The 144,179-nt window shown below is 36.5% G+C and overlaps 1 long non-coding RNA gene across 7 annotated transcripts; it reads left to right on the top strand.

Moving 5' to 3' along the window:
- Nucleotides 1-26,460: 26,460 nt before the first annotated feature.
- Nucleotides 26,461-125,964, top strand: LOC135291068 (uncharacterized). 7 transcript variants are annotated; one of them, XR_010353933.1, is made up of 7 exons: nucleotides 55,773-56,374; nucleotides 68,683-68,798; nucleotides 74,468-74,625; nucleotides 102,477-102,610; nucleotides 103,173-103,309; nucleotides 120,755-120,860; nucleotides 125,718-125,964. It is a non-coding gene; the product is annotated as an uncharacterized LOC135291068 (long non-coding RNA). The 7 variants fall into 7 exon arrangements; XR_010353934.1 differs by lacking the exons at nucleotides 120,755-120,860; nucleotides 125,718-125,964 and adding an exon at nucleotides 69,326-69,484 and having other exon boundaries at nucleotides 103,173-105,819; XR_010353932.1 differs by lacking the exons at nucleotides 120,755-120,860; nucleotides 125,718-125,964 and having other exon boundaries at nucleotides 103,173-105,819.
- The last annotated feature ends 18,215 nt before the right edge of the window (nucleotides 125,965-144,179 follow it).

The raw sequence follows: 144,179 nt of genomic DNA, 5'->3' as shown, positions 1-144,179 counted from the left end.
GGGCAGGGAATGCTCCTACTCTGGCCTTTGGTCTGCATGCACAGACAGATTAATAGATGGTGTAGATACCTTGTTGTCCTACAGGCAAGTGAGAATAAAACATTAATGTAGCAGTCCCAAGCAGGGGGTTTTTTCTGGGACAGCTAAACCTTGCTCCCACATCCACAACAGATTATCTTTTTAGATTCTGTTGCATTTGAGAAGCTTCATAACTGTGACATAGGTTGATGGAAGAGAAAAATATTTTTCTCCAGACTAAGAAGCCTTTTTGTATTATCAGCACTTTCATATGGTGCAGGTCTTTTCCACTGACATATCTGTCTGAAAAAAATTGAAAGGAAGCAGAATTTTCTTGATACAGAAAATGTGTGGTTTTTTATAACACTACAAAATCATCAGCTGGTCCATATCATAATTATAATTTGTACTTATTGAAGAAAAAGGAAAATTAGATTAAGACAATACTTCAGTTGGCACTTCCATGGGCAAAAGGGACATTTCCTTTTATTGATTTTCAGGTGCAGTTCCCTATTCAACACAATTTGCTTCCTGTAGTAATTGTTATGAAATCAATATTTTTTTATGTACCTCTCAGCCCACATCCCAAATGAACTTGTTTAAATAGACATTTTTTTAGGTATTAAAAAGGATATCTAAACTCTTTGAAGGATTCTATATGAAAATCAGAAATTACTCATTCCCTGAAATTCAAACAGAGATAAACCATCTCAAAGTAAGAAAAGGAAAGCACAAGTTTACTATAAAATCATTCCAGTTTGTATTCCTAATAGGTTTTGATGGAAAACCAAATGAATCATATTATTTTTTATTTGTGAGGAGAAGCTTGGAGCAGCTGCTAAGATTTCCCCAGACACAATGTACATTTAGAGTGGTTGGACACTTCTGATTGGTTTGCAGGCTGGCCTGCAGTTGTTATGCTCCCTACAAGATGTATTTGCTCAAGGGGTCCAGTCATCATGCTAAATAAAATCATTCACTTTGGTTGGCAAATATTGACTCAAGCTGTTATGCTTTTATGTATTTCAGAGACTCACAATGTTTGAGAGCTCAGCAAGCAAACAAGAACAGGTACAGGAAGTTATTGTGATGTTTTGGACTTGTGTTTGTTTTTCTACTGCTGATGTATGTACTCTATTTTATGTGGCTTGTTGCTAATGACCTTGTTATATAGTGCACGGTGTCTGATAAGGCCAAAGGCTTTAATAGAATACAAATACATTTCACATTTCCACTTGAAGAGTTTAGTTTAATTGTGTTTTGAAATGTACTGCACGCTAAAGGCGCTGTCTCCTCTGTAATGTATTTTCTAGAAATAAAAGCTTGTGAAGAATAGAATGTACAATGGGGTAAGGTGTAATGGACAGTTTTCTATTCATTTAGAGCTGTGTCTGATACCATCACTTAGTACAAATCTAAACAATTCTGAGCTATGGAGGAAAATTAAAAAGGGGTCAGAAATAATGACTTTTCTAAATGTCTGGTATATTCATTTTTCTGAGGGAAGAAGCAAGGCAAATGCTGCAAAAACCCCTGAGGTTTCTTAATTTTTACTGAAATATATCACTCCAGAGGTAACATGGTGATAGTCTGAATTAAAATTAATCTTCAGAAGTCATTGCTGAAGTCGGCATTTTGCAGTACTTTTCTTGAAGAACTGCTGCTAAAACAGCATTACTTGAAAAAAAAAAGGAGTTTAAAAAATACTATATGCTTTAGTATGCTTGGTATTTTTTTTTCAAAATCAAGCCATTATTTTGCTTTTTCATTAGTTGTTTGAAAGTAAATGGAAGTTGCACTGCCAACCATGGGAGAGATGGCCAGAGATGGCAGGAGATGGAAGAGCTAGGATGTTTTGAAAAAATTCTGGGTAATCCTGGCTTTAAGTTCCTGGTCTTGAAATGAGATAATTTATTTCACTGTGGGGTTTTTTTTCTTTATTTACCAACATAGTGTGTGAAAATATGTTAAGGACATTTATCAGGTTTCTATTAGTGTTGCTGACTTTCTCCTATTACCATACTGGTGTTGAAATGCCATCTTTTTTGGAGCATCTAAGGTAATACTTAGGCCCAATTGAAGGAATTTGCATACATTCAAAGGAAGAGTGGGCAAGCACTTAAATGCTTGGGAATTACAAAAGGCATAGCTCATGTCAAGTTCAGGGAATCCCCCAGCCTGAAAATGGTTGGAGACCAGGGAAGAAATACTGTGTATGCTTGCCTTGTTCTTACTCTTCTCTGAGTGTTTCTTTTAGATGCTACTCAAGACAGAATATAGGCCTAAGTGTGTAAAAATACATGAGTATATACAAATTACTGAATCCCACAAGAACTACCTGTGGAGTACCAAGCAGAAGCACGTAAGTGTATTTTTGTTAAACATCCTAATTATTGTGACAGGAAAATTATGATTGAGAGAGAGTCCTGTGGGAGTGGGGCTGTGCTGTTCTGAGTCAGCTTCCAGTTCCATCTAGAGACTCCTGCTCAGTGTGTCTGGATCAACTCCCCCCAGTCTGCTACTGAGGGCTCAGAAGTGCTGGCTGTGCATGTGCAAACAGAATGGTGCAAAAAACTCTCTTTGTCCTCTCTTTCTTGTTGTCTTTCTTTCTTTGATCCAAACTATCCATGTGATGGAGCCAGTGCGGGATCTAGATCTCATTCTTCTCCATCCTTATTTCTCTTCTCTCTGGCTTTGGTTTGGCAAAGTGTGGCTACCGTGTTCTACCCCTTACTCCTTACTGAGATTTGTTTTGAGGACTGAAGGCTTGTTGAAGTGTGTTGTAAAATTTAAGGGCTAGTTAGCCAGCAGTTTTGAGACTAAATAGTGGATTAGTTGTCAGAATTAAGATGACTATGCAGCAAAGCATAGGAGATCCCAGACAAGTGGGCTGGTGTCTTTGTTTAGCCTGATGAGAATTTAAAACTAACATCATGCCCCATACTGAGTGGGCTGTGAATAAACAATCCCTCCTAGAAGACAGTCCTCAGATTATTAAATTAACAGGCAGCAGGATTTTCTTGCATTTTCTAATATATGAAGAACAAAAGAAGGATGTCTTCTGCCTTGACCTTTTAACTATAGCATGAGAATGGGAATGGAGAAGTTTAGAGCAAAATAAACTGAATCTTGTTTCTAAGATAATTCCAATTTATAGTTCTAGTAGATTTTGTAAAAAATACAGAATTGTGTAAAGGCTTAAGGAATAACATGTTGAAATAATCAGTGTACATAGGTTGTCAGCAAAAAACATCGCAGTAACTCAGAGTTGTTCATATGATGAAGTTTGACCCACGGGTGGAGGACAAGCTTTGTTGTGCGGAGTTTCTTTGAAGTACTGCTAATTTTTTTTTGGTGTTGTCAACATGTTAAATAGCATGTTTTTAAACTAAGCGCTTTATCTATTAAAATCTTGTATTTTGTACTGTTTATTTCATAGTTTTTAAAATTAGGAAAAGAAAGGCTCATAATTCTTTTAAAAACTAAGGAGTTGAACAGTGACATTTTAAAATTCATATTTCAAATTATGGAATCAAAATGAGAAGTTATTTTCTGATCTCTAGTAAAAAAATTCTTTGGAATCATTTCTCTGAGAGCTTACTTTGTAGTTACAACACTTTATCTGGCTAAATCTCTGTTTACTAGACAGGAAAGTACATAATTGCCTGAAGTTCAGTGACTGAGGCTAGATTACTCAGATCTTTCTTTTTATGAACAGGCTGGCCTGTTCAAATATATGATTATAGCAGCCTTGGGATTTCCACTCAGTAAGCTGGAAACTTCTGATTCACACTGAAATAGAACAGAAGGCTGAGGATATGACTTTGCCCCACAGTTTCCTAAATAGGACAATTAAAATGACATAATTTTCCAAAATTAAGTGTGTTGAAGGAGAAGGGTTTTTTTAAGTTTAAACAAACAACTATCAGTACATAATGGAACTACAGACAAACAGTGGCATGCTCCATATTAAATGGCCTCAGCAAGAACGTTAAAAAAATTATTTGCTTTTTATGTATCTACATGTTTTTGGGTTTTTTTTTTGTTTTGTTTTGAATTGTTTTTTTTTTTTTTTTTGTATCTTAAACTTAAGTTCAAGCTCTCAAATTTAAGCAGCAATTGAGCAATTGTTAGGAAAATGTTTATGCAGTTCTGAGACTCCTAGGGGAAGAGGTTAGAGGTGCATGGGTCTTCAGAGTCTTGTAAAAACACATCTTCTCATAGAGAGCTACAGGCTTCAGTGTTTTGGTGAGATGTCAGTTGTGAACAGTAACTCACACTACTGCAGCGGAACCACAGGATATCAGTGGGGATCACAAACTTTTACCAGGTATAATCTAGCAAAATGCTGAAAACTTAAACCAAACTGATATTTGAGAGGTTATTCAGTATAGGTGTTGGAGTTTTGTTTCACTTTTTTTTTTTCCCCAGCAAATTCTGTTGATTGTTTACTGATATTCTGCATATATTTCAATGCATATTTATAAATTTATGCATACCGTGTTGTAAACTCCCTGTCTCTTGAAAAATTGCTCTTTCCCCATATGCCTAAAGATGAGTACAATTGCTTTGCTTCAACCTGAAATGAATAAATATATATGTATATTTAAAAATGAAAGATTCCTAAAGTAGAAGTTATTCTGAAGGCATTAAAATGCATGACAGCTCTGTAGTTGTGCCTTTTTTGAACTCCTTTTCTAGAGTAAAAGTATTGTCTCTGTTGCAGGTAGGAGTGGTGGTAATGAAACTTTTCAAGTTATGAGTACAGTGATATAATTTGTACATAAACAAGCAAACCACTCAGGTTTTTTTTTAAATACAGGTTGCTTGAGAAGAGATGGATTTAAAAAAGGGAAATAAATCTTACAGAAGATGCTTATCTACACCTCTCTACTCCTCTCCCTATTCTTGCCAGCCATATCCTTTTCTAATTTGTCATGATCAGAATGCTGAATCACAGGATGCATAGGGTTGGAAGGGACCACAGAGTGTCATCTGGTCCAACCTCCCTGCTCAAGCAGGGTCATCCTAGAGCACCTGGCACAGGATTGTGTCCAAACAGTTCTTTTACATTTCCACAGTGAGGGAGACATCACACCTCCTGGTCAGGTGGAACTTCCTGTGCATTCTGTTCCTTAATCATCTTTGTAGCCCTTTGCTGGACTCTCTTCAAGAGCTCCTTGTCTCTTTTGTACTGAAGAGCCCAGAGCTGAGCTCCAGATGTGCCTCACCAGAGGGGCAGAATCAGCTTCCTTGTCCTGCTGGCACTACTCTTTGTGATGCACCCCAGGACACCGTTGGCCTTCTTGGCCACCAGAGCACTGCTGGCTCATGGACAGCTTGTTTTCCACTAGGATTCCAAAGTCCTTCTCCACAGAGATGCTTTTGAGGAAATCAGACCCCAGCCTGTGCTGGTGCCTGGGGTTATTCCACTCCAGTGCAGAATCCTGCATTTGCCTTCGTTGAATTTCAAATTCTTCTTAAGTAGACCTGTAGAATTTAAATATAATTTATTATATGAAAGCTAATTGAGACCTTACCAAATGTAACTGTTGTAACAAGAACTTTACACAGTAGCAATACTTAATAGCCAGTAAGCATTTCAGGTGCATATTTTCCTTTCTTGATGAAGGCTGAAGGTTATTACAACGAGAAACCTTGTAATTGGAAGGATGTCTAAATCCTCAGTGGTACTCTAATCTTTCCCAGTTAGTGGGAAAGATTAGATTGTTAGTGATACTTTTGTTGTGTGTCTGGGAGCAACTGTATTAGAAAATGTGAGTGAAGGGCTGGCATCATTCTCCACCAGAAAGTACCTGATTCATTCCCACAGTGTTCTTTATGAAAGCACAGAGCAGAAAGGAGATCATTTGAAGGGGGAGACCCATCCTCTGCTACATGCCTTTCCATCCATGGATTTTCAGCCTATTGTCTCCCTCTAAATGTCTTCGGTTGTTGCCATCTTTGTTCTAATGATATAATCTTGTCTTGGGGCAATGACAGTCCTTGAACATAATTTTTGTTATTGCCGTAACTCTATCAGCCTCAGCCTTACTCCAGCTTAAAGGCAAAGTCCAAGAAACAACAGCATTTGGATAAACAGAAACATTGTTTAATTTAATTAATTAAATTAATTTAATTAATTAATTAATTAATTAAATTTAATTAATTAATGCTTATTTCCCTTTTACAGTTGATGAAGTACTCTTCCTCCTTTCCCCCATTCACAAATCTAGACTTATTTCAAAAGCGATAGTTGAGCTTCTGCTTAGCAGAATGCAAAGCCAAAATGGCTAATAAATAGTAGTTGAGAATTGGTTAAGGTTGACAGGACCGAAGAAGAAAAGATAGGGTCATGGAATCATTTGCATGGGAAATGACCTCTGAGATCATTGGTTCCAATCGTTATGCAGGTACTGCAGAAGCTAAGTGAAGCTTTACCTAATAATCTTTAAAGAGTAATGAGAAAGATGGGTAAGAGAATGTTAACAGTGTAAGATCTTAGAGTTTGTAATCACACTATTTTTGCTTTTGTGAAGATACTGTTGATAACATAAAAAAGTACTCTTATTCCGGTAGGAATTTGGTCCAGCATTCCTCATGTGATGATGCTGAATTAGAGCCAAAGTCTATAAATTGCTAATGAAGATAAGTCTTCTTTATTTAAAAGGGAGTAGGTTTTCATGGATGCCATGAAGGCAGACAAGTCTGTTTCCTTTGTGTTCCAGGAAGCACTAGTGTTCGTGAGTACCAAGGGAAATTTCTGAGTCCATGGCCAATGTTAGTTGACACTGTACTAGTGGTGAGTGAGGTCTGGACTGTGCTTGTGACTATTCATTTTGAAAGAATGTGATACTTTGTAGAACCGTTTTTTTACTTATTCACCATGTACTTTAAAAAAGACTACTTGGAAATTTGCAATGTCTGTCATTTGACAGAAGAAATAATGTCAGTAATTTAAGATGTACCTGGTCTAGTTCTCTGGACTTGCATATTAAGAAAGAGAAGATGGAAAAAGGCCTAAGTCTGGAACTTTGAGAGAGGGTATGTATGGGTTCTGGATTATACACCTTTATAAGAACTGGATAGAAGAAGGGAGTGCTGGAGTGAGGGAGGGAGGGAGGGAGGGAGGGAGGGAGGGAGGGAGGAAGGGAGGGAGGGAGGAAGGAAGGGAGGGAGGAAGGCAGGAAGGCAGGAAGGCAGGCAGGAAGGCAGGCAGGCAGGCAGGCAGGCAGGAAGGAAGGAAGGAAGGAAGGAAGAAAGGAAGGAAGGAAGGAAGGAAGGAAGGAAGGAAGGAAGGAAGGAAGGAAGGAAGGAAGGAAGGAAGGAAGGAAGGAAGGAAGGAAGGAAGGAAGGAAGGAAGGAAGGAAGGAAGGAAGGAAGGAAGGAAGGAAGGAAGGAAGGAAGGAAGGAAGGAAGGAAGGAAGGAAGGAAGGAGACCTCTTAATAATGCAGAACACAACGCACTGGAATGAGTTGACTTTCACTGTAGTACAGAACATACCAGCTGGACGGCTGTATCTGGATTTTGTGTCTGACCACTGGGTTTGTCACGGCAGTATTTGCTGTTTTTTAAATCTATTAATTCTTTACGATGGGTGAACTCCCTCATTAAAAAGAAGCATGATATGGATTTTCCTTGAAGCATTGCCGTACAGTATTGTTTCCTGTGTTTTATATCTGAGTCATGATAGATATGATCAGGTTATACAAATAATGCAAAACTCGGTTGCAATATGTAAAGTAACTGCTAGATTCTGTTTTATAAAACAGGTGTGTATTCTCTGTCCTCTTTCTTCCTTTCTTTTATTTCTTTTCTTGAGAAATTACTGGGAATTGCATGACTTTAAAGGAAGAATATGAAGAATTCATATTCTTTAGGGGTAATGAATTTCATTTTTTTTCCCCCCCAGTGGCTGCACTGTCTGCTATGGAAGAATGCATCAGTTCTGTTTCCAGTCATGATGTCAACCAGGACAGGTTTTTCACTTGAGCTGAAAATTGGTCTCATTGAATCATTTGACTGACTGTGAGTAATAGATCCACGCACTACCCCTGGGAAAAGCAATTACTGCATGCAACGTGCCCCACTCATAGAAATAACAAAGTGCTTCACAGTAAGGAGCATGGAATCAGTCAAGTCAGAAATAGACATGAGCTTTGAAGATAATATAAACTATGTTTTCTTGTTGACAAAATACTCAAAGGCTTTTGTTTATGCTTTTATTCTAAACAAGGCTTCTCAGACATAAATCAATATGGCAGCATTTGATTCTCAAGAACTAACAAGAACTCAAACACTAAGTATAGTTTTCAGCACTTCGTAACTACTCATTATGTTTATTTCCCAGTTTTCTTTGTTATTTGTTTCCTGTCTCCATTCAGAGCCAACACATTTTTGGCTTTCAATTTGAAGTGTGAAGCACTGCCAATCAGCAGGAAATATAATACAGATAAGATTCATATGAAGTCTTTTGAACTGCTAAAATCTTTGGATGGGAAATGGATGTTAAATTGTTTACATTTGGCACAAGAAGAAAAAGTTCCATTTTTAAATTCAAAGCCTCTCCACCTTTGTAAATGAAAACAAATCACATGGGTCATATAGAGTTCCGCTTCTGTAAAATCCATCATAAGTCTGCTAAAAGCTTTTGTAAATCAGAAATTTTATCTGTTGCTTTCTTGAAAGTTATTTTACAGCTTAAAAGGAAATGGCCCTTTGCCCTGTGTCCTTTAGAAAATGTAACTGTAACACAATAACATGTTCATGACACAGTAAAAACCACAAAAATATTAAGAACGGTTTTATTGGTGTTTTAATCTTTTTAAGGAAATATGCTATGTTTTTGTATGACTAAATTTTTCATATTAGTCCTGCATTTTTAATTTATTGAGGATATATATCCAAAGCTTATTACTCCAGGATCTGTTTCTACTTTGCTTTGTTTCATTTGCAAAGAATCTTTGTGGAAGGCACCTCCCACTTCCAAATTCTGTGGTCCTATAGATTTGCAGGGTGCAGGTAAGGGAAATAACTTGTCTTAGTCTTCTAAACATTTAGTAGTATTGGAACCAAAGTTAATGTTCAAATTAGTGGGGTGCTTTTATATCAGCTCTTACATGTGTGCAGGATGTCGCACAGAGATTCTGGATGGCAGTAGGTCTCAAAAATGAAGCTGGGAACAGCATCTCCTTTGGAACAGTTAAGCATTGCTAATGAGTACTAATCATATGGCAAATCAGAGAGTGAGAAGCAGTCACAAAACTGCAGGCTGTTATGTGGAACCTCTTATATTTCAAAGCCAGCAGAAATGATAAAAACTGACAAAGATGTTCAGGACTGGCTTGCCAACAAAAAAGCACTTCAGCAATTGAATATCCTCTCCTGGATTTGCAGGGAAGGAAATCTATTTGAAGGAGCAGCTTAACCTTGAAGCCTTGTGACATTTTTGGGGTTGGATGGAACATGCTGTCAATGGTGGTTATGGTTGAGTAGTCACAAATCTAATTCAGGGAGAAAAATCTCTTGAAATTATAATTAAGAGTTATGCAGTGGGCAGAAGCATTATTTCAGAGATAGGACTTAAGCTACTGCTTATGTTCTAGTCTTCTTTGGATCACTAATGCAGGAATTTTCATATGAAACAAGCTTCTTTCTGATGTCTTTCCAAATCAGAAGTCATAGTGCTGCAAACTTTGTTGAATACTAATGAATCCTAAACCATCCTGTCTGCAGGCTGTCCTCAAGGATATTGTAGCCAAATGGCTGGGTATATATAAAATCCATATTTTTTCTTTCAAGGAAATTTTAGGTCAAATGTCTGAGTATTGATAAATTTAATGCATCTGGATATTGTGAAAATTTTACTAATCTTAACTAGCAGCTGCAACCTCACTTAATTTCATACCAGTTTGGTGATAACTAGGACAGAATTTAACTCTCTATTAAACAATATTGGAGAATGAAACTGAAATACTGGCACCATATGGATTAATAGATATTTTTTCAGATTATGACTTGAAGACACTTGATAAAAATACAGTATTTATTTTCAAAGTTTCTGAACAGTTATTATTTGGATTTTTGACACAACTTTCAATTAACATTGTAGTTTGTTGGGAGGAAAGAGTTGAAAGCAGAAGACTGTGGAGGAGAGGATAGATATGGTTGAGTGACCATGCGGCTGGGAATACCAAGGTCTGGAGAATATCAGTGTGGGAAACCATATATTAAATCTACTGCTTTTATCCTCTATCTATTTGGAGAAGTAGAATTTCTGTGTAGAGATAACGTAGATGTTTACAGTGACTTGTAGGCCCTATCCCAGACATGCTTCAGCTCCCTGTTGGGAGAAAGATCAAAGCAGAGTCCATAAAAAGCACAGGGAGATCACAGCATGGTGCTAAACTACGGGTGCTCAGGCCCTGGATAAATGGGCACAGCAGCAGCCCCACTGCCCACAAGGACTGGACTGAGCCTGACGGTGCCTGTGCCCTCACTCTGTCTCTGCTGCCCAGCCTTGTTTCAGGATCCTCCAGATAGTCAGGTAATCCAGTAAATTCATACTTTGCATTTTTTGTGCTTGTTCTGGTCATCTGCCGATGTGTCAATTCACACATAGGTGTTTGTGGAATCTTGTCCTTGTGTAATCTTGTCTTTAACTATTGGAGGGCTTTAACTTTTTAAATTGTGGATGCAGCACTAGGATCTTAATCACAGTTCTAATTCTTTGCAGTTGCTCTTGATGTGCCTGTAGCTTTCAAGGAAAGCTTCCTGAAGGAAGGCTAGGGAAAACATGGGAAAACTGGTGAATGGGGTAAGGTACTTGATGAAGACACACAGAAAAAGCTAAGATACTCAATGCTTTTTTTAAATTATTTCATTCATCACTGCTAACACATGCCTTAGGGAAGACAGGGCTCTGAGACCAAAGGGAAAATCTGGAACCAAGAAGGCAGTGTCAGCCTAGAGACAGCATAGGAGAATGTGGACGTTTGTGGGGGCTGTTGGGTTGGGCCCACAAATTCTGGCAGGCCAATGCCATTACAAGGACAATTTTTATTATCTTTGAAAGGCTGTAGCAAGTAGGAGAGGTTTTTGCAGCCTATAAAATAAAAAATGTCATTCTAATCTTGAGCTACATGCTACTTGCCGTCATCTTACAATCTCATATGGTGACAGAGAATATATTCCTGCAAAACATTTCCAGAAACACAAAGGACAAAAAAAGTGATTATCAGTATCAGCATATATTTATGAAGAGGAACACACTCTTAACAAATCTGGTAGACTTTGTGAGAAGAAGAAATGTGATTGTGTTTCCCTTGTCTTTGACACCCTCATAGATAAGCTAACAAGGTACAGATTAGATAATTAGTCAGACAGGTAGATTGAAAACTGGCTTAGTGGCTGAGAGTGTTGTGAACAGATGCACAAAGTCCACTTGGGAGGTGTCATCAGTAGTTTACCCCAGGGGACTGTACCAAAGCCAATGTCTCAATACCCTCATTAATGAACTCTGCACCGAGTGCCCTCAGCAAATTTGCAGACAATATATTATTGTGAGGAGTGCCTGACATGCCAGAAGGTTGTGCTGCCATCCAGAGGACCTTGACATGACAGAGAACTGAGCAAAAAAATAATCTTGTGCAGGTCTATAAGGAAAATATTAAATCCTGCCTCTGAGGAGGAACAGTCTCAGGTGCCTGTACACACCTTCCAGGAGACCTGTTGGAGAGCAGCTATGTTGAGAAAGACCTGGGGTTTTTAGGGAAAGAAAAGTTGATAATTAGCTAGTAATACAGCTGCTCATCAAAAATGAACAGAATCCTGAGTTGCATCAAGCAGGACATTGCCAGCAGGTAGAAGAAAGTGATTGCTCCCCTGTACTTGGTACTGGTTAGGCCTCATCTGGAATTCTGGGTTCAGCACTGGGTGTCTCAGAGCTGAAAAAGAAAGGAAATATAGCAGTGAATTTGGAAGAAAAGCTTGATGTCCTGTAATACTTTTCTGCTTTCCATTACAGTTCCCTATTTCAAACCGGAATCTTGTAATTTAAGAGTATTTTTGTGTGCCTCTTTAAGAGGTTAGTGTGGAGTTTTGGATGATATATGAACATGGCAGGTGTGCCTCCTCTAAAAAAATAAATCGTGTTTATTTTTGTATAAACAAGTAATTCACTTCTTCACTCTTGTTAACTTTTTCTTTTTTTCTTCATTCTCTCTTTTTTTTTTTTTGTTTTGGTTTGGGGTTTGTTTGTTTGTTTGTTTTTGTTGTTGTTTTTGGTTTTGGTTTTTTTTTTTGTTTGGTTTTTTGTTGTTGTTGTTGTTTTTTGTTTTGGTTTTTTTTTTACTTAAATGCTTGCTTATGATGCAGAGAGGTATATGCTCAGTAAAGACTGGTAGCTGGCATCAAAATGCCAAGAAAAAAAACTCTGGATGATTACTCAGTAGGAAATCCTTTACATTGAATAGCATTGATTGGAGGTGCTTTTGAAATAAACTTCACGTTTATAACTTGTCACAGTGAGACCTAAGCCTCCTGATTATTTGCTTGCTTGTTTGGCTAACTGCAATGGTTTTATTAAAAAAAAAATTAAAAAATTATGTCTTTAGACACCTCTTTGCTGTGAAATCAGGAGCAGCTGTGAAAGGAAGTGTTGTGCAGCTCTGAGAATTCAGAGTGTAACAATGAACACACTTGTCTGCAAGCTATGAACAGGAGAATGTCTATGTGGTTGTCCAGTACCGTGCACTGTGATATTTGACCTAGCTCAAGCTCTGGAAACCTTCTTAATGTGGTTATTCACGTCAATGAATTTGCTCATTGTGAAGCAGGTTGAATAGCTCTGTTTCAGGTCTTTGCTTTGATCACAAGGATGTTTTTATGTACTTTTTTGTTGTTGTTATTGGTAATACTAATACTCCTGGTCCTATTCTGCATCCTGTCGTCATTGTTATCAAGGGAAAGTTGTTATGGATTTGTGTACAGGCTTGTATGCTGCTGAGCTTGAAAAATGAGGGGAGAAGGGAAACTATGCCCTTTATCCAGTTTATTTTTTTTTCCCAGCAATAACCACTGCAAGAACAGGCAAAACTATAATCTGTCTGCAGCTACTCAAACATCTGGCAGAATGGGAAAAAAGTTAAAGGATGGGGAATCTCAAATGAAGTTTAATTAATTTAGCAGTACTTTCATGAGAACATGGGCATTAGCATTTGCTTTCGGGAAAGCTGCTTGGAGTATTTAATATAGACTTCATGAGGTAATTTCTTTTTCAAAGGACAAAAAGCACAATAGAAAGCTGGTGAAAATAGGCTCTTTTTGCTAAAAAGCAATCAACTTGCTTTGGAATTTCAGCTTTTGTTTCCATTGAGTCCAGATTTCAGTTAGGTTACTTGTTAATCTGACCAATAATATATGCAATTAAATAAAAGCTATATAACCTGGTAGGTCTCACATTTTTTGTCTAACTACAATGAAAATGAAATTATATTGGTGATAGCTGTAGCATTTCCCAAAACAAGTACAGTTATGATACTGATCTTATCAGATGTAGGAGTTCTCATTGGTTTTGTATTCCTTACAGGTTAGGCTTTGCTTTCTCTTCAGCCAACACTGTAGCTGAGCACCTTCATAAGACATGAAGGTAGAACCTGCATCTCTATGGCAGGTTCTGCTTTATGATACATCTTGCTGACTTAGTCTGTGACTTTCTGAAGTAACTTGTAGGGTCAAAGAGACTAAGAAAAAGCATAGTTTTGATTTTGTCATGAGGAGTGTGTAATTCAATGCTTATACACAAAAATCTTCTCCAAGAAGGAGGACCCCCAGCACTCTGCCAGGTCCCATCATGGTGGGATGGCTACCTTGCATGTTATATTTTACTTTTCCTATATGACACTGATGATGATCAGGAAACAACCTCCTGTCATCAGTGTCTGATATTCCTACACAAGGAAGTGAAGTAGGTGGGGGCAGCACCAGGAGACTGACCATCTTCCTGTTGTAAAGGAAGACAGAAACATCCAAATTTCTTGTAATATAGGGAAACATTTCCCTTTGACTCCAAAGCTGGCTCTGTGGTATAAGCAGCATTGATCTTTAAGTAATTCAGAAAAGGATCTTTTCTACCCTTTTACTGATGTTGCTCACTCCCTTTACCAAAACATGACTGAGGCAAATGAAAAGGGGAAAAAAAAAAAAAAGCTAGACCAAAAGAATGTAAACCTGTGGTGCTACAGGTGACCACCTGAAATTTGATAATAATTATTTTTAGTATTCATCAGTGGGTGTTTTGGCAGTGGCTCTCACTTTAGGTGATTTCTAAAAACTATGAATAGGTTGGTGATGAAAATTTTTCTAGGTCACATATGCTGTTTAACAATCTACCAGTGCAATTTGCTCTCTCACTAGGAAACTGTTGGAGATCCAGGGCCTTAAACAATTGAAAATGACCATGATATCATGAGGACAGTTTAGGAAAATTTTTATTTCACAGGAATGTGAATCATATATAATTAAAATCACAGATTCCTAGTTCGGAAAGCAAGTGGACAATTGTAAAATTCAACAATTATATGTTATCTGATTTATACTTTCTAAATGTAAAATTTGTTCCAGATCTAAATTACGGAAATTTTTACAAGCTATTTAATTTTATCTTGAAACATTCCATGTCATGTTCACTTTTCATAGTCATCTGTTTCTCTGTTCAATTCATTTCAGACCTAGAAAATCATACCTTATTTCAAAGCTGGATTTATCTAACTTCCCTACCCAGCTGTTGAATCTTACTACATCCTGGACAGAAAGGCTGAAAATCTCCCCAGCATCAATTGTCTTTTCCTTTTGTGATTTCTTAGCTACAGTCATCAAAACACTCCTCAGTCTTTATTCTGCGAGATGAATAAATTGAGATCTTAGAAACCTCATATCAAAAAACATTTTTCTTCAGTCATTCCTCAAATTTACTAACATTTTTCCTCTATTTTTGCTGGTATGAATTGTAGAGCAGTTCAACAAAGTGAACCAACTCTAGAGCTTGGCCACAAAAAGCACACCTGAAGCTATAGTTGTCTCTATGTATTGAAAAACTACTCATCTGAACAGTGACATCATAGTATCTGCTAAGGAAAGGCAAGGCAGTGGTACAACTAAGTTTGTTGGTAGACATTCAGCAGGATGATCTTTATCTGGTTTATTCATAATGTGTTGCCAACTCTATTTGTGCACCAAGAATCAAACACCCAAACTTTGGATGGGGACTTTACTTTTTTTAAAATTGCAACCATGTGAATCATTCCTTGGAGAAACAAATTGTTTTTCTCCCTTTCATATATAGAGAACCTATAAAAAATACAAACATTATAAGTGTTACCTAAGCTGTATCCAATAGCATTTACTTTATGAATCTTCAGCCTTCTAGAAGCATAGTATCCTTACAAATTAGATATTAGAGAAGATAAAACTCTTAGGGATCTTTTGCAGTGAGTGGAGAGAATCTGTGGCATGTGAAATATCTTTCTACATCCTCACAGATGTAGCAGGAACAACTCTTTAGTCTGTGCTGAGAGTAAATCTGTGGTGGTATCTTTTTTCAGCAGTGGCCTTGGCCCAGGGCAGAACTGCTGCTGTTAGGAGCAGGGAGAGTGGCTACTTAAACTGTGGCATGACCTTTGCTGGCTCATGTAATGACAGGAGCTGATTTGATTGAAGAAGGATGGCCGGTTATAGGGTGTGTCGCTGGATCGTTCATTGAGGGATGTTGGAAACTAACACTATGTTAGTGTTCAGTGCTGGGTCGAGGAGGTTGCTGCTGTAATGATGGAGAGTACAAGAAAATCTGTTTACAGCTCTTAAAGCACTGTTGTTAGTGGACCTATTTCCAGATATTTACAAGTAGGACTAGTATTTCACATGCGTGAAGCTTAAAAGATTTCCTTTGCCATCTAGTTCAAAATGCTATTATAAAGCAGTGAAATGCAGAACACTGTGGCTATTAAAGGTTAATCTAGTTAATATATAAATAGTACCCTGGCATATCTTTGTATACATAACATTTTACAAAATATGTTAAGTACACAAAATAAGTAATATATATAGAAATAACACCTGCTGATGTGCTTGACTAGTTGTTTAATATTGATAAGTGTGTTGCAACATGGTCACCATGTCATTGTAAGATCATTTAAAGTCATGCTTTTATGATGGTGTAGGAGAACAATAAAGCAGCAAGTGCTCATACCCTGAATACCCTGATACATTTGAGCAGATTTTATAGCTCTAAATTCATAAGCATTTCAAAATTAGAATTTTAGATGTAAATTATTTTCAACTCAATTTTCTGTGTGCTGGAAACAGACAGTAAAAAACCCAAGCCTGTCACCAGTGGCTTATTGTATAGCAGTTTTTTTCCCCCTTGTCTCAAAAGTATGAATACAAATGGACATACATACAAGCCTATTTTATGTTACTTTATATATAAACTCCTTAATGTGTTGGAGTTTAATCAAAAAGATTAAGGAGTATTAGCGGTCAGTACTATTTAACACACTCAAAATTACTTAGGTCCTGTGGAAAAAATATTGATGACAAGCATCAAATCAACTTAGGGATTCTTTTGATGTTGAAGCCTCTTTATGGGGTTTTAGGATAAAGCAAATTCACTGTTTTCTTACTTCAGTGTAATCCTGAGCTAGTCATACTTGAATGTGTGTGTTACAAGAAAATTTAATCATGAATTTAAAGCAAGAGCCTTACTCTGATATTAGCAGGTATTGAAGTAAAGTATGCTGAATGAATATTTCATTATTGTGATGCAAGTCACATTTCATTTAGACTAGAAATTAGTTGCTAAGAATTGGGTACATGGGGTGAACAGGGAATTAAGATTCACTGAAAAACATAAAGCAGTTAGACTGTACAGTCTCTATTGGAAATAAGGTTCCAGATTTTTGTAGGCCACAGGAACTGTTCTACCCTTAAGGAATTGTAGCTGATAGAATAGGGAGAAGTAAGACAATGTTTCTTTTCTCAATGTTTTGCTATCAATTAGAAGTTCAGGCATGGAAATACTTTTTGGGACATGAAAGTACTGTTGCAAGTTGACTCTTTCCTAGTCCCCAAAACAGACATAGTCTTCTAATGCTCGTCCACATTATGGTGAATTTAGTAACAAAGTGCATCTGGGTGTATCTCTTGTGTAAAGTAAACCTTAATAAAATCTTATCTTTGTGCATTTAGCATTGCTTCTTGGTAGCCTCCTCCTCCTCCTCCTCCTCCTCCTGTCTCTAAAAGGTTTCAGTAAGATGATGAGAATGAGGTGTATCACAAGGAAGGATGACAATAAAAAATATAATTTGAATTTATATTTAAACTCAGTCTAGATGTTGTGCTGCATATCCATGTTTTAACAGAAAAGGCCAAGATTAATGAGACATATATTGCAATCACAGCTGTTTCAGCCAGCTCTAGAATAGAAGCTACATGTAGCCAGATACAGCAGACTTTTGGGAGATGGAATGTAAATAAGAAAAGCAGTTGGCTTACAGAATATATTTGTAGTGCAGATCTTTTATCCATGTGCTCCTACCCTTTAGAAATAAAGCTTTTGTGTTGATTCAGTGTCTAATCCTGTCTCTGTCTTTTCATTCTTAACTTTTGGGCACTGTATTTGGGAGGTCTCTGTGTGACATGACTGTGTAGTAATTAAGATCACTTGTCAATACATTTGATGTCAAGAGATGATATGAGTGTCTTTATCAATATGAGGTCAGTTATTTTGATAAATAGATGTAGTAATTTTACTTAAGTGTTCTGTTTCACAATGAATGTTCTTAGTCTTTTGAATTTAAATTAACTGCTTGCAGTTCTTTTCATATTTTTTTTTTAATTTCCCTACAAGCATGTTTAAAAATCAGAACTCTAGTCTGACAAGTTTCTTACCCTCCAATCTCCCTACATCTGGAAACTGGACATGCATGCCCATACATCTAGGTATGAATCTATATACTGTGTACAGTGCTGTGTCTTTTTAGAGGAAAGTATACAAACTTGTATGTTTTCAGAATTCAGTCTGTGTGGTAATGTGTAAGAATGATGGCAAGAGTGTATTTTTTTTTAAAAAAACAACATGAAATGTCTTTATTACTCCAAGTTATAGATCTAGTACAAAGTGTCTTCTTGTGTGACCATTAGAATTTCTGTCTCTGTATTGCTAAGCAGTTTTTCATGAATTTTCAATTTTATAATTTACTCTAACTGTGAAGAGAGGAAATGAAAATTAGGAAGTACACATGAGGCAAAATGAATAATTCTCCCACTCTACCTTCCTTCAAATTTAAGGACACTGTAATTTATTCTTACCCAACACTTAGCAAAAAGCGGCTCCTATTTAATCTTTGTAATCCTGGCTTTGAAGCTTCTGCTGCTTTGTAATTTTCTTTAAGAGTGGCAATCACAGCAGTGGTTTTGATTAAATGATTACCCATAGGCCTGCTCTTGAATGAAATGACAGATGTACTCTGCTAAGATATAAGCAAATGCTGTGAACTTAGTAACTTTCTACAGAGTGAGCAAATTCAAAATATCATTATGTATTATTATTGAGAATTACTTGCAACACAAAGCATAATATGCTACTTTATTTGACTAGCTTTCTTTGTATGGGGGAGCAGGGGAAAATCCTAGCCTGGTTGAGGTCAACCTTCCACAGCAAATCTTGCAAGTGTGTATGCATAGATGTAAAGTGGTTGTGTCAGCAAGTGCTACCTCAGTAAGAGATTGAACAGTCTGAACATCTTTCTGCCTTTCTCTGTTGTGCTTTAAAGTCTTCATTTCCTCCTTGACAGGTTTTCCAGAACTATGTGAATCACATTAAATCTTCTTCTACTATGAGGCTGACAGTTTTCTGAAAAGAAATTCTACAAAATATCAGCATGAGAATACTTAACATCATGTTTCCTCTTAGGTTTTCTTAATTTATTTGTAAGCACTTCTGTGTGCTGAAGTATAATGTTTAGTGGCACCCACAATAATAGTAGCATAAAATGAAACATTTGCAGCTTCAGGAAAATTAGTGAAAAGTTATGAGTCTCACTGAGTTTGTCCTATGTAACTGTTTTGCAACTTTGAAATTATTCTCTTTTTTTTGGCTTCCCAAAGCAACTTTTTTTTCTTCTTTCATGTTAAATAACAAGCCTGTATTTGATTGTTGTTGGCTACAGGTTACACTCAGCAGCAAGGAGCAAAGGTAGATGGTTTCCCACAGCAGTATCTAATACTCAGTGGTACTGACATAACTAACTTTTCCTGGTATTATCCTGGATAGGAACTTTTCAGTTTCATTAGAATGCAATTAGCCAAGAGCCCAGAGCTTGCATCTGGAATTATGCAGGTATTATTTAGCTACTGAGAATAACAAAAACCAATGCCTCAAATAGTAATTTTTTATCAGTTGCATGGAAAATATATTTCCTTTTCTGGTAATGCCACATAAGACTAGAAATGTGCAAAATGCAGCCTCCCTTCTGGTCTTTGCTACCGTGCCTTTACTTCTTTGCTCCTTACTGTTGTGTAGAAATCTGTCAACCTTTAGTAAGTGTGACTTCTGGAAGTGGGACAAAGCAAAAGAATTGGAAGAAACTGAAAGAAATGGATTGGTAAAAGGAAAGGCCAAAGGAGGGAAAGTTAGCAAGCAGATGTGAGACAATTTCCTTTGCTGGAAAAGCCCCAGACAAAACAAAATCAGAAACAAACTAGAAAGGAAAAAATATTAGAGGAAATCAGAGGACACTAAAACACACCTGATATTTCATCATGGTCAATATTAATATCAATAGGGTCATCTTTACATTATGGTAATACTTATAGGTTTGTTATGCTGTGCTCTTTCTGCAGAGATGCTACCCAGTTGTTTCTGCAGAGTGATCTCCCACTTGCTCATGTTGACCAGACCTCCCAGTTGTCCTTTACTCTTTCCATCCTTTTCTCATGAATCAGAGAGAATTTGTAATTTCACCCATGATTTGCTTCAGCAAAACTGTACTGTCTTTGAAAATGTGTTGGTTTTGGGAACAGAAATACCAGTGATGAAAGGAAGAAAATAAAATGAGGTATGAGGTCAAAGAAAAAGAATGAGGAGACAAAGAAAAAATGAGATGTAGACTGAAAGGTCAGGAGGTCTATTCCCATAAGGATCACTACTGGACTTTCCGGCATAAGTGTGAAGTCACTCCTCCTTACCGTATCAGTACGGTCTAGATTACTTTAAATGCTTAAAGTAATTGCATTTTTAAAATCTGGATCATTCTGACAGAGATGGCCTAAAGAGAAACTTTTATATGTGATTATTCAACAGGTCTCAGGAAAGAGCAGCCTTCACATGTGGTTATTAGCAGTGATCTTTAACCAGGTTTAGCTGCAATGTAAACAACATTTTTAATGTAGCTTAGGTTTTAATACATTTGTACTTTGCTGGAAATTTGCATGCCTAATGTAAAGTCCCACATATTTTTGAAAATACTGACTTTTGAAAGCAAATGCTTTAGGTCAATGTGGTACATATAGCATAGTATAAAGTCATAGTGGTGTCTTTAAGTAACACTGGGACATACTTCAGCTTGCTTGATGGTTAAGTCTTGTTGATAGCTAAGTTGTTTCACAAAATTGCTTCCTTTTTTTTTTTTTTATTCTAACAGGAATGCTAATCAGTTAAAGGCCTCTTGCAATCTCTCCTTGCTACAGAAACAAATTAGCGGGATCTACTCCTCAAAAAGTTTCTTTTACAGGTGTTAAGACGATTAAGTAAGCATACTATTTTACATAAGAGAGAAAGAAACAAGAAACAGAATAATCTTTCTCATTATTTCATGTACATAGCAGATGAATCTGTGTGATTCAGGCCTCACATATATCTTTATGTACAGGTGTGTATGTCTTAACTTGCAGAACTCCCTGTTTGCCTTAGTAGGTTGTTCTCAGTGTGGAAAAAAAAAAAGAGTGCAATATTTTTTAACTAAGTCAGGCATATTGTACACTCTATTGCAAAATGCAATAGAGTGTACAATATGCCTGACTTAGTTAAAAAATAGGCTGTCAAGGGAGTGTGTCCATAGCAAAACTTCTAAAACCTCATTTTAATTAGAGGGAGTTTGCTAATCAGTTACTGTTCATCTGCACTGCTGACTGAGGATTTTGGCAATCTCTAGAACCTGTTTAAAACATTAGAATTTCGAATACTGACTAACAGCTTCATAACATTATTGTTTTGCACGTGTGTGATGGACACAAATGTGCTTATACATGATCAATAACATGTCTTCAATATTATATCCCATATTGTTGTACTGTAAATATTTGCACAATGTATAGATTCCATATTCTGCTGTTTCTCAAGTTCTTGAAATTTATTTGAAAAGCCAATGCGTTTGCTTTATGAAAATAGAAGTATGCATGTTGAGCTGTGGCAAGCCAATTGAGAGAAGACAAGTAACACAATGAAGTTAATTTTCCTTTTAAAGATACAAACAGTGATTTAAACCACTAGAAAGGTGCCTAACTATCTCTTTCTGGACTAATCTCTCTATCCCACTGTTGTCTCTTATCCAATAAGCCAAGTCATAAGACTGGCAAATGTTTCTTCTGGTGCAAGTATTTAAGAGTTCACACATAAGCACAGCCTCTTGTAAATGACAAACATCATTATTTGAGCATGGAAATAGCTCAAATAATTCAAGAACTACACTGAAATTCCAAAAATACCAAAGCAGATTTTTCCTGGTCTCCCATGCAGTTTGCAGCATTCTTCTTATATTGTGTTCAGATTCAGCAGCCACAACTTCAGCTCCAGCCTGTTTAACCTTGGCACCAGTGCTACTACATTCTAGTGATTTGTAGGAAATCAACGTTGCTGGTCCTACTGTTTGGGGATTTTGTGTGTTTTATCGGTTGGGTTTTTGAGGTTTTTTTTGGTTTTTGGTTGGTTTGTGTGTGTGTGAGTGTGTGTGTTTTGGTTTTGTTTGGTTTGGATTGGTTTTTTGTTTGTCTAGGTTGTTTTCTTTTTGTTTGATTTGGTTTTGTTGTTTGGGGGTTTTTTTATTTTTTTGTTTGCTTTGGTTTTTTGTGGTTGTGACTGAGAATACTCAGAAAATAAATGTAAATTACTGCTTCATCTTTGTTATTTTTCCCAATAAGTACTAGACTAAGGAAAAGTTAGATATAAAAAAAAATTAAATTTATCATTTGATTATATCATGAAATAAAATATTCTTGTAGGGGTTATGAAAGTTGTTATTGTAAATACTTTGTAAAATATAGAAGTAAAAGCATTTGAAATAGGTCGGTGTTTTGGAATGGCAGGTTTGGCAAATTGCATATTATTCCTTCTGGAAACTCTGCACATCTGTAAATGCAGATGTAAAAATACGTCTGTGTTTTTACTTCTATTACTTGATCAAAATATAGAACTACAGAAAGATCTGTTGAATGGTCAGTTCCTGTTTGAACAACCTATGCCACATTTTGATTTTTGAGGCACATTTGTGAAAAGAAAGGAAAGACTCCCCAGAAACAGTAAGCAGGAAATCTAGGAAGACTTGTTAGGGAAAAAAAGCCACTTCAGTTTTTATGTTTGTTTGGACTTGGGGTACTGAGGGTACTGAGTGATCCTGCCTGTATATCTAATAGTTCACCTGTAGTGAACTCTAGTAATAAAATCATAAAAATAAGCAATAACTCATGACATGACTATCCATATATCGCTGCCCAGAATCTTCATCTTACATCTCACTGCAGTGAAAAGATGTTTTGTATTAGATGAGCCTACCCAATATCAAATTGTGATCTGCAAATGACGGAAATTGCCTTGTAAGAAATAGATGCAGTTTTTGACAAAAAAACCCCACTCCCATTTACTCATGGTTTTCTTTGGAGGCTAATTCCAAACATGAGGCAAGAAATAGCCTACCTTTGGGCTGTTCAGTTTTGTCTGACTGATTTAAAGGCAGTAACAGAATTACTTCGTTATAACTTCCCCTGTAGACAAGCAGGTTCTTTATGCCACTGTTTCAGTCCAAGGAGCCAAATAATACCTTTTTTATTGCAGTATTTTTAGACATTGGATACATCTGGAAAAATATTCAAGCAGATAATTAGATTGCATTAGCAATGTGTCTGTTGTGGTTTCCCTGATCCCAAAGAAGGCAGCCCTTTATGAAGCACTTGGCCACAGACTCTGCAAAATCTGCTGTGTAAATTGGCCCACACTAAAGCATGTGGAAAACATTTTTTGGCTGAAACTTGAAACCATTCATGTGGCTTTGAGACAGGGAAGCTCAGCCTGCCAACATCAATAGAACTTTGTACTACAAACCAAAATGGTCATTTAGACATGTGTACTTTCATGCTCGCAAATGCACTGAGGTCAAATATTTTTTAATCTTGGGAATTTTTCCTCTTTATACAGCCTCGTATTTCATGCAGGAAATGAGGCTGAGTACAACAAACACAAATCATTGAGAGTGACAGGGCATATTGGGTTCAAAACCCAGCTTTGACTGTAATTGCTCTCCAAAGGCCTTTGGCTCAAGGTAACTGTTGATTTAGTTCAGCTGTTTCAAATCAGCACTGTAAGGTCTTGCTAAGACAAACTGGTTAGGCCACATTACATTTGTACCATTGGATCCCTCGGGTGCAAGTATAACACAGTTAGCATTTTAAAAGATTGCATTTGTCTGTACACTGCAGGCGGCAATTATGAGCAGGAAAATCTTTTGTGAAAGATGGTATGACCTTGCTTTGGTGAAAGAGTGATAATGGCTTCTTGTGGAGGTAAAAATAATGTTTCTATTCAAGGTTCAGAGGGAGACCCCACCTTGTTTCTCATGCAAGTCAGTCTTGACAGAAATTTGTTGCCATTATTTTGTTTTGCTTTGATAGTGCTTGTTTGGCCAAATAACACATATCTCTAAAATGTCTAATTTCTGTTACCGTCCTGCTGCAGAAATATTGCACCACCTTCTGAGGGAGGTGAGGTTACTAAAGAAAAACTACTTTCTCCCTTTATGAATTAAGAAATTGACGCTCACTCAATTCCATGTTTTAGTTTTCTGTATTATTGACTGCTTCTGACATAATCTGGGTTTGACTTTTCAGCAAGGGAAATCCTGGAGGATTACCCAACAGAATATAAATCTGCTTGGTGTATTATATTCTCTTACTGTTCTTAGCAATGTAAGTGCTGAAGTTTGATTTATTCCAGTATATCCATTTGCCTGTCTACAGTCAGAATTTGCATAGTAAAGATGTAATCCCTGAGAAGGAAAGCATGCTGAGCTTTTGCCAGGTTTAATTCACAGAGCCCTGTTTTACAAGTTAACTGTTCCTGGTCCGGAGGTTGTTACTGAGTGTTACACAGTGGCCTAATTATCACAGCTGAAATCAGCTGGCCAGATCAAAGTGTCTTAAACAGAGTAGTAGGCTGTAGAAGCAGGAGGTCTCGGAATAACCTGACACCCTACTTAATAGTCAGCCCCCACTGACTGAAACGTGCTGAAACCCATTGATCAGGGATTGTGGTGCACAAGGTATGTTGTCTACAGCACATTCCCTGTGTATTCCACATGAATTGGGAATGGCTGGCACAGGGTTGGCTGTACTGGCTTTCTGCCAGCTGAGCAAGAGAGGTGAGCAGGTGATCTGGGGACAAGTCTGATTAATTTTGAGGATACTAAGTGTTGCATGCATGTGTGTAGGAGGCTGTTTACTAATATTAGAGTGCATTTTTGATGTTTCTTACGAATTTTGCCTTTAATTAAAACATTTCTGAAGCTGCTTTTGTCCTTATTTTTCAATCACAACACATATGTATTCTCAAATCTAGTGTTTCTTGGCAAGAACTCTGATTAATACCATCTTCATTGTCTTTAGTTACCATTGAGGGGGTGCTTTCAGTTCCTTTACTGCCTTTTCTAAGTAAGTTCAGTTAACTGCTGTTTCACAATCTTAATTGCCTGTGTTCTGCCAAAGAGACATAAGAAGTCCTCCAGGATGAGGTACCTTTTCTGAGTCATGGGTTACATTGAGCCTGGTCATTCTCAGGTGAGCATGCATTTTTCTGTGCTCCAAACCACCTAGAAACATTGTTAGTACAGGCTCAGCCTGAACATAGCAAGTCCTCTCTCAGAGCTTGTATTCTAGTTTGGATTTGGTAATGTGTCTTGCAGCTTTGAGCTGACTGGAATATAGGCAGGGCAAGTTCATGTTGGCCTATAAATTGCTGCATATATGTCTCCCTAATGGAGATGTATAGGCTGGATAAGAAACTTGCACTGTGAGTTATTTGTTGCCTTGGTCTAAGTAAGAAGAAAGTTTCTTCTTTGCTCCATGAAACATGGTTCTGTTCTCTTTTTACATCAAATTTAATTCTATGAAATTATTTATACCCACCTTGCTTTCCAGAAGCTGACAATTCCATGTACCAGATAAAAACCCAAAGCTGCTGGTTTATCTATTGCTATTTTAATTACTTTTTCTTAAGGGAGAAAGGGACTAGATTGTGGAGAGCTGTAGCCTGTAGCATGATCTGATGTTGGAGAAGTTTGTGGAGAACTATGTCCTGTGAGGGGGACCCCACACTTGAGCAGAGGAAGGACTTCTCTCCCTGAGTGGCAGGAGCAATGTGTGATGAATTTACCATAACCCTCATTCCCTATCTCCCTGAGCTGCTGCAGGGAAAGAAGTAGAGCTTGAGATGGAAGGATGTATAAGAGGAAGGTGCTATACAAGATTTATTGTATTTCTCATTATCCTGCTCTGATTTTTTTAGTAATAAATTCAGTTAATATCCCCAATGCGAGTGTGTCTTGCCCTTGACAGTATTTGGTAAGTGATATCTCCTGGTCCTTATTTTAAACCATGAAGTCTTTGTTATATTTTCTGTCCCCTGTCCACTTTTAAAAGGGACGGATGGAGTGGCATTTCCTGGGGTCAACCCACCACAACTGCTGAATAGAGATCCATGTGACAGAGAAACTAGAAAAGACTTCATAGCTCCTCACACATGTGCATATCTAATACTCATTATTAAGACCTCCAAAGCATTCTCTAAACATTAAAGAAAATTTATTCCTTTTACCCTGTGAGGTATTTGGGAATGAATGTCAATACAAACTCATTCGTTTATAGCCAGATAATAGTTACTTGAAATTTTATTGTCTTTTCCTGTTCTTGAAAGGATGGATGTTATGTCTTCTGGCAAAAGTCAATTTTTAATAGTAGTAACTGGGATTACTTTTAGCACAGATTAGAAAACAAACTAACCCCATGTTGGAGACTGAAATATTCCAGTTTATGACTTAATCCTCATGAAGAACCTTTGCCTAGTATAGAAAAAACTGTGTTACAAAAGCTGCAGAGAAGACCCCCACACCCTAAATGGAGCCCTGACTGAGGCCCTACACCGCTCACTGATGAAGATAAGTAAAGTAACATCTCCGGGCTGGGGGAGAAGAGTGAATTCACAGCGCACAAGCTCAGCACCTTCGGAGGGGAGGCCGCAGCCCCAGGGCTTTCAGCTGCCGGCCCGCACCGGTCTCACACGAAGGGGGAGAGGCTCCGGGCTGTGGGGAAAGGGCTCTGGCGAGAGGCAGTGACCCCATCCTGGCCGTGCAGAGGGCTCAGCCCAGGGGCCCCTCGGCCCCGGGGGAGCTGCAGCCGCACGAAGGACACAGGGGTGCCATGGCCTGCCGCAGGATCCCCCGAGGGCTCCCGGCCCTGCCCCGGTGCCGCAGAGCCGCGGGGCTGCAGGGGACGGGGCCAGACCGGGGCCCTGCGAGGGCGGCACCTGGGCGTCCCCACCGGCCCGCAGGTACAGTCATCCACGGGATTCTAAAATGTTTGGTCTGGTGGTGGTCTTGCACAGTGGAGGCACAGCAGTGGGGGACCCTCACCACCAAGACCAGATGGAGGGGAGCAATGAGACATTGTTGGGACCCTCGGAAGGGTGATATGTGTCTACCTAACCCCTGTCACTCTCTCCCTGCCCTCCCACCCCCTATGCACACTTCTGTTTCTATTTTCTCTCTTTGCCTCTTTACTATTAAATAAAATATATCAATTTTTTGGCACCAAGATCTAACCTCATCTGGCTTTAATCATGTCATTTGGGTATATTTCAAGTCATTCTGGATTTGATCCACTTTATTCACAGAGAATTAGTTTCCTCTCCTCTTCTGTGTTTAAAGCAGATCATAACACCCCAAACCAGAGAGCATAGAGGGTCACTGCAGGTCTTTTTAGACATTAGAGAGTGAAGATAACACCAACATCATGCACAGTTGGAGGATTATGTTAATGAAGACCAGATTCTGGACTGAGGGAAGAACTTACAGTAAATATATGCAGCGTTGTATGCAAAACCATTTTGACACCCTGCTGAAAATTATTTTTATGCTTCTCTACTTTCTGGGAGAATATATTTGCATTCAATTTATGGAATGATATTACACCGATTCTGATTTATAAAAAAATTAAGTGAATATGTTGCAATACCATTAAGTATTAAGCATTTTCCAGTCTCACTGGGAAATAGATTCCTGAGTAATATTCTGCAAATGTTGACATATCTTTTTTTGCTTGGTACTTGCCCTTGAAACTAATTTGTTTGTCCCTACTTAATTGTGTAAGATTCCCATTATTAATAATGTTCCTCGTATGCTCCAAATTCGCTAATATTACAGTAATGAATCTGAGGCATTCTTTCTTTCCTTTCCATAAGAAAATCATCACATGTAAGAGTATAGCAGACTAGTACAAATAAGAACTTTCATAAGTAAAATTTTATTTTTCCCCAACAAAATTAAATAGCAGTAGTTTTCTTTCAGATCAGCATACTGAACATTGTGCTGAAATATGTGTAGAATAACTTGAAAAATAAATTTGTCACCAGCAGTTTCCCTCATTAACAAAATTAATGTGTCTCATATTTAGCGGTCAAGTCTGGTGTGACAAGCAAGGAAGCAAAAGCATAAAGAAATAACTTAAACAGATGATCTTCCAAACACAGTCACAGAGCTGGTGCCCAGCCAAAATGGCCTTTTCAAACACCTCAGAGGTGACCGTTCAGGCTTCTCAGCCAAGGCCACTTTGTATCATATGTTGGGTTTGCAGTTTGTTTTCATCACTGCCTTTGAGAGAGGCTGAGACCTTGCAACTACTGCTAAAAGTGATTCACTTTCGTGCCCCTCTAACAGCAATTCATAAAGCTAGAGGGTTTGCTCTTGAACACTATAACTTCTGATTAAAGTGGTTTTCTTTTTTGTTTTTATGCTGGTTAGATAATTTTCTATCTTTGCTAGTATGTGTCTGCACTGTCTCCCCAGGTGTAAAACACTATAGACAAAATGTTAAAACTCCTGCACTTTGCACTTTTGGAAGGTCATTTAACCTTTCCCTTTTTATCTGTGGGGAAAGCTTCCTCTTTATCTATCAGCATTTACTTGCCTGTGTTTGTTAAGCTTCTTTTCACATGCTTTTAGGCCCTCCTTGTGTCCCTTTGCATAGAAAAGCCTATGTGAAGCACAGGGTTTAGATAAACATACTGATAGTGAAATGATGAGAGACATGAGGGGAGGGAAAACTCAGGGATCTGGAAGAGCGGAAAGAAATATTTCTCACAAGGAAAATGCAAACCATGCATCTAACAAGCCCAGACTGTGCTAGATGACAAGCCCAGAGAAATCCTGTCTTTTTCCTAGTCAAAGCTTTTTTTGCACAACAGTGAAACTGATTATCACCTTATAACAAGTTTTGCTTTTCTGAAAACTACTTTAATTCTAAGATTCCTGCTCAAACTGGGCCAACTTAATTTTCATTCATTCCAATGGGGAATGATGTTTTTTTCTTTTGTCAGAAAAAAAAAAGAATGAATGAAATAATGGAAGAATAACTGAGGTTCTGTGCTGCTTCCCAGGGACCTCACACATCCACATCCTACACTCTGAGTCTCTTCTCTATGAAAATACACATCTATTGAATTAATAGAAAAGCCTGACCTACAGGTAACAATAAATCACACTAAACTTTGTCCTTCAAACTGATAGTCTGCAGAATTTAATGTTAAAAGCAGTGAAATACAGGCTTTATGAATTCATGACTGTTCTTTGTTAGGTATATTCTCAGTAATGTGGGTTGTGGTTAGTGCTCTCTAGAAGATGAGTTCTGAATTGTAAAGGCTGGTTTTTTTATCACAGGGGAACTTTTTTACTTGAATCTGGCTTATGATGGCAGTAAAAATCAGATCTCCAAAGGACATCTCTAAAAGAGAAAATAATTGATGTTTAAAAGAATTTAAATCTCTACTGACAATCAAAAGAAATCTTGCCCCCTCCTCCCTTGTTTTTCCACTGTGTGTTTTTGGGTCATCTGAGAACTACAGTTGTGATTGTTATGATCTTTTCAGTCATCATGTTGCTCTGTGTAGGTTTTATATTACCATTGATAAGACGCTGAACATTTTCTGAGATCAAAGTGCTTACTATAATGAGAAAAACGTACATAACAACAGTTGTATGGCAAGGGTAAGGATTGCCTGAAGCAGAATGAATTTCTACAGATTACTTGACAATGTAAGACTAATATAGCACTACAATCATGAGAATAATATTGTTTAATAAATCACTGGTATTATATGTCATACAGTGAAACTTAGGATTTTATGAATTACAAAACACATTTTCTTGATTAGCTATTTTATGTTAAGAAAATCTCTTCCTTGAAACTCATTTGAAAGATCTCAATTTTATTTTAACACTGAAAATTATTAGAGTGGCTGTGGCAGACCAATACCAGACTTTTAGTTTGTTTAGCAATAAATTGTAGTCTCAAGCTCATACTTCTGCCCAAGCACAGGAAAGCTTGGCTGTGCTTTGGGAAGTACACACTGATTGTCTTTTGCCTTACTGTGGCATTGAACAAGGACCTATGAGACTCCAGTTTCATGGCTGTAGTGGGTAAGGAATGAATTTAATAAGAAACTTCCCGACCACTTGAGTATCCTGAAGTCTCCCAGGAACGTCACCCTCGCCCTCACCACTGATTCCCTGGATGTGTGGATTTTGTGTAGTGTGGGCCTAGGAAGGAAGAAAAAGAATAATTATTTCCTTAAAATCAATTTCTTATTTTCCCATTTCTTTCCTTGCTCCTTCCTTTTTTTTTTTTTTTTGCATGCATAAAATCAAATGAAACCTGTTTGCCATGGTTTTTTAAGAGGAAAAGGAAGTTGGGCTAGAGTTTTCAAATCTTGTAGCCTTTACTTAGGTGTTGCTCACTTCACTTTTGTGTTTTGTCTGGGTGAGAACTACAAAATTACCTAGTATGGATTTATTGATATAACATGTGTTAACATTTGCAGAACCTGAAATCCAAGTTCATGCTCCATACAATATTGCACAATAGCTGGCAGGTTAAGCTTATGTCATGGTCAGAAATAATTTCTCTTTGAAAGAACTAATGTGGAGGTTTCATGGCCAGAAAAATAGAACAGCCCTTCTTCATAGCTTTATCACTTCAAAACTTTAACAAGCCTTAGAAGCAAAGTGGAGATTTCTTGTGCCTGAAGAGTATTCACTCATTGCAATCTGTCTCTCTTCTTCACTGATGGTTATTAGAGAGTGTTTTTCTGCAATGTGTTTATTAGGCTCTGAATTAGAAGAGTAAAGGTTCTATCAATTCAGTAACTTTAAAAGAGACCCTGGATACCTGTTTTTACATAGCTGTTATTCACAGATATTTCTTGTCCCTTGCAGTCAAAATGATTAAGCAGTACTTCAGTTACATACCATCAGCTTGCAAGGATTGCTACAAAATTTATGGTGTTTTAGTGTTCTCTGGCACATGATTTTTAACTTCTTTCCTCCCCAAAAAAACAAACAAAACAAAACCAAAAAACGTGAATAAACAACAAAACCACTCACCTTTGGATTTTTTTTTTTTTTTTAATTTTTGAAGTAACTTGTTGAAGTCTAAATATAAGGCCTCACAACCCTTGAATTCCAGCATGGGATTTTTAAAAATTAGTTTTTTTGTTGACTTCAGCAGCAGTCATAGAGTTAAGATCATGCCAAGTGGTTACATTCTTATACAAGGCCTAGCAGCAGATTTTTCTGCTCCTGTTTTCACCAGGAGTGAAAGAAGTTTCTGTTTATATACCGCTATTTATAACTTAGAAATTAATTATATTTATGTAGTTCTTTAGGATAGTATGGTTTTGTGGTACACTTTATGGACTAAAATGGATAGAGATTATAATTACAGTTTAGGTTACTATTGCAGATTGAAATTTAACAACAGCATGTCGCAGATGACATATTTTTAGAAATGCAGCAAACCCTGTTATAATGAATTGGTTGCATATAATCATTGTCCCCATTTGTTGTAATATGTCCATTTGCTTACACCATTTGCTTACATTTGCTCTTTACCAAATTGCCTTAGCTGTTTTCTGTAACTTTATTGCTTCTCTACCTTATCACATCAGGTTATAAGTGAGGTTCTTGGCTGGAATTTTGCAATTTGAAAGATTGTTCAGCATCTGATAAGGGCCATGTCTTTCCAAAGGTGTAGTCTGAATATATTTGACACAAAGAACATGCTTGTATTTAAGTCCATGGAGTAGAAAAGCAATTTCCTGAAGTTTTGCAGTTCAGAGGCAGAGCACCTGGCACTCAAAAATAATGGATCTGAGAACATTAAGGTACCGTTTTCTTGCTTCTGGCATACTGTGCTGTTAAAAATATTAATTGCATGTTCAATTATTTTTTAGTCATAACCTATCTTCAAGCCTGGTTAGCGAAAATTTTTGCTTAAATTGTATGGATTTGTATTGTATATTGTCCTTCCTTTTTTGGACTTCACTAAGCAGAGCTGTGCTAAAATGGGCCCTGCTATGCAGACTTTCAGTAAGAGAGTTTTTGAAATGCCTTCATGGCCATTTATGTAATAACAAGGGAGACATGTCCTGACCTATCAATCTCACTTTAAAGGAGCTGTTCAAAACATTATGTATTGTGCACACAGAAACCAACAGACAACCAACAACTTTGAGACTGATAAAAATTTCCTAAGAGTTCAACTGGGAGCTTAAATCAAACTCTTTGTTTAAAATACCTCACAACACCCGTATACCTGACAGTTCACATAATGTCTAGGCTTAAATTGTTGATTTTTTTTTCTCTGAAGGTTGAGATTTTTTTCACTTGTTTCTTCCTTGGTAATCTATTTGGTTAATAGCCAGATGGACTCTGGCCAGGTATTCATAAATCAGCATACTACATTCTGTTTCTTAAACACATATTAAAACAACCTAGGTTTTAAATAATTTTTTTAAATTTTTTTTTTACTGTACAACAGTCTGTTTATCAACCCTGAGTCAAGATAAACATGAAGTAAAGAAAACTAAAAATATTGCAGTACTTGCAAACACATTGTAAAAGTAGAATAAAAATATTGCAGTACTTGCAAACACATTGTAAAAGTAGAATTTAGGTCTCTAATAACACTGGGATTATACCAGCAATATTCTGATTGCAGATTGGATTAATCATCTGATGGTTTTCTCTTGGTTTATTTTTGATGTCTTGATGGAAACTGGCTAATGAGCTTCATCTAATTTTGGAGTCAGGTTCACAGTTGCAACAGAGCAAAGAAACTCCAATTTGGACCAGAAACTAAAGACTATGTCTATACCATAAACACTCTCGATATAGCTGTGCTGATTGGGGATGCAGTAAGGTGCAATTTATAACTAGAACTGCTGTCAACAAAAATCCAGAATAAACAGTTATATCAGCAGTATCAGTTAAAATTTTTGGCCATTGAAGAAGAGGTCTACAACTGGAAAATTTTACAGCTGTGAAGTATGTCGTGTTGTTCATGTCAATGTCATCTGTCTGAGAACTTGATGGTTTCACTGTAGTTAAGCAGCTGGACATAGATTGTTTCTATTAATGCTTAAACTTTCAGAGTCTTCTTTAGTTTGTGGTTGTGAGTAAGTAATACAGGGTGACTGATGGAGACTCTGTCAGTTGTACCTTTGTATATCTGCATTGCTACTGAACACTCAAGTTTACAGAAAAGCAGACCAGAAGACCTACTGGGTCCAGGGGAAAGCTAAGACATGAAGAAAAAGCAACAACAGGCAATGTTGACATTAAAAATGCCTGTATTGTTCACCTAGTGGAACTGATCGAGTTCATGCATTACATTGCAGTTGATCATGTCTTCATCATTTGAAAGCATACGTTCAAAGAATATTGTGCCCTGCATTATAGGGAAGTATTGTTATTGCGTTGTTGTAGCACTGTACCTGAGTTTGTGCTATTGGCATAGCCAAATAGCACAAACTATTAAATAGTTTGTGCTAGTTAAAATAGCTGAAAGTACTGTGTCAGGCCTTAATTAAAATCATAATTATTGTTCAAGATTTATAGCAAAAATGTGCCAACTTTATTCTAGTCAGCAGGGTCTCAGTTCTGAAAACAATATAGATTTCAGGATAACCTCCAAAAAAAATGTCTGAACAGAATAGATTGAGACTGTAATATGTGTTTGTGTTGTAAAATAAGAATACAGCACAACTAGAGTACAACGTGACACAACAGCCATAGAACAATGTTCTTTCTCTGCATTCTTCGCCATGTTCCTTACCGGTTAATATTTTACCTTAGTCAAAGTACAATTTTGGCATGGGATTATTCAGTGAAACTGCCTTGTAGAAACAGTCAATTTTGGAATACACTTGACTGAATCTAAACAGCAGGTGCTGCCATGCTCCTGCAGGCTCCAGCAAAAAGCCATTTTCCACTGTTTGTCTGAGATTTTAGGGGCTGTTCAGAGCTTTTTTTCCCCTGGGTACTGTAAGGTCCTTAAAGAGCATGAATGGCATTCTAAGCTGTCATCAGTGAGATCTGCACATTGATAAATGGTTGACTTTTTATACTCACTGTGAAGGTAACATGGAATTTGAGGTGACTCTGACCCAATGTGCAATGAGCTACTCAGAGCTTCTGGTGTTGGAGAAGATCAGAGCCACAGGAAAATGAGGAAGTCACGTAATCACTCAGATGTAAAGCCGGCATCTAATCAGTACTCTGTCCTCATTTTCTTAATGGCCTTCCACAAGCCTATGCTCTCTTATTTATAAAATATGTGAACTGAAATCAATTTATATTGCTACATTATCAGTTATTGTTGAGGTTTAAAAAATATTTGTTATATTTGTTAAATCCCTACATTTTTAGCTTATCATTGTCCAGCAGAAGCCTCAAATAGCAACATGCAAAATCATTTTGTATTTGTCAGCAGGAAGCCAGAGACTTGGTTAGGCTTTTCTGTTTGAGATGTGGAAAATAAAAGTGAATTCAGGAGGACAGTGTCTGCAGTGGCAGATACTTTTTGGCTCTCACACCTGAAAACTTTAATGTCATTTATGACCATGTGGCAGGCTGCCTACAAACTGGAGAAAACAGTCCCTGCAGTTTGTTTGATATAGAATTTCTAGAGTTTTTCTTCACCACGCTCTGTTAGACAGCACTGATACCACTGAAGTCAACGTGACTTAGCAGTAAAGGACTGCACAGACACTTATGCCTGTTTTAGAGCTGAAAGCAAATGAGGCTTGTGCAGATAGTCTGCCATATAATAAGCTGTTGAGTGGATTCATTAAGTTTCATGGGGACTTTCCTATTAGTTTTCTGATTATTCTAATTTTGTAAAGATTTGCCCTTATCAAAGGGAAAGATTGGCAGTATTGAAAACATTTTCACTTTATGGTTACGATTTTTTTTCATAAATTCAGCAAAAGCCTTTTCACTGACATCAATGGAAATGATAGTTAAACTTGTCCAAATATAGGTTTTATTTTTAACTTTACACAATTTTATTCAAGGAAGTGTTTAATATGTTCCAGAGGAGCACAGTGTAATAATCTTGGCAGGATAGAAGATTTTAAGAAAAGAGTAACTGAAACAAAGGGAAAAAAGGCATTAATTTTGCCAGGTGAGCATAAATTATTTACTTAAATTAATGCTTTTGTATGCAGTCTTACAAAATGAAGTAAATTTATAGGAATTTAAGTAATTTTACTGTTAAGAAGTGGCATCTAACTTCAGTAGCAAACAGATATATAAAGTTTTATTTTAAAATAGTGTGAGTGTTGACGTAGGCATGCTACGTATAATTCCAGAACACCCTGAATATTTGCAGCAGCAAAAAGATACTAAGGTATAACCTGTAGTGGACACTGAAATTACTGCAGTTCGTATCCAATTAGAAGAGAAAAATATTTCATCTAACATAACTTACTAGAAATTTGTTCTGGAATATTTGCAAGTTAATTTCATTCTTCTTCTGAATCTATGTCTTAACCCTTATTGTACTGTCCTATTTCTCCAAATTCATCATTTTTGTATTTGCAGTGTTCAGAAAAAGCTGTCTACAGCTAGATCGTATCTGTTTTGTCTTTCGCTACCTTGCATGCAAGTACTAATGTAATTTTGATAGTCATGTTAAAGCAATAATAATGATAATATCTTAGAATGAAAGGTGATTTTTTTCAAAGAAGCTAACCCTCAGTACTTGATTATTTAATGGAATAACTTTTATAGACTTTCTGTTTTATAGAATAATGATGTATAGTAGTAGTAGTAGTAGTAGTAATAGTATTAGCACTTTGAAAAGAAAGCTGGGCACATTTTGGTCTTTTTATCTTTAATTTGGTATGGATGCAAAATAAATTAATTGACAGCAAAACAACTGTGATCTAAATGAGATACTAATTTGAAGTATACTTTGTCTTTTAATTAGGTCTGTTTTCCTAACTTATATATCTATACTTTAGAACCGGGAAAAATTGTAGGTAAAGTCTGCATCTTGCTGTTCAATCACAGAGTAGTTTTTTATTGAGGAATGCAGCTAGTAAATTGTCATAAGGAAGTGCAGTAATGAAAAAAAAATGGAGCATAGATGTCATAGATGTAAATTTATGAACTGTCTTAGCACTAGGCAATAATAGGCTCACAACAAATCCCTGTATATTGCAATTTCCTCCAGGGAACCTCTCCTACAACCATCAAAAAGCCCTTTCAGGTTGGGTGGACAGGAATACCATGCTAATACTTTAATTCTACTGTGCACTAAATCACTTTTAGACCAGACACAGAGTCTAGCAGGTTGTCACCATGTGGCAGCTGAACCAGCAAAGATGGGAATGATATAGGTCAGAGGTTTAGGCACCTCGAACGTCATAAAGTCTACTGGGTGGGCACTGTGTACCCTATTTCATGTGGACTTGGAGTAAAAACTAAGTCCCTGGTCTTGATGTAGATATCAAGTGAAACCACGTTTGTACTGAAAAGTATTCCAGCACACCCCCTACAATTGAACCTACTAGAAATGTCATGGTTTATGGCCCCACCTGTTGGATTCAACTATTGCCTTCGTGATGATGGCATTTGCAGTTGAAGGCTGGCAGGCTGCAAAGGGATTACGAAGCAGACACACACACAAATATACACCACCATGCCCTATCCCCCGCTTCTGCATTTAGTACTTTTCCACTAAGAACAGGAAACCAGTACAAGTGGTCTGGTAAACTAGGACTTGACTTATATATCCAGTGGCATTCCAGAGGCCAGAGACTGAGTTTTGTACTGCTGATTAGAGTAGATCACAATATAACAGGGTCATAAAATATGCTGTTGTGACATTCTTCACATATATACAAAATAAGTAAATAGGGAAAATAAGACTCTAGTATTTTCTGTGGCGGAAATTTTCTGGTCTTTTAAAGTGCACCATCTCTAACTAAAAATTGGTTGTTAGAACCATGTATTCCTAAATGTATACAATTCTTCCCATATACTCTCTATAGACTTGCTTTCACATGCCAAAAATGAGAATCTGTTCTTGAAAAAAGAAAACAAATAAACCAAAACACAACAGAAATGTGCCTGATTTCATGCTATGTCCCTTTAAAACAGACCTAAAAAAAGTGTGACTACAGCAGCCTGAGAAACCCAGTTTTAAATAGCCATGCATGTTGAAATTTGGAAAGGAGATGGTTCTTGAACTACCTTTTTTACTTTGGCCTTGCTGGTGCACGTGGTTGGGCTAAATTCTTAACATAGGTAAGAACAGATGTAAGGCAAAGAACATGTGTCAAGAAGACATGAAATAGCTTCTGTCAAAGAGTTAGCTGGGTGTCACTGAGACACAATAAAACCCTATTATTTTTAATTTCTTCCCACAGGGCACTCCTAGGATATAATATTTCATAGGTTTTTGTGATCTGTTTCCTTTCTCTTCTTCCTGGTAAAGTGGCATTTCCAGAGCAAATAGCTTGCTCATGAACCTAGTCTCAAGAATCCCTTAAATCTAACAGTAATGAGGCCTTGAAGTGGCACAAGGTGTTGGCTTTTCCTTACCTACAGTCTGAGTGAGGACAGTATAATACAATGAAAATGAAAATAGACCTGTTCATGTTTTTAAGGTATGTTTTTAGCACCAGTTCTGTTCAAAAGTAACCCCTTCTTTCTCCAAGGATACACCTACAGAGATATTGCTTCAAAAATACTTGTGAAGAAGAGAAATACTGGAAAAATTATGCAACCTTTCCACTTCTGTATTGTATTTCACAAACTTCTCTAGTGCGTGGATAATATTCTGATAGCTCTACTGGGAAAAATGGTAACTGTACCCGGTCTCCTGCATTCTCTGCACATGTCTGCGGTTATGTTGTACCACCAATATGAAGTGTAGGAAGGGAAATTTCCCAAAGGAATTTGTGAGAGACTGTATGTTGAAGCTGGGGACAAAGGCAAAGAAAATGAAAAACCTGATCCTATTTCAACACAGTCATAAGCCTGATCAACATTACAGATAAATTGTAACCTTTTCTGTCATGAAAGAATGTATTGTATGGAGCATAATATGCCTAGGGTTTGTTTTCACCTTGTTTTGTTTTCTTGGTTTTTTCCAGCCCAATTTGCTGATGAAGGGCATGTTGAGGGTGATGGCTGGAGTAATAAAATGGAAGATCAGGGTCACAATTCTCTTACATTGCTCTCTCTCTTGCAGAAATTCTCAGTTTGTCCCTTGTTGACAGATCTCTAATGTGTTGCAGAACAACAAATGCATATGTATTAGAGAGTATTAGCTAATGGGAGCGACCTGTACAGTTCCAATTATGAATGACAGCTCTCCACTTCCTTTATGTGTATTTTTAAGTCCCCTGGACACAGACTGATTAAAAGTAAGGATCCATATCAATTTATGAAAAATTTATGAAATTTTGAAAGATTCTTAACTTGTACCATTTAAAAACTAAAAATTTCTTGGCTGTCAGTATTTTCTTTTCCTTTCATTGCATCACAGAATCTTTCTTACATCGGGAATATATGCTTAATAATCAAAAATTGACACTGTGAATTAAGGAATAAATATGTCACTGGATAAAATAAAACAACAACAACAGAAAATAAATTAGATTTGTATGATGTTAACTGTTCTTTAATCTGCTTCTGGGCAACAAAAGTGATTTGTGTCAGCCTTTATTGCATTAAACTTTAATTTTCTTCCACAAGAACAGGATTATATAAAGGAGTATTGGATTGCACTCATCATGGATTAGCTGAGTGGTATCTTTGCTGCCAAAGACCAAATGGATTTCCTTCCTTTTGTGATTTATATTTTTATTGCTGTTTTTTTCTCCTCCTTCTAATTCCCATTATCCGTCTGTTTGCCAGAACTGAGATACCCTCAAGAGCAGCAGAAAGGCAGGCAGAGTTATTGGCTTATTGCATATATTTATGTTCCAAGGATTTTTACTAGCCAACGTCAAAGGAATAAGCTAGCCCTCAGCCACAGAAGCTGATTGCTAATTTGTAACTAAAAAACTAAAAGCTCATTCATTGTAAAAGGGACATAGATTTTCTTTATACACACGCACACACACACATACATATAAATATATATATACACAGTTATGTGTTTACATATATACATGTATGCATAAGGAGTTTAACTAGTCTTGATACAAATTTTCATAGTTTTGTCTAATGGAGACAGATCAGCAAGGGGTTTTTGGACACATAAAATTATTAACAGTCAAAAACAGATGCTGGCAGTGCAATGGAAGAGGAAAAAGATGCACTCAGTATAGAGTCGGGGAACATCCAAAATTTGAAGGGATAAAAAGGCAGAAAATAAAATACAGATTCTTACTTACAGACAATGTAATAAATTGCAGTTTGTACTTTGCAGCTCATTTTAGAAATGATAAATTAAGTTTTCAGTCTTGACATTTTAACCAGTAAGAAGATGCCTGGAGGTAGATGGGACAGGTATTTAAGAAAAGCATATTTAAACTATTAAGTTACAGAGGATGGGTTGGGTTTGTAGGCAGTAAATGACGGCAGCCCAAATAGCTGGCAATACTCTCTCGGGCAGATTGAGCTGCACCAAAGAAATTTCAAGTGCAATAAAAAATTATACACTATACCAAAGCATAAAAAAGCTGTTGTGAAAACGTGTAAGTGAAAAGTCTGATACCCTTCAACTACAGGGTTGAAGAAGGAGCTGAAATAGACCCTGCTGTCATTATATCACCAGAATAATTAATAATGAATTCCAGAGCACATTTTCTATGGATCTGTCATAAAAATACTTAATAAGTGACAGACACTCCAGAAGGTTGAAACTGAGATGTGTAACTGCTGAAGCCTAAGATACCCGCACATGCTTTGCACAGTCCAGAACTAAATACACAGTCAAACCTAGCCCAAAAGTTTAGAGTTTTTTTGTGAGGTAACCCTGGCCTTTTCTTAAATTTACATGTAAAAGAAGCATATTAAAAATTTCAGTTGATTCCTCACTTGGCAATACTGCCTGCTGAATCTAAGCAAAGGATACTTCCACATTATTTCATGTCAGAACTGGAACCTGTCCTTATTCTTCAGATCATGTCATTTAGTCAGGGACTTAGTACTATTTTCATGGTACACAAAACAGAAAAGAAGGGAGGTATTACTATATTATCAAAACAAATCTTCATGGTTGTTGCTGTGTTGTTTTCTGAAACTGTTGAATTAAATTGCTGACCATTGTCCCATTCTTGCTTTATCTTGATAACTGTTAGATTTCTCAGAAGTAGCTTTCAACTAGTTAGTAAATAGAACCTTTAAGTCATCATGCATTTTTTCAAACAGGCATTTATTGCTTTCAGAATACTGACAGAAACACTAGTCTGTCAAACGCTAAATCCAAAATGATAGTTCCTGCTGCTTCTATCACATCAGAAAGATCTACAGGGAGACTCCCTATGGTGGTTTTAAGACTTACTGTTTGTTTGCCTGTCTGTTGTGTTTTAACCCCAGCTGGCAACGAAGTACCATGCAGCTACTCACTCATATACCCCTCTGCCCCACCTCCAGTAGGACTGGAAAGAAAATCAGGTAAAAAATGCTCTTGGTTTGAGATAAGAACAACTTTATAACTGAAATAAAGGAAAATATTATGGTATTATACCAAAAGCAGCAATAATAATAATAATAACAAAACCTACAACAACAGAAGAGAGAGGAAGTTACCAAGGGATGACCAATACAACAGCTTAGCAGTCACCGAATGATTACCAACCTGTCCCACAACAGAAATTGGTACCTCCTAGCCAGTTCCCCCCAGTTTATATACTGGGCATGATGTTCTATGGTATGGAATATCCCTTTGGTGAGTTTGGATCAGCTGTCCTCGCTGACATCCTTCCCAGCTTCTTGTGCAGCTGGAAAGTCCTTGCCTTAAGGTAAGCCCTACTGAGTAACTACTAAAATATTATTGTTATTAACATTATTTTCATGCTAAATCCAAAACACAACATTGTACCAGATAATAAAAAGAAAATTAACTCTGTCCCAGCTGAAATCAGAACACTGTTATTTCTCTCTTATTTGAAGAAACTATTTGTGATAGAAAAAATATTGCAATATAAAATACTGTCATTGAAGTCTATTCCTTCCTAAAGGAAAAAACCCTACAAAACTGTAAAAGATGCTCCCAGCTGACATGCCCACTTTTTATAGTATACCCCACTATGTTCCAAAGACAGAGAAAAGTAACCTTATTTTAGTACATTTTTAAAAGTCTAAAGCAGTCGCTCCGCTTCCAGAAATCTCTCTGCAAACTGGAGAGATTTGGAACACAAAAATATTATCTAGCAGCTGGCCTGCATGCATCTCATGCAGAAAAACTTGTGCACTTAAAACTCAGAAAGGGCCACCCAGTAAATGAAATACTTCCATTTCTCCCTCTCACCTGGCTAAATTTAAAAAAAAAAATCATTCATATAGGAATGAAAGGGAGTTCCTGGAATGTAATTCTTCTGCTTTTGTGACCAGTCACTTCATATGTTGTCTGTTATTTTATCATCATATAACATCTGGAATTTAGTTGGATTTTACTTATGACTTCTTTGTCCCTGCTACGCTCCCCAGGATATATATTTTTTTCATAACACTGTGAGACTTTTGATTTTCTCTGAAGTCTTTCCAGCTTTCCTAGATGCAGATTTCATATTAGTCATAGATGGAAGAGCCATTTGCATGTGTGTACAGGAAACCTATCATTTTGACTTAGATTTCATATGGAAAACTACTGGTGTCAGACACACTGTCCACTAGCAGATTTCAGATCTTCATATGGTGAATCTCAAACCATTTTGAAAGATACAGCTGAACTATTAGTTTTTTTCAATTTTGCCTTCTTTTCTTTTCTGCTTGACTGTACAGGCATGAAAATCTACCAGAAAAGTTTTTCACAAGATTTCCTACATAATCATGCAGATAAAAAAATCTGGGTAAAAATGTGATGCTAATGAGAATTAGCCTGCTGTTGCCTGCCCTCATAATACTTAAGCAATAATTTATTGGGGAACATATATGCAAAACAAACAAGAGAGTTGATGAACTATTTTTTCATTTGAGGAAAATTTAACTTTGTTTCAATCTGACTGAAATATAGGGGAAAACTCCAGTTGTTTCATCCCTGTTCTTTAGCCTAACTCAAGGCACACCTACATACATATAAATCTATTACAAACAAGCCTTTGTTTTTCGTTCTCTCTCTGTGCTCTCCAAATACGACTCCTGAAGATTTAGACTATGATTATTCTGCTGGTTTAGGCAGTGGCTGTCAATCACAGCAGGCCAGTGTTTTAAATGTTTATATATGGGTTAGCTTTGCATTGCTTTAGGTCTTCAAACTCACTAAATAATTTCTGGAGTGATTTTTTGCACCTGAAGATAAATTCTGACTAATGTATTTTTGGTTATGGAAAAGTCTTTACAGTGACAGGTTAAGAAGACTTTAGGTCTTCACTATAACACAGGTCTTTTAAAAATAGTAGAAGAAATATCTCTCTTTTTTAGTCCAATGTAACATGAAGTAACATATGATCAAGGGATTCTTGGTGCACCTTGATAGCGAATACTTACTAATGGCTTCTTTTCATCAGCCCTATATTGGTGACACTCCAATGTGTTCTATGTTGTATACATATAGTAAAGCTAACTTTATGATGGGGCAAATGACTATATTGTCATTATCCTATTTTCTATAAGCATATATAACTACTGTGCTACACTGTGGTGGTGGTGCTCTGTTTTTCAGACACTAAGAACAATGCAATTTAGATTTTTTTCTTCCTAATCCAAGACAAGTTCTTGGAAACTTTGGAGGTGACTCAGCACAGGATCAAAAGAGAGATCCAAATAACAGAAAAAATACTTTACAGAAATAAATTTAGGGGAAAAAAAAAAGAATTCTGTGTTTTAATTAATCAGAATGAAAACTGAAAGCTAATTTAATGCTGCTTTGTAATTATTTATATGGGGGAAAGTATACAGTAATGCTTCTCTTTTTTTACACAGTGGCCATAATAAGTCTAATAAACCAAAGCAAAAAGCTAAACAAAACCATACTGGATATAAGGAGCAAATTTTCAAGAGTTTAATGACCTTTGAAATAAAAATATCAGCATTCTTCCAGGATTCGTTCTGGTCTGAAATTAAGAGAACCTTCTGAAAGAAATACTGTAACTCAATCATAAATCACATGCCTTGAAGGACATATTTCTGATTAAAAATTCACTGTAAAAAGGTCTCAAATTGCTTGAAAATTATTTTATATATACAGATATAGACAATTATGTTTCAGTTAATTCAAATATTTGATATTTTGAAATTTGAATCTTTGTTATCCTGAGTTCTATCCTATCATGTCTAGAAATCTGACTTGGTCAACTGGATTTGTGCCGCTGTACACTGGTATAGAACTGAAGCAAAAAAAATTAAAACCGCTAAAAGAAGTGCTATTTCTGTGATGCCATTTCCAATTTGTGTTTCAATTTTATCTCCCTGGAGGACCTGCAGCCTGGTGCAAATGCAGTAACTGTTCTTTCACAGCGCTAACTTTAGCACCTAGAGGAGACCAGGCAGGTCAGCAAATGAGAAAGAGAGTAGAAATTAACTCATTTTCTGAGCTCATTTTCCATGGATCTTGATTTGTCTCTGTACAGATTTTGTTCATATCAGAGGTTTTGTCTTCAAATTCTTTTTTAAAATCTATTATTGCCTGCAAAACATACACAGCTGATTGTGGAAAAGATACCTGTTCAGTAGCAGTCTACTGAATTTGTCAGTTCTATAGGTTTGTATTTCTGGATACTCAAAACATATGTGTATCTAGAGTGCATAAATCAAGGCTGTTGATATTTAAATCAGTTCTTGTGTCATTCTTATTTCACATAAAAACCTGGTCAAGATTTCACTACTCATTCCTTGTAAGTATGAAAATATTAGATGTCCTTGTGGCAAATAATTTCCTAAAGTCAAGATTTTACTTTTATTTTCTCTCAGAGTTAATCCAGTCTCCAGTGTTTCTCTTTGTAAAGTAGTAAAAGAGGTTCTGGTGTATTTTTGTGATATTATGATATACAGGTCACAAGCTCCTGTGAATTAAGCATTTAAACTTCACCTTAAAAATGGGATGAAATGGAACTGAACATTTGATAGTATAGAGGTTTGCTTCGTAAATCTAAAGTAATTTTGAAACTGAGCATTCTAATATGTGCCATAAAGTTCAGTTTCTGAAAGGTTTTTTGGGGGAAAAAAAAAAGCCAGAATTAGGAAAAAAACTTACCATCTACTGGTCTGTTACCATTACTGGTTAATAGAAGGGGTATGGAAAAAAAAGCCCCTCTAAAATATGCCAAAAAGCTCAAAATGCGTATGTCCTAATGTAAAACCAGCCCACCTGCATACCATAACTGTACTGTGAATTGTGTTTTTTCCTATTTAAGATGAAAAAGCATCTGTTGTCTGTTTTGATTTATCGATTTTCCTTTTTCAATCTACCCTAGGAAAAAACAAAATCATTCAGTCTGTGACCCAATTTGATTCAGTATCCCCCTGTGAAAGAGCCATTTGTTTACACTGAGAATGAAGAATCAGGTACATGAAGAGATACTGGAATTCTGCCATATGTTGTACCATATGGGTAGTTTTCACTATGTTAAATCAATGTGAAGGAGAGGACCCTCATGGATAAATGTATTGCATTTTCCTATCTTGAACCCTTAGTAAGCGTACTTAGCATTTTCATAACACTGCAAAAGAATTAACTATCCTTCACCAAACCAGAGATTTGTTAGTACTACTGCAGAAAATACAGCTTAAAATCAGCAACAGTGAGGCACCAAGTGAGCGTAGAGCTGTTCTGGTCTTGGTAGTTAAGACATTGGAGCCCCTGCCCTTCTCTGCACTTTGCAGGAAATGCTACTACCTATCAATTTGCTGTATATATAGCAGGCTTTGAAATGTGTACATATATTTTTGTAGATTTTGCACAAAATTATCTTTGCTCACATTGATAGTGACAAAGAAATAAAACTGCCACCAGTTTCTAAAATGCAGAGAAATATAGAGAAATACATATTTTATATTATGAGATATGACACACAGAGATACAATTCAGGGTGAGCTACTCTAAGTCAGATGAAGGGCAGTTTTTACTCTTATTTGTGCATCTTGCTACCTGATGTTGCATTGGTGAAATCACATTTACATTGATATAACTGCACTGGTTCTGTATCTGGGAGTGAAATTAAGAGACATGGCAGGAAAAATAATCAAAAATGGGAGCATAAAAAAGCAATCAGCTTCTGGCTCTTCTTATCACTCCCTATCCCACACATTCCTCTCCAAATTTGTTGTTGTACACATTCTTTTACCCTGTTCCTTGATCTTGAAAGTTACTTTATTTTAAATCATCTCCAAGAAACACTTTATTATGGAGACATAATATTTTTCTAAATGCTAGCCTACTATGGTTTCAGTATGACTTTATATAGTACTTCTAACTGACTTCCCATCATACTTATAGTCATGGCTATAGATGTAAAACCCAGCCTTCTGGAGCCATTTTCCTTTGAATTCTTAGCTGTTTTGTTTACCTTTTCTTTATCCTGGTAATTGAACATACAAAATTGACAATGCATTTTTTTTTTTTTTTTAAGTAGCATACTGGGCTTTCTTTTTAAATTGTATTTTATTTCACTGCAAAGCAAGAAAATTGATTTCTAAGAGTTCTCAAATCCTAACAAAAACTCAGCTACAAGGAGCTGTTTCAGAAATGTTCTTTTACCATCTTTCCATAAAGTGTAAATAAGACGCTATTTCTTTTCACTTCCAGAGAGGTTTAAATCAATTCCCACTTCACGCTGTTTGTAACACAATGTTGTAGAGTGATCTAAAGTAACAAACCCAGATCTGTTCAGACTGATTTTAGACCCTCGTCCCAAAAGGATCTTTCTATAACTTGATATTGAAAAGGTCTGTAATTTTTGTGAAGTCAGTTGAACCTCTTGCGTTGTGGTTTGTTTTTGGGTTTAAACTGTTTAATTCATAATATGTTAGATTTTCCTATGTTTGGAAATGGTTTATTCCATACCCCCGTGTTCAGTTTTCCTAATGGTTCTTCCCAGAAGGTGTTTATATTTTCCCACCTTTCCTTATGTCAATCCCCACGTCAATCCCCTCCACACCTCCCATGTTTCCCGACTCTTCCCTGTCACTCCTCTAAACCCTGCCCCTGCAGCTTGCCAGTTATTGTTTGCTACACCCCTTTAGCCAGAAGGTTCCATATCAGTTATGTTGTTTCCCTTCATCCATTTGCAGATTATGTATTCACTCCTCCCTCCTTCTTCCCCATTGGCTTTATGTTAATGTGAGCCCAGCCCATGCTCCTCCTTGCTAGCCCTTGGTTGATTTGTAGGCAGTCCCTTCCCCTGAGACTGCCCCTGTTTTTAAACTGTTGTAATGTGTTTGTCTGCACTTTTATGTGTGTCCTCTCTTTGAGTATGTTTCACTGTAACATCTTGGCACTTGTCTCTCTGGCAAAGAATAAATATCTTGGAACTTTGCCACCAGGGAGTCCCTCTCTCTCTTTTTGCCACTCAGCTACCACGAGGAACCCCTTCGGGTGCCCACCTTGGGCCAGGCCAAGTGGAAGGAGAGGTTCCAGCCGAAAGGCCGAACCGCTACCCTCGGCCCCAGCTCAGGAGCTTGGGGCCGGGAGCGGCCACTCGGTGACATCGCTTGGAGGAAAAGGGCCGAGCAGCTATGGGGTTAACACGGCTAGCCATTTCCCCCCGGGATCCAGGTGCGACATCACTCTTGAACTGGTTTTTAAACATAAAAACAGTCTTCATTTGAAAACTTCATTTGAAAACAAAAAACATTTGGCCCTGCTGTCCAAAAGTCCAAACAGATATGGGGCATTTTACCTAGTGTAGTTTATACCATTAGATGCTGTAACATTAATGTTTATTTGTTATGGAAAACAGTCAGAATTTAAAAGTAAAATATAATACTTAAGTGTTGTTACATTTTAAGAAAAGTGATGGTACTGAACAACTCTCCTGGTTTTCTTTCATCTTATTTAAATGTGGTTGTTTTCTTGGTAAAACTCAGTTTACAATTTATCATGGTATGCTTAAATTGGAGAGCCTGATGTTGACATTAATTCATTGCAGTGCAAGCAATCAATGTTATTGTACATATGTTATAGCATATGGCAGGATTTCATTGCTCATCTCCTTTTTATGCTCTGTCTTCAGAGTCACTAAAAGTCTGTCCCATGAGATGACTTTTTGTTAAATTAGGTCAGCAACTGAAGAAGGACATGTGTCAACTCCTCTGCTGAGAAATACAGCACTGTTAACACTTGAAAATTATCTTTTGTTCAACTATTTTAAGTTGGACATCTAACAAGAGATCTTACTCTCATCATCGACATCTCTGACTTCTCTTCAGATATTCATGAGATGTTTTAATTTTTTTGCTTTTACTTTATTGATTGTTCGGTTGTTTTCAGGCATTTAAAGAATGCTGCTTAGATGTTCGTGGGCAGCATTAAATTCATGTCTATGAAGCTCCGTAGTGGTATGTATGCTGCTTATGCTCATACTCAATTAATGCCTTGGCTGAATATTACATTGGTTGTAGAAGGGTGTTTTTGCATAACTTTGTTTTAACAGATTCAGGATAGCTTTATTGTATCCTGTTTTACTTTACACCCAGCAACACATTTCTCTGAGGGGAGAAAAGCTAGAATAGCACAGATTGGTGTATGCAGGGTATATCTGCAGGACATGATCTTGCTCCAGCACTCCAAACAGAAAGACATTTTACTGCCATTTCTTTACAGCATTTCCATTTCCACTGCCTTTCTGACACCCACAACTTTACAAAACTTTACCACAGCCACTTTCATTTGCATTCTTTTCAGGCTGATGAGTATAAGCCTATTTAATTGTTCTTTTATACTGCAGGCTTTGATTAGCTTTCTTGCTGCCTTTGAATGTTTTCCAGGTATTCTATTCTTTTTTTGAGATGTAAAGTTTCATACCCCATGTGTTCAAGAGGCAGACATGCCATAGATTGATACAGTGGCTTATTTTCTCTGGTTTTTGTTTCCTTTCATAATTTCTTTATTACTTCATCGTAACTCCTAATATTGTATTTGTATTTTTTTTTTTCTTTTAGTGTGCGCTACCAAGGACTCAAATAAAATTTTCATGGAAGTATTGATTTTTTTCTTACATTCCATTTCTGAGTAGTAGCAGTCAGCTCAAATCAGACTTTATGGCTTGTTAGTTTTGAGTTATGAAATATAATTTATTCTTCGATGCACAGTTAAGACTTGATTCTGTGAATCAGTAATGAATAGACATTTCTGTAGTGTTCTCACCTTTGTTTTTTTTCATTCTTTAATATTTCAATATTTTCAATCTTTTTGGGTTTTCTGATCCTATTGTCTGAAATACAGAAGGGACAATTTTGCCTGCTTCTTCTCCAGAAAAATAACTTGTACAGAAATGGGTGTGTAGAAGGAGTTCTGAAATAAAGAAAGAGCCTCTTAGAAGAGTGGAATGGTCTTGCCTGTTTAGCCTAAAATTGGCAAGATTGCTGTTTTAAGGTCAAATGCTTAGGAGGGAACTCCTGCCAAGCTAAAGGTCAGATAAAGGTCAATATTAGCATAAACCCAAATTTGTATCAGCAGTACATGAATATATTTTGCGCTAGGATTTAGATGACTGCTAACTTTTTTGCTACTGGGTTACCAGTGGTATTAGTGAGAAGAAAAGGAAAAATCCCATTTTCATTGTGTGCTTTAGAACTGAAGAAAGGCGGTACTCTGATAAGCTTGTTGAAGAAGTAGGAAACCAGGCCTTACATAGCTATTGCTAGCCTTGTTTTCTACTCACATAAGTAGAAAGATGACATTTGTCATCATTTTAATAGCAAACGAAGAAGAAAAAAATGCCCCACAATTCAGCAGCTTTGTCCAAACATTTCAACAGGTTTTAGGCCTGGTATTGGAACATACACAACCAAATATAACACTTCCAGTACCTCTAAATGCATCAAGAAAATACAATTTTTAACTTTATTTATATAACGTTTATATATTTATATATTTTTATAGCCTTTATAATGAAGAATGAATCTTTATTAATTCTTCCTGCGCTGTTGTTTATCTTAGGAAACAAACACTATACACTTTACTGATGCCAAATTTGGCAAATGGGTTTTGCTATGAGTAATGTCCCTTGGATGCATGGAATGGTTAATAAAAATATGATTTTTGTTTGCTATTTCTGATATCTTAACTGCCCCTTGAGTCTGAGCACTCCTTACATGAAGTAAGAATACAACCTAATAGAGGGGAAGAGAAGAGCCAAATTTGTGCATTTTGAGTATTGTTACTATGGATAATAATGTACCTAGGTGAATTGCAGAATGTGGTGTATTTCCTGAAACAAGCCCTGGATGCAGAATGCTGTTTATCTTCACTCTTGTAATTTATTTTTCCCATCCCAGCTTCTTCTCTTACCAAATTCTTTAAAGACAGTTTCATCCCTTCCAAGCACGTTTTCTTACCCACATTATATGTTATGCCAACTCTTTTATTTAGGATTTTTCACACATCCTTCACATCTCCTTTACAGTCTCTAGTCAATAAGTGTTAAGACCTAAATTCTCCTTTACACTTCATGGCTATTCCCTTATCACATGCATTTTCTGCTGCCTGAAGGCAGATCTGTACAATTTTTGTTACTGAAATCTAGGCTTTTTTCTTCCGAACCAGATGGAGGACGTGTAAATGTGTCTAAAGACTCAGAATACCATTAACTTGGTTTTTACAGAGCTCTGGGAGACACAATGTCTTTCTGCCTCCTTTTAAACTAGGCTAAAAAAACCCCTAATAACTCCGCAATACAAGTAAAGCAACTTTAGTACTTTGTCTTTCATAGCTCAGACTGCAGGGGAAAAAAAGATGCACTTCTGCTGCTGTGCATTAATGTTTTGCTCTTTGAAAAAGAACACAAACCCCAAGTCATACGCAAGCTGGATTTACATTATTCCATTAAGTATTAATTGTAATTCTTGAAGCCTTTATTGTTGTAATTTATCAGAGCTTTTTGCACTATGATGGATAGAAAATAATACTGTTCAGCAACTGCTTGTTGTATACTCCACAGCTGATACGGCAAAAGTGGCCAAGAAGTGTCATTGCTATCCATTTTTTTAAGTCAGTCAATTCAGAAGAAAAGCTGTATTAACCAAATTTGCTCAATATCTGGTGTTGACCAAATAAAATTAGCAATCCAGTGTCTAACTGGATAAAGCTATCTGAAGAAGGGTTATTTTACAAATGGATGGCATTCTTAGAGCAGCTCTGTGAGACAAAGTTCATTAAGTGCAAGAAGCTAGAATCTCCTTTCATTTTTGGCGGAGAGTGGTTTTCAATATTACTCTTATCAGAGCTCATTTAGTTTCCCAGTTTAACTGTAGACAGAGTTATTGCTCCAATAAAATGACAGATTAAATTTTGGAAAAGAAACTGAGAATGATCAGCAATATTTTAAACAAAAGTCATATGACTGAATGAAAAAGTATATATGCATAAAGGACCAAGGTTGTTTACTTAAACATTTTACAGAAGTCTTCTGTTCTCTAAATATGCATTTCATAATGGATGACTTGGAGGATTACAATATTGGAACACATCTCTGTCAACTCTGTCAAAATATTGCTTCTATATACATGTATTTATACATCTAAAATAAATCTGAAGGGTGTGACAGAAAAATTCAAACCACCAGTGTAATTTTTCCTGGGCAAAATTAATGTGACTACAAAAAATTGCATCAAACTCATTAAAATTTTAGTTTAACTTCATGTAATAGTTTTAAAAACATTGAGACTGCTGTCTATCCCAACTTTTTATAGTTTCATACAGTGTAAAATTCACCTTTTAACTGAAGGAGGATAACCTGAGCATTGAGTTCATCACTAGGAGGGACAGGTATAGTCAGCTGTCTCATCTTCAGATACTTGGCTAATGAAGAAGCTGAAAACTGTCAAAGCTATCCAAAACCTCATTCAGTTTAATTTTTGATGATCTTTGTGTTTGTCAGCATTTGAAGGGGATTCTTGGGTACAGATTGCTGAGGTCTGGTTTGGGGGGTTATTACGGAGTCCTGTGTATAACCCTGCAGGGGTTACTACTGTTGCACTATGCAAAAGATACAAAATGTAATCTGGAATGCCTTCACTGTTGGTTCATATCCCGAAACTAGCAAGTGACATACTTGAAGCTAGGTTTTGTTTTTTTAATTATTCAGTAAAGTGCTTTAGTGGACATGGAGTCATTGCTATTATCTCCACCTTATTTTTTCTTAGAGTTGGGAATTACAGAGTGAGTTCACCACCTGTGTGTGGCAAGGAAGGCAGCTACTTCCCTACTGTGAAGAGCTGATAGTGTTGATATCCAGATATGCTGTAGAAATTGAAGAGTCTGGCATTGGCACAGAGCTGGTTAGAGTAGGTGGCTCCATGCTGGATTAGTGGCTGTTGTGAGTGTTGTTGGTAGATATCAATAAATTGCTGTGTCCTTCAGAAGGAGCCTGAAAATGTAATTCAGAATTGTGTTAGGTGACAGGAAAAGCTTTAGGGTAGTAATGCTCACTGTTGCAATGCTGAAGTTCTGTTGCAGAGTTGAAGCATAAACAATAGCAGAATCACCCAAGGATTTTCATAAACACTGTTTTATTCACAATGGAATAAAACACATAAACTCACAATGGAAATATTTGCAGAGTTTAATCCTGGGAGGCACATACAGGACAATTCTATATATCCAATCCTTGCAGGCATGATGAGCCTCAAAAGTGTTGTGTCACAGCCAATGCCCACAGAAAAGAATGTTGCTTAGTTGCGCATTTATTTCAATGGAATAATGATAATTTAAAATACTTTGACTGTTAAAGCTGGATGGACAGTTCAGGTAAAACTCATCATTTTCATATATCCAACTGGATTTGTATCAAGCCTGAGCACTGAGAGCAAAATTTCTCATTTCATGGAGCTGCATGGAAATAGAAGACAAATCCTGCCTTACTTTCCTCCTTGGGTATCTGGCATCAGTCCACCTGAGAGTGTGGAGATCACTTTTGGCTAGCACAGCTGACAGTATCAGGCTGTGAAAAGCTTCTGCAGAGGGACTGGTGAAATGAAAACCAAGGCCTTCCATTCACAGCTCTTTATTGGCCAAAATATGTGTGTTCTTGGAAAAATATATTCTCTGCCATGACAAAGAGTGACAAGGTTGGTACTCAGAAATATTTCAGGAAAGTGTGTTGGAACCCTTTCCAGAATTTCTGCTAACGGTGTGGCCCAGCGTTTATAATGTAGAGCATAGCTAAAATTTGGAAGAGAGTTTTTTCCATTACAAAGAACTATATAATCACATATTAACTAATTACTTAGCTTACATACCTTACTTTTCTGTGGTTCATACACTAAGAAAATTGAACTGTTAGAATAGTGTATGATGTTTTAAGACAATGTGAAGAAGAGTGAAAACATCTTTACACTTTCTGAGAAGCATTGCATTATAAGTTTATCCAGCAAGTTGTTCTGAGAAAACCTTAGCAATGTTGTTAAGTCTGTCATGCCAAAGCTGATCCCTTCAGGAACCTATGCCTTTGCATAATTTTGTGATTAGAAAGATGGAATTGAATTTGGGCTGACAAGAGACCTTGGGCAATTAAACTCCTCAGCTTTTATTTTCTTTTTTTTTTTTTTGAGGATTACATGTTAAGAAGTAGTGTTGAGGGGTGGGACCTCAAGTCAAACAAGTGTTTTGGGCAAAATTCTACTGAACAACTGCTTCTGGGAAAGAGGAGAAAGGGAGCTGGCTATACTTCCTCTTCTTCCCTGTTAATAGATTGTATCTTATTAGCCAGGTGTATTTCAGGGAGAGAATAGTTGCTTACAGCTGTGAGAATTCTTTTTTTGCACATCTATAGTAACATAACCTCCAGTTGTACAGCCACCAATTATTAAAACAAAAAGTCAGAAAATCACTCCATAGTCATGCTGCATATTCTACATTTTATTTAACTGCTTGTGTTCTAGGACATCTCTGGTGTGGAAATGGGACAACGTCTGACTCAAACTCCATCTTGATGTGTCTAATCCTTAGCTTGTGAGACAGAATTTGAAATATATTCAGTTGCAGACTTCTGTTTGTGGGATGCCTTTGAAACAATTTTGTATGGAAGGATAGATAATGACATAATCTGTAAGAACAAGAAATGGAGCTTGACTAGAAGTGAAAGGCCTTCCACAGCAGAAAAAATTGTCATTCTTCATGCATATACTGAATTGTCCAATTGTCATGCGTATACTGAAATTATCTGAAATAATTTATGATATTCTGTGAAGAAAACAGAGTTATCATGTAAAGAGATAGGAAAAAAAAGTATAAGACAATCATTACAAGAATAAAATGGAAAAGAAGCTATAAGTCTTGGTTTGATAAAGCTTTTTTCCTAAAATTTGTTTTTCAGGTGTTAATTAATGATGATGGTTTGGATTATTGCATGGATTGTTTTCTGCAGCATAAATTCTGATCTTGTGTCTTTACCAAGCAGTATGGTCTCTACCAAGACAGAGCCAGATTATCACACTTTTATTTTTTTAAATTTAATCCATTGTTTCTGCTACTTCTTATGAAGTGGTTTCTTCATAGGAAAAAGAAAAAAAACAAAACCAAAAACAACCTCCCCAAACAAACAGCTATCTTCCTCTCAGTAATTCTGTTTAATATTTGACGTGTTTTCCTGACTGGTGGATCAACATGGTTCTTCACATTTCAAAATTCTTATCTTAAATAAGAATCTCTGAGATCTCCCTATTAATGTTCTTTCAAAACACTGTTGCACAGTAAATACCAGGGGTTCTGCTAGGTTTTCCAGTCACCCTCAGAAGAAGTCACCCTCACCTTCGCCTTCCTGCTGCCCACCGCTGCCTCCTGCTGAGGCGCTCCCCGGACGCCCCGGCGCATCTGGGCAGTGTCCCCCGGCTGTCAGCTGCTGTGCCACAGCTCGGCCGGTGCAGCCTCCTCCCCAGCCCGGGGGAGTAGAGAAAAACTCAGACAGCAACGCGGCAATATTTGCCATTCTACCATTTATTAATCTATAAATTCAGTTTATGTTTCCTATTACACAACTTCGGGAATTCTTTGCGCCTGAGGAAAGGAGGATGGGACTTCCTGAAGTCTGAAAGATAATTTAAATGGGGTGCCCTTCTCTTAGGTGTTTGGTTTACATCAAAGTTTTCAAAGAAGGTTGGCACGTCTCCAATCTTCCTGCTTACTCCCCACACCTCTATTCTGCTTCCAAAAAGAACACAACCATTAACAATTAGCAATTGTAGTTAGTATACTGTGACTTTGAAAGACCAGAAATACTTGTGGTATACAAGAAACCAAAGTATTGAAATATGTTCCTATTCATTGCTCTTTAAAATTAGCATTTTTAAACTAATTTTTAGAAGAAAAAATATTTTTAGACTCAGTCTCTGGCAAAACTTGGTAATACCAACATAAAAGGAAGATGAAATAGGAGGGGGATATCATGAGATGAATAGGGAAATAAATGTGAATATCTAGCATGTGAAAGGATCACATATGGAACCAGGGTTATTTTGGCTATCTGTTGGCTAAGATCAGTAATGTGAGAGTTGCATGATACAGGAAGATCAGTGGAGTCCTGCCCTCTGAGGTGTTTGCAAGAATGCGTAACTATTCATGTCTATGTTGTTTCGAAACACATCAACTGAAAAGGGTTTTTTGCTTGCAGTTTTATTTGGTTGATTTGTTGTAGATTTTTGTGTGTTTTGGTTTTGTTTTCTATTTTCTTTTCATCTCCCATTGACCATAAAACCATAGGTACACTTAACTGGAAGGAACCCATCAATGGAGTCCACTCCTGCTCCCTGACATTGCAGCACACTATGGCAAAAAAAATTCAAGACAGGGAAATATTCAGAACAAAATTGATTGCTCAGAAGCAGAAAGGAGCAAGCTAAAAAGAGATTCAGAAGGTAGATTTAAAATAAAATAAATCAGGGGAGTAAAGAAAGGAAAGACAATTTGGATGTTAGGTCTGCACCAGATTTGTTCTATTATTAATCAACATTCTGGTTCTCTAAGAATTAACCAAATCTTGGCATCTGTTCATCATCAGTCATGGAAACCATTAAAAGCAGAACAATGTAGGTATTTGAACTTAACCTTGAAATGCAAAGGGACCTTAAATTTTTTTCATTTTCATGTAGAGAAATGGAATAGGAAATTAGTAATTCTGCAGCAGCTTAGGTTGCATAATTGAACAGACAAGAAAAGAATTAATTAAGGAGAAGTTGTGGCTACCTCTTTTACTTACACAGATACTCCACAGCTCTTTTCAGGGGTGGTTAAGCAAACACACAACCCTCACCTTCCCACTCTCTCCTTACTTATTTGGCTTTTTGCTTAATTCTCTTTTTTTTTCCCAAAAGGAAAAAAAAAAAAAAAACCAACCCCAAAAAACCCAAACATTTTTACTTATAGTTAATTTCAGAGAATAAAGGTCTGGTAGGAAGAAGTAAATCTTTAAAACATTTAAGGAACTAATATAGTGTCAGCATAGGCAGGATCAAGGCAAGGTTGAATTCAAGGACAAATTTTTTCACTCCAGAGAGAGAAAAAACAGTTGTATCCTGAGAGAGACATAACCATTGGGATATGAGGGAAAATAGTTCTGGTTCAGGAAAAAATTAAGTTGAAATATTCTGTGAGATCACAAAGCTGGTCCTTTAAGCTGATTGATCTGTACTAAGATAAAAACTGACACTTTCCTTCTTTCTAGATAGTTTTGAGTTAAAGTCAAAAGGTCTATGCTTTATTGTTTCTTTCTTATCTTAAATCTACCTTCCCGTCTTATCTTATTGTTTCTTTCTTATCTTAAATCTACCTTCCATGACTTTAGTTCTATTGTGAGGTTTTGGTATTGAGAGAGAGAGATGGAATATAATGCTAATATTACTTTTTTTGGGTTATTTTGTTACTTACTTCTTAATTCTGGACCTTAAGATTATTTTTTAAATTATTTCCATAAAGTAAAAAGCTAAAAGAAATAGTATAATATGTTTTAATGTTTTAATAATAGGAAAACAATTTGAATCAGAACTGTTGTAGCTGCATTCTGGTCCCATGTGAACATATCGAAGAAATCATGCATAAAATGAAATTTTGACGCAGTGATCTGGATTCAAATGCTGTGTTACCTAATTGTGATGATGAAGAGATTTCGTATGTTTGTTTCTGTCCTGCTGGTAGATGGATCTGCAGAGGCTGGTATGTTTCTCAGCAGCATTATGTCTTAATTTTGTTCAGCAGAACAGCAGAGGAATGGCAGTGAATTTTCCAAGCTTTCTGAACATGGTCTTTACTCTTTTTATAGAGTAAATTGCCAGAATAAAGGCATTAAGTGGCTAAAATTCTGAAAAATGTACTAATAAATGGGTAAAACAAACTACTTACTGTTGAAAAATTTTTAAGTCCTTTAATTTTCACAGCTCAATTCTACACTAGTTCCTCTTACTGCAATAAAAATTATGCATGTTTTGCTTAATAACAAAAATTATTTACTGTATTGTGGGGGAATACATTCAAGTAAATGAAACCACAAGGAACCATGTACCTTTTATTTGAAGAAGTGAGAAAATTCGGGTTTTTCCATTATTATTCAGCTAGGAGATAACTATATTTGGCAAAGTCTTTGAAAATGCTCTCAAAACTCTATGAAATTGTGAAATTACTTGTAAATCACTTGTTTCAATTTTTAGATTTCTTCTACCATTAGGGGAGACTAGCTTCATGAGTCATGTGTCATACAACATTAGCTGTTGTAAAATGACAATGTTCCATATCACATGGTTAGAAAAGTTCCTGCAAAATCTTTGGCACACATTTTAAACAGACAATTGGAAATTTCCCTCATTTCTCTTAGCCCATTGCAAAATTTTGGTCTTCGTGTAGCTGTTTGCGCTCAGTTTTGGTGTGAATACATTAAAAATAACTTTTTTCAAAAAAGTGAGGAAGACTAATTATTTAATATTTTTGAAACCCTGTGAGATTCTTATTTTGTTGAAAAATCAGCATATTACTCCCTCCTTCTTCAGGATTAAGATACACATTTGTGCTCATAAGTAATACCAAAGATTTCTGGACCTCATGAGCACAGAATCTATTTTTTTCTATAACTTTTATCATTGTAGAAGTGCTCAAAACAAGTTGAAACAACCTTTCTGCATCAAGTCAGAAGACTGCTTCAGAGCAGAAAACCTGAAATAGACCGCCCTACTGATTGTCAATATGTTTAATTTTATCCTACAGTGCTTCAGAAATCTTTTTACCTGGCTTTTCTCAAACAGTGTGATGTTCTTGTTCTTCACATTATTGCCAAACACACCATAACTCTTGAACTAATTTTAAGCATACTTGTTGTGACTTAAACTCTTTAGTTTCTGTGCACCGTGGAGCTGGAATTTGAAATCTTATCTGATGCAAACAATATGGAAAATTATAAGAGAATACAATGTTTTGTTGTTTAAATGTAAGCCTATGTTTATGTTTAGGCTTTGCAAAAAATGTGTTAATCATCTCTACTGTTTTAATTTGCAGTGGTTCTGTTATGGGACATATGAATGTAGTTTTGTTATGGGTTTTAAATGTTCTAATTTATTCATAAAGCCAGAGTAGCATGTGAAAATATTGTGTCATGTTAGGTATTTCCTATATGATAGCAGAGAGTGGGGATGTGGGTTCAGTCTACGAATAAAATGTCTGCAAATAATTCCAGGAAAAAGGAGGGAGAATTGCTGAGAAGGTGACCTTGCATTTAGAGACCTGGAGCTGTACAGGTCAACCTCAAGCCCCTGTTGAAGGTCTGTTCATAACCTCAGTTTCTTAAGAACACAACATGAAGCTATATTAAAGAAAAAATAGTGTTTCTCTAAATACATATTTTTTTACCTATGATGAAGTTATTTTATATACATGTTTATTTTCACAGAGGGCTGTGATATAATTGTCATTATCTTTTTTCTAAGAAAGATTTTATTAGTTTGCTTGATTATTTTTAAGCACAAAATTTCAGTTTTGTGAAAGTAGACAATCTTTTGTGCTAGGGGGTGAGTCTGTGTAATTGTTTACTACAGGCACGAGATATTTTGGAAGTAAATCAAGAATAAAATATTAAGTATTTAGTGACTTTTTAGTCAACTACATTAAAATTGACAGTTTCCAGGCAGTATGTTGTTTCAGGCTTCAGAGTATAGAATAAATATGAGTGGTCCATAAGTAGAAGATAAGAGATAAACAGAAATTTGCATGTTTAAATACACATAAAATATCAAATGTAAATATATCTAATTTGTATATATAAATAGAACTGTGAGTACAGCTGGAAGAAAATTAAAACATATTTTTCTAATGTATAGGTATTGTGTTACAGAAAGATAGAGATATGTCACAGTGGGACTACAAAAGTAGCCTCGGGGCTAGTCATAGAAGAAAACCTTTCTGATCAGGAGGGTGTTTCACATGCAACTTCAAGAAGAGTTTGAAAGATCTTGTCTTTCTTGTGTGAAGATATTTGATCAGAAATGGCTGTAAGATTAATATAAGAATTTTCTTGGTAGAAAATGGTAGAAGTTTAGTGTACTACAGTTTTTCTGCTACTTTAAGGAACTGATTTTTTCCTATTCTCAAAGCAAGTATCAACCTGAGTAACACCTAACCCTTTACCATGCTGATTATTTTTTGCATGCTGTATTCTCAGCTTGAGTAAATCAGGGTACATTTACATTGATGTTATTGCTATTATTTTTATTGACTCTTGCTGAGGCCACTGATCTATGTAAATTGATGTATAGTAACCTCTAAAGGCTGGCACAAGTGTTTTGCAGAAGTGGACAGTAAACTGGAAAGGTGCAGTTTCCCATAAGGCTTAGATTACTGGTAGTACAATACTGACCACATCCCTTTTTCTGTCTGTGGTTTTGCCTTTCTAGAAAGTGTCAATCTGAGACTGAAGCAGAACATTTTGTGTCTGAGAAAAATATGAGTTAAGAGAACAGGATTTAACTAGCCAGCAGGTTTCAAATTTTGGAGTCCTCTCTACTGGCAGAGAACAGTCTTTCAATCTGCTACATTATTTCTGTGCCTCATTTTTTCTTGTTTTGTCTTATAAAATTCCTACTATAAACTTCACCCTACCAGAAGCACCCTTAAAACTGTAGCACTCTGTATAAAAAAGATCTTATGTTTGGGAAATGTATTCTTGGTAACGGTTTCAAAATGAGCAGCATTTTTCAGGTTTGACAATCTGCAAACTACATTTTCTCTAATTTTTTTCTGCATGTTTTGGAGAAGGCATCAAAAGCATTCTCCTTTTGTCTGACCGTCAAAACCAAATAGAAATGTAATTAGTAGCTCTGCAGTGATAAGAAATTATAGAAGAAGAGTTACTTCCAGTGTTATCCAGGGGAAAGTTTCATGGATTTATAGAATAGTTTGGGTTGGAAGCAACCTTTTGAGGTAATCTGATCTGATCCATCTGACATGGGAGGGGTCTCCTTCAACTAGAAGAGTTTGCTCAGAGCTCTGAATGTTCCCAGTGATGGGATATCTACTATGTCTCTGGACAACTTGAGCCAGTGTTTCACTACCCTCTTTATAAAAAGTTTCTTCCTTATAAGTGAATCTGCCTTCTTTCAGTTTAAATTCATCCTTTATGCTATTGCAACAGGCCATGCTAAACCATTTATAGGCCCTAATTCAGTACTGGAAATGCTCAAAGAGTCTTCCCAGACCTTTCTCTTCTCCCAGCTGAGCAACACCAATGCTTTTCCTCTTGCAAGAGGTGTTCCATCCCTTTAAGCTACTATGCTGCACACCATTGAAGAATAGTAAGTCTTCTCATTTTTTTAACCATCTTTAGGCTCATCTTGTACACTTGCAGCCTCTTTGAGGTTTCTTCTGCTGTATTCCAGCCCCACATGTAGTCTGGAACCAGATGTACCTTATCCAGAATTTAAAAAAAGCCCTGATCATTGTCTTCTCCATATTTTTTTTCCATCTTCTACAAGTACTTTTGTCAATTTCTCCCTGTCAGAAACCCCTGAATTTACCACTGGAAATGACACTCCTAGGTGGCAGTTGGTATTTGGTTGACTGAAACAACTGCATAATAGAAGTAATTGGGCAGTAGTAATTTTTTTTCTTGTTTCTTCTCAATAAATTAAATGACAGCTTTGAAAGTTGAGGCTCATGATCAGTGACAGAATTTTTGTCTAGTATACATCACAGTAAAAATGATAATGAAATAATTTTTTTTCTCAATGGATAAGATCCTGGTTGGTTGCTGAACAGCTGTAGATTACTAGGGATACAGTATTTTGAATATGTCTGCAATAATTACCTTTTCAAAAATGGTTACAATTTGCAATTACAACATAAAAAAAAAAAAATAAGATGTAGTGAGATTTATATTTGTGCCACAGAGCTTCAATACAATTTTCAGAAGCACTTACGACTTAAAAGCTTCTGGTATTTCTGTGTGAATTTAGTAATTTAGGTTGTTGTTCCATTTATGTTTCAGAAGTGGCCATAAAGGACAATGTGGTACATACAGGGAAAAGGTGGAGCTGTGAGGATGAAGCATGAGTAATTAAAAGTTCATTAAATGGGTGGGTAGGTATCCCAGACAGATTAAATAAGCCTTTCTCATTGTAAAGGAAAAATGTAAATAAGTATCACATAAATATGTGATAGTTGCAGACAGTAATAAAATTGCAATTTGTGAATATTTCTTCTGATATCCCCCTAACCTTTGATCAATTTTTCTAACCTTTATTCACATTTTAACTGCCACAGGGTTCATCAGATAAAATACCAGTATCTCAGGTCATAAATTAATTAATCAGTCCTGTATCAGTACACAAGAAACTTTCCTCGTGGAAGCATCGGATCATCAGTACATACCCAAGTATTTGCCAATGTTTAACTAATGATGGACCCTCAGAAGGAGAAAACTACAAAATTTGCTGTACTGTCAGGTTACTATTCCCTACATCTTCTAAGGATCTGACATACCTTATGGATGTTAACCAACTTATATGCTCTTTAAGTAAAGTAATGACCATTAAAATTTTAATCAGGACATGACTGAGGTGTAGAGTCAAACTGTACTACACAGAGAATTTCTGAGGCTTGTTTCTAGCCTTACAAGCATGCAAAGAGATGTCCCCCATGGAGGTCAGTAAGGACACAAGTTCCAGCAAGTATTCACCTTGTTTAGTAAGCACAGTTTTCTTCTGAAATTTAGAGTCTGCCTTAACTAAAACACTGGTTGTGTGTATGAAATTGATCCTTGCTTATGCCCTGAGTAGCAGCAGTCTTGTCTGCACAGTGGGGAAGATTTTTTTTTTTTGTAAGATCAGAGATTAAATTAATTCACAGATGTTAATGGGATGCTCAAATTCTGACAGTGCTGATGAGGACAGAGGCAGGTTGCGAAGCAGAGCAGGCTGTCAGTGCTGATGCAGCACACCTGCAGGGCCCTCACACTGTGTCTTTTTGGTAATTAGTGGTGGTGTCTGAAGGGCTTGTGCAGTGACACTGTGCCTGCTCCTTCACCTTTAGGTCTCAGGGTTTGTGGATTACCTAGGGCTGTCCTCCTTGAGCACAGCCCTTGAAGCTTGTTGGCACTGGCTAAGGGAGCTAGACTGCTATCTTCTGGTAGTTCAGTGGCCTTTCCCAGGGAGAAAGAAGTTGGGTTCATCTATCGACTGATTTGAAGTTTCATACAAATATGAGTTAAAGAGGTTTGATTTTTTAATTGCCTTGTTAGGATACATTTAACTTGAGGAGAAAGCACTTTAAAATACTAATTTAAAAATAAGTGTGTGTTCACCATTATTGGTTGGATTTGGTTTTTTTCGTTGGTTTTTTTTTTTGGGGGGGGGGGGCATTTTTGTTTGTTTTGTTTGTTTGTTTTTCTTTCAAAAACCCTGGGAATAGTTCCAATGTGTGATTTATACACTTTCTGTATTTCTACAAAACAAAGTAAAAAATGTTCAACCATACCACCACCCTCTGCGCCCCTGCAACACTACAACAACCAGATCCTGAAGGTCTTGATTTACTATGACATCAAGAGTTGCATGAAGTAGTTTAGTTCTGATCAGAATGAAATTCCCTGTCTTGCTTCAAAGTGACCAGTTCTCTCCTATCAGCATGATAAAGAGAGAGTGGGGGTAGGGTTTGTAAAGAAGGGTAAATAGTGAATGCAGCTCTCTCTGGTTTCATTGTATATAATCCTGGCTTTGCTGCTTTACTTGTGTCATCAGTTCACACTCTTGGGGTCATGTCCCAAAATGTAACCAAAATGTAATGCTGTCATCAGATGAGGAGGATAATATTTACAAACTCCAAATAGTCATTAGAATAATGAGTTGATATGTGATACCAAATCCAGAAAAGGAAATAATTCACTTACTAATTATTACCAATTATCAATTCAGAGGATTTATTCAAACTTCAAATTCCCTGATTCCTAATATTTACGGCAAGCATTCAGCAAGCATAAGTAGGATAAGCCTGGAATGTTCTTGAGCCAAATACTAGTAACAAAAGCGGGACACAAACTGTACATTTTATGTCTTTGAAATCACATTAACACATCACTATGATCTTTCATTAGCAGACGTGCATTTAATGATTACCAAGAGTGTGTAGTTCTAACATTTATTGTACATTTCCTCTGAGTTCTTGTTAAGAAAGCATTAACAAAAGAAAATATCTAAAGAAATGCTATTTGGCCTCGACAGCAGACAACAAACTCAGGATTTCCATATTTTCAGTTTCCCATCTTTGTAAAAGTGATGTCTGTACTGGGAAAACTAATAATGTTAGAATGGAGTACAATTGCATGCCATTTTCTCATCTATGGAACATAGAGAATCTGTTCACACAGAAGGCCTGTGAAGTATGAATGAAGTATGAGATGGGACCTGATTAGGACTGGAAAATACCTCTTCTCTGTAGTACTTCTGCTGAACATGGAATTTCCTGCAATCAGAAAATGGCTAATAGTTTTTCTACATGGGTAGTGACTAGAACTACAGGACTATGTATTTAGAAAACATAAAGAAATTCTTATCAGATCAGAGCTACATGAAGGAGAATTTAATATTTGTAATGTTTGTATAGAGATTTATCTCAGAGCCACTTCTTTCATTTATATTATTTCCCAGTCTAATCTAATATTTGCTTGGAATCTTCCTTGTGTTCAATACTTCTTAGAACTGTAATAAATAATCCAATTCAATTTAGAAAATAATAATGTTTTCCTCCAAATTCTAATAATCCTCTGATACAATCTGTCCCAGTTCTGGTAACATGTAGTAATTTCCTTTCCTTTTCAATTTCTTTTCCCAGTTATTTTTTCTTTTCACTATATTTTTTAGAGGTTCTTTTGTTCCAAGGGTTTGTAATGGGTTGGTAGGGCTTTCTTGAAATCATGATTCCATTGTATAATTTTCAATTTCTTTCTTTAATGTACCAGATATTACTCCTGAAAAATTATGTATAATCACTAATGGATATGAAGTGCTGCCCAGCACAAACTTTTCATTCATCCATTTAGAGATATATGTAATAGACGTCCTAGTTGTTTCTTGTTCAGTTATCTTGTGCAGCGCATACAAAAGATGTGGATTCCTTATCCTTTTCAGGTAGTACAGGCAGAAGTTGCAGAGTTTTTATTAACACGTAGACCACACTAGATCCCCAATGAAATGGACCTGTTTCATCCTTCTGAGTTTCTTTGCCAGACTAAAGTTAGTATGCGGTATTTCTCTGAAAACTCCTGAGTCATTCTTACTGTTGTAATGGTTACTTTTTGTCTTAGATACTTTGAAACCCCTGGGGATCATATTTGAAGAAGTTAGTCCATCCAAGTTCTGGTTGTTTCTAAGGTTTCACCTACTTTTCGTACAAGTTAAACGCTTTCAATAATTTATCAGATTCATAGTGAGTAAATGTTGATATAAATAGCTTAGTATTTTTATAGGCTATAGTTTAATCGCCTCAGGGTTGTGGAGAGAAATGAAGGAAAAGAAGTTGAACTAGTTAATATGAAGGGTTCATAAAATGCATGTTTTAGCCATGTTTTCATTTGGGGCAGTGGTCAACCTCAAGCCACTCAGACATGGACTGAGAACTGTCTTCTTAGACCTGTACATTGACGAGAGAGATCAGTCCATGGGATGGTGTCACCATGGCTGGTAACAGTTGGAGGTTTCTCAAATGTAGATCTTAGGTTCCATCTTCAGAGAAGTTATTACGTTTCTTAACCCTGTGGGAAATGTCACTCAATTTTTTTTACAAGCAAGGCAAGCTGTATTCTAGCAGTGATGACTTGTACGAGCAGTTCTCTTATAGACATCTGTTATGGTTATTTTAGCTATAAACAAACTTCCCTCTCTATGTGTTTGGCTTTCCAAAACTCCCTTGTAACACTAAGCGGAATGCACATTTGCTTCTCAGTTGTCTCTGGACCTTGGCTGACTTTTTACTTTACATACCAATAATGCCAAGCCACATACTTCCAATTCATCAGATCTTCTAGAGGTGTTCTCCATTTTGCTTCATTTGCCCTCTTCTTCTTTCTCTGATGCAGATACAGGTATCTAACTGGCTTTTGTTGTTACATCCACAATTTAGGGATTTGTTTTGGGGTGTGTGGTGCTTAGAAATTTTAGCTCAGTTTCTCCAATTTAAATCTTCTGCTTCTCTTGAAGAATAATCACTTCTGTAGCATAGTGCCTTTTCAGCACAGGGTAAGCATCAGGTAAACTTTAACAGAACTTTAATTAGACTAGCTTAAGGGAACTTCTTTTACTATAGTAATTACTTTAACAGTACTAAGGATGCTTGTAGTTTTAAAAAGGAAAAGAGAGCAGCGAATTTTCAGCATAAATTATAAAATAACATGACAGGTCTGTATGGATCTACACATTATGTGTGCAGATGGGATCTGACCTCTACTGATATTTTTTTGTCTTTTCTATGGGATTGATTTTATAATGTGTAAGCTGAGCAAACTGCTTCCCAGGATAGTCATGGACAGCTTAACTTCTTGACATAATCTTATTCTACAAAGTCAAACAAACTAAACTAAAGTAAATTTTCCTTAATCAAAGTAAATTTTACTTAAAATTTATTTTTGCTGTTGAGAGATAATAAAGAGGTCAGTGATCTGTTCAGCTGAAAAGTTCTTACTCTGTTTTGCTGAAGCTTTATGTCCTGCTAGGAGACTTGGTGCTGAACGGTAAAGTGATTATTATGCTAAGGACACTACTGTTAGTAAATCACTGGATTATTATTATGATTTCATTATTATTAAATATGGTTTACAGTTACAATTAGATAGCAATATGAGAAAGAACATGTTATAATGTCATAGGAGTGTGTCCATTCAAATCATGTACCTAGGCATTAAACCAGAAAATGTTTGGTTATTATCCTCAAATATTAAGTATGCTTATGTCTGTCATCATAGAACAAATGACATTCAGACATTCAGAGTCTGGTTGTGACACTGTTTGTCTGGTATAAAAATATAAATAGGATGTGGTGGTTTGAAAACTGCTCAAAGTTTAAAACTTATTCCCAAATATCTCCTGTTTCTCTACAAAAATTACTAATCATAACATAATTTTGCTTTTTGTTCATGGTGCATTAGTGATGCATTCACACGTGCATCAAGCTGAGATGACAAAATAGAATACAATAGTCTAATTTTTCACAAGACTTAAAAGCCTCAGGCCTGTGTTTTGAATGTAACTCCATATTCGGAGTGCTTGTTGCTGCTTTTGATGACGACTCCAAGAACAGGATTGCAGCACCCAAAAAAGCAGAAATCTCTGAGGTAGCAAAACTAAAAGTGACAGAGTGAGTGATCTCTATTGTTGAGCAACTCACTCTTACTTAGGTCTGGAACCATAAGGGTGTATTCATGTTGCCCTATGCCTAGACAATAATTTATAAAACAAAACCAAGCCCACAAACAAACAACAAACACTAGGAAACCCAAGATTCACCCAAAAATAAGCCGTGCCAGAAGTCTCTACCCAGCACTAGAGACTTCAGTACATACTGAACTCTCATTTAACTGTCTGTGAGATATTCATTAGACATATGTGAACATTTCCAAAACTGAGTTTGTGCTTTCAGTAGAACTTTTGCAGAATTAATATTAAAAATATAAATGCATCTTTAATGCAGTTTTGAAAAAGTTTTCTAAAACCTAGTGATATAATTGGGCTTGTATTTGATAGCTCTAATGAAAAGATATGAAAACATAGTACATCACATTTCTCAAGCATTTATTTTCCTTTTCCGTGAAACATTCAAATTATGATCCATACTCCTCTGAGGCAACATAAATAGGCACACATTTTTAAATACTCCTCAGTCTGTTTGCTCTATAAAAATTTAGCTGCTCAGAAAATGGAGACCATTTAGGCCTACCCACATTAATATTCTCTTTAGAAATCTTTGCTACCATATCACAACAATATCAATATTGTTGCTGTCCTTTTCTTTTCTTCTCTCCTCATTCCAAAAGAAAACTCATAACTCTAACCAAAACCAGACTCTGTTGCAGATGGAAATTGTTAATATTTCTATTGTAGATCTGCATACACAGCAAAACCCAGTATTTTCTTGTTCATCTTCATTGACATATTTAGAGAAGATTGCAAGTTTGTGTAGAGTGACCACTATAACATGATCAGAGAGGACACATAGCTAGACATGAGGACAAGTTACAGGAGAATACCTGCTTAAAGGTAGCTTCTCAATTTCTCAGAACATTTCAAGTCCAAAGAAAGTGTAAGTGTACTCTTTCTCTACAGAAGAATTTTGCTGTAGCTCTTGCAGACCAGACCAGGTGGTAGAAATCTCAGTGAGGAATATGGAGTCCTGCACATGGCTCAGATCTGTCACATCACCCTACAATGTACATGATGATATGAAGGCTGAAGAGGAAATCGTGTCTGCAGATCCATATGGCCACAATCTGCCAAATATAACGGTTGTTAAAGCTTGTTAAAAAGGTGACTGTTTCAACAGCCTGTTGTTGCCCAGCCCTTCTGTGCAGTGTGAAGTATAACAAAAGCATACATGTACACCATGGCATTAAAACTATAATCTCCATGGAAGGAATGAGAATAAGTCTTACGTAGGGTTTTCTCATTAAAAAGATGTCTCTCTGGGTATACCTTTGACATATTCATGAATATCATATGGTTTAAAATCAGTTATTTTACACAGAACACAACTGTAATTCATAAAGATTGATGGGATACTTAAAAGAAAGTGGTAACCTTTTCCTAAGGTGTCTAGGTAACCTGATATCTATTTCATTAGCAACATTGAATTTATTTAAATGAAAGAATCTATTTGCAGTTATTTCATGCTGTATATTTTGTGCACAAGACTTGACTGAATGCTCTAGTATAAAAACACAGTGTTGCTTTAATTTGGGAATTCACAGGGCTTAACTTAAATATTGGAAATATATATTCCAGACAGCCAGAATGAAATCTTAACTAGCCATGATGAAAAATAAGTTATCACAGAACATAAAACCAAGGACTGACTATTTAAAATATTGCTGAATTTTGCTTTCACAACTCAGTTGTGGACTTCCATAAAAAATTCAGTTAGAACTGCCATTACAAACACGAAGAGCAAACCCTCAAGTCTTAACCTACTGCAAATGGTCATTTGAAACATGAGTATCATTTTCAAAGAACTGATGAAACAGAGTTAATTTTTAGAAATTATGGAGAAGAAAAGAAGGAATTTTCTGTATCATTAGTTTATAATTTAAATATGCAGTGTTTGACTTCTTTCTTCTACTCATCATCCGTCTCAGCTCTGTTTTGGAAACACTGTTACTGGTGGACTTCTGCCCAGAACCTTTCATATTAGCCTACACCAAGTGAAAAAAAGTTTTGGATATGTTCACTGCACATCAAATTATACTCTGATCCTTTTAATTTCTTTTGAAAATGATTCTGTTTTCTGAACCCATTGCAGCATGCTTTTGTACTGTGTACAGATAGTCAGGTTTTGCTTGGAATTCTCCTTTGGGCTAACTCATGTCATGCTGCAGTGGAGATCTGATCTCATGGAAATGTAGAGAGCATTAATGAACTCTGTCATTACCTAGCTATCTTAAATGGTGGGACATAGGACCCATGACTTCCAGTTTTCGGTTCACAAAGCTATTAACTGGAGAAGGAAGCTGCAGGAATCCAATATGTGGGCTGTTAATTTGATACAAGCATAATCAACAATTGATGAGACAGCACTTGACAGAAAATTATTTTGGAGATTTACGTGACAAACACAGGAATTACACAAAACATCTCTGGTCTGTAAACAGACATGCAAACTGATCTGGTGTATGTAGAAATACTAATTTTACCTCTTGAGTTGAACTCAAATAACTTGAGAATATTTGATTTTCAAATATTTAATTTTATAGTCCTCCAAAGTGGTATCAATTTTTTTATCTTGCATAGAGTGAAATGGAAAATACAAGAAGAGTTCTGCTTTTATAAAACCGAAGACCATTCATGCAATGAGAAAAATGGAGAAAGCAATGTTCCAGTGATAAGCTGAGTGCATACATGGTGGGGTAAGATAGTTCAATGTCCTGCCTCTTGAATATTGCTGGATCTGAGTTGGCAGGTTCTACAATACTTGGAGGAAATAAGAACTAGTATCTTTCAGCCATTACTAGCCCCAAAAACTAGCCCAAATTGTTTCTTGAATCTGCCTTGCTACTGTGACAGCTGTCTGGATAAAAACTTGGTATTACTGTGTAGGTTCATGGGCACATTATAAAGATGTAGGTTCTTTAATAAACTGTTAGAAAAACATACAGAATATCACTGGGGTATGATTGCTGTTGTCATCAGAAAGCATTTTTGTTATTCTTTATGGAAAGCAAACAATTTAGTACTCAACTTTCTCAGGGAAGAAAGCCTAATATGAGTAATTTCTGATTAATCAGTTCAGATACTAAGAAATGACTGAAACAGATATGATCCATGATACACTCACTTATTTATGTAATTTTTTACTGGTTTGTATTTTGCAGCCCTATACAACAATTTCCCAGTTTCACTGAGCAATCACTGTTTATTCTCTTCACCATTCCAGATCCATCTTTGCAAACCCAACTGGAAATCTCTATTAATTGGGAAAAAAACCCCAAACAAACAAATACTCAACTAATCAGCTGTACCAGATTATAGTAGCATGCTTTCAAAATCAAATTGGAGAAGAGGAAGGGAAAACCCTTAACAATTCATGAAGCAGGTAGTAAATCTAACTGACAGACGATAAACTTCTCCAACATTGAGGCAATGAAAGTGGTGTAGATCTATATAGCTACAGATGTGGCCTCAGGGTGCAATCTGTCCAGCTTCTCAATACCAGTGCTGACACATGTACACTGCAACAGGGAAGATAAATAATAAACCTCTTAGTCAAAGAGATAAATACAATTGGCTGCTGCTAATTTTCGCACCAAAACCTGCTGGTTCCTTTTGTTAGGGAAAAGGAGTACTTCTGTTAGGTACCTGAAGAACACAAATAGAGGAAGAGGAAAGACCTCTTTGTTAAATGTCTTAGGTAAATGAGGAAGGATTTTGGAATTTAATCTTCTAGTTTGCAATTGGTTATGCCAAAAAATACCCTAAAAACTTGGCTGTGCAGGAAATTCAGATTGAAGTTCAAAGTTTAACTCCACTCAAAACAAACTTAAAGCTGTTTACCTTGACAGTATGACTTCTGCTTTATGAGGCTGGCAGAACGTCATGTACTAGTTCACCAAATTCAGGATACCAAAGGAGATAGGCCATTTGTCTTTCCACCATGGTTAACCTAGAGAAAGTCAGTACCATAATCTTTGTTGAAAACCTGAAGCATGTGAAAGATTCACATGCAGGCAGTTCATTTTAGTAGGTATGTGATTATTAATGAACAGATGAATAATTGTGAAAGCCATCACAGACTGTCTGTGGGGTGTCTTAAAAACTTACATGGCTGAAATAATTTCAAGATGCATTTCTGGAGACTATAGCTCTATATAGCTTCCTTGCAGAAGCATAGAAGTCTTAAATCCAGTTATTAAACTTGGATTTATTGATGTAAATTTTCTAATCTCAGAAACCACTTACTAAATTATTTTGCCATTTTTCCCTTTGTACCTCTTATTGAAGATAGGAAAAAGAAAACTTACATATTTTTAAGGAATTTATTGTGTTTAAAAAACTTCGCTTCCTATGATCCAGAACAAATCACTGATAGTCTTGCTTTGCTAGTTAATAGGAAATCACATTTGATGGATTACTGAGGTTCATCTAAATAATGTTTCTCCCTTAATTTTGTCTTAGAGCAAGAGCTTGAAAAGCTCCCAGTGTAAACTCACCTAGAATGAATGTGGGCTTTAAATATTGAATAATACAATTAAATCCTCTGGCAGGCAGGTGGAAGGATACTGCCTGCAGTACTGTGTTTTCTGATGCCATCCAGCGAGATAATGAATCCATGTCTATGAAAATTGATTAATTAATATTTCATTGAGTCAGCTTCAGTACAATTCATGAACTGCCCCTGGAAATTCAATAAGTGAACTCAATGAGATGCAGAGCTTAACAAATCTGGAGCACAAAGTTAAAATACTATGAGTTGGTAATTATCAGTGGAATTTGCTGTGTGAAGTGAACCTTGGCAAAGCATTTTATGTGTGTATTTTTTCTTCACAAAAGCATAAACAAAACAGCTGCAAACATGTGTACAAATGCAGGCCCAGAGAGTGATACTAAAGAAATGTTGAACCGGATAGGGTTCTGATAGGGAAAAAAAAAAGTCTTAATGGTTTTACTTAATGTTTGAAATTTAGGCTGGAGGTGAATTTGTGTTTTTCAGTGGTAGCTGTCTTTATAATGGGCTCTTGCTACATAATACTTAAGCCTTGGCAGATGTACTGCAGAACCCAGTGCACACATTGTGACACAAGCTTCACTTTCTATCTCCGTTGCAAAGTCTGTGGGAAAGAAGTTTTACACAGCAGCATATAATGAAGCTTGTTATTTTGCTACATTTTGTTCAGTCAAAGGATGTGGGACAGATGTGAGCATTTAAGCCATCTTGGAAGAATGGATAACCGTTGAACATGATGCATAGCTGAGGTTTTGGGTCAGAAAAACATGCGTGCCAGTAGCTCAATTCACCATGCAGAGTTGGCATCAAAGGGACTGATTAGGAAAAGAGATTCAAATTACCTTGTTGACTAAGTAATTGGTCTTTCAGTGTTCCTAAAAAGGGACTGATAAATAATTTTATTTTCATTTTGTATCAGTGTCTCCAAGACCATGTCTGACTAACCTATATTGATGTCTTTTAATTAAACCATGCTTGATATGCTTATGCTGCAGTGGTGCATACTGAGTTGCATGCTAGACATTCCAGATAAAGTAATTATGCTATTTGTCACTGTCATGATTAATGTGTGACAGCTGTTATGACAGCTGTGCCACTGTTTTGTCACAACACTATGTTCATCCATAACAAAATTAGGTGTCTCATCTGAAGGTACTCAGTTGCTACTATTTTCCTAAGAAGTAAACAATGAAGAAAACTGAGAAGGAATATTACATGAACTCTGACAAATAAGAGAAATGACATCTCTATTTTTTCCTTAAATGATGCTTGCCTGCATTGGAAATGCAGATAGCTCGCCTTTTGCAAACAAGCTGTCATACAGAGCCAATCCACAACTAATCTAAAAAACAAGGTCTTTCTATGTGGAAGGATTGCTCATAATTTGAATTTACTTTGTCAGGATAGGCTTTAGATGTTATCTAAATTACCATTGGCTGTAACCATCGTGGGGGGGATTGGGAAAGGGAGAAGTTGGAAGAAAAAGCAGAGGTTGTGAATAACAGGCCTGGGGAGGCACATCATGGTCTCCATTGGAGTCAATCAAGCAAAGCAAAACAAATAACCTCCTTTGACATATGCACACCTCCAATTGCTTTAAACTAATTGCAATCCAACTCCAAACTGTACCTTAAAACATCTGATTAAGTACTGTTATTAGTGTTACCTAATATTGTTTCTTATGAATCACTGAAACTGGATCGTAACAATTAAAGAACGTGATGTGGAGACAGATGGTTAAAAGAAAGGATTGTTTCACTGTCCTGTAAGTTTTGCTGACGTGGTTATTGTGCATGCTGTTTAAGTACAGAAAAATATACTTTGGCTTCTGTTCTCTATCACAGAGAAACTGTGAAACATGGATCTTCGAGTAGGAAAGTAAGTATATTGCCAAAAATGAAGATTTAGTTAAAAAGTTAGAATTAGAAAGAACATGTCTATTTAAAAGTAAGAAAGATTATTTCTTTTTCTTATGAACTCCATTGGAAAATACAAAAATGTTTTAATTGCATCCCATTTTTCTCCACAACTTGATTCAGATGAGACATACATGGTGTATTTCACTGCTTAAAGCTGCTCTCAGATGAAGCAGAGTACTCATGCTGCTAATTGTATTTTATCCCACTAGTAGACATTTTATGTGCTGCTACTACACATTTTATGTCAAATGTCACAAGCACTGTGTAGTGTTTTTTGCGGCTCAGTACTTACATCTGAGCCAAGCGCAGTCTTCGGCATTATCTACAAAAATGCATCTTTGTTACTAATTTGTGAGAGAAGATGCATCAGGTCATTTCTAATTCAGTTCAAAAGATTATTTAGTACAGAGACAGATTTTCTTTCCAATGATAATTTTGAGATTATGCAAAGAAACAGGTTTCTGTCTGTTGCAAATAAAGAATATTCATACTGAATATTTTGACATAGGTGTATATATTTATGTGTTGAGTGAATGGCTTAAAATAATTGGATAAATCTAAGATAGATGGGAAAAATCATTAAATTAAAATCTCTGAATTTTAAATACTTTTCCACTTCTTGGAAATGCATGTAATGTCTTTGTAATGTAATGTTAATGCCATTGGTCATAAACATAGTAGAACATGAGAGATACATACATAAAAAAATGTGCTTACAAAATTAAAACACAATCCAGGTCATATACTTTGTGTTCTGGTATTTTTAAAAGGCTGTATATAAACTCATATAACAAATGAGAGTCATTGCAGTATTTGCATAGAAAGTGATAAATAACAGGTGTGTTCAATCTTCATATGAAAATGTAGATATATTTTATAGTTATTCTTCTTATTAGTCCCGCTCTAAGGATAAATTTCTCTCTTCATCCTCTCAGCATTAATTGTGATGGCAGTTGGGAAGAAACTGTTCTGATAAGTATCAATCTGGACAATCCAGTATTTTAGATTAACATAATTTAAAACTAAAACTCATTCCCTTCCCATTTTGCCTACAAGTGTTGAACATTTGCTGTGGCAAAGAAAGCTTCATAAGCTATTCAATAATATTCAAAAATGTAGAACAATTCTCCTTGAAATAAAACACTTTTCACAACAGGAAAATACAACTTTAAATAACAAAACCACCCTCAAATGAAGCCAGGCCAAGCATGAACTTTACTGAGGGCATCAACTACATTTTTATTTTTGTTTACACAATGAACAGATTATTTCTTTTAATTTTCTACCTGTAGCTCACTGAAGGAAATGTTTTTCCCTTCAGTTTTTCTTTAACTCTTTCTCCTTTATTTCCCTCTGAGTCTGGCTTGGAAATTAAGTTTTTCTAAGCATTTTCAACTCTCCAGAAAGATCTACTGGAAAGGTGATCTTAACCAACCTCCTCCACAAACTTGTTCAAAACTATTTCTTGTTCAAACTATGATGCTTACATGTAGGAATTGCTATAGAGATGTGCACTAGCACATATAGAGGAACAAAGAATATGAATCTTTATCGTAGGCTGTTGCAGAGCTTTCTGTGCATATGAAGGGACTTTGAAGCCTTCCCTGTTAATTGCTGCTTACAGTCAACCTACCAGTGTGATCCCATCATAAAGGCAGAAGGATAGATACCGGCATATGTGGTTCAAGGAGGCAACGTATTTACATAAGATGACTCAACAGTTGAAGAACAGAACCCGTTGTTTCTACTGACATTTGTCAGTAACATTTTTCATTTATATTTAAACGATGTTGTCACAAGTGTGTGCTACAAGTTTGCAGATCCAGCTTTCTGCTGACATTTGTGACTGAACTGTTTTAAATGTTTGAATGTACTGAATCATACTGTTGTTATTATTATGTGTGCGGACTGAATATAATGTCTTACTTATCCTTAGGGTGAAATGGAACAGAAGGTGCAGCACTGGCAGACAGAACTCTCTGAACACCCAGGCTGACAGTGTCAGGATTGCTGTCTGGGTCTAACAAAGGGGAAACACATTTTACTGCAGTAGGACCGATGTATTGATTTCCAGGAGCATTGACAGGAGTCCTCGTGAGTGGTGTCGTTACTTTCTAACTTACACTGTTTGCATTTGGTGTATATTGTGTACCCCAAAAAGGAAATGAAAAGGTAGCATTTCCTGAGAGAAGCCCAACTCTATCTTCCCTTCATTTTTGTCATCTTAGGGGCGGCACAGAACAAGGGCAACTAAACATCTTAAAGTGAGTTGGAATGGAATGCAGCCAAAGCACTCACTCTTTTGGGAGAGGAAAACAGAAAACAAGTCTGTGCTATGCTTGGGAACACAGAAGCAATTTTTGAAGATTATTTTAACAATTTACTTTTAGCTGAGGTAGTACAACAAGGCAAAAGTGATCCAAGTTATCTTCTTGCGCGCTTGAAATTTTAATCTAATCCATAGAACAGACTAGAGAAAATTTAAAAACTACAAGCATCTGATGAGAATTAAGAGGTTCGTCTGTGTAATCAGTACTAAATGAAATAAACTATTCATTACAAAACTAAAATATTTTACTGGTTCAGAATATTTACCAGTAAATCTGAGGTTTGATAAACAAATGACAACAGACTGAAAATAAAGGACACATTAAAAAATATTTTAATGTGATCTTGAAGATATTTTTAAAAGCAGTGATGCTTTTAACTCCATTTGGGATTAACTTTCTAGAAGCAAGAGAGCAGAATTTGAATGCATTTAATGGAGGATACAATGAACAGACTATATTTAACTAGTGACATGTTAAGGCTAGGAAGGAAGTGTGAAGGATGGTGAAATTTGGATGGGAAACAGCTTCTATACATCTCTGTTTAGCAATTTAGAGTACAATAAAGGAAACAAACAAAAATAAATCAGAAAAAAAGCACCAAATGTAATTTTGATACTAATGGACTGATAATTCAATAGACTACAGATTTAGATACTTTAATAGAACATAAATGGACATCAAATTAGAAGAATTAGTTTTCCCATACTTCTCCTTGCTTCAGTTTGCAGACAGTCTTAGCAGGAAGACTGATACCATGTGTGTTGTTCAGACAAACTTAGAAAAACATACATAAACCAATCTAGAAAGACTCTATTTCTGAGGTGAAAAAGTAGAACAGCATCTATGTATTCATCAGTTCAGAGATTAACACCATCTCTGATTATTGGATAAAGATTACTAGCCTTTCTCAAAATATATAGGTTACTCTGATTTCTGCAAGTAGTTTGTAACTGGTAAATCCATTTTACCATCTGTCTAAACAGAGAAATAAAATAATAGGATCTAGTTACTTGTTGTGTAGAGCAGGAAACTATATATGGCGTAAAAACCACAATTCAATAGAACAAAAATTCTTGCATATTTTCAGGCTATATCAAAGTCAGTAATAAAATATTTTATTTTATAAAATAAGTATTAGCCTAAGTATCACTTTCATGAGTTCAGAGAGGATAGGTTTACATCTCAAAATGCATGCCCTTCGTGTTGCAGAATATTAGCACTTTAGGTTAGCTGACAGGGAAAATGAGGCCTTGAGTGTCTGGCACTTACTCTGTGTACAAATGCAGAGGAGACCTGAGCTTCTAAGAGCTGTAGAAGTAGGCACCACCTACTGTTTCCCTGAGGTAGGAAATAGCAGCAGTGAAGGGAGGCCCTTAGCAAGCAAGTCACAGCACACTGATCATGCAGAGCATGGAAAGCATCCTCATGGCTGGCATTGTTAATGAGGAAATTACTGTTTCCTGACCTTGACTTTTTTGAAACCTTTCTGTTTGGAAGTCCTGAAAATTTGAAATACTGTCTGTTAAGATCAGAAAAAGGGGTGGGTGGGGCTGGGGTAGGACTGTGTTGTTTGCTGTCTTGTTTTGATCTTAATAGATACAGTTTTTCCTTAAACTTCAGCCAGACTTGGATTAGTTTTATTGATAATGATGGAATCTAAGGATTCCAATACAGAGTGACCTTTCACATGATCATATTGACTGCTTGTTCAGGATCTGGTAATTAAAACATGCAGACTTCCTGCTCATGTTGTCCCTGCCTACTCCTACAGGAGACACAAATGCTAATTGTTCTCAGCTAGTTCCTTGGTGAAGAGGTATGCCCTGTTATCTTGAGATTTTAAGACTGAGAAGCAGAGTCACAGAAAATTCCATTGTATATGCCTAATCTGTTCCCAAGGTTGATGAACATCTACTATAAAAAAATATAAACATTTCCAGAGAATCATAGAATATGCTGAGTTGGGAGGGACCCACAAAGATCATCAAGTCCAACTCCTGGCACTGCATAAGGTCATCCCAAACAGTCATACCATGTTCCTGAGAGCATTGTCCAGATGCTTCTTGAACCTCCCCTGTCACAATTTCAGGCCTTTTCCTCAGGTCCTGTCACTGGTCACCACAGCAAAGAGACCAGCGCTTGCCACTCTTCCTCCCCGCACAATGAAATTGTAGACAGCAATGAGGTCTGTCCTCAGTCTCCTCTTCTTCAGGCAGAACAGATCAAGTGGCCTCAGTCACTCCTCATACAGCTTCTCCTCAAGGCTCTTCACCATCTTTGTTGCCCTCCTTTGGATATTCTCCAACAATTTAATGTCTTTCTTACATTTTGGCATTCAAACCAGCCCCCAGCACTCAAGGTGAGGCTTCCCCAGCTCAGAGCAGAGCAGGACAATCCCCTCCCTTGCCTGGCTGGCATTGCTGTGCCTGATGCTCCCCAGGACAGGGCTGGCCCTCCTGGCTGCCAGGGCACTGCTGACCCATGTTCGGCTTGCCAGGAGCCCCAGGTCCCTTTCCATGGCACTGCTTACAGCATTTCCCAGTCTGTCCATACATCCAGGGCTGCCCCATCCCAGATGCAGAATCCAGCACTTCCCCCTGGTGAACTTCACATGGTTGGTGATTGCCCAGACCCCTGATTTGTGGAGGTCTCTCTGCAGGGCCTCTCCCTGCCCTGGAGGGACTCACCAGCTCCTCCCAGTTTTGTATCATCTGTGAACTTGCTCAGTATTCCTCCCATTCTGTGCCAGATCACTTTTGAAGATGTTGAAGATCAGAGGGCTGAGGATGGGGCCCTGTAGAACCCCACCAGTGACAGGTTCCCAGTCTGATGTCACCCCATTCACTGTAACCCTTTGTGCCTGACCCATGACCCAGCTGAGCTGCTCATCCATCCCATGATGTGTTTATCCAGCTGTGGGCTGCACATTAGGTCCAGAAGGATCCTGTGAGAGACAGTGTTGAAGGCTTTACTAAAATCCAAAGAGATCAACTGACTTCTTTTGATCAGCTGGGTGGGTTACCTTGTCATAAAAGGAAATCAGGTTTGATAAGCAGGATTTTTCTTGAAGACATGCTGGCTGTGACCAATGACTGTGTTGTCTTTCAGATCTTTTTCAATACCTCCCAGAATAATTTTCATCATTTTCCAGTTTTATGCATTTTGCTAGATATCTCTTAAACACTGTAGAAAAACTGTTTAATTTTATTCATGCTTTTTTTTTTCTCCTTTCATATATATATATATATATTTTTCCTAAAGTCATGCTAACTTTGAATAATATGTTTACATTTTCTCACTTTCATTAGGAAGGTTGGACACTGATCTTGTGATTACATATGTGCTAATCTTTAATATTGTAGGTAATTCTGAAAAACAAGACATATTTGACCCACAGATAATGCTCAGTTAATGCACCAGATTTCGAATACCACATCTAGATCTACTTTCATGGCATGATATTATGTTATATATAATAGCATAATAGTCTGAAAGTATTCATTAAAGAAAATTAAGAGTATGAGTCAGAAAAGCTAAGGAATCTATTAATTTTAATTATTTATGTATTTTTTTTCACAAACTTCTCAGCCAACCACCAACCTTAGCTTATGGCAGAAGGAGATAAAAGTGATAGACTACTCTAGACCGTAAACTCCTAGTGTGTTTTATATGTGTTAAGGACTATGGAAAGTGAAAAACCAAACATACAGTCTCTGAAAAGTTCAAAACATGTCAATATTTAAGTCCCTGTGAGTCTTCTTGTGATTCTTGAAATAGTGACCAAAGCCTAAGTACCACTGCTAGTAATTTGTCCCAAATTCAAAAATCAGGTTTTTACTGTTTTTAGTAAATAAATAATTTTATATAAGATTAATGACTGTCATGAGCTGTGATGTCCTGATGACTGGCAATGATGACCATGTGTAACACTCTTATGTGATGGTTGCTTTTTTCTCCACTTCACAGTACCTAAATACTTTCAGGCCCATTAATCTGGCAGTTTATTTCCTAATGACCACAGTGTAATATATCCCTCTGTTAACACTCCCTGGTTTTGTAATTGTGAGCCAAATATTTTTGAAATATTTTCTAATCCCTTTTCCCTCTCCATCAAAACCTTGAAAAATGGTGTTTCCTGTGGAATACTCCTTGTGCAACAGGGGTTGTAACACTGTCACACACTTATTGTACCTTCTTCTGGTGCTCAGGCTGTGTGGCATCCTCCCAGTCTTCTAGGGTGCTTTGTGAAAGGCTGCCAGACAGAAATTGGTGTCAGTCAAATTTAAGTCAATGTCACAACTGTTACGTAACAGTTGCTTCCAAGTTTTGCTTTAATACCTGGGGTTTGTGTTACTAATATTAAATAAAAATTCTTTGCAATGAATTTTAAATGAAGGAAAACTTCTCACCAGAGAGTTGTTAAAAGCAGGCTAACAGTTGTTCTCTTCCCTCCCTCCCCACTCCTTTTTAGTAGAAGTGCTTTAAATTATATATTAACCAAAAAGGTAAACAGAATAAAATGGGCAATTAAATATTAATGGAAGATGTAGTGGAATTGTCCTGTGCAGCACTTAAAATGGCCCGAATGATTGAGCTGTGAATTGCTCTCCCTTAGGTATTGAAAAATTCATCAGCACTATTTAATAAATGTTCGTATTCGTAGCCACTCATGTTTACACTACAGCACTTCCAGAAGAGTGCTTACTAAAGAAAACATTTTAATGGAAGGTGAACTTTACTGTACAGTGAGTCACCTTAAATTATACAGACTGTGTGGTAGAAGAGACAGAGAAATCTCTGAACAGACAAATGAGAAGTACGCATAAGTGAAGAGCATTTTTCTTAAAGAGAACTGCCCATGAATTGTAAAGGGCTTTCTAAATCTGAAGCTATTTTGAAGCTTTTAAAAATTCATTTTGTTTGCATTTTAAAAATATTTAACCTTCACTATCCATGTGAAATCATCTTCTGTGATGACTTATGCTAAGGACACCGCTATTACTGAAATGTCACCTGGTTGACCTAAAGGAAGGGAAAGAGTGGCAAAACAAAACTTGCATCACAAATCAATGTAGTGTTGAAGTAGTTCTTCTCCAGGTGATACTCTGTAGACTCAATTTGCATATGCAGCATATTAACACTATTAAAATATTCATTAGCAAATTTACTGTGCTAATTAATGAATTCGCACCAAAACCATAGAAAACAAACATGAAAACTCTTGAGTGCTTTGTATATTAAGTAGTTAGGTTGTAGAAATGCCTGTGCTTTATAGGAGGATTTTTGCCTGGGTGTGTTGCAATGGGCACTGAATCAACCTGGAGGCAGCTGGTCTTAGCTCAAGTCAAATTCTCCCACAGCCGCCTCTGCTCCCCAGACACATGGGGAAGAAGTCTGCATGCTTCCTGGATAGAGCCACAGTGGGCATGCTCTTGGAAACCTTGTGACTGCAGCATGGTTTGCCTTTGTACTCTTCTTCAGGGCATGGGTCTTTGACTTTTTTATAAGAGTTATTTCTTTCATTAGTATGTTCAAGTCTACAGCTTAGGGGAATGGTGGAACTGGCCACAGCAGATGTTCAGGTGCCCCATGAGCTCTAGAGCAGTGTGACCTGTGTCTATCCTCTTCTTAATGCAGCAAAAATCCTTCTGACCTTTGTGACCTTCTAGTTCTGCTTATTACTTCTCCATACAAAACATATGATACCCATGGCGGTTCAGTGTAGTGCACTCTGGCTGATCTAGACAAGCACTAGGGAAATTCTGACCAAAATATTTCACTCCATGGGAAGTCATCTCTAATTGTGCTGTGCAGGTTCACACAGTAATTAAGGACTTGTCTTGGAAAATGGATGAAGTTGAGAAAGAAGTAGTGGTTTCTCTTACAAGAATTTGGGTACTAAAGTGACATGGTGGCAAGTTTATACTTCTAACAAAATATGTATGTGTCAGCCTAGGTTTGTGGAATATTTTCATAAGAGAGACACTTCATTCAAGATCAGCATGGTTGGAGGAAAGATTTAACTTAGTTGCCAGGGAAAACTCAAGTAAACTTCAGAAATACTTTCTCTAGCATGTGCTTTTATATGGAAGTTAAGACAAATTCAGGCATTTCAAAATTCAGACTTGGTTTTGGTGAAACATTCTCAGAGGCTAGAAGATGCTAGCAACGCTCATCACAAAACAAGGGTAAGCTAATTTTTTATAGTGCTGGAAGGATACACTTCTCAAAGAGCTGCCTAGTGGAGGTGTGTCAGTTGTAAGATAGCCCATCTCAGTCACTGTCACAGGGAGTGATGCACACACCAGCAAAAAAGCAGCAGATGGTTTCAAACATTTTGGGAAACAGTTGAAGTTGAAAATGTTTACAAACTTGAGAAAGTCTTGTTTATTATTTCCAGTTCTCTTAACTGACTCCCTAAAATGAAGTGCCTAAAAATTTTATGTGCAGAAGCTTTTTAAATAATCAAGATTATTTTATAGCTGCTTTAAAAAACTCTTCCACAAAACATCATTTTGAAAAGAAGTATGTACTAAGTCCATTAATATATTTATTAAGAATATGGTGTGGGGGAAAAAAAAAACCTCAAAGCCAGTTAAGATTTATTCTTCAGTGGTAGTTGAGAACAACGCTTGGGAAAGGATTAAAATAAAGTATTTCTCAGGGGATTAAAACCAATCCTTTTACAATTCTTTTGGTGGGTTTGTAGAGATGTTAAAGGGAACTATAGTGGGGTGCAGTATAGAGTTGCAGAAAGCTGAAAGGCAAGTACTGATCTCTTCACTCTTGTGACCAGCAAAAGGACTTGAGGAAATGGCATGAGGCTGAGTTGGGTTAGATTAAATACCAGAAAAAAGTTTTTAACCTTTGTGGCGGTTGAGTTCTGGAACCGGCTCCCCAGGGAAGTGGTCACAGCACTAGCCTGACAGAGCTGAAGAAGCACCTGGACAATGCTCCCAGGCAAGGGTGTGATTCTTGGGATGTCCTGTGCAGGACTGGGAGATGAACTCGATGGTCCTGTTGGGTCTGTTCCAACTCCACAGATTCTGTGATTCTATGACTACATAGTTTCACGTCATGTACTGTGAGTTCACATGTAATGCAGTATGGTCAATACCTTGGGGAATGAGGGAGAGGGGCAAAAGGTCTGAACCAAAATATTTTTACACAAAGATCCTTGTTAAAGACTTCTAGTATTTTTTGTTTTCTTTGTGGGTGTACCAGAAAAAAGGACATCTGATTCCAGAAGTAGGGCAAATCATAACATTGTTACATACGTTTTGCAGCTAACAACAAAGATACAGACTTTCACTGACTTTCATTTGGTGAGGATGAGAAAGGTTCTTCCTGTTTTATTTGGACAAAATCTAAATGAAAAGTTTGATAAGCATCCTGCCTTTTTTAACCCACTTGTTACGGATGTTACGGAACATCTTATGGAAGATATCCTCTACTATCTCTAGCAGGCTGAAATATGGAAAGTTTGGGTTTGGGGTTTTTTGTGAAAGAAGGGTGGAAGGAACTGATACCAGCCCTTGACAATAAGGATATAACTCGGAAAGATTTAATGACAAGGGGTTTTAATGGCAATTGTTATCATGTAAGAAAGAATTTGCTTGATTATTTGATTGGTCACCTGGGAAACTTAAATCCATAGGTAGATGGATACTGGCAGGAATTTTCCAGCCTTGTTTATGGTGAAAGACTGGGTCAGTTCACTAAATCTTCTTGCCTTTCTTCTTTTCAGGAGCAGGCAGCTTGGTTCAGCAGTTTTTGTGAGAGGATCTTAGAAATTTCAATTTCACATGGGGGAAAATTTGAAAGTTTTGTCTCATGGAAAAAGCATTATTATTGTCTCAGTAAAGAAAGTTTTTCCCGAGGAGATATTTGGTTTGCTCACACTTTCCACACTTTAGGGATTATTTGGTCAGTTCTACTTTTTGATCCATATGCTGCAGAAGAAAACAGTCTCTACCCCCTTTATATTTCATTAGCCCCTCTCAGAAGCACTACCTAGGCTAAATCATACATAGATTTTGAATACTTGAGCTACTGCAGGAAACACTGCATTTTAAATCAAGCTGCTTCAATTTTTATTGATGAAACAACAAAGTACTTTTGCTGTCAGTTAAAATGTGTGTGGTATCTGAGAAATGCATTGACTTCAAAAATAGGAAGCACTCAAAGAGCCTAATGATGTTTGGCTGCCTGTCTTATTCTAAATACTATTAAACCATGGATCCTTCTCAAGGCTGATAGTCATACTTAAATTCTGTTCAAGCTCTTGTAAAGAAAAGCCCATTTGGCTTTGTGCAAGATTTTTGTCTCTCACTTCATCCTGATCCTCTTCCCACTTCTCAGTCCTTCATTTATAGAATGTCAGGCTTCATCTTGCCTCCCTTTACATATCAGTTTTGGAAAATGAAGGACTTCTCTCTGGAGAAGAGGTAACAGGGAAAAATGTAGTTTGTGTCTCTCAATCATGTTGTGGTACTCTGCTGAAACTTCTCTTTTCCTGTATCTCTTCATTCCTCTCCTTCTTTCCTGTGCATTATTAACATTGTCCTTAAATTATTTACTGTAGCTCGTAAAGTGTCATTAGTGAGAGTCATTTCACTGGTGAAGAGAACTAAAAACTAGCTTGCAGAGGATTGAAGGAGAGTGAGAGAAGAAAAAACAATGAGGCTAAAGAAATGTCACTGTTGAAAGGGAGTAGTTGGTAGAAGCTTGAGACAGAGGAGAGACTATTGGGAGAAAGGACTGTAGTATGGACAACAGTGCTGAAGAGAGGCTGAGGATTAAAGAAAATATCTGCCAAAGCAAATTTTTGGAAAATAATAACTGAGGGAAAAGTTGCTAGAAGAAAAATAAACAACAGACTGTGGAAACTTCAGTCAGTCTTTAAACACAGTCTTGACACTAAAGACACTTCAGAAGCTGTAGGACATCAAAATATACTTTAATGAAAGAAAAAAATGGAAATGGTAGGAGACAATGGAACAGATAATAACCTTTAAATTATAGATGCAAAAACTGAATGAAATTGGAGGAATAGAAATTACTTTTTGTCACTTTTTGGTGATAAAATGTATTTCAAAAATATGGAAATGTCTGAATGTCTTAGGGTGTCTAAGTTATATAATAGAGCTATATAATGATACTTGTATCCCCAGTCATCTGTTCTGTTAATGCTGGATATTAAGTTTTGCACGTTTAAGACTCTTTCCGAGAATGAGACAGGGGAGAGAAGAAGCATGGAGTTCATTTTCAGAAACGGCACTTGCTCCTCTGCATCTTTCTCCTGGACTGCATTGTCTGCAGCATGGACAGATGGTAGGATAGAGCTCTCCTTTGCTTTTAGTTAGTTTTCAGCTAGCTGAGGCAGAGGAATGTCCTGAACTGTGGTTTTTTTGTTTTTTTTCTTGGAACTGTTCAAACGTGCTCTGGACTGAACACCCAGAAAAACTTTGGGAGCTTGCACCATGGCCCACTGGGGCCTGTGACACAGCATTTTCCAGCACCAGTGGGACTGACAAGAGACTCAGTAAGCTGAGCTACACCCCACTACAAGGACTTCCTGAATTTACCATCTCACCAGAACAGCGAGAGGTTTTATCACGTAATATTATTCATTTTTTAGGCTTGTGAATACTTTGCTTATTAAACCGTTTCTTCCACTTTTTTTTCCCAAGGAAATATTTTCCTGAAAGAAATCCTTTCCTCCCCGTGTTGGGGGAGGAGCTATTTGAATTTGCTTTTGGAGGGCCCCCATTTGGAGGCTTTCTCCCAAATTTGCCCTAAACCAGGACGCTGAAATGTTAGGAATCTTTTTTTTCCCCCTGTAGTTATGTTTTTTCCACTAGGATTTGAAGTCACCCTTATCTTCATTCTCCTTTACCGTTATTTTGTACTTCAGAGGTATCTTCTACACCTTTAGCTAAAACAACAATTTGACATATTCTTAGTTTTGGACTTTTTTACATTGGGCCATGTTTTAGAGGTAATGTAGATATTTAGCATCTTTTCCAGGTACTAGCAGGCAGCAGTTCTAAGAAAGCTATTGGATTGTCAGGCTAAGACATGAAAAGGTACATTTTCCAAGCTGCATACAATTACAAAATGTGTAAGTCCATTTATTCACTAATAGGGTTTATCCTTAGCTCCCTGTGCACAGCTTTGCAAATTTACTTAGAAATGACCATACTGTAAAATTCAGGCTACTCCTGTGGGATAACTGTCTTTTTTTTTTTTTTTCCCTCAGTAGGTAATTAATACATAGATAAGTAACACATTTAGATTGCAAGTACCTATTCATGTCAAAACCTGGCATACTTTAAAGTGACACATTCACTGAATCTTTGTTAGACTGCAGTAGTCTAATCCTTTTTGCCCTCCTCTGGCAGGTTTACCATGGAATTTAATACTGTACTTGTATGGGATTATGCCTCAGAATTGGAGATTGAGGGACTGCACATGAATGCTTCATCGGGAATGACAAATTAAAGGCTGAGAATCCAAGTGTGCGATTCTTATGCTTAAAACAGACTGCATCTAATAGATAATTTTAGATCTGTATTTAAAAAAATACATAAAAACAAACCCAAACCCCAAAGAATTAGAAATAATTTTATTACAATTTCTTTTAACATATTCATAAGAAATAGAAATTGCACTTATTTGCTCCAACACCCAATTTGGTCAGGAAACATGCCTTGACACAAAAGCCAGCCTAATATCATATCAATGCAGATACCTCCACACAACTAGATATTTCAGAAGCTTTGTGGCAGAAGGCATTTGATTAGTGATTCATAATCGATGAACTAAGGATAACGAATTTAGTGTTGGTCAGTGTTCTTACATTCCTGAAAGTCATGAGAGGGCTTTTTTTCTGTTCATTTGAAGTAATGGGGAGGTTGGTAGTTTTGTCTCTGAAACTATCAGTTTAGAGCACAAAAGACTCTTCAAGATGATTTGTGGTAAAAATATATGAAACAGTCTCCAGGAATTAGCTCTAATGTGCTGAAACGCTGAAATTTTTGTCTTGATAATGGATATATAATAGCAGGGAATTAATAACATTGTGAATTTTAAAAAGTATTGCTTTGGTTATTATGTGGTAACTTAGAAAAACTGAAACCTGTTTTCATGCTTCAGGAAACATTAAACATTTTGATGTGAAATTCATAAAGGCTTCTCAAAAAAATCAGATTAATCTAAAGGATCTTGTAAGCTTCTAGGTGCTTAAAAATTTTTAGTAGAACTACTAATTACCTATAGTTTTATTTTACCTCTAAGTTAAAAGTTGTGGCTACAAACTTCTGCTGCTGCACACTTTTATTTTTTCTTTTTTTTATCTTATCTACTTGTCATTCAGTACTTGTGAATGTGAACATGGAGATAGAATAAAGTAAAGAGATTCTTTAAATACTCTTTAAATTCTTTAAATAGTCTTTAGATACTCTTTAGATACTCAGGGAAATAGCTAATAAAACTCTTGCTGGCTTCAGTGAAGGAGAGATACTACAAACCCGAGCAATCTGTATGGCATGCACATATGGACTTTGAAGTAGAATATAGATTATAGGTTGAAAAGTAAGCAGAGGTCTGTCACTAGAAGAGGCAAACAACACAACTATAGACTTAAGAACAAAATTTGACCAGTGTTAAAAATTTTTGAGAGACATGGAGATGTGTTGTCTTGCAATTCTAGCAGAAAATAAATCACTTTTCACTATGATTGATACAAATATGATAAAGAACATACAGAAGATGTATTTGTTTCTGAGCATAGTTAGCAGCTTTGGAATGGAAGCTACCCTGGGAGGATGGAAAGATGGTTCATAGATGGTTCACGTCTTACTTGAAAAATGATCTACTATTACTATTACTAATAATAATAGTAGTAGTAATAATGTCACTTTCCAAACAGTTTTTTGTAAAGGAATATCCTCACCAAGAAAGAAGTATAATTTCCTCTTTTTTCTCTTCTTTATCCTATGAGATTTTTTCTTTAATGTGATATTCTGCTGTCACAGAGGAAGTAGTATTTTGGCAATTAACATCACTGTTTTGTACACTCTTTCAAGGAGAAAAGAAAAAGCAGATGGGTTGTTTACTCCTCTATGAAGGCAGACATCGTAATGTTGTAATTGAAAATAGAATCACACAGATGCTCCCAAGAGGCTGTAACTTCTAATATCTTAATTTTTTATGCATATATGTAAGAACATATAGATATAGACACATATATTCGTAATATTATATGTGTTTCAGTTCACTCTTCACATTGAAAAATGGAACATAATCAAATACGATAAAGGTAGAATAACACAACAGAATAAACAGTGTAGGCTTGTGGGTAGACAGGTAAATGGCAACTGAACATTGAAAACTCCAAGACTTTCATCAGTTGTTCCCTACACAAAGAGCAATAGTCTTCAGAGCTTATGAAAAGCACAGCATGGAATCGCCCTTACATATGCTCAGCTTTATTTTATACTTGTTTTTAAAATCATTGTTACAATTCTGTACAGAGAAATGAATGCAAACACCATTTGACCCTGAAATAAATGGGAAAGATTTGTCTGAAGTTACTGTGAACTGCAAAACATGAAAATCTGTGTGTCTCCAGTTGTGACAGCTCAACAGTACTATATTAATCTAGAATACCTAATGCTAAGAGCAGCAGGTTGTGCTGGATGGCATAAAGCAGCTGTGCAGATATCCTGAAGTCCCAAGATGGTGGGATTTTTCTAGAGGAAAATACAATGGCATGTCGAACCCCAAATGAGAGCATTTAACACTCTCTTTAATGACTCTGTTCTCTGTTCCACAAAGTATACTTTTAATACATGACTGAAAGAGGATAGCCTGTACCATTGAAATGGACATCATGTCAACTCCACATAAGCTCTGGTACTTCTTTGGGATATTTTGCTGTTGTTTGAAATTTTCAGTCCAGAAGGAAGTGGTATATTATACTGGTGAGAACAGAGAGAATTCACCAAGCTCAGTGCCTGCTTGCTGCATTAATAAAAATCAAATGAAAAAAGCAATCTGATTAAATTATGTGTGCTTTTTCCTATGCCAGTGGAGCTTAACTAAGCAAACAGAAGCAGTGAAGTAAATCAGCGTTGGTTTATTAAAGATCAGAATTCAATATCTCAATAGTTGAAGAGCTTATGCACCAGTGTTCTCACTGTTTGGCTTTCCTATGCAAAGAAAGTAAACACAATGGCGCTGTGGGACTCTTGTTAGAGAAGTGACACATAGAAAATCCTAGTTTTCTTTCAAGGAAGGTGCTGCTCTGTCTACTTGTACTTCTTGTCTTTTCCCAAAAGATTGTAATGAAAAAAAATCATAAGACAGTTTGCTGTTGGTGTTGTAATAGAAGTGTTACCCTTCAGATATTCAGGGCTTGCAGACAGAAATGTACCTCAGCTCAGCTTCTTTTCATTTAATACTCTCATCTGCACAAATAGATTCCTCTTCACATTGATCTTACAGCACCATCAAGATAGCAATCCTTTGCAGTCAGGAAGAAATCAAGGATGTTTAATCTAGTTTATAGGACTCTAAAAGTTTATTTATCACAACAATGTACTTTCGGTATTAGTGCACTCATAGGAGATCTCCAGAAGAGTTTGTTGTAGTCTCAGGGTGGAAAAGCAGTCAGCTAACTCCTTCATACTAACTCCCTAATCAAAGGAAGACTTGGCTTCTGAAAATTTAGAAGATCAAAATACCTTCTACTCATGACTGGGATTGGTTGATGGTTTATGATCAGACCAAGTACAGACTAAGTATTTCAAATGTCCTTTTATACCTGCCTCACACTCTCAGTTAGAGAGGCACAAAGTTTGCAGACATTAATAAGCAGAAAATTTCATTTTCTTTGCTGCATCAATACTTTGTGCTTCAAAATTTGAAGGGATTAGTAAAGACTATGTGGGTGGTGACAGACAGCCTTTGCTTTAATTTACTTGGATAAGAGTTAGGTTTGAGCCATACATTTCAGAGAAACTATCTCTTTCGTTAAAGAATTGATTTCCAGAAATCTCAGATAAAAGGCACATCTTATAAAATAGATAACAAAAGGGTAATCTTCAGAGCCACTTGGAAAATTTCTAATAAAGCAGAATCCTTGGTGTCTTGGGGAGCCATGTGGTCTAACAAAACAGGGTCACCTGCAGCTTCTGTCCGGGCATGTCACATGAGAGACCTGCCCTCAAAGTGTCAGCTGTTGCTGATGAAAAATGAGGCTTTTCTATTAGCAATAATAAAATTAGAAGAGATATTATTGACATAGAACAAATACACGGAAATAAGTGAATATGCAATGATTCTTTCTTCCTGGCCTGTGGGAAAAGTTGGAACTTTTTCTTTCAGTCCAATTAATAATAAAATTATAGAGAAAATAAAGTTTTCTGTTGAAAACCTGACTGAATTTTTGTGGATTAAAATACTTTAATGAGGGACGGTGACTTTCAGAACAGAAGAATTCAAAGAATGAATTCTTCTCATCTAAGCTTCGTTGGCATGTGGGGACAAAATTGCAGACTTCAAGTTTCTTCCTGCAGGGTGTGAAGAATTTGAGAATGATAATGAAAGACGAGACTGCTATTAATGGTACATGTCCTGTATGGCAAGGGAATCTGTCTGATGAGCTGTCTAAACATGCAGAGTTCAGAAAGCAGAGAGTCAAAGAAAAAGTGAGAGTGATGAAGGAGGAGATAGCCCAGCTTGCATCTCATCCTCCAAAGGTACAGGTGTTTCTTTGCTGTCATCATGCACAATGTTGGTAAGACCTTTTGTACTGAAATGTGTTTGCAGCAAAGTCTTGTAATAGTTTTTCCCAGTGGCCACCATGTTTGCAGAGAACACAAAGTATGGGTATTTCTTTTGGAATATAAGAACAGAAGTTAATATCTCCTTACCTGTGCTAAAGCTAAATTGTCATTCAATTCAATTCAAGTCAAGGTCAGTTTTTAGTCTTAAATTGAAAACCATACCAGACCTCACCTTGCTAATTCAGACCTCTTTGGGCATTTTTGAAGACACCAATAAATTCTCAATAGTTTTTTTCATGGAAGTATGTGAAGAAAGCTATATGAAAACCTCACTTGAACACTAAGAAGCCTTAACAATAGCAGAAAAAATTGGATTGGCAGTTATTTTCTGATTAACCCTTAGAAAAGATATGCTTTTTTCCTTGGATGCTAGAAAGTATCTAAGCTGTCTAACCTGATGTAGTTTTTGGTCAGGGTTAGAATTTCTTGCAGTCTGTGAAAAGGGGAGGGACTAGTCAACATTAAGAGTCTATGTGTGGATTTACTGGCTAAGTGTCAATATAGAAATTTTGCTAGGTTCTGTGATGAAACATTAAGACTATTAGAGATGAAAAAGTACAAAAGCTGGCTTGGTCAGGGGAGGTCATGGATATGATTTATATTTATTTTAAGCTGCCTTCTCAATACAAGGATGGCTCCTTTGGTAGCACCTGCTCTCATTGAGAAGTTTGTATATTCAACTCCCTTAGCAGAAGCTGGGCTTGAACACAGTGCTGACTACACAAGATATTACTAAGTAATTTCTTGCTGGGTGGTAGCCATATTGACCTTTAGCTGAGATACTGGAATCCTCTGGCCAATATTCCCACCTCCTGATTAATTGGCACTGTATAAATGTGTTTCCATGGGAATGCACAACAGCATCCATGGTCACCTTCAATACTAACACAGCAAAAGGAGCATGTAATTTATTCCTCTAAAAATGAATGCATAATAAAAGCCATCATAATAAATCTCTTTCTGCAAGGATTATGATGACTGCAAGTACACAGATCATAGTCTATTTGAACAGTGCTTCCTTCATCCAATAAACAATTTTGGTTTTGTATGAAGGTCTTAGTGGTGTATTTAGATGGCATCATAGCCCACCTTTTATTAGTATTCAAGTTTATCTTTGTGTTGATGCAAATTAATCCTGTTATTAAAATTCATTGTAAATAGTAAGCTGTTAATATAGCACCAAGAGATATTTCACCTCACTATATGGCAGAGTGAACTTGATTGGTGATGCCACCATTTCCATCCAGTGAAACTTCAATAATTTTCTGAAACTATTGAAATTAGTTTAACCTTTAAAATTAGCATCATGGCATGAAATAAATGACAAATCACTTAAATGCATGACACTTGAACGGGCTATATGAGGACAGTCCCTGGCAGAACACTTACAATATAAGGAAGTAGGTTACTGGTTTTTTGTGTATTTTTAGGACTATTATTTAGGATTAAATCCATCATGTAGTTATTTTACCAAACATCAATGCCTAGAGTGCTGGGCAGTCCTTTAGATGGGCAAAGAACTGTCTGAAGTTCAACAAAAGCAAATGCAGGCTCCTGCACTGGGAAGGAATAACCCCAGGCACCAGCACAGTCTGAGACTGACCTGCTGGAAAGCAGCTCTGAGGAGAAGGACCTGGGGTTCCTGGTGGACAGCAAGCTCTCCATGAGCCAGAAGTGTGTCCTGGTGGCCAAGAAGGCCAATGGTGTCCTGGGGTGCATTGGGAAGAGCAGTGCCAGCAGGGTGAGGGGGGATGATCCTGTCCTTCTACTCAGCCCTGGTGAGGCACATCTGGAGTGCTGTGTCCAGTTCTGGGCTCCTCAGGAGAGGAGAGAGATGAAGCTCCTGGAGTAGGTGCAGCAGAGACTGACAAAGATGATGAGGGGACTGGAGCATCTCTCATGAGGAAAGGCTGAGGAAGCTGTTTAGCTGTTAGCTTTGAGAAGAGTTGACTGAGAGACAAGGGACCTCATCACTGTCTGTGGGTCTCTGAAGGGAGGGTGTTGACCACGGATCCAGGCTCTGCTTGGTGATGCTGAGCAATAGGACGAGAGACAGAGAATAGAAACTGATGCACATGAATACAAAGTTCCACACGAATGTAAGGAAGAACTTCCTTAATGTGCCTGTGACCACACACTGGGATAGATTGCCCAGACAGGTTGTGGAATGTCCTTTATTGGAGATATTTAGGAAGTCTCTGGATGTCATCCTGTGGAGCAGGGAATTTGGACCAGCTGACCCCTCTATTGTCCCTTCCAACCTGACCCATTCTGTCATCACAGAAAAAATTGTACTTTTTATTGATAAAACAGCTTTTTAAAAAATGATCCTTAATGCAACTTTACAGGTTCATTTTTGAAAGATACCTATATTATGGATCCAGCTGTCTTTATGCTGAAAGTAAGAAATGCCATTTCCTTTTCCTCTGCCTATAAAAAACCCCAGCAATGCAGACTTTGATAATATGCAAAAGTTAACTTTGAAACATATCTTGTGTATTTATAGGTATCTTTTGGTGTAGCATGTGGGAACAGAAGAAACATCACATGAATATTTACCTCCCTGGAGGCCACTAACAAATGCTTCAAAGGTTTCCCTAGAGGGGAAAAAAGAGTGGTTTACAGCAGAAATCACTAATTTGCAAATTTTTAGGAAAATTACAAAGTTCAGTGATTCAGCTGCACTGGAAAACTGATCATTCTTAGCAAGATGTGTCACCATTACAAAATGTCAATTTTCTGCCTGTGACAATTTAAAAATGCTATGTTCACTGTATTACTGAAAAACTACAGAAAAAAAAAATAAAATCATTATATTTCATGTATTTTATACCCTTTTGTCTCAACATCCAAAGAATTTTTAATATCTCTGATCAGATATGATAAATAGTATTTCATTTACAATGGAAAATAGTGAAGAGATTTAGTCATACCAAATGTACCATGTAGAGTACATACCAATTGTAGTACATCCATTAGGCTCATGGTTGTTCCCTGCTCACAAGTAAGCAGACACCAATGTACCTCATTTAGTATCTTAGAATGATTTCCTTAAAACCAGAAATGATTACTTTTTGCTATTAGAACAGAGGGTCTTAAGTTACCATGTATCCCACTGAATGAAACCCTGAGCAGCTATGCTGGTCTTGACTCCTCCCGTACTGTGATCTGTGGCACCAAAAGCCTCCCATTGCCTTTACAGCTGCAAGAATTCCCTGACATGTAGAACTTGACCCCAGTGTCTCTGGTTTCAGCACAAGGATGTTGTCTCTTGAAGCCATGAGGGAACTGGATTACTCCTTTATTGATCAATTGTTGAGTTAGCAATCAATGGGTAATTGACTGTTAACCTCCATGAGATGACTCAAGCACTTAAGTCAGGCACAGTTAAATAGCTTGCTGAACAAGTGCCTGCATACTGACTGTGGCTTCTGTACACAAATTTGTCAGCTTTACATTATTCAAAGCCACGTAAAAAAGTCTTCTGTAAATGAGCCACACACAAAAGAATAAACCTGTTAAAGAGATAGATTTACAGTGCACTAGCATTCTACATTTAAGAGGCCCCCTCTCTCTGTTATTACTGAAGCAATCAAAGGTGGCTTGAAAGATTGCTAAGAATGATCAAGGATGCTTTATTTTAGATTGATAACTGCAGTAGGAAGTGTGAGAAGGAGAGAAAGCAATTGAAGTGGATGGGATCATTGTGTACCTGTCTGACATCACTGGCTCAACATTTGTATTTTAGCCTGTCTCTTAGACTCTCTCTGGCCTAATAACAGCATGTAGTGAAATAAAGTGTTCATTCTGGAGGTAATTGTTATGTGGTGGAATATAAAAAAGACCAATTCTGCAGTATATTTACCACAGTGCATATTTATGAGTTGGGTTTAATTAAAAGTCAGGAACACTAGAGCTATTTTTTAACTAGATGCCTATTATCTACTGTCAAGTGCTTGGTTTTAATCACACATTTTATACCATCGTGACCAAATCACTGCCTGTGACGTACAAGATAGTGTGTTGTCTTTACTGAGAAGATGTAGCCAAGCTTGATGGATGTTTTCTCATTCCTAACCTCATTACTACTGGCTTCCCATCCATCTAATAAAATGCTATGATGGAGAGGGGGAAGATGCTATAAATCATAATATTCCAGCCACTCCAAGCAGATTCATTAGAAATGCTGACTATATATCTCACACATAGAAAGTCAACGCACAAAGTAGTTTGGTGTTTCTGCCTGTGCTGCAGACATCCCCTCACTCCCTGCAGTCAAGTTAGGATTTGTTTTTAATAGCAAAGATGACATTTAATGAAGTTCTGCGTGGCAGACTGCTTTGACCTGAGTAACCCAATAAATATTTCAGCTGTTATTAGTTTTAAACTGTGCTGTAGCCTGTTAGCTCAGTTGCATTGTTACTCCACCACTGAGAATACTAATTGCTAATTAATGAACTTCGGGTTTGCTTTGTTGCGTTTTTTGAGTGAGATAAGGAACTGCAGCATTCTACTTTACTACTGTTTTTCCAGTTTTCCTTGAGGAAGAGTATCCTCATTTCATCTAGGCTAGGACGCTGAAGGGAATATATAGGGGGAAGTGGCAGAATGTGTCCTTTTTGCCTGGCTTTCCTTTCATTTTTTGAAAGAAAATACAGCTGTGAATATAAGAATTGCCCAGACTCTTGTGCCTGGAGAAAGAGAACTGAAATGGATGTATCCTCTGAAATCCAGGTTAGGAATCAAACTTCATATGATACTTTATGTAGGTTTTGCTTTTCAGTGGAATCTGCACACTTGAAGAGGTAATGATAGGCGCGATCTTTGCAAAAGGGAAGTGTTTGCGAAAAGAAGGAAAAAACAGCAGAAGAAAGGAAACAAGCTATTTTAGCACAATTGAGCCCTTAAAAATACTGCATGAGTGTGATTCAGGTGTTTGCATTTTCATGATTCTCCTCTGGCAGATGCTCAGAGCCTCTTACATTACCCTGTGCAGTTTTCTTTTGTGACAATTGTCACGTTGCCCTTAGGAGTTTTCCATTCAAAAGATTTTTGCTGTGAGCTCACCCAGGGTTGTATACCTGTAGCCTGGTATGCTTTGGTATTGAAAATCTCACAGAAAGTTGTTCCATTGGATTCAGGTTGTGTGCAGAGCCAAAGCATGTGACAGTCTTTATTTGAAATGTATTGCAATTGAGAATACCAAACATCAGTGAGCTTTCTGTTGGAATTGAATTAACTGGCCCTTAGCCTAACTTTCTTTGCTTGTATGTGACCTGGGATGCCAGACAAGCATAGGGACAGAAGCAAACTGATGTAAGGCAGTTATGCATAGGGATAGGTTTTAGGGATTCATTAAGGGACACCAGTGGACACTCCTGTCTGTGCTCAAAGGCTGTTTCAGTCCATTTTAGGGAAATGGGATAGTGTATAAGCTAGTAGTATTTATTAAATCCTTGAGGAGGAAGTGCAATTGTGTCTGTACATTATCTGCAAGCACAGTTTTCATTATAAAGTTTTCATTACATTTTCATCTCAAAAATCACTGTGATCTCTAGTACTTAGTGTCAGACTGTTTCAGAGAATATGAATGACAGCTGTTATTAGTAATCCATGGCTTTATGAATGTAAAAATTAGAAGTAATCATAGAGAGAGGGGGGAATTGTCCATCAGTTAATATAATCCATTTATTTTGAAACATGCACTAAAGAGTGGAATTCATCTTTATTGCAAAGCAAGTCTCAGCTTTGTGGTGATATTTTTAAAAAGATGATGGTAAATCATATAAGGGATTCACTTTAACAGCATAGAGGCTACTTTCAAGTTCCTGAAGCATTCTGAAAGACACATCTAGGAAGCAACAGTATCTCCCAGAATAACAGTGAGCAATTTAAAATGTTTGCTGAATGTGATTCCCACTGACTTGAAGGCCTTTGTTGCCTATAGACAGCTCACCTGACGCTGCACAGGTGTGCAGATATGAAAGAGCTACTGCTTCTCTTGTCCCCCCTTTGGCCCTATAAATCTAAATCAAAATCAGCTTCTGATTGGGTATGTCTGGAATTGTCACATTTGTGTTTTGGGTTTTTCACTTGGTGGGTTTTTGTTTAACTATTTATTTAAATACATTAATGAAATGTAAGGATTATATAGGAATATACAAAACTGCCAAATCTGGAGAATTAATATCATAGCAGAGGTGCCTGCTAGTATCAAATTTCATGTGTAAGCTCAACAGGATAAAAAATATGATGACTGCAGTTGACTCATTTGACAATTAGTCTAAATAACTTTAGAATTAAACAAAAAACCACCAGATTTTTATGCTTGAGTTTTGTTTTCATAGGAATTATTTAAAGCTGTTGCATTCACCTATCACCATTAGGGATGTGAACAATAGGACTAGTGATGTAAGTTATTAAGATTCTTCTGTAAAGATAGAGGTTGTTTTAAGAGCTATAGAATGAATCGAGAAAGATAAACATGCAGGACAAAAGTTATATTATCTGTTTCAAGCCATGCTTTAATTATTTCCTTTTAGTTTGTTTCTTTTCAAGAAACTTCTGGTTAGGAAAAACTTTCTGCCCTTCAGAAAAGCTGAGTTCTGGAGGAAGAGAAACAGAATTATCATATGATTTAGGGAAAAATATTTGATGCCAGAACAATCTCTGCTTCCTGATATTATTCACAAATTGCTACCATTGTTAGAGAAAATGAGCAAAATGACACCCCACATTGTGTTACTGTGTGCCCTAAAATATAAAAAGACTGACTGATAGGAATTAATTAGAATTTGAGGGTATATGAGGGATCTGCTTTTGTGCATCCTGGTCTATTGTACTCAGTTTTTGCTGATTTTGGAACAAAAGGAAGCCATTTCATGTTTAGGTACTCCCAATCTTCATAAAATAATGCATATCTAAATTTGCATTTACCTCAGGATGTCATTGGAAACTGAAGGCTGTCATACTTTGTTATGTGACCATGTCTACAGATGGATATTATAAGTTTTTCCTGATTCTCATGTCCAATACCAGTGTGGAGACAGCAAAACTCAAAGCCCTATGGCCTCATCTGGTGAAAAGAGAAGCTTTTAGTAATATGGGAAATTACAACTGTTAGGTGAATATAAGTTCAGGGTCTCTTGTTTTTCAATTATTAAACATGAAACCCACCTTTTATTCTAATATGGTAACTGCCTTTTTCATAATTACTTTAGATTCAAGGTATCTTTACAGATCATAGAATGCAGGTAGCAAGATGTGGTATTCCAGTACAAAATACAATCACAAAAGAAACCCTAGAGTCCTAAAATTAGGTTTGGTTGCTGAGTAGTTGCTAAAATTTAAAATAAAGAAAAGAAAAAGCCACAAAAAACCTCTGCAAATATAACTGTTATTTAATCAAAGAACAAAGAATTAGGTGAAAGGCCAAGTAAACACAAAAGAATATTAAATACGCACTTTCCTAAAATGATTTAGGGATTCAGTTATGTGATTGTCTTTGTTAAATGTTCATGTTTTGGCTTCATAACTGATACATAAGAGCTACCAATTATTATAAAACTATGTAATTAATCTTTGTACACAATTTTTTGTTACTACCTTTGGCAGTGTGTCAAGTTTATTTATAGTAAGGCAAACCTAGGTTTCTTTCCCTCATTTTGCCTATTGTATCAGAAGCATAGAGCTCCCCTGCCATGTAACACAGTGTACCTTCGCCATCTCCCACTGAACTGTATCTGTCTATCTGTTCACTGACCTTGGGGTTTAGTAACACAGAACATGGTAACAAACAAGAGTATTGAACTCCAAGTAAATATGGACACTTTTTGATGCAACTGTTTTCTGATTTAGGGATTATTTGGGTATTATTTATTCAATGCCAGCTGAGAGGGGGAAGAAATTTCACTTCCTAAAGTCAAAGAAAATAATGGAAATCATGGTGTGGTTTCTGTACTAGAGGTAGAAATTAGAAAGAACAGAAATACTCCTTCAGTTTAGAGCAACCCAGGAAAGATATTACTTCCTTTCTGAAGAAGTTGTGTTATTTTTCTCCCACTTCCATTTCCTTTTGTCCACTTTTTTTTTTTACTGTCCTCACAATCCATTGGACTTGCTCATCTTCATCTCACTGTATTCAACTGTGCTTCTAGTTTACCTGAGAGGTGGATTGGGATGAACATCCCACTGGGCTAATAGGTTGTTTAATACTCTAGTTTTCCCCATCAGTGATGAATAAATAAGAGCCTCTTTGTTTTTCTCATCTTTTCATAGGATGAGAAATTGAAATGAGGAAAAGAAATACTTTCTTCATAGTAATGTGCACCAGCACTGTTAGAAGCAAACCTGACACACTTTATTGGTCATTATTGGTCACAGTTGAGGTTTAAACTCCCTACACACTGATGCATACCCACTGGTGGTGTAGACGTACAGATGGTGTGGCAGTAAATTGACTTTGGCTTTTAATTATTTCATATTTATTGAAACTGAACTTCCTGAAAACTTTTAAGACACACAATAGATTAATTTGTTAACCTCACTTTTATTTCCCTGTTCATGAGTTTTGCAGGCCAGTCACTGTATTTTCATATTATTGCCATGATAAAATGAAGCAGCAATTTAGGTAGGTTTAGCCCTGCCTTATTTCTAAATATCTGTATCTTCAGCCACATTGTTGAGACTCCTCTACAGGTGTTTAAACCTAGAAACAGAAGCAAGAAGTAATCTGAACTACTTACTTGCAATCTTCCCTTTCTCTTCATGGTAAACTACACAGGTGCTCTCTAGCTATACAATGTATTATCAAAAGAGTGCACAGTACTCTCAGACACTCAGTATAATTTAATTAATTTATATTAATATAATTTAATAAATAGTATTTCATCTATTGCTATTTTAATTTGGGGGTGATTCTCAGTGGGTGTGATTGAAGAGATCTGTTTCTTATTATGGACATTTCTTTGTGCAGTATTGGAAGAATTTTTTTATTTATTATTTATACTCTTCAATCTGGCAGTAATATTTCTGTCTGACAGTGTCAATTACATTGCTCTTGACTGGTGCAGATCAGCAGCCTGTGATATCTCTGAAAAGCCAGTGTGTATCACATGATACACAGCAGACATATGAATGTTTGAGTTGAGGAGTGCTAGTGATGTAACAAGATTAGATGGCACTGATATAAAGGACTAAATTTAAGTCCATGAATAATGAAGAAACTTCTAGGTGACAACTCTCAATTATTTACTATCCCTGTCCAATGTAATAATAATAGGAGCCTGCACTTTTCCTTTGTCTCTCTTTTACTAGCTTAGTGTTCAATTTCTCAGTTTTACTGAACGAAGAATCTTTCCAAGGCATTTTGCCCTGAGCTATTACTAAGTGATTAGCAAAAAACTGAACAAGCCATGCTGAACTTTATTCACTGACATGTTAGAGGACATAATTTACCAGAAAGGAATAATCAGTTTCAAAGCTATTTCACTTTATCTTAGTTGTTAACATATTACATCTACTTTATATGCTGTTTCTTTTCTTATACTCAACAATGCAGTAGGGAACAACTCTGACATGGAAAGCAAACTAAATTGTATGGTTGGGGGATTTTTAACTTATTTCTGACAACAACAAAAAAATCTATGTTTTTAAATAACAGATAGAATTAAAAGAAAATCTGATGTGTCTGAAACTGCAGTTGCATGAAGGTATCTGCCGCAAACTCATCTCTTGCACAAATAATATGCAAAGGAAAAACCTTGTTTTTCACATGTTCATTACAAATAATGGATTATGATTATGATGGATTATGTGGAGGCTTTTAAAATTTCTGCAGCAGTTCCACTTGCAGATTAAATTTCTCCAAGAAGACTTGGAATTCAAAACCATAACTTTTAAATCTATCAGCTTAGTTACTATTTTTAATAACAACTTCTATGCATCAGAATTTACCATGTGTACTTCATAATCAACTTTAAATGACTTCCAGACTTTCAACAGAGCCAGCATCTAAGTATATATCTCCTGTTGGGAATGATAATTTCATGCACTATGTGACACTAATAGTGATGGCATGAAGGCAGTATAGGAGCCCTCTGCTTCTGCATGACTGACAGTCATCTGGCACACTTACTAGTCCCTTTTTGTCAATAAATATTTGTATATTAATCTTTGTGGGATTATTTCTAAGCCGATACATTTCTAAGCCTATAAATTCTTGGTTAGCGGGTACAGTAAGTCTTTGATTTCATACTCACTAATATATGTTTTTGTCCTTTTTCATAGATTAAACTATTACTTTTTACAATTGGGAGATTTTTCAGCTCTAAGAAATTATTTAGTACTTAATTTCTAAAGGATATGAAGAGATACAGTGGATATTCAGAGGAATTAATCTGGATATATGTTGTATAACCACCTAGCCTTGTTTTATGTTAGAAGAAAGTACATTTCATTGTATTTGTGAGGTACAGATAAGAGAAAAACAAGATCTTCTGGCACCTATCAATAAAGCAGAAAAAAAGTGCATAACAGCAACAGCAGTCTGCTGGGATAACAGATTGGTGCCCACTAGTAAGGGAGCAAGGCTCATAATTCACAAGCAATGAAGCCACAAGTGAATTATAAAGGTCTTGTCCTCCTTGAATGGAGATAAATGAGTCCGTCTAGCACAACCAACCATATGATCTGTTAGGATTAGGGTTTTGTTTTCCATAATCCTTTCTCTCACAAACATTTTTTGGGGGGCTAATACACTAAATAGACAACAAAAGACATTCTGTTCTTTTCTCCACTCTTTTGCTGAGGATCCTCTGTTCTGATACTGATGTTTAAGGTGTTGAATCTTTTTATTTCTATTTCCATCAAAAGCTTTATTAAACTCATTGTGCTTAGTAACAGGCATATGGGACAGAATTGTGTTTGGTTGGGTTTTTTTCCTGAACTACAAATTCTCTCTTGGCTTTTCTTAATATTATTTACTTACTGTCATTTACTTATGACCACTACACTTGCATCCTCCCACCTCCAACTCTGCAAATAGGATTTCTTCTCTAGGGTCACATATTTTTTCCCATGCTTGCTGGAGATAGGAAGTTAAAAGCCTGACTTTAAAGCAGTAATCTGTTGCTGTCCACTGGTGTTTGTCATGCAAGTCTGGAGAGCTGTTAGTTAGATGATAATTATGCCAGGAGCTGAAGCCCTGTTGAGGCAAATAAATTTAAACACGATCAGTCTTTTAAAATTCATGGTAACTATGGGATTTTACATAAGCTGTCTTGCAAGACAGTCCAGCATTTGAATAAGATGAAGCCAATCACCTTCAAATTTCACAGTAACTTTATTTGGTACAATTTGAATGATTTGTTAGATGGCTGACAAATAGATCACATAAACTAAGGCATTGGAGTTAAATGGTGGGAGGTGATCTTAGAGAAAGTGAAAACAACATGCGGACTCTAAGCAGTAATTAAGATTACAGGCAGTGTAAACAGACATGGCAGCAGCTGAGATTCCACACTGATTTTTCATTGTATGGTCTTCTTTCAATTGCATGTCAGTTTGAGAGTTTTGCCAGGTCCAAAATGTTTGATTCCAAATGTCTTCCTTAAGCAGATTTAAATAAAAGAATAAACACTCCTTCAGCTAACCTCATCCAGTTATTTCTGAAAATCAGCCAAAGTTAAATTGAAATACATCGTTACAATATTTTCCTCAACCACTTTGGTGACAACACTCTCTTGATACTTGCAGTAGTCTACGCATGTAGCGCAGAAATATTTGTGGAGGTGTTTTGTTTCAGGTATGTCCTTTAACTGTTCTTATGGAAAGCTGCCTACATTGAGATAAAATAAATAGTTTCCTGTGCTTTATAGATTTATGTTAATATTTGGCAGCTAAACTTTCTAGAGACTCTGGCTACAGACCCTGCTCTTGCTTCTCAGAGCTCTTCCACAATGCACCAGTGATGGAATCTGCTTGAGCTTGAGATTCAAAATGAGATTTTCTCTGCAGTTACTTCTCTGGGCTATTCCTTTGCCAGGGACAACAGCTGATCAGAGAGGTTATTTTTCTTAAACTTCATTGCTCCTGTACTGGTCTTCAGGTAGCATGAAAGAAAGGACTGTCTCTTCCGTGACTTGAAAAGAGTGTTTGGATGGGAGGGGTGGTTGAAGGGAAAGAAGCAATTAATAGGAAGAGTGCTCTCTCTTCTTATTAGAGAGGGAGAGTCAGGGAGAGAAGGAGAGAGAGAAAGTGGGAACAAGAGAGAGAACAGGGGTAAGAAACAAACCCAAGTGAGCAAAACTAGACTAGGGTAGAAATGGACGAGGTGAGACATAGAATTATAGGAAAAAAGGCGTGAAGAACTGGCAAGAAGGAGGTTTAGGATTATGCATAAAGAGAGAAAGGACAGGAAGGGACAAGAGAAAGGACAAGAATGCTCACATCCTAATGTATAGAATGTGAGCTCTGCTTCAGTAAGTTAAAGTATTTGTTTTATGAAGGCTTATGTCAAGGTGAGAGTTTCTATCTCTGTGGTAAGGCTTTACTAAAATCAAAAGAAGAAGACTTTCTTGTCCTCAAAAAGGAATTCTTGAGCCATTTATTCTTGGTAATGTTATGACCATGGATAATATCACTGGATAGAAACTTATTGGCTGTGTCACTAGGTTTTTAAGAGGAAAAAATTAAATTACACAATGTCCAATAGCTTGAATTAATTATTCAATTTTCATTGTAGACTCAATTTTCTCTTCAACAGATTTTTTTCCATGGAGGAATATTTACTTATTCTCATTATGTAAGACCTTTTTGGAAATGAGTTAATGGAAATCATCAAGAAGCTGCATGTGGTCTTAAACTTCATGTTTACGTACCAAAATGGCCTACCCTCCTGTGAGTACCAATATATGCTGTTACCCTGCTTGTTTGTTTGTCTCAAGGTAGAGAAGTTAGTTATATTACATAAAGCTGGATCAATGCTTTCCTTACCTTTCCTTTTAAAAATGGAAATAAACACTGATATTTGTATAAAATATGTATGTTTGTGTAAAATATTTGTGTTCTTTGCATAAAATATGTATGAAATAAGCATCTCCCAAGTGAAGTCCCTTGGGCTTTTTCTTGTAGGTTTCAGAGAAAGCTCAGAACACAACAGTATAAAATTGAGACTAAAAAGGTATTGTACCTGAAAGCACATTGCTTTTTCTGCTGGTAACTGAAGTTAACAGAATCTGTCTCTTATACACTTGGAAGTCAGGTTCTGGCCTTTCAATAGATACTTAAATTTAAAATGTCAGTAGCCTTCTTCCCACAGACTCAGTCTAAGAGTTAGAAAAGTCTGAAAGTCAATGACATTTGAGACTAGGGCTAAGAAAAAGTTTTATTTGTGAGATGTTCTCAATGTCACACGAAAATTTTCTATTTTTTCTAAGGGATTTTTATCTCTCCCTTACAGAGCTGCTGTGGGCCAATAAAAATAACATCAACCAGCATCATAACATCAACATCAATACAATGGCCTTTTTCCAGTGGGAGAAGCTCAGGAGAAGCCTGAGGTACAGGGTCTGATATTTTGACAGAATCTCACAAAGGGTAAGGTTGGAAGTAACAACAAGGTGACATCTGGTCCAGCCTCCCTGCTCCAGCAGGGTCACCCTAGAGCTCATTGAATAGAATTGTGCCCAGACTGCTCCTAAATGTCTCCAGTGAGGGAGATCCATAATCTCTCCAGGCAAGATTTTCCAATGCACAGTCACCCACACAGTAAAGAAGTTCTACCTGATGTTCAGGTGCAACTTCCTGTGCATTTCTCTTGTCCCATTGCTCAGCACCACCTTCATCCACCTTCTTGACACTCTCCCTTCAAACAGGCAGTCATTGTTGAGGTTCCCTCTCCTTTGGACTAAGCAGGTTAAGTTCCCTCAGTCTCTCCTCATAAGTGAGGTGCTCCAGTCCCCTCATCATCTTTTTGTCTCTTTGCTGCACCACTTCAGGGGCTTCATGTCTTTCTGGTCCTGAGGAGCCCAGAACTGGACACAGCACTACAGATGTGCCTCACCAGGGCTGAGTAGAAGGACAGGATCACCCCCCTCACCCTGCTGGCACTGCTCTTCCCAATGCACCCCAGGACACCATTGGCCTTCTTGGCCACCAGGACACACTGCTGGCTCATGGACAGCTTGTTGTCCCCTAGGACCCCCAGATCTTCCTCCTTAGAGCTGCTTTCCAGCAGATCAGCCACAGCCTGTGCTGGTTCCTGGGGTTCTTTCTTCCCAGTGCAGGACCCTGCTTTTGGCTTTGCTGCTGGCATGTTCTAAATGTTATGTGAGCACACTAAAAAGAGAAGACCATCACAGCCCATGGCAAGACTGTATGATGCTTTCTTTTCTCCCTTACAGTGACAACAGAATGGTTACTGGAATTGTCTATTCCTATGAAAATATCACTACTATATAATCCTGAAGGAAAAGCTATAGATTTGGAAATGACCCTTACTGAACGTCAGTAGTTACCCTTACTGAGGAAAATGGAGCAAATGGCCAAGGACACTCTTTTTGTATGATATGGGCACTTTAAGAAACGGTAACCCAGTCACACAGGGGAATTAGTCAGGAAAAGGCCCTATTCCTGCCTCTTACGGAGCAGGACTTCACTGTGGAGAGACATTTGAGAATTTCGCCATTCCATCTACAGTCACCTGTGATTCAAGCAACCCATACAGAATATTTTTCCATACCTGAAGCTTTAAAATATCTAATCTTAGTTCTTCTTTAATGGAAAACTTGAAGCTTTCAAGAACAATACCATCATTCTATAATGATCTTGTTGGCGTGAAAATATGCAAAATTCACTAGTTTTGATCCCTACTGTTTGTCTCCTTAAGTTCTTTGTCCATCATTCAACTTGGTTATAAATGAGGCAAAAAGGCATTTATAAGCTGGATCAAAGAGAGGAAAGAGATGGTTAAAAATGTGTATTTTCTCTACCTATCTGCCTAATTTTTACACTTTCCCCACCTTCAGGTGGAAAAATATTATTTTCTGACATTATTATTTTTCCTGAAATTTTTCATTGAGATGAATATGACAAGCTTGGAAGATATTTTTATGCTAGACTGTGGATACTTTTGTTGTCATATTTTAACAAGGAGTTTTAATGATTCCTTCTTGAACATGCTGATTTTTTCTCATCAACTCTGAACTTTTTCTTGGTTTTCATAAAGAAATTTCAGTCACTGTAGTAATTTTGCATTTGAAATAAAGAGATTTGAAATAACCAGTATCAGTGTTAAGTAATTAGTGCCATAAAAAGACTTAGCTCTTAAAGAGAAAGAAACATCAGGAGTGCTTTAGGAAGAGGAAAGACATTATGAATGATAAATCAGGACTTTTTGATTAACAATAACATAGTGCAAGAATGAATTTGTGGATAAATAGAAATAAATGTGGCAATTATTTAAGATATATTCAGCTTTGTGGAACTGTTTCCTCTATTTGGCATTTAGAACAAAGGTCCAGACAGTTTAGATACAGAATTTACTTAGAAATTACACATCCAGAAAATTACACATTCAAGTACACTGTCTGGCAGTGACAATTTAAACAGGAAAAACCAAAATAAAACCATACTCAGGCATGCACAAATAAACCCCAAACCAAAAAACCAAAAAAACTAACCAACAAAAAGAAACCCCTGTAAACCCAGAGAAACATGTTTATGATGTTTGGAAAACTGTGTAAATTCTATATACATATTAATCCAATATATTTAGATGTTAATAACTTCTGTAAGCAATATGGTTTCTTAAATGTCAGAGTAGGATTTTTGAAAGACGTTTCTCTGGGGAAAAAATAGTAAAAGCACATTAAGATTGACTTTGAGGTTGAAGATGTATGAGAACTGACAGGAAACTTAAGGTCATGAAACTTGTTTAGCTGAATGACACAGCAGTGTCTAATTCAATCTCTGTGTGCATAAGAGAGGACCTCTAAGTGTAGAAGTTACCTAGAGAATACCAGCCCACAAAACTCTTTTTCTTTGCTATTCATAAGTATGTATTGTAAAATGAAAACTGAGATTCTTTATATAATCTGTGGATTTTGCTGCACACAGTAAATAAGTTTTTCCAGTTTTTTATTTTTAATGAAAATAAAGTTTTTTTTATTTTCATTACAGACTTAAATCTCCTAGTATGATATTTATACCAAGTTGGAGTATACGTAGAACTGTGAAGTGTATATGACACTGTTTGATTTAAAGTAGAAATTTAATTGGTTCAAGTAAGTGGAAACAAAAGTTTTTTAATTCTGTGATTCTACTGAAAAGAATTTGAACAAGATGATTTGAGTAATCAGGGATGTGTTTTCTCATCCTGATGTACTCGGACCTATTCTACCCCTAACACTGCCATTTTATATAATCAACATGGATGCTCCTGGGCCTTTTGTGTTAAAAAGAACAATGCAAATGCAAATGACTGACTCCCTAAATAAATGTGCTTGGCTCTTGAAAGTTTATTAACATTTGTCTCTTTCTATAAGCATCTGGATATGCAACAGTCAAAAAAAATTTAGTTTCTCTACAGCTGATCCATTCATCACTAAATTGAGGAGGAATGATATATCTGAAGTGTTCTAAGAACTTGGTACTTCTAAACTACTTTTATTGCATCTTGCCACTTTGATGGGACCAGTACTGTAGGGCAAATCAGTGTTGTAGGAAATCCAGGAGCCACTGAAGTCACTTCCAGGGGCAGCAGACCTTTATATTTAGTAGATTTGAGTGGCTGTCAAGTTGTACTGCTCTGATTGCTTTGGATATAAAATCAGTAGGTAGTTCTCTTGGAAATTAATTAATTCAAAGTTTAAGAATTTTTGGGCTAAGTATTTACTCATAGCAAAAATGAGCCAGGTGTTCAAGAGCAATTGCCATAACATAAACACTTCAAAAATAATTAAATGCAAGGCATTCTTAAAAAGGATACTAAATCTTTATTACATTTATCAAGGACTAAAGATAATTTCCTGTGTTCTCATGAAAAGATGTGTTCTTGTCACTGACTGTATTCAACTACTTAATTTTAATCTGCCCAAAGAAATTTTTCAGAAAGAAAAGATTTTTTGAATGTCTGATGTGACATTAGTCTTTGTTTTATAAGCTCTTACCTCCTGATGTGCAGCCTTAGAAATATCCCCATACAAGAGGAACCCTAACTCTGCATTAATTCCAGGAATGTAGGCTTAAAAATACCTTTAATTGTAACTGCTTAGTTGTAACCACATACAGAGAAAAAAAGTTCTACAGATTTTTGGCCATACCTTATTTATACTACATTTTCAATAGGTGTACAAACTATAGAACAATTTTTACCAACTTCTATTTAGAAATTATGGATCTTCTTTCCAATATTCTGTTAGTTATGGCTGACAGCTTAAGGAATGATTGCATGGAGTAGACAGCTTGACAAGCAATAATCTTTCAAATTGTCATTTTGTAAAGCAGAAAATCTACAAAGCATTGATGCAGATAAGTAATATTTTTTCCCCTTTGAATTTTGGGATAGTACTTTTGCAAGTTTTGTTCATGACCTACCATGGTAAACTCTTGCTCTGACTCTGCCTCACAAACTGGATTTCCTTTGGGACAAGACTTTTCTCTTTTGCTGCCAATTCCACAAAGCTCTGTTTCTCTAACTTCAGAGAGAAAGACATTAATTTTTCATTCATCTTTTAGTTGTTGTTTGCACTCAGTATAAGTCTTGTCACCACCATTGTGAGAAGATATATATTTTTGAAATGTAGAAAAAAATGAAGCAAAGCAACACTTTAAACATATAAAGACTCAAATTTGAAACATATAAAAGCTCACCATGTGTCCACATGTTAATATGATATACAAGTGATTTGACAAAATGTTACGTAAGGGTAGGGACTGTTCCAGTCATGAAGTGCATCCCTTTGCCTTCTAACCACCAGCATTACTTGAAGAATGTCTAGATAAGTACTGAGTATTTTCACCTTTCTATTTAAACTTTTGCTTTGGTGAATAGATTACTCATTGATGTGCCTTAATATCCCTAGTGATTACAAAACCACTTTAATAAACAGATAAAATTAGGAAATTCAAAGTCTTCTGAATGCCAGTAACTTGAGGAAATATCCAATCTGCCCTTGTCTTTTCCAGATAGATACTTTAATGTGACAATCAACAGTTATGCAAGTGTTCATGAAAGAGGAGTCAAATAGAAATAAAAAGTCCAGCTCTTGTCCTGTGAAAGTTTGGTGGAAAACTGCTGCTTGTTTACCATCAGTGTCTTCCAGATAGAAGACTTTGCTTATGCTGGAGACATTTTTAATTTAACATTTATTTTGGCAAAAAACGATACATGAGAATCTGGTGAATAGAAGTTCCAACTCTTGACCTTCAATAAGATTTTCCTCTAATTTTCTTTGAAGGCTTGAGACACTTGTTGTTTAATTCCAGCACTCACTTTCACAGATGTTAATCACTTTATGCTGTTGTGGTCTTGTTTGTTGTTCAAATAAAACTGTTGAGACTATGTTTCTAAATGTCAGTTAGCCACATAATACCCAGAACAAAATTTAAGGCTATTAGTTTCAGTGCTGCCCTTTTTGAAGAGTGTATAAAAAGACCCAAAATGGCTGTAATGCTTAAAGCAAATGATCACGTAACTGATCTGTGCACATTAGTGCGTGTCATGCTTTTGCTCAGATAGCGTAGTGGCAGGTGCCCTGAAATGGAAATAGGCAGATGTCATTCAGGCATGATGGAACCAGAACACAAGTGTAATAAATCATCACAGCCTTGGCCAGCTGCACCAGTGAAGAAGTGTTACTGTTAAGGTGAATGGTACAATTAAATATGTGGTGCGTGTGACCTGTAACAGAAGAACCTGGTGTACTAAAACTTACGGGTTTTAAGGTCTTCTAATGCTATATGTGGAGCTTGCCGTACTTACCATTTCCAAGTTTAGACATTGCACCAAGTTTAGACACTTCACAAAATCATTTTAACCTTTCCTAGAATTGCATGATACTTTGCTATGTAGTTATATTAATCAGGTTATATTTTAAATTTATAGATGCATAAAATACATAACAATATACTTTTTAAGTTCCAATCTAAACATTATTTATTCAGCTCATTATTTAAATTAGCTTGAATTATACACTCTAGTGGTTCCCTACCTTTTGCGAATTTTCTGCAAGGACTCATTTTTATAGTTGTGGTTTCATAGATTGCTATCTAAGAAAACTTATTGGTTGTAGGAATTATGGATTTGTCTTTGTCTTCTTTCTTTCCATGTCTCCTACTTTGGGAGTTCAAGATCAGGGGGAAAATGGATTTGGGGTTATTCAAGGGTAAGAGAGTATCTGCAAAGGTAAATATCAAAGATTTTCAAATTTCTGGTTTTGGTTTTCTGGGTGAAGAGAGTCTGACAGGGCGTTGCACACCTGCTCTGCCTTTGACTTTATCCTTCTTTTCTTATAATATTTACATGCTATTTACATTGACTTTTAGAATACAAGCACATAAAATCCAAAGTAGCAAACGAATAAGACAACCATGTTTGCAGTTAAGTAGACATGACCCTCGCCAAGCAACTTTACAGAGGTTGAAATAAATTTACTGAGCTTTTGTTTTTGAAGCTCAGTATGTAAAGTAATGAAAACCATGTATGAATAAGTGGGCTTATTTTATGGTGAGGCAAACACTTAAGAGAAGGAACAAGTGATACATCTGAGAATGAATGTTAAGGTAGATAAAATATCTGTGGTTCTTTACTTATTACAATTCACCAAGTTTTGTGATTCCATGTATAGACTAGAAAAATGTAAACTCTTTTTCAGATGCTAATTTACATTACTTTATAGCAAGCTTGGACACATTTCTCTGAAGGTGCCCTGTGTTCACCTAAATATCAACTATCTAGCAACATTTTTGATGCAAGTACTCATAAAGGTGTTCTGCTGATTTTGTGGATATATAGACATGTATGTATCTTCATGTAGGTTTGTACAACATTGTGGTTTTTTCTTTTCTTCTTGCTGTCTTTATTATGGGCTCATCCCTTCAATTGAAAAGGAGAGGCTTGGTTTATTGTAACAAGTATAAAAGTAAAATGGTAAAACAGGAAACTTACACTGCTTTTTGTGGCTTTAAGAAGGCAAATAATGTTATTAGTGTCCATTGCATTGAATGAATAAACTTCCAGAGCTGATTGTCTCCCAAAACTTTCCAATGAGTTGTGATGCACAGGCCTAATTTGAATAACAATGTAATTTAAATGCCATAATATAAATAACAATATTTAATATTACCGTAACAAAATGGATTTTGTTCAGGCTTTTAAACTGGGGAAATTTACTCCCTTGGTGAGCTACTATGTAGCTTACTATTGTAGCAACTATTGTAGTTCCAGTGCAGAAATCAATCTGGTCAACCGATATGAATACAATTGAAATATTTGGATGTATTTTTATCACAATTCTATTTCCTAGTTCTCTGTGTGTGTGTGTGTGTATGTGTCATACAGACCGCACCTATCTTTTTTTTCATGCAGATAATTAAAGAGGGGCTGGGCAATATTGGCAGCTTCAGAGGAGTGTGCCATTACTGAATTATAAGCTGATCTAATTATTCTATCACAAAAAGCTAGGAGAGCAAAATAAATACAGTTACTGCAGATAGAAACTCTGCAGCTCTAATTGCCAGAGCACACTAAGAGCTTTCAAATGGTAAGTCCTTAAATAATAAATTGATATGGGAGAGAATAATGACACCCAGGTGTGAAACCTTAACCTGAGAGTAGTGCTGCATACTCAATTATATAATTGCCTCCATTACCATATTCTAGTCTAGCATGGGCTTTTGAGTCATAGCAACTGGATTGAAATGAAAGACATAATATGTTCAAACCACAGGTGAGATTTGAAATAGAAATATATAATAAAATCCAGGTAACTAAATTGCTACTTGAGTTTTGAAAGTAGGCTAGGCATTATGTGAAAAATTATATTTAAATGCTATTCACAGCCTGACTTACTCCCACAAAAGCAAGGGTTAAGAAAATTCACACCAGGAACAAAAAGAGCCTTTTAACAAAGGTTCTCAAAAAAGCTGTAGATCATTTAATTTCACTGTGAAAACCCTTCTTGTTCCTAGGTACATTTTTTTCACTGCAATGGATAAATTTGTTCATCACTCTAAAAAACATGAGCCAACATAAAGTGAGTACATTTTCATGTATATTTTATACTTATTCTATACCTTTTTTGTGTGTGTTCAGTGTAACACAACATGGGAAAGAACTCTCATTAATACACCTCATCATGTCTCATCACTGCTACAGATGTTAATTCACAAGCTGCCATTCTGAAATCTATTCATCTATAGCAGTGCAGAACGACAGGACTGTTAACATGAGTGATACCAGCGCTTCTTTCTCCTGACATCTTCTGGAAGTAACATGTCCAGTAGACGCAGGATCAGAGAAAGGTGAAATCAGTTATATGACTTCATACTTGCACTGTTGAGCCAACTACTATCCAGATAAAGTATATCAGCAAAAAAGAGAGCTGACTCTGGCGTTTCTTTGGACATAGCTAGCTGTAGTTTTTTGCTGTCGTACCTCCACATGAGGCCACAAAAAGAAGTGCATGAAAATTTTGGTAAATAAGAACTTGACATTTGGACTGCGCCAGCATTTTAATCTAAGAGCTGTGACAGTTTTCATGTTCTGCTGGAGGGTCAAAACTGCACTAGCCAGAAGACAGCTTTTTAGATTGCTAAAAATACCTATGAAGACTACTGAAAAGCTGACAGTTACTTTCAGCACTGGAACTGTATTGTAGGAACTCCAGTTGGTATTAAATACAGCTAAGTGTGTAGCCAGGTGACCCTTGCATTCAGAAATAATTTTGTGTATTGGTTTGATATTGTACACATCTCCCCTGTCCCCATAATGGCTTGTAAAAGAGTTTTGGGACCTAGTATCTGGCTACTTAGAGCAAAGGATATGGCAAGCTTGTGTCCATGGGCTTCCCCTCACTGAAGCAAGGGGTTTAAAAACTTTCTTTCTGCCCCTACTGGTGCAGGACCACTCCTGGTTGCAAGTTCTGCTATCATTACTGGTCAGGAGGAGTAGTGTTTTAAGACAGTTATTCTACAGGCGGGGACAGAGGGTTCAAGAACATCCCTGCACATCACTGACCAAAGAGTGAGCTGGAGACGTTTCTGAAGACACAGAATGAATTTAGCTAGCTGTTCACCAGACTCTGGAGGAAGCTGCAGCTGTATCCTAGAGGTGTCCTGCTCTGGAAGTCCCTCTGCTTTCTCATCTTCTGTCATAATGAGGCTCAGAGAAAACACTAGTTTGTTCTGTTAGCTTAAGAATTTCTGTCTTGGCAAGGGTTCCTGCAGACAAAGGTGTTGGGGAAGAGATGATGTTACTCCTGTAAAGATTATAGAGCATGAAAGAATACGAATGCCCAAACACCACTTCTCAGCACGTGGCATAGCCATGTTCTTCATGCAAGGCATTTTTACATGATAGGTAAGGACTGCTTCTAGAAAGCAGATAGAGCAGATGCAAAGGGGCCATTTTGCCTCTTTGTTTGAAGTGTTCACCTGGACTTTTTTCCCTTCCCATTGCACAGGATGTCATGAGTATAAGTAACAACTTTAATGCACAGCCATATAATCGTATCAAGAAAAGTAGGTGGGAAGTGATTCTTTGTATGCACTTGCATTAATAGATACTCTTCACCAGTATGTATTGATATTTATAACTGAGTCATATAAATAGTAGTTGAATGGCAGAGTTCTTTATTATAGAATGCTAAGATTTAAGAAACATTTTTTTCCAAAGGAAGAAATAGAAGTAATTCTATTTATATGTCTGTTGTTAAAGATGACCATCTAAACTGCACAAGGAAATTCTATACTGGCTGCATTTATGCTAATACTGGTAACAGATATATAACAGAAATATACATCAAGAAATTATTTAGATGAATGAAAATTTGAAGCTTCTTCTTTACAGAAAAGCTGAGCAGTTGTATGGTAGCACAATCTCTGAATTCCTCTAAAATTTTCTTTCATCTGCCCTGTGACCACACAAACTTTGCTTGCAGAAAAGCTGACTATCTGTAGTCTAATGCTTATGCAAAAAGGGCTATGCTCTCATTTTAATTCTTACTTTAAGAATTTTCAGGATAACTGTAGAAATAGGTAAGGAGCCTGCTTCTTGGCTTCTGACTGGTTGTTAGCATGTGACAGAACCTTTCAGTAGCTTGGGTCTTCTTTCTGTAGACTGTTAGTAATGATGATAAAGTATTCTGGGGCCTGCAGCTGCAAAGTGCTTTGTAAGTGTCTCCTGTGTTAATACTATTATCACGCATAGTTAAGACCCCCTGAATTCAGCAACCTTTTATGGTTTAGGTTTTTTTAATCTGTTCAGCTGAGTTCTGAGTACAAAATTGCTGACCTACTCTGGAGACTTTTCTTCTCATTTCCTGTCATTTAGCTGTCTATCTTTACTTCCTAGTTTCCTTGCTCAGGTTCTTGTTATACTCATCCTTTTGTTCCTACTATAGCTGTGTAACATCCTTTGAGTACAAGAGTGTTTCATTGTTCACTGTATGGTGGTGCAGAGTTATCAGCATTATTTGTGTTCATCTTGGCATTCCAGTGTGTAAAGGAGTTGATAAATACATTGCCTATTTCAATCCAGGCTGTATAAATTATGTAGTCAAAGGGTTTAATTTTTAAGTGGCTTCTGGGTTTGTGCTAGATTTTCAGTACAAGAAAAAATTCTTTATAAAACGTGGGTGCTGTGAAAACATATTCTGCTCTTGATTACCCTTTTAATGGGACAGTAGGAGTTCTGTGTATTCAAGAGAGGAATGCAGTCTCTGGGGTTTGATTTTTCCAAATATTAGAAGCTCAGGGCCATGTGCAAAATTGCCTGCATAATTACGCATTTAATCTGAATGCACATTTACTGTGATTCCAAATGCAAATCAGGTTGTGTGCATGGAAATGGTCAGTTGAATTTCAATACCTGAGTATCACATGAAGTCAGTAATTGTGCATGCAGATTAAGCATGCAATTGGGCATATATTTTTGCAAGCAGCCTTTTGCTTCAATGCTTTGAAAATGAGATCCTCTGAGCTTGTCGTTAATGGGTGTCTCTTGTTATTTTCTTTTTCTAATAGCACTGCCAAAATTAGTATACAATACATAGAGTTGCTATTGCACTCATTATTCTCTAATTTGAACTTTATCAGAGATATGTTCCCAAGTCTTTGTTGGGAAGAATGGCCTTTTATATCTGGGGCACATTTCCAAGGACAATATCTGGGTGAGAAAAAAGAGACAGTGATACTGGGGTCCTTCACATTTAACTCAACATATTTAGTTCTTCTATAGTTTATTTCTATGGCTATGTCTTTGTATGTATTTAACCCAAAAATAGTTCTTTTTATGTAAAAGATAATAGAAAATGTTCCCCATTCCATGTGGCAGAAACCTGATCTGGAACAAAAGGCTGGAAACCTGTGCAGAAAACCAAATGTATTTACTGATATGAAACTAGACAATAGCTAATTAGAAAGAAAATAGTTATAAATTATGCTCTGATTTCTATTTCCAAATATTTTCTTAAACATGGAAAAACCACTATAAATTATTTTTACTATTCTCTATTTCTTCTCTCTGTTCTCATTATTAATTGACCTTTATCTGACATAAAAAAGAAAACAGTTCAAGGTGGGTTGGCTGGTTCTTACTCATTTTCCAAAGAATTCTCTACCCTGAGCTGTTCAAAGGATATGAAAAAAAACCTTGAAAGACAAAGAGTAGAAGCTCATTTTTAAGTAGAAATAATTAAAAATTTCCTTTCCCCTCCCCTCCATAGAAAACCAAAGAATATTGAATAAAGAAAGATTTTCCATAAAATGAAGACCTAGACAAGAGTCAATCAATGTAACTTGAAGCAAGTTATCAAACTGTTCATAACTGAAAAAAAAAGAATTAAAGATTAATAAAAGACTCCGTTATTTAATACATTCATGAAGAATAAAGTTAGTCAAGGTCTTCTTGTAAGATGGCAACAGGACTTTAGTGTGGGAAAGATAATAATAAAATAGTGAGGTAATAAGTATTAAAGGCAACAATAATTTGATATGGAAATATGTAATCAACTGATTAGCTAAATTGGGAAGTACTGTTCTGATAATATATCAGTAAAATGGCTCAAATGTGGGAAATAACTCTTTATTCAGAGTGAATTTACCATTGTTCACAGTTGAAAGCAAGGAGTTTTCTGAGTGTGGCATTTTAGAAACAGGCATTGATGCAGCTGAACATGCTTAAGATATTAGATCTTTCCAGTCTTGTCTTTTATTGTACCCCCTAAATAATAAAGACACGCAAAAACATTTTATTTTATCAAAACCAAATACAAAACTTGAAATTATTCATTTTGACATATTCACATATAAAGCTTAATTGAAATTGACATGTTCCACTTGGGGGAAAAAAAAAGTCAAATTGATGAAACTCCATCTTCTGATGTAGAACTGTGCCATCAAAGGTGTTTTGACTAGTTGCTACTTACAGCAGAGAAATAATAAAGCTATGACTTGAAGTGCTTTTAAAAATCTTGCTGATAGACCCTGAAGACAAATAAATAATATCTGGAAAATAATATCTGTCTCTCAGGCTGGTGACAACCCCTGCCACTTGATCTTCATGCAGCTGAATCCAAGACAGTAGACACCACCATGTGACCCTCCATGGGCCCAGACAGAGATCTTCTGCCTTTCAGAGGCTGCTGATCTGCTGTCTCCTGCTGATATCAGCTACCTGTGCAAAGTGCAGAAAGCTAAAAGGTATATCACTTATAGAAAGCTGGCTTGGGAGAAACTGTTGAATTAATGTAAATTTTGGAAAGGTCTTAAAGTACATCTTAATGGTTTGAGAATTATACTCATCAAAGAAGCCATTTGTCATTCAAGGGAAATTTTTTTCCCTGTTGTTGCTTGTGAGAAGTATTAATCTTTTAATAGCAGGGTTTTTCTGTGTCTTCTGATTTGGGTGCAAAGAAAACTCACTCTGTTAGGGGATTTAGGCCTCCAGAAAATGCATGCTCCCAGATGCAGAACGCAGTGAAGAAGGCCCTGTTTTCTCCTCAACAGTTCAGAGAGGGGCTCTTCTGCCCCACAATGGTACTGAATCTCCACCTGCTTGGCACGTATATATATACACACACACACTAAGAATATGAGGTTTCTACTGCCTGCTTTGAATTATGAGGTGTAAGCAGTAAATCATCAGGAAATACTGATAAATTGTTGTGGGTTTCTTTGGGTAAGAAGATTATGTACAGGTATTGAAACCACAGTAAAGAATACCAAGACCCTGGGTGAGGAGCCGAATTTTTAGTGCTGCAGAGAAAGAAAAAGGTCAATTAAAATATCTTTTTATGCTGGGATATAAAGAAAAGATGGCAGAAGTTATGTTTACAGTAGGTAATATATAATTTGTTGGAAATAGTTAGCAAGGACTATCAAGAGTTTTATCTCCTTACCAAAAGACTGATTCCATCTTAAATTATTGAAAGTACTCAAAGGTACTTCATTTCAAAGAGTGATATATGGGACCTGTAACCTGTAAAACTCCTGAACCTCCCTTTACACACAATGAGAAAATAATTGAATTAAACTGCTGGGGAGAGCTGTGTGACAAGGTATTCCTCAGGCTAACCTGTGTTGAAATGTTGTGAAGATTTGTGGTCATAACTTTCTCAGAGATTGCAGTGTAATTTTGATTCAATGATTCAATGTGACATAAATTTTCATATGCTTTTCTCCCACCTTAAAAGCCCTTTTTGGGAATATGCCTCTTGTAGGTTATGTTCCCTCTTCTCATTGTACCAGGTTGGCTTTTGAAAATTCTGTTTCCTTATTCAGTTAGGCATTACATCATTATGTAAAATAAAAATATTTTCATTGAATGGGTGATAACTGGGAAGGAAGGGAGGGGGAATAGTTTGGCATAATATAGACATAGACCAAAAAAAAAAAAAATAGAAGTGTCAAGAATAGATGACAGAAGTACAAGATGATAGGAGTTCTCAGTGTCCTGTTGGCAGGAGCTAGAGCCTCCATATCCCTGGACAATCCTTTCATGTCATCCCTGCAATGTGCGACTCACTTCCTCCCACAATCAGGATTTGATTTCTCATCAATTCCAGAGCTGGCACAGCCTGTAATATGATACAGCTCCTACACAGAGACTGTGTTTGAACTGCTGGAGAATATAAACTTTTCTACCTTACAACATCCTTAACTAGGTTCTAGAAGACAACCTTAACTCAGAGGTGATTGCTTTGCCTCCTCTCTTCTATGTTTTCTGTTTGGATTTTTCTTTTTATTCTAGTTGTGTTTTCACTGTTAAGTCTTTCAGATGTTTGAGGAATAAAATTAACTTGTGCTTAAATATCTTCTAGTGACCTAAACAGGGCATAAAGTATAAAGACTTTTTGTCAGATATCTGGTTAACACTTTAACGTTTTCATGGTTCTAGGAAGACATATTTTGTCAAGATCTGGAAAACTTTGATTAAAATTCATATTATCTTAATGAAAAATATATTGTTTTTTAAATCTAAAGTGTAATTCAAGTATTTTAAAACAAGATATTGGTTTAAGCCCAGACTAAAACTAAGCACTACAGCCACTCCCTCTCTCCTCCCTAGTGGGATGGGAAAATCCATTGGAAAGGTAAAAGGAAGCATATTTGGGGGTTGAGGTAATAATAGTTTAGGTAGGTAAAACAAAAGTTGTGAATGCAAGCAACACAAAACAAGGAATTAATTCACCACTTCCCACAGGCAGGCAGGTACTCAGCCATCCCCAGGAAAGCAGGGTTCCCTCACATATAGTAGTGACTTGGGAAGAAAAATGCCATAACACCAAGCTTCACTTCATGTACTTTGTTCACACAGTTCTTATGGCTAAGCATGATGCCATATGTTATGATGTATCCCTTTGGTCAGTGGAAGTCAGCTGTGCCAGCTGTGCCTCCTTCCCATGGTGCAGTCCCAGCCTGGTGCAGTCCCAGCTTGTTCACAGTGATAACAATCTGAGAAGCAGAAAAGGCCTTGATGCAATGGAAGCACTGCTCAGTAGCAAATGAAACATTTCCTGTGAAAGTGCTTTTTGAATGGAAAAGAATTGTTCCTCCAATCAAAATTGTCTATGGAAAAGTTTCTATTTTAACAGTAAAAAATTTTTTATGTGGGAAATCATCATGATTTTTTTTCCCCAAAATGTGTAATATGTAACATGACCTGTCTAGTCTGCATGGAAGCTGAATCCAAATGAAAATAAAAGAAAAGTCTTGTGATGTCCCTAAGCCAATTACAGTCAATATTTTGAATTTAGAATGTCAAAATATTCTGTCTTGATCTCAAATGCTGAAAAGAAATGTGGGTAGTTGGAATTTTTTTTATGATTCAAAATAAAGTCAAGTAGTTTTCTTGAGAGCAAGAAAAATTACATTACATCAGAGAAGGGCTGATGGATGGAAAACAACTGTGAAGGAACTAGGAGGCACAGTTGGTATTAATTTTTGTTGTTGGATGCATTAAAAGGCCATAATATCAGACTGGAAAACCTGAAGAATTATTTCAGAAATTGAAAGTGGTAATCTGGTAGTATTTTTGAGGCATTTGACTCTTTGGGCAGGGAATTAAGAACAGGAAAAATCTATCACATGTAAATAAATTAAAAAGAATTTATAAAATACTTCTATAAAATCAAGGTTTTGAACAATGCCAGATGAATTTTGCCTGTAAAAATTAGAACGTGATGCAATGCCTCCATCTCCAGAATCCCCATTTTGCAGCTGGCTGAAGACCTGGTACACCATATGTGAGCAGTCTGACTCCACCCCCACATGACACCTGCAGATAGGAAAACTGCTCAAACTTGCAGCTAATTACCCCTTCAAACAGAACGTGTTAAAGGAAATCCCTGTGGAATCCATGAATTATCAATCATAATATAAAAAGAATGAATCCCCAAAGGCAAACAACTTGGCATGGTAGGGCTGGTATTTTGTTAAAGGCCCTGTTGCCCCCCCAGTAAGAGAGGGTCTATTAACTTCAAACACATGGAACCACATGAATTAGATTAGGTCACTCCTCACATTACAGTTTCAAATTTAATAAAATGCAGCTTGTGGTTATGTCATGTGTTTCATATTGAAAGCACTGGTTGATGACTTCCCAAACTCTTCAGTACTCTACTACCAGTGATATTTACCATAGCTTGACCACAACACTTTCCAAGCTGATGTTAATAATATATACCCAGTTTTGTAAGTCTGACCATATTTTCCTCCTCAATAAACAAATAGTTGTGGTGTGATTGTGGGTGACTGGGCTATCTGAGTGCCTTGCTGTGAGCAGCTTTTTAGGATGAAAAAGACAACAATATTGTTGTGGCTTAATGATGAGTAGTGATAAGGGATTGTTGGAAGCATCCTTTTGAAAGGTATGCAACTGCAAAATCTTACTTAGACAAGAAGAGTCAACAATGTCTAGTGAGCATATACAAATAGTACAACTAGTTTAAATTTTTCTCCATCACCTAATAAATTTAATTTCATTTTCTTCTCTAAGGCATGGGTTGGAGACGGTGTGTGTATGACACAGGAAGTTTGTTAATCAGAGTACAGCTGCTTGGGCATAATTTGTTATGCAAATTCTTGGATTGCAAATAATTGCTCAGCAAGTAAAAATTACACATAACTTGAAACTTTTGTTATTTATTGTAGTATGTTACTATTGCCAGAATGAGGCTTTCTTGAAAACAGAGACATCAGGATGTCCATTCAGCTTGCCTTGTTTCATTTGGTGTATTTCTCTTGCAGACATAACAAACATGTTACTTATTTAGTTTATTCAGTTGTAAGTAAATATCAAAACCAGGATACATTTCTTTTAATGCTTTCATTTAGCAATCACACATTTCCTGAAGACAAAGTCATTTCATGAAAATGGGAATAAAGATCTATACTTCATCTTAGGTTAAAATATTTATTAAAACAATTTGAAATATTTAATTAATCTCAATAATTTGCTTTTCTTTCATTTGATTTTACACTAATGTAATATCCTCTTAAAGTGCTATTTTGCTGTCTGCTGCATGCATTCTTCTGAAGAGTCTTTGAAAAAACAAATCAGAAAAACCTATATCATCCAACAGTAAATGTGAGAAACCAGACAATCTGCCTGTAACGTACCTGTCTGAGTCCTAGCTCCCAACCTGCCCCTAGAACCTGCCATTACATCTTCTTTGGCTTTGGGACCTGTAGAAGTGTAACTTGCAGAGTTTATTCTGCCAATCTCCCTGCAAAATAATTTGGTTTTCAACATGTTGTTTCAAAACTTTAAATTTTTATTGCCTTCTCACTTAATCTTTAAAAATCTCATAGCTTTTTGTTTCCTGGATGGTTTTTACAAGTCAAGCCTTCAGTGAGGTTACAGCTTTGTGAATAAAGGATCATTTACTCAGTGGTAAATGCCAACAGATACACACAGACTTAGAAATGTTGATTTTGGGTAAATATTAAAATATTTCATGGTACTCCACTATCACCTCCTAACATCAAGTCACAAGCATAAATTTTTCAGTGCTAAAATAGATAAATATGCTCCAAATAATCATGTGTTGCTGTGTGCTGGTTTTTCTTTGGTTTCTTGGGGTAATTGTGTTTTGTTTTGTTTTCTTGTCTTGAGCACAATTTTGTGGCCTTAGCTGCTCCTTTGGGTCAATGGCTTTCTGAAAAATCATGCATCTCATGCATCTCCAACTCCATTATTGTGCTATTACCTCTTTAGGAATAGTAATGGGGTGATACCTTTCTCTCTCCCTTTCAGTTCATATCCTTCTACGGGTTCTGCTAATGCAGATAGGTGGTGACATACCTCCTTCATCTTCACAGGGCACCTGAAGAGATTCACCACAGAGGAGAATGAACATCAAAACTTCAGCTTTTGCAAAGTAACCAGCTGCTTTCAGTCTAGATCAAGGCACAGAAATTGAATGAGGTCTGGGAAGCATGAATACGTTGTGCCTTGGCAAAGGCCTTTCTAAAGAAGTTTGTTTGTGTATAAGTTTGAGCTGTAGATAGGATTTGGAAGTTTATATCCTTTCTTCCTTTTTACTTATGATTTGAGAACTAATTTTTAAAGACTCTTTTAGTAACTGATTTTGGCCTAGCTCATGAAAAAGGTATCTAGATGTGTAAATCCAAATGCCTGCTTAATCCAAATTCTGTAGCCCAGGCTCAAAGTTGCCATGTGAAAAATTGTTCTGCTGTGGTGGCCCAACTTTGGAACAGCCCAAATAAAGCACAACCTCTTTGTCTGATCTCTCTGCATCTGAAGTTTCACTTCCACAACTTCCACATAAGTGTCTTGTCTCACACTCGAACATAAGTGTCAGTAGATGTGCCACAGTTCTGCATTTTCACTGGGTGTAGTTCTGCCTAATTTAAAAATGATATGTTGAAGACAGATATGTTATTACTAGACTAGGTGTACATGTTAGTTAAATTAATGAGTGATTATAACTCCGACACAAAGCCTCTGTCCACCACTGTTTTTCCAGGTCAGCATTTGCATTCCCTGGAATACAGTAGTAGTCAAATCAGTAGACCATGGCCCAGGCTGGAAGTGGAGATAAATTCTAACCCCCAGATCCCCTCTTCCAGAGCAATAAAAAACCAAAGAACTGGGTTAGTGTAAAACACTAAATTTATGTCTTATTTTTAAATTTTCTTCATAAGCTGCTGATGCTATTAAACAAAAATTATATAAAATTTTAAAAAATAAAAATCCAGCATCTTAAAATATCAATATCAATATCAGTATCAATAACTACCTAGTACAGTGAGTTTCTATTTCATAGTAGCAAAATTTAATTAAAAACCATGCTCCTGAGAACAGAATAGAATAATTATTACTTATGATAAAATTTTTAAAAGTAAGTTAAAAGTGTGAAACAATACAAAGGAATTAAATTTCAACAGTAAATTTCAACATAACACACATGAGAAATATGTTTATAATATATAAAACATAAGCTAGGACACTTAGCATTATCACAACACAAAATATTATATGCAGTTGGAATTGCTTGTGATCCATGGATAATCTAAGAAAAATGTATGGATATAAGTAGTGATAAAGCACCTTCTACCAAAGTTATGCTTCCAAAGGGAAGATATCCTTTCTGAAACTGTACACTCTTCAAGATGTATGGAGCATTGCTAATACTGCATTTCCAGTCCGTTTGACTCTACTGCTATTATATTCTATAGGAAGCTATCAGATGAACAACATAATTTTCCTTAAGAATTATCATCCTTTTGCAATTGTAAAAGGGACATGTACAAGGAAATAGGGGACCCCTAATGTATCTACAGAAAGAAAAGAGTTTTAATGAACTTCTGACAATTTTCTGGGTAATTTGGTCAGAGAGAGATCATATTGTAAAATATGACATTTTTCATGTTAAAAAAAAAAAAGAAAAGGAAAAAAGGAAAAAGAGATCCTTTATTAGGCATTCTGCAGTTCCTGTCTATAAAGAAGTGAAAGCAAAAGCCTGAAAATAAGATTTCAGTTATGTTATCTCATGTGTATAAGAGAGAAAGGGGTTGTGCAGAGGACATGGTGTCACTTTACAGTTACTGTGAAATAAAAGCATTTCACAGTAATAATGTTCCAACTACATGGTAGTTCTACTGGATGTAATAAATGTGTGGCAAATTGCATTATTATGCATCACTTTCCATGAAGTATTTTTTTGCAAATATTACTTAGAAACTGTACTACAGGGAAAACTAATTCAGTACAAGTGAGGGCTTTTCCAGCTCCCACTGAAGTCACTGTAAAGAGTCCCCTCAGTTTCAGTGAACCTCATAGAAAACAAATGAACTGTTTTTATTTACAGTTGGGACTCATACAGCTCAGTGACACAACTTCAAACTTGTGTCAATAAAGGAGTTCAATGATATGGGCTACAAACAAGACTAAAAAAAAAAATTAAACAAAAAACTACATATTGTGCAGATAAACAGAGCAGCTATGCCAGAAGTGAAAAATAAAACATTTTAGCATCTAGAATCTCTTATATCAGAGCAAATGCAAAGCACAAAGCCAAGCTAACCCTTCACCTCTAACTACTACACAGTGGTATTTTATTCCTGCCTGGCTTTTCCCCCAAGGATATGAATGAGCTAGTATTGCTGTAGAGATAATAAATCCAGTTTAATGTAATTAAGACATACACACATGTTTATATGTATATCTATATTCCTGTGAGGATGCTTGTACAAAAAACTACTTACACCTGGAAGCACTGGAGTGGAAGACTGAAATTAGGTGTAGCTTGTCATGTTACTGGGTAAATTCAGTGGATTGCAGTCCCAACAACTTCGTGGTTTTATCAGCATTAAATATTTTAGGTGAATATTTCTCCAATTTAATTGCACTAACAGGGCAAGATTCTTCTGGAACCTCAGTTCATATCCTGTCAACAATTTTTCCTATTCATATCAAAGCAAATCAAGGAATTCATTCACCATTCCCCGTTGTCAGGCAGGTGCTCAGCCCATGTCCACCTTCCCTTGCATCCTCTCACCACACGACAGGGAGGACAACACCACATCCCACCCCACTCCTCCCATGAGGAAGTTGCAGTCAGCAATGAGGTCGCCCCTCACTCTCATCTTCCCTCTGCTGAACACACCCAGTATCCTCACCTAGTCCTCATAAGTCCTGCCCACTTGCCCTTTCATTATCTTTATTATTGTTGCCCTCCTTTGGACACATTCCAACTCTTTTTCCATTACACTTATACTGTTGAACCCAAAACTACACACAAGGGAAGGCTGCACCAATGCTGTGTATAAGTGGAATAATAATTTTGATGAGTTATTTATACTTTGCTTAGTGCCCAAAGCCATCAGATCTGTTACTGTATTCCTGCTCTCCAGCCTCTTGTCTCCAGCCTATACATACACCTCCCCAGGTGCAGAATCGAACATTTGTCCTTGTTAAATTTTACACAGTTGTTGATTTTTTGTGTTCGAATCAAGATGTCTCTGTAAGCCCTCTTTGGAATCAACAATTCCCCTTAATATGTTACCACCCATAAGACAGTGGTGTAGCTGACCTTATCCACATCCAGTTGGCAAGATGCCTTCTCCACGAGGAAAGGGGAAGAGCTGTGTAGAGGAAAGTGGGATCACTCTTGTGCACTGGTAAATGTTACTTCCTGTCTCCCCAGGTAAAACTCATGGGATCTCTGGAAATGGGGCAGCTCAGAGGAGTTGCAGTTCCCCACTGCATTTGGGGAAAATAAAACCAAAATATCTTTATTTCTCTGAGTTCTTTTATTAATATTTTGCTGAAGAAAATAGCTTGTTTTAGTTTTAAGTGTTCTCATGGTACACTCAACCCACAGTTTCTGCAGGTCATTTTATGTACTTTATTTTTTATAATGGATATTAATCTGCTTCAACTAAAGTGATTAAAACCTAAGAAAAGGCAAGAAAAATCTTACCAATGATTTCTCTGTAGAGATGGAAAGCTGACAAGAAATATTACATAAGAAACTAAACTGATCATTATGAAAACAGCTGAAATAACAGATGATACTGGAAAGTAATATATTTTTTAAAATGACGTTTGTATAGGGCCTACAGATGTAATCTCAAGAGAATGTCAAGTATAGAGAAGAGCTGACAGAATGACAGAAAAATATTTGATATGTTTTAATGCAGATTTGCCTTTCCCCTGCCTCTGTGTAGGAAATAGCCATCAAATATGCAGCACCCTTTTCTGATGACTGGAAGGGATAATGAAAGAACTTAAAAATAAGTGTTTTATTCATTTCAAATTGAAGCTTTTGGAAGTGCAATTGATTTACTTATATCACTTTCAGGTCTAGTTGATAGTCTAGGAGACTCCCTTGCTTCAGTTTGTTCTATTTTGAGAAAACCAAAAGACTTGAAATTGATAGTTTTGTTTAGATTCTGTAGATATAAGACAAGTCTGAAAGGAAAAGAAGATGAAAACAGAAGGGACAGCTATTTAATTATGTAATTAAGTACTCAATTCTTATGAACAATTTTAGAGAGTTATATTCTACTTTTAGAAACATTAGACATAGCATCGCTTCAGAGATCAGTAATGGCATGCAAACTATCTTCATTTTTTGTGATTTCAAATGACACTGATTAATAATGTCACCATCTGAGGAACTGCATAGAAATGCTTTCTACTTTACAAGGATCAAAACACAATGCGTTTGCTAGAGCCCTGAGGGAACTGGCCATAACTCCAGGTTTCCCCTTTCCACCCTGTGTGCCACATCCTCTCTCAGCTGACTTCTTAGTTGAGAACTCATCTTCAGTAAGCTGGAGTTTCCATAAAGTAGGATAGCTCAGATGGCAGAGTAGTCACCACCCTTGAGTCAGATTGCAGCTTTCTAGACTGTCAAAGGTAGATATGTCCCCTGAGACTCAAAGGAGAGGCTGTCAGCCTGGGGCTACTGGTCTAATCATGAGACCTGGCAGGCCATGACCAGAGGGTGCTCTCAGCCTTCTGTATGTGTTAGGAGAAAATGGTGGTTGCTGTTTTGGGGGGCTTTCTGCAAGGTGTGAGGTCGATCTTACCCTAAATATTGTCTTTAAACTGTAGTCCTAGGTGGAAGATGAGAATGGCACTGCTCAGGGAGACTGAACACAATAGCGCTGATGGCAGTTGGTGTTGTTGGCACTGCAATACCCTTTCTACTGCATAAGTTGTACAAATAATAAATTTCAATTATTATTTAGCATTTTGTTACCTTTAGATCTCAGAATATTACACAAAAAATATTATGTCCTCTATTTCCAGATGAGGAAATGAAGAGGCAAGTGAAAGAAAAATAAAGGCAAGTATACCATGGAAGCCAAGAAGGGGAGGACACAGAGTCCATTTCTTCCTCTGTTAGGCCACATGAAATAGTGACCTACAAAGTAAGATATTTTTGTCTGCTTCTACCTTCTTGAGGGGAGAGAAGATTGTTGAACAGAAAATCTTGAAGACATCCCTAAGTGATATATTTTTAGTGTGTTTTGTAAGGAGAAGTATGTTTTTGAGAGATGTGTGTAGATATGTGATAAATGGATGTATGCTCCATAAATCTATTTGAATAAGTAACTTAATTATTGCTCCATATACTGTTTAATATAAATGCCTTGTTAGATTTAAGACAAGCTAACATTTTATTTATTTGGATGTTTTTTGGAGGAAATGTTGCTAAAAGAATTTTAATTATTTTACTGTTTCTCTAGGAGAACAGATTAATTAGACAATGAGTTAAAAACTATCAGGGTGTTTCTGTAAGTTCATTGCTTGTTAGCTGTGAATATGTGATGTGAATAAATACTGAATGATGGTAGTGTTACTAGGACCAGGGGAGATCAGAGACTTAGGAATTGGATGTCTCACAGAGTCAAATTGACTTTACCAGCATGAGTCTTAACAGTCACACCAGCCAAACCAAGCAAAATCAAACCATTATCGTTGAGGGAGACTTTGGAGTGAATAGCAGCACAATCAATCCACCTCTCAAAAGATTATCACAGCAGGTGCTGTAACTACAGTGTGGTTTTATGGTTATGCTTATGCTGCACCCTGGTGCACAATGGGGAGTTCAAACAACTTATGGGCACCACAGTTTATATGTCATGTACTACTGCCTCTCTGGAAGATGTTACAAGGAACTCAGTCAAGGAGCCCTTATGAATGAATATTCATAGTCACACAGGTAACAGTCATGTAGGCAAATACGAAAAAATCTGAATACCTCAGGTCTCCTGGCCCATTGTTAATTAGTCTCTTTCCAAAATGCTTTGGTCTCATCTACCAGCAGAGATTTTTTTAAAACAAGCTCAAAGACACACAATGACCAAAACTTTATCAAGCTATTAATAAAAAAATCAATGTGATGCTTATCTCCCTGAATCCTCTTCTGTAGTCCTAATTACAGTGACAATGAAGCCAGTATTGCAAGAACCATCTGAGATGGACTATTCACACGATCAGTGTGTTTACACTCATTATAATCCTGGTGGGATGAAATTTTCTTTCAAGTGTATTAAATGTTTTTATGCGCAGGTTTGGGTGGTTGTACACATTGTAAATATGCTGTGTAAAATCTCCATTTGTTATCTGTTAAAATATGGTAATGAATACATACTTATATAGCCTTTACCAAGTGTCAGCTTGACCTTCCAGTTCTCACTCTTTGAAAAATCTGAAAAATGTGTGTACAGACAAAATATTCCAGGTTGTATGGTAAAAAAATTAAGAAAGGCCATTGCACAAGCTATAAGTAACAGAAATTAACATTTAGTACATTTTTGCTAGACTGTACTGCCTTAAGAAGACAGTATCTACTCAATGAAAATCAGTTCTCTTCTCACACTGAAATGATACTTTAAAAATGTCCCTTGCAAGCACTCTGTAAACCATGAGACAGCACATTTATTTCTGGGAGTGTGGGAAGAGAGGCTGGTGGATTACATGGAAAGAAGACAGAACCAGTTGTTGTTAAAAGCACTCTTTGTAGCCTTCTTTCAGAGATTGTGGTGCCTAGCAGGACTGGTGGTTAAAACAAAAAAAAATCCTCATTCCAGTGTATTGTACATATACAATCAGCATCAGGTTGTAGTCTTCTCTTACGGCTTTTGAGCAACACCCGCTTGGGACAAAATTCCCTGTAAAATGCTTCCAGTGTGCCAATCTGGTAACTTGGAAAAGTGAGGCCTCCTTCTAACACATGAAAATCAGTGGGGACATTGACATGATCCAGCTCTTAAATTTGTAATCAGGACATTACAGCTCTGGTTCCATCTCCTTTCAGCCAAGATACTGTGTTTTTTCCGTGTTCACTTGATTTGTCTTGGATGGCCTTATTGTTTTCTTCACTAAAATCTAGCAAAGTACCAGACTAGTAGGGCTAGATCTTTCTCTGCAAGGTGGTCTCATTAAACATCAGACTAAGCTCTTGCCATATGTATAGTCTCCTACACACACTAATATCAGGAAGTTTTCACCACGCTTTGGCTAATTTTATATGTAGTTCTGTTGCCTTCCTAGTGTGTTGTGAAGAATTAATTTTCAGTGCAGCTGCAATCTTTTTAAGTGACTGGAAACAAGTGTGAATGCTGAGAATATATTGTGATTCCTTATCGTCATCCATGAGAAATTGCAACTGCCACAGATGGTGTTGCGACTTCAAACCCTGGTGGTGCTGAACAGCACTGTAATGCTAATTTAAAACAAAAATGTAGAAGTCAATTCAGCATGCTGCTGAATGGCATCAGAAAACCTTTATTATACTGAATGAAAGAGCTAGGACAAAGCAAATGTCAAGCAAATCTTAGTTTTACGGGCAAGCTGTTTTTAATAAAAGGATTTAGAGATTTCTCTTCTAATTAGGTTAATGTCTTCTTTCAAAGTTTAGTAACTAGAATAAAAGGTGACATGAAGACAGAATGGCTCTAAATATTTCTTATTGGAGAAATAATTTGTTAATTTGTAATATGTTTACCAATTAATTTTTTTGTGCAATGACTGTATCTCTTGTTGCATCTTTTGTAAAGTCTCAGTGTATGTTGTACTATTTTGCTAGCATTTGACATAAAAAATTGCATTCATTGAGAACTGGAACTATATTTTAAAAATTAAAGTTCTGTAAGGAATAAGATAGATGATTTGGCATTACACCACAAGGGTACTTCAGTGAAGATTTACATTGTAGAAGCAGACAGGCACCTGTGATGTCTTTTTTAAGTGCTCTAAACATCTTGTTGCAAAGCATCATTTTACTTTAGCAGATGGCATGGTGTCATCTTCTTAAAAAGAAAAAGTTTCTATTTATGGGCTGAGTTGAGCCATAGGCATGTTTACTGTTGCTGTCATCTCATAGGAACTTAATTGAAAGCATGTGATTTTCTGTAAGGCAAGAACATCATCATAGCAACAGACAATTTATTGTGCAAGTAACATGCAGTAGAATGCACTGACTCAGTCTCATACTGATGTCTGAACATCTTCACTCTGCACTGAAATCGTTCCTTCTTCATTTTGTTCTTTGAAAAATATCCAGATTGTTTTCATCAAGCAGAGGCACAAGAAAAGCTCCAGCAGTGGGACAATACACAGGGGAAATTCATAAAAGGTCATGCTAGAGTTTATCTTAATGATTGAAAGGTGTCATTCATATTTTCTTCATGAAGAAGGTGCATTTGGGCCTGAGTGGTTGGTATATATGCCTTCTCCTTTTTTATCTTGCTTATCTAAGGTTTGATGCAAAAACTTGGGGGCTCTTTGCCTCTAAGATCCCATTCAAACTCTGTGACATCAGTTAGTGTGCCAGACCCTTCTTTTGAGGAAAAGAAGGGTTAACTACATATTTGTGATCTATATAATTCTCAGCTAAGGAATACAACAGTGCATAACAGAAAGCAGATGTTATAAAGTCTAATTTTGTGGATTGGAACTGTTCTTAATACAGATTTTTTGTTTGGTCTTTCATATAATGATATCCTATCAGCCATATACAAAATCCTACCTGCAAAACAACTGATAAAAAAAATCTGTTTTTTTTTTATGTTCGGACAAAACATGTCCAATTACACATCTTTGGAAAAAGAGATCACTTGGGCAGTTCACAATTGTTCATTAATACAAAACACTGTTCACAGAAACAGTAAGAGAGGTTGGATTGCTCACCATATGCAGGTTATATTTTGTTTTCTAAAATAATGTAGATCTTTTTTGGAGTGGTTTTGCATAAAGCCCAGCAAAACATGTTTTTACTGATTTTATCAACAAGTCATTTGCCTCTTTAGTGTAAACTTTCATAGGTGTTTCTGGGGAAAGAATGCAAAAGAGACAGTATAGCAGTTTTCGAGGATTTTTTTTCCCTAGGAAGGAGAAGTAGCTAAATCTATTCATCATATAGTAGGGTTTTGTAACTGAGACTCCACTTATGCAATGCCCATTCATACTGAATCATTGAAGTTTATCAAAGTGCTTACATAAGCATCTTAAATTAATGAGATAATCAAAATAAAAAAAGAAAGTGTAAATAAATTTGAAATATTTTCAGAATTCTATATTATAGTTCAGATTTCTTGTTCAACATATTTTATATTTGAGGACAAAAAAATGTATAATTATTTTGATAACAGACCAAATATAGAGCATATGCAAGTTGCACATACCATGCAAATCAGTGTAATATGAACAAAAAATGTTATCATATTTTAAAAACACTATTCTACCAGGTGTTTTACAGTGACATTTTAGCCCTCAGTATTTTATGAAATCTGTCTTAGAATGCAGTAATATTACTTTTAGGTAAAGAACATATGGGACAATAGAGAAACATCTATTCACGCAGTCAAGAATGTTTCTAAGCAGACTTTTCAGATCCTAAAGGAATGATGCTGAAAATCTGGGCTGCGGGTTTAGGGTTGGGAGGTGGGAAGCAAATGTATGGGGCAAAAGGGAAAACTTAATACCCAGTTAGAGAATTGGCAGCTTTCCCTGTTTCACCATTACATAGATTTGCACAAAAGAAGTGTGTTACAGAGTGACCTTATGACTCTAGTTAAGCAGCAGGCAGTAGCATTAAATGGAATCTTTACATTTCCTTTTTGTTAGACATGTCAAAAGTTTAAAAAGCTGTTATTTTAAAAGCCTTTTCTTCCCCCAACCTCAAAAGATGCCAGGTGTGCTGGGGGTGGGGGTGGGGATGAAGTAGGAGAGAAACAATTTCTTGCCATCAGAAATACTATACTTATTCTTCCTGATTATTAAACTTGAAAAATGTTGTACATATGAAAGTGAAAACCAATTTCTAGTATATGTATTTTAAGTATGACATACTTAGCAGTGCTCCAGTAGGGTCACTTTTCAGTCATATGTACATCTCTCTGGAGATGCCCAGGCAACAAAAAAGTCACTATATTCACTATATTTGTATTATTTTTAGAAGAGAGCATATAACATTTTACAGCCACCTGAGGAGCTGCATCCGTTTGACTTATTGTTTTTCCAAGAAATGTAGAATACTCTCATGGTATAGACCTATAAAGAGAATATTCTCAGCTGATCTGGTGACATTTTTAACCTAAAGAATAATAAGAAGTTTTAGACAAGGGAACTTGTTTTAGCTTTCTTGAGTAGCAGTGTCTGCTGCGTTGCAGTAGTGCCCTGGCATTCATCTTCTGAAACTTTCATAAGCCTCTGCCCTTCCATTATAGCAAAAGTTTAACAGTAACAACTGTACTCTTAATTTCAAAAAAGAGTCCTTTTAGAGATCACCTAGCCTCTATTTTTTTTTCAACAGTTAATTACTATGCTTTAAATTGGTAATTAAACTTGTACATTTCTCTTTCTTCACTCTGTTTTTTGTAAGCTGTCCATGAGGTTACTCTCAAGAGGAATATTTTTAAATCCATGAAAAATTTGGTTTTTAATCAAAAGAGAAAATAGAAGCTTCTCAAATACAGGGGACAAAACAAGCAGCAGCGTAGCTACAGAGAAGTAGGCAGAAATAGAGGGAGGCTCCTTCATCTGCTTGGAAGTGAATAAGTAGTAAGATGTTAAAAGGTGTGGTAGGGTATGGTAGAGTTTTTAATCTAATCTTATTCTTCTGGGGCAGATCTCCCATCGGTGTTCAAGTCTACATTCAGCAAGGTAAGCAGGCTTAGGTTCAGCACTTGAATAGTCCTGTGGGTTTCTTTGGAACTACATCTTCACTTGAAGCACTGTCTACTTTTCGTCTTTGTAAAGGATAGTTTCAAGACATTACATCTTTCTTTGTCAGTCTGGCCACAAAACATTTGGAAATAGAGCTTACTTTGTGATTTTTTTTCTGGTGATTCTAGGTAGTTCAGAGTGAGGTGATATTATTCCAATGGTAGAAATACTTTGCTATATATGAGGGAACTTGGCCTACACCATTAATCAATGTAGCAAAGACCATAGAGAAACAGATTTGTGAACACCTTGTGAGGCATATAATCAAAAACGCTGTAAATTTTACTAATGAAAACGGAAATATTTTTTGTGTGTCTGGTGGTGCAGACTCTCTAAATTAGTCTGGGAAAGGACTATCTATCCGCATTTGCAAGAGACTGAACATTATTTTGGCAGTAATTTGATGTTGTTGATGAAGATGTTGGAGTTGGAATAGCAAGAGGAAAAAGATTTTGCATATCTTTAGGCTTTTCTATTGAGTCACTTATGCAAATAGTATGTAGAATAAAAACTGTTCATGGCTACATCTAGCTCCGCAATTGATATTAAAAACGAAAGCAAGCTTTACCTGGAAGTGAAATAAATATGTGTATAATTTATCTCTATTTTACTTAAGTAGTAAGTTTCAATCTGATAGTCTAGAAAATAAAATCTAAACTAAATAGGACAGTTTTATCCACTCTGTAATGATACCAACTTCAAAGAAAAACAATTGAGCATATATTTGGTAAAATACCTCATAATGTGTTTTATGGCATTTATCTTATTTCAGAGTTTGAGCTTGAGCTTATTTGCTCAAGCTTATTTGTTATGAACTTCAACAGCAAAAGAGGGAAGGAAGGCATAAGAAAAATCCCTGTTAAATGAAATGATCCTCTCAATAATTCCAATAAACTGGTATGACTGCGATTTTAATGTCTAGGTTAAATATATATGGAAGTATTGAAGTATAATCTAACTAATGCTCCGCAGTTCCTTTTTTCTTTTAGAGTAGTGTAGGCCTGCTCCCTAGAAGTAAGTAAACTAGGTCTTATCTCTAGTAGGACAGACTTAAAATATTTTGGCAGTTTCCAAATAATTCTGAGTAAGAGGACTGTTTTCTTAGTCTCATGGGTACGCTAGACCTAAATTCTCATTGTAATTCTCCCAATTTATATCAACTGATGCTTTGGTCCATTTCTTCAAAACTATGCAAGAGCAAATTTATATTGTTCTAAGACAGAGGCTGCCTGCCACTGTAACAGTGCTTCCTAAAGCATCACTCGCTTCATGATTATTTATTAATTTGTTAGGCCCATTAGATAACACAGTTCATATGCTCAGTTTGCATTATACCAGAATTTGTTGAGAACACACTCTCAGCAAGCTTTGTCCCCCATCAACAGCCATAGAGTTGAATGCCAATATTAAAAAACAATTTTTATATTGAATGTACTGTATTTTCTAACCTGAATGCAAATGTGACAATTCTAAAAAGTGTTTCTCTCATGTCCTGTGATATTAGGGAGCAAGTTTTAATATAGTGTTTCCTCTTTTCACTGTCCAACATCTTTTGAAGTATAGACAACTTTCAACTAATAAAAATACTAACAAAAAAGGCCACAAATTATGATCAAATGCTTTATACCTCTTATACAAGTATTGCAACCAGATATTTGTTTCCTTTATTTTGTTCTCTTTCTTTTCTTTGCTTTTGCAAATCACTTTTAGTGATAATGGAACAATATATTACATGTGTCTGACCACAGTCATGTAGGGATCATGATCTTGGATTAAGGGATTTGATTGTAAGGCTTTAGAAGTATGTGAGAAGCAGGGGAAGTGTCCATATGTCCTTTAAAATAAAAATTTGATACAGCCTGTACCAAATGCATGCATGGCCATACTACAAAAAAAAAATAAAAGTAGCATGCTTGAAAAATGAATTCCTTAGAGGGCATACTTTTAAATGTGCAGAAATACGACTGTCCTTTAAATATGTGCAAAACTATGTTTGTCCTTTAAACACATGCAGAACTTAGCACCAGAAATAAAGATTTGAATACAAAGAGGTATCATGTCAAAAGTACATTCTCAGAGGTAAGCTTGCAAATAGAGATGAAGGCAACAAAATAGAAATTGTTAGGTTTACATTGAAAATTCTCTTGGTTCAGGAGCTTAAATTCTATTGCCAGTTTTAAAATTGTTGCAATCTCAGTTGTTATAAATAAGTTCAGTGTTTGTGTGAGTAATCTAGTATATGGTCTACTATATCTTCTTTACATATCTTCCTGTAGCCAAAATTTTCAATTCATCTTTGACTTGAAATTTGGATTTGACTTGCGAAGAGTTTGGTAAACCTTAGCTACCATCTTGGATTCTGCATTCAGTGCTTCATTTTACTCTCTATACTCATAACAGCTTCAATTTGTATATTGTGGTTTAGTTTTTAGCCTCACATGCTTTTTCACGTAGAGATCTTCTTTTTTTAATCCTATCAAATATCTGTCTGTACCTTTTTTTTTCTTATGTATTTCTGCACTATAGCTTTTTATTTGGTTGGTGATTATTCCTTTGTAGTCTCTTTTTGCTCACTCACCTGCTTCCTCTTTCTCCAAGGCTCAGTCTTTTGATTCCATATTCTGTCATGCCCAGATGCTCCGTTCTGATTCAAGGAGACAGAAGTACTGCAGAATAAGGTTAGATTGGGTGAACAGTTTCCTTCTGGTCTTGTTACAATCGTAGGTTTGCCTCACAATGCAATTGGGAGATCATATTTGACTCCAAGTAGTGAAGAAAAATTGATCAGTGTTTCATTCATGCATCTAAAGACAGGCTGACAATTACATCATGTCTTGTGTTTATAAAACCAGAGTGACCCCAATGCTTATTTGGGGAATAGCCAGATCTGATGATATTAGCGTTGGTCCTTAATATTTGTAGTTGTATTCTTAATGACAAAGCACATCTGACTTGGGATCTTATAAACTTAAAAAATTTTTTGCACTTTTTCTACATATTTCTCTAAAATTCATACCAAATTACAGAGAATCTTGGAAAAGGTCAATTATCTTTTAATAAAAATAAGGCTCATAGTAGCACTTTTGGTTTTTTTTCAGAAAGCACAAGGAAAGATAGTACTCAAACTAATATTTTCCTATTAAATCTGTCAAACACATAGGTACCACATAAGTACCACTGAAAAACAATTATCATGCAAATACTCTTACTGAGGCTAAAGATTAATGAAATTTTGTTTCCAAAACCAGTATTGTAATTATTCTAATGCCACTGATTTTTATTTATCTTTACATTATCTAGCTATTATTCCCACTGAAATTCAAAGAGCTCCAGGTCTAGCTGAAATCAGCAGTATTTTTCCTTTGACCTTTAAAAATTTAGATTTCTCACCTCTCCAACACAAATCACATACTACATGGTACCTATGAGATACCAAGAAAAAAGCAAGAAAAAAATTATTGATTGTATTCTTTTCTCTAGGTATAATTTTCAAAATAAAATTTAATTTTCAAATGACAGGTTTTGTTGTTTGGATTCCTAGGAGATCAGCCAGTGTATTTCTGCTTGTGGTGAAATGAAAAGTTACATTGAATAAAGCTTTTGAATACAGGTCAGCTAGTAAAAAGGCATTGAATCTTCTTAACATCTACTTTTTTAATAGAAAAGGTAATGCATCTTTAAATAATTTGTGTGTTATATCTGCCACCATAATTATTGAGAGCTTTCCTGCAGCAGATAGCTGGCTGCAAGCTTTAGAATTCACCCAGCTGTCATTCATTAAATATTTTAATATTGAGGGAAATTAACTTTTAAATCAATATCAAGGATGGAAAAAAAAAAAGCCCTTCTCTTTAGCCAGAGCAGGAGATGTCAATGTATAATTTGTCATTTTCTAATTCAACGCTTTCCATTTGGTTTTGATTTAGCACTAGACCTCGGAAACCAGAGCCGGCATCCACACTCAAGAGCTGTTTTAAATTATGTGCAGCAAGATTTTAAACACATTAGCAACAAGAACAAGCTGTCCTCATGCTAACTGGTCCCGCTTTGTTCTTGATTGTGGAAAATCTCACTTTAACTGCCCTCTAATTTGTTTCAGATAGCTACTGCACAAGCAGCTGCCTTGGCATAGGATTAGACACACACAAAAATATAATCTTTCTACACAAATTATTAGCGGTGGCAAAAGCCATAAAATCTCTTCTGAAAAAAAAAAAAATTATTTTCCTTTTTTTTCCTATTTTCTCATTTTTGTTATTGACATTCAGTCCCCCATGATCTTCTCCACAGTCTTTCTTCATCCAATCCTCTCAAAAGTACTTAGAAGGAATTAAAAATCCAAAATTGCCTGGTTTTCTTGTACAGAGATGCAGTTTTGATACTTTACTCTTGGTTGAAAAGTTTGCACATCAGCTTGCATGAGCTGAGAATCTATAGAATATAGATACAGAATTCTTCAAAATTAAGGTAATTTCTTAATAGTTACAAGTACCTAAAATAAAGATAAGACAAAGGGTAGCACGATCACTATCTTGATCGCATACTTTCCTTTCAGATGTTTTTGTTTCAAATGAGAACACATCTCATTTTGTGTTTTGTTCTCATTTTAAACAAAACACATTTTGTTTCAAATGAGAATGAATGAGAATCCAGAACCACATTTCAAAATTATCACATTCGGGCAGCTAGAGACAGGACAAGTGGACATGGACTCAAGCGGACCCAGGAGAGATTCAGGTTGGGCATCAGAGGTAATTTCTTCTTGGAAAGAGTTGCTAAACGTTGCAATGGACTGCCCAGCAGGGTGGTGGAATCACAGTTGCTGAAGGTGTGCAAAAAGAAACTGGACGAGGCACTTAGTGCTTTGGCCTAGTTCACATGGTAGGAGTCAATGATCTCAGGGATCCTTTCCAACATAGATAAAAAGGGAGTGAAAAAATTCTTTTAATTGCAGTCATGTACCAAAAATTGCCTTTAATGTCATATCCCTAATGTCACAGATTTTCATCAGCACAGCTGTTTCTATGATATATGTTGGGGATTTGTAAGCGTCTAGCATTTTTGTGAATGGTGACAATGGAAAACCTAGGTACTTCTTTTCCCTTTTATTGTTGAAAGGATCCTTGGTCACTAGCTCACTATGAGAAGAAATATGATCCTACTCTTACTTTCATCCCTAGGAAGTGCTGGAAGATTTGGTGGTGGTGTCCCTATATATGCAAATTTTTCTTTTATTCCACTTCTTTGAAGGAATCTGCTATATACTTTCAACTCAGTAATTTCATATCCTTAAGAAAAGGTTTGGTTTTCACTAAGGTCACCAAAAAAGCAGTTGCTAGACAAAGGAGACAAGTTGGTGGTGTGCTTGTGTCTCCCCCAGACCTAACAGAGTGTGTGGAAGATAACTTCCTGACACAGTTGGTGATGTGTGGAACACCAGGGCTGTTCCCACCTTGATCTGCTGTTTATGTACAGAGAAAGGCTTTTGGGAGATGTGGTGGTAAGAGGCTATCTTGGACATAGTGAGCATGAACTGGGTTTTCAGTTCTTGGTGAAATAAAGAAAGAGGTCAACAAAACCCCTACCTTGGACTTCTGGAGGGCAGACTTTGACCTGCTAAATTGAGTGGCTCAGAGAAACCCTAGGGAAACAGTCCTCAAAAACAAAGAGGGCCAGGAAGACTGGACACACTTTAAAAAGGAAATATTAAAGGTGCAGGAGCGGGCTGTCCCTTATGTGCTTACAAACAAGCCGGCATGGAAGGAGAGCCGTCTGGCTGAATAGGGAGGTTTTGTTGCAACTAAATGTGAAAAGTGTTTGTAACCTCTGGAAGAAGAGGCAGACATATCAAGAAGAGTATAGTGATGTCGGTAGATCATACAGAGACAAAATTGGAAATGCAAAAGTTCAGCTAGACCTCTATGTGGCAATCACTTTAAAAGATAACAAAATGTATTTTTATAAATATATTTTTTTAAAAGGTGTTTTCATAAGTATACTAACAACAAAAGCTGAGGAAAATCTCCATTCTCTACTGGGTATCGTGTGAAATATTGTCACCAAGGATGAGGAAGAGAGTGAGGTAGTTAATGCCTGTCTCTCTGTCTTTAACAGAAAGACTGGTTGTCCTCAGCACCTTGACCCTGGTAACAGGGACAGGGAGCAGAATCCAGGAGGAAGTAGATAGTGACCTGCCACTTTGACAATCATGACTCTATAGGGCTGGATAAGATACACCCAAGGGTGATGGTGGGGCTGGCAGAGGGGCTCACCAAGGCACTCCATCATTTATCATCAGTCTTGGTTAGGCTGGAGAGGTCCAGTATGAGGTTGGCCACTGTGATGCCTACATACAAGAAGTGACATAAGGAGGATCCAGGACACTACAGGCGTGTCAGCCTCATCTTGGTCTGGGGAAGATTGTGGAACATGTTTTCTTAAGTGTGATGACATGGCACTTACTGTAAAACCAGAGGATCAGGCCCAGGCAGCAGGGGTTTAGGAAGGACAAGTCCTGCCTTACCAACCTGATCTCATTTTTTGGCCAGGTTGGATGAGGGAAAGGTTGTGATTTTTGTCCACCTGGGTTTCAGTGAACCCTTCAATAGAGTTTGCCACAAAATTCTCCCAGGAAATCTGGCAGCCCATGGTTTGGACAGATGTTCTCTTTGTTGTGTTAAAAACTGTCTGGATGGCTGGGCTCAGATATTTTTAATGATATTAACAAGTCCCAGTTTTAATGGTATTACCAAGATGTTAATTGTTTTGGTCTGTTGAAAAATGAACTACTTGCAAGTATCTCAGTTTTGTTACCATATTAACTATGAGTAATAAGTAGGGTATTTGTATAAAGTAAAAGCTTCATTGTGCTGAAAAAACATTAGGAAATCAGGAATTCAAGCCTACTCCCATATTGACCAAAAATTATTTCTTAGATTGAGTTAAGATTTGGTCATGATTTAACTCTGCTCAAGAGTAGCTGCCAGGAGGCTTTGATTGCCACATACACAGGTGATGACAGCTGCCTGCTGTTAGCATTTTGAGAGAAGGTGGGGGCAGCCAATCATGAGAAATCAAGAAGTGTCTAAATTGCCTTTTGATTTGGGATCATTAAGAAAGCCTCTGAGTATTGGCAAATTTGAATCTGAATGCTCTACAAAGTGTTTAGGGTATAAAAGAAACCTCTTAAAATTAGATTCACTTTCATGAATGAACACTAACTATTAGAGTATGCTTGAGAGCTGGATCATCAGCTTATACACCTGTGGAGAGGCAGCTAGATATTCAGAGTGAACAAAAACCTTGGATTTATTTCAGACAACAGATATATGCATGGTCTCTTGGTTCTGACCACCTATTCCTTAAGCTTTGTTATTTATGTTTGAAGCTGCATTTTTTTTTTACAGAAAACTGAATTAAAATATTAATTTTGTTTTGGGCTATGAAGAGTCAGGAAAACCAAAGTGAACTGACATATTTCTGCATATTCAATTTGATATACTTTTCAGACTAATTCCACTCAACTTTTATAGGTTTCTCATTTCATGTCAATGTTCCTCAGGTTCTTCAAAGAATAGTTTCCTTTGTAAATAAATTCCTTTTTCTGCTCCATAAAGAATCTGTGTCTTTTCCTGATACACTTCCTGAAGGAAATTAATCTGGAGCACTTCTCTTTTTTTTATTTTTTACTTTCCTTCTTCATGGTACTGAAGGTATTTAACACCTTTAACTTCAAGAAGTTATTTTAAATGTTCAATATTTTTCTTCTCTTAGAGTTGAAAAAGGCATTATTTTCCTAGATCCATGTCCTTCTGGCTGCCAGTTAGAGTTTGGCTTCAGCCTGCAGTCCCACTTCCCATCCTAAACACTGGACCACAGAGCGGTGGCTGGACTTCAGCGGTGTGAGTCTGTGTAACTTTGTAAAACACTTTGCTCTGCAGGTTTTCATTCCAATATCCCTGGCCAAGTACTGAGTTTAGAACTCAGTGAACAAGGAGCTTGGCTGCAGTTTTGTGGTCTGGATCAGACTCCTTGCCGGCTGAAATTTATTCATATCTCAAGAGTGGAGGTCTTTCTGGAATTAAGCCAAAGGTCTATTGTTCCCTGAGGTGAGATTATGGTAAAATGGGGTCTGTATCAGGATTAAAAGTGATAGTTTTATCACTTAGTGGACTCCCTGGCTAACTTCCAATCAAAAAAAGCTGAGTTAGAAAGGGATAAAACACCCCCCATTTTTCTCTGCATGCCTGGCATCAATAGTGTTTAAGAACTTCAGAAAATCAGTTGCAAAGCAGGGGTAAGGCTTTTCAACTTTGAGAGGTTTCATCTTTTTTAATTCCTTGTCTTTGAGGGCCCTGTGTGAGCTACACTGTTACTCTTTGGAGACCACAGGCTTCTCTGGTGTTTCTTCAGGAAGAAGGTAGTCAGATCAGAAAGGTAAGGCTATATTAGGAGAAATTGTCTTTTAGGTCTTCTATCCTGGGAACCAGATAGAAAAAAGAGTAATTTCTTTCTGTGAATAAAGCTTTCAACACTAGGCCCAGAATTTGGCTCTAAAGTAACACAATCATATTCTCAAGTGGGGAAAAGATACACCTTTTTTTTTCTTTTTTTCTTTTTTTTTTTTTTTTTAAGTTTTCTCTGTAAAATATTTGAGGAACAACACAGAAGTAAATGAAAAAAGACTTAACAGAAGAAAAGTTCTTCATTCCTCAGAGAATGGGACATAATATGGGCAAGATGTTCACTCCAGAAACTGACTTTTTTTGTATGAACTATTAACCATTTTTAATAGCATTTTCAGACAAATGGGATTATATTTCATTTAGCAATGGCCTACATCCCTCAATCTTTAATAACACCATTAAATTGTTTCCACAGAGTCGCTGTGGAAACCAGAACAGAGACTTGTAATGTCATACTCTAGCTCTACTCTTGAAAGAATTGCCTTGTCAAGATTTTGCATATGTGCACCTTTCCCTTTAAACTCTTATCTGACTTCTGAGTAAACCTGATTTGATCTCTGTTGCTCCAGTTTTACAGTGCTGTATGTCTTTATATAAGCTGTAAAGGAGAAGTAGTATTTCTGCTGTGAAACCTGAGAAAGATCTTTGAGGTTAAGCCAGTGGTTTGATGCTAGCTGCTAAGTACTTGTTTGACATTATTTTGAAAACTTTTTCTCACTTCCAGACTAAAAATAGAAATGTACATTCATTGACTAATATGAAACACAAAGAATCAAATTCTGTCCTTAATTACACCCTTACAAATCCAGGGTAAATTCACCGAAGCTAGTTCTGTTAATTTGGGCATCTCCCAGATGCAGGAACCCTGTCTTTATCTCATTCTTTAGAAATTCTTCTACTTTAACAGGCACCCACCATGATAGAAAAAATAGTTATTCATCTTTGAATTATAAAAACCAAGAGTGTTTCTGGTTTGTGTGTTCCAAGTGTAAATCAGTTTCCACTTTGTTTTTTAAGAATACTTTTCTATCATTGCAGTTTGCCAAAGAGACCACAGGGATTACTTTTGCCAAAAATTGAATTATATTCTTCTTGCTTTCATTCTGTTCTATCTTTGTCTGCTGATTCTTGACAATAATCCTACACCTACCACGGTGTTACTCATTCAAAATTTAGAAAGGAAAAAAACCCATCAAATTCAGCATTGTTTTTATTTTACTTTTCATCTTCTTTTGGTAAATTTACATTTTACCTACCAGTAGAAACATTTTGCTACATATTTCAGCATACTGTCTTTTGGTTTTTTCCAAAATGTGAAGTTAAGCAAGCAGAAATTAGCTTCTATAACCCATGTTTCACTAGTACAGCAAAAGTACTTTACAAATTCTAAGTGAAGATCAAAATGAACAGAATTGTAGCATCACAGAATTATTTTGTTTTGAAAGGACTTCTAGTAATTTTCTAGTTTCATTCCCTTCTCAGAGCAGTCACCTTAAATTTAGGTGAATTTACTCAAGACCTTGTCCAGGAGAGTTGTGCAAAGATAAGAAGATTTTACAAGTTCTTTTGGCAGCCTGTCCCACTGTGTTACCAACATCATTGTGAGGATATTTCCTGCATGATCGGCTGGAATTTCTCTTGCTGCAAGCTGTTACCATTGCCTTTTGACCTTCTTCTGGAGACCTGGCTCTGTTTTCACCAACTTTTTTTAGTTGATGATGGTGAATGAGTACCCTCAGCTTTCTCCTCTTGGATCTACACGTACTCAACTCCCAAACTTCTGTTGTGCTTCAGCTTCCTAAACATCTTGGTTGCCCTCCTTTAGACTTTCCAGTTTTTCAACATTTCTTATATATTTGGATGCAGTGCTCCTAATGGAGTCCATTAAGAATTAGAACAAAATAATTTGTTTCTGATATTTGGGTTCTATGGATGACTTTTCCACATGTCACTAGCTTCTGGAATGCTGACTTTTAGCTTGGAAGTTCAGGAGAGATTCCTGGTTATTTGAAACTGTCATCGTTCCAATGAGTCCAAAATTACTAAGATAATTTACCAGAGATAAAGAATTTCCTCTAGCTGTGATGAAGACAATATGTACTTTGGTATGTCAACAGCTGCTGAAGTTTGAGACTAGGACAGGTTCCCTAAAAATCAGTGTCAGATATATTTTGATGTTCTTTTTTATGTTGAATGTTTCCTCATCAGTAGCATATCTTTTTTCATTCAAAGTTTCAAGAAAATTTTTCTGCAATTAAAATTGTTAAGATAGTCACTGAAGCATTGTGTGCTGTCATAGCCAAAATTATACTCTCATGTACAGAAACACAAATGTATTACAAAGTGCCACGAAACAGCTTCTTCTGCACAAGTCACAATATAAGATTTTCAAAATAAGAATGAGAATTTCTTTCCACACTAATTGAGCAAGTAGAAGTAGAAATGTTACAGTTTTTCACATCAATTTAACCAGACCCCTGTAACTTACTATTGCATTCTGAGGTATTGAGACTAATGGACTAGAATCATCTCCCAAAGGCTAATTCTTTTCAATAAGGTACTCACAAAGCTACGTTATTAATATATATATTTTAATAGCCATAAAGTCAGAAATACTTTGTATTAATGTTGTCTAACTAAAAGTAGAACTCCTGTAATTTTCATACTTTAAATCTTCATAACCAAGGCTTCTGGAGGATACACAGTAGTGCTTCCTACCTTAATCAATGGAAACTTAAGAAAAAAAAGATAATCTGACTTACCATTTAATAAAATTATCTACAAAGGGCTAATATAAGGAAATGGGAAGATTTTCTGGAAGTTAGCCAATATTCAATAGCCTGCCCTAGCTTTGATTCTGGTGAAAAATGTATTTCAATTCCAAATTCAAATTTAATTTTTAATCTAGAACCAGTATCTCAATCATTAATTTGAAATTGTCTATGGCTCTTGTGTCACTGGCAAACTGTTCATCCTTCAGAAAGAGATTTTCTACTATAATATCATACACACATGCATTTCAATTCTGACCTCCAGGACCTAATTCTGCTATTTCTGACAGAAGTATTCCCAGCCAAATTCAAAAAGAAGGACTAATAGGCATTTCAGATAATAGTGGGTTGTTTCTTATTCACTTTTGTAACTCAAATATATTATTCTGGATTTTCAGGTTTTCATAATTATTGTCATTTCAAAATGAAAAGATAAGATTTCTTGGAAATTTCCAACATACTTCCAATGTCCTTTCTAGCTCCTCTACTGCAATCCTTTGTAATGACTTCAATTATTTTCTTCCTTTTGGTTTGAATATACTAAAGTGTTTGACAGAAAAACAAAAGTGGTGACATGGTGTTAACATTCAAACATGAAAATATCCTCTTCAATAAGAAAATCCACTGTTTGGGCAGTGGAATGCTATTTCAATATCTCTTGGTTTTATTACCTATAATGTTTCATTAATTATTTGATTGTTCTCACTTTCTGAATTAGTAACAATCTAAAATATTTAAAACACTAATACATTATTAAAACAATTAGCGGGCAAAGTGGCAAGTTGCTCACCAAAGCAGACACTTAACTCCAGGTGTTGTCAACCTGTGACAAAAATACTGAATAGGTGATTTCCTTTTAGAATAGCTTGCAAAAGCCTGGGCAGCCAGTATTCCCAGTATATATCACATTTCAAAGACTTCAGTTATTTATTTAGTTCAGATGTGGAGGATTTCTACCTATTTCCACCTTTCCCTTCTTTGAGCAATTCTAAAGAATAGTGGCTGGTAGAATAGTGGTCTAAGTCTTTGTTTATGTTTATTTGTGAAGATCATACATTGTGTCTAGAAGTTAAAGCCATTGCAATCTGGCTGCAGCTGGGATCTCTACATAGAGAATATTGGCTATTTTAACCTGTCATAAACCAGCTGGATAATAAGATAAACAAGTAACAAATAAAGTAAGGACTCATGGACAAGGACTAATTTGGCTCATGCACAAACCTGAGGACTGAACTTTCATTGGGTTTTGGTAATCTGAGTGGAAAATAAAAAAGAGGACTTTGGAGATAAAGTGTGAAATA

Source organism: Passer domesticus, chromosome Z, assembly GCF_036417665.1.
Source record: "Passer domesticus isolate bPasDom1 chromosome Z, bPasDom1.hap1, whole genome shotgun sequence".
NCBI lineage: Eukaryota > Metazoa > Chordata > Aves > Passeriformes > Passeridae > Passer > Passer domesticus.
Note: the sequence above shows the minus strand (reverse complement) of the source record. Positions and strands in the feature narration are given on the sequence as shown.